At 44.4% G+C, this 138,413-nt stretch overlaps 10 protein-coding genes across 19 annotated transcripts in view; 5 read left to right on the forward strand and 5 right to left on the reverse strand.

Moving 5' to 3' along the window:
- Positions 1-15,991: 15,991 nt before the first annotated feature.
- mettl4 (methyltransferase 4, N6-adenosine) lies at positions 15,992-21,590 on the reverse strand. Its single transcript, XM_062480155.1, has 8 exons — positions 21,067-21,590; positions 20,834-20,899; positions 20,377-20,737; positions 20,187-20,256; positions 19,887-20,061; positions 19,663-19,769; positions 19,466-19,557; positions 15,992-16,696 (listed from the first exon to the last, which is right to left on the reverse strand). The coding sequence occupies exons 1-8, from the start codon at positions 21,319-21,321 to the stop codon at positions 16,413-16,415; spliced, it is 1,410 nt and encodes a 469-aa protein (XP_062336139.1). The 5' UTR covers positions 21,322-21,590; the 3' UTR covers positions 15,992-16,412.
- On the forward strand, positions 21,582-37,432 carry smchd1 (structural maintenance of chromosomes flexible hinge domain containing 1). The gene is made up of 47 exons (XM_062480151.1): positions 21,582-22,025; positions 22,248-22,323; positions 22,540-22,698; positions 22,809-22,891; positions 23,014-23,147; positions 23,270-23,384; positions 23,487-23,606; positions 23,683-23,849; positions 23,973-24,066; positions 24,188-24,401; positions 24,566-24,680; positions 24,775-24,958; positions 25,067-25,264; positions 25,387-25,500; positions 25,591-25,697; positions 25,824-25,906; positions 26,123-26,236; positions 26,329-26,406; positions 26,545-26,664; positions 26,786-26,930; positions 27,119-27,218; positions 27,318-27,390; positions 27,879-28,018; positions 28,941-29,075; positions 29,265-29,495; positions 29,620-29,768; positions 29,978-30,063; positions 30,289-30,407; positions 30,610-30,771; positions 31,028-31,156; positions 31,270-31,349; positions 31,493-31,650; positions 31,950-32,068; positions 32,223-32,284; positions 32,406-32,493; positions 32,697-32,828; positions 33,064-33,213; positions 33,559-33,691; positions 33,811-33,930; positions 34,029-34,114; positions 34,300-34,422; positions 34,614-34,795; positions 34,905-35,014; positions 35,918-35,988; positions 36,169-36,343; positions 36,571-36,729; positions 36,810-37,432. The coding sequence occupies exons 1-47, from the start codon at positions 21,855-21,857 to the stop codon at positions 36,926-36,928; spliced, it is 5,982 nt and encodes a 1,993-aa protein (XP_062336135.1). The 5' UTR covers positions 21,582-21,854; the 3' UTR covers positions 36,929-37,432.
- A 147-nt stretch (positions 37,433-37,579) lies between these two features.
- Positions 37,580-48,305, forward strand: emilin2b (elastin microfibril interfacer 2b). 2 transcript variants are annotated; one of them, XM_062480152.1, is made up of 9 exons: positions 37,580-38,008; positions 38,206-38,331; positions 39,357-39,544; positions 39,706-41,640; positions 45,387-45,620; positions 45,757-45,810; positions 45,908-45,955; positions 46,045-46,161; positions 46,435-48,305. In XM_062480152.1, exons 1-9 carry the CDS (start codon positions 37,869-37,871, stop codon positions 46,770-46,772), a joined length of 3,180 nt encoding a protein of 1,059 aa, XP_062336136.1. In that variant the 5' UTR covers positions 37,580-37,868; the 3' UTR covers positions 46,773-48,305. The 2 variants fall into 2 exon arrangements, with proteins under 2 accessions (XP_062336136.1, XP_062336137.1); XM_062480153.1 differs by having other exon boundaries at positions 39,706-41,631.
- LOC134035221 (phosphatidate phosphatase LPIN2-like) lies at positions 48,206-60,504 on the reverse strand. Its single transcript, XM_062480154.1, has 20 exons — positions 60,290-60,504; positions 56,095-56,295; positions 55,044-55,139; positions 54,609-54,907; positions 54,403-54,504; positions 53,932-54,055; positions 53,265-53,847; positions 52,663-52,762; positions 52,278-52,465; positions 51,930-52,023; positions 51,736-51,805; positions 51,539-51,622; positions 50,993-51,066; positions 50,255-50,405; positions 49,960-50,108; positions 49,658-49,744; positions 49,300-49,452; positions 49,075-49,189; positions 48,659-48,762; positions 48,206-48,544 (listed from the first exon to the last, which is right to left on the reverse strand). The coding sequence occupies exons 2-20, from the start codon at positions 56,284-56,286 to the stop codon at positions 48,403-48,405; spliced, it is 2,907 nt and encodes a 968-aa protein (XP_062336138.1). The 5' UTR covers positions 56,287-56,295; positions 60,290-60,504; the 3' UTR covers positions 48,206-48,402.
- A 329-nt stretch (positions 60,505-60,833) lies between these two features.
- myom1b (myomesin 1b) lies at positions 60,834-86,045 on the reverse strand. Of its 7 annotated transcripts, XM_062480211.1 has the most exons (41): positions 85,860-86,045; positions 85,127-85,339; positions 82,937-83,071; positions 82,630-82,804; positions 81,582-81,739; positions 81,245-81,337; positions 80,369-80,457; positions 80,046-80,087; positions 79,837-79,860; positions 78,728-78,889; positions 77,800-77,961; positions 76,202-76,343; positions 75,816-76,015; positions 75,544-75,597; positions 75,225-75,349; positions 74,852-75,035; positions 74,483-74,657; positions 74,026-74,147; positions 72,446-72,463; positions 70,525-70,721; positions 70,280-70,406; positions 69,942-70,126; positions 69,565-69,679; positions 69,118-69,274; positions 68,922-69,028; positions 68,712-68,756; positions 68,354-68,490; positions 67,867-68,011; positions 67,477-67,536; positions 67,282-67,349; positions 67,027-67,140; positions 65,888-65,975; positions 65,763-65,801; positions 65,504-65,609; positions 65,196-65,359; positions 65,047-65,083; positions 64,877-64,899; positions 64,728-64,783; positions 64,255-64,470; positions 61,598-61,739; positions 60,834-61,390 (listed from the first exon to the last, which is right to left on the reverse strand). In XM_062480211.1, exons 2-41 carry the CDS (start codon positions 85,267-85,269, stop codon positions 61,056-61,058), a joined length of 4,866 nt encoding a protein of 1,621 aa, XP_062336195.1. In that variant the 5' UTR covers positions 85,270-85,339; positions 85,860-86,045; the 3' UTR covers positions 60,834-61,055. The 7 variants fall into 7 exon arrangements, with proteins under 7 accessions (XP_062336195.1, XP_062336197.1, XP_062336196.1 ...); XM_062480213.1 differs by lacking the exon at positions 79,837-79,860 and having other exon boundaries at positions 85,860-86,044; XM_062480212.1 differs by lacking the exon at positions 72,446-72,463 and having other exon boundaries at positions 85,860-86,044.
- A 2,581-nt stretch (positions 86,046-88,626) lies between these two features.
- myl12.1 (myosin, light chain 12, genome duplicate 1) lies at positions 88,627-91,401 on the forward strand. Its single transcript, XM_062479453.1, has 4 exons — positions 88,627-88,773; positions 89,923-90,134; positions 90,567-90,728; positions 90,948-91,401. Exons 2-4 carry the CDS (start codon positions 89,951-89,953, stop codon positions 91,118-91,120), a joined length of 519 nt encoding a protein of 172 aa, XP_062335437.1. The 5' UTR covers positions 88,627-88,773; positions 89,923-89,950; the 3' UTR covers positions 91,121-91,401.
- A 483-nt stretch (positions 91,402-91,884) lies between these two features.
- fastkd3 (FAST kinase domains 3) lies at positions 91,885-95,718 on the forward strand. Of its 2 annotated transcripts, none has more exons than XM_062479523.1 (7): positions 91,885-91,978; positions 92,492-93,985; positions 94,103-94,188; positions 94,290-94,464; positions 94,550-94,619; positions 94,728-94,842; positions 95,156-95,718. In XM_062479523.1, exons 2-7 carry the CDS (start codon positions 92,524-92,526, stop codon positions 95,252-95,254), a joined length of 2,007 nt encoding a protein of 668 aa, XP_062335507.1. In that variant the 5' UTR covers positions 91,885-91,978; positions 92,492-92,523; the 3' UTR covers positions 95,255-95,718. The 2 variants fall into 2 exon arrangements, with proteins under 2 accessions (XP_062335507.1, XP_062335508.1); XM_062479524.1 differs by having other exon boundaries at positions 91,918-91,978; positions 92,483-93,985.
- Positions 95,413-98,412, reverse strand: chmp5b (charged multivesicular body protein 5b). The gene is made up of 8 exons (XM_062479525.1): positions 98,253-98,412; positions 97,553-97,657; positions 97,193-97,239; positions 96,960-97,053; positions 96,767-96,838; positions 96,197-96,305; positions 95,896-96,011; positions 95,413-95,794 (listed from the first exon to the last, which is right to left on the reverse strand). The coding sequence occupies exons 1-8, from the start codon at positions 98,319-98,321 to the stop codon at positions 95,744-95,746; spliced, it is 663 nt and encodes a 220-aa protein (XP_062335509.1). The 5' UTR covers positions 98,322-98,412; the 3' UTR covers positions 95,413-95,743.
- Positions 98,413-99,839: 1,427 nt separating this feature from the next.
- Positions 99,840-105,763, reverse strand: LOC134035249 (delta-type opioid receptor-like). The gene is made up of 4 exons (XM_062480198.1): positions 105,563-105,763; positions 105,047-105,337; positions 103,136-103,488; positions 99,840-102,482 (listed from the first exon to the last, which is right to left on the reverse strand). The coding sequence occupies exons 2-4, from the start codon at positions 105,280-105,282 to the stop codon at positions 101,956-101,958; spliced, it is 1,116 nt and encodes a 371-aa protein (XP_062336182.1). The 5' UTR covers positions 105,283-105,337; positions 105,563-105,763; the 3' UTR covers positions 99,840-101,955.
- A 30,265-nt stretch (positions 105,764-136,028) lies between these two features.
- The window catches only part of LOC134034868 (regulator of G-protein signaling 20), a 4,009-nt gene continuing 1,624 nt past the window's right edge, over positions 136,029-138,413 (forward strand). The window contains exons 1-4 of one of the 2 annotated variants that reach the window (XM_062479539.1): positions 136,156-136,649; positions 136,802-136,903; positions 137,293-137,453; positions 138,183-138,266. In XM_062479539.1, the coding sequence (XP_062335523.1) occupies positions 136,862-136,903; positions 137,293-137,453; positions 138,183-138,266 (287 nt within the window). In that variant the 5' untranslated portion in view covers positions 136,156-136,649; positions 136,802-136,861. The other variant, XM_062479540.1, reaches the window with a different exon arrangement.

The raw sequence follows: 138,413 nt of genomic DNA on the forward strand, positions 1-138,413 counted from the left end.
AACTTGTTCGGTATTGTTGACGAGATCCTTTGGCTGGGAAAATGGTGCTTTAACTTTGTGTTCACATATGGCATACGTATGAGAAAGCTCGGCTTGCGATGCTTATAAAAACAAGCTTCCATGGCATTCTGCAACTTTGTTGAATGGCTGAGATTGTAATTAGATGCTAATCATAGAAGCAGGTGAGTAATCACGCACCATTAAAACCAAGAGACAACAGAAGATAGTACCAGTGCCTGTAGTGTAAAGTACAGATATCACCAATAAGTCTCACTTCCTGTTGTGCTGTGATGTTCTCTGCAGATGAAAAGCTATTCTTATCTAGAGGTTGACAGCTTGTTGATAACAGGCAACATATGTTGCCTCTAAGCATAATCTAATAAATATATATATATATATATATATATATATATATATTATCGATTCGCCATGGTTCAAGAGCTTCCTCTACATATCAGTGTGGGTAGAAAAAAACCTTCCGTACCTTTATGGGATGTTACCTTTATTGTGTGTGGCAGAGCGATAGCTCATGATGAACAACAGCAAACTTGAAGTCTACAAAAATAAAATGGTAAAATCTCAAGTTGTAATTTGACATTTCGAGTAAGCCCTATGGGAAGGGAATTGAACTTTGCAGTCACAGCTTTTTCAAAAGTTTTTCCAAACTAATCTTGTGCCCAGAGTGGTTTCCCAAGTACATGTCAAATTATTCATTCCTTTAAGATGTACCGTAGAAAAGTAGCATTTGTAAAAATATTTAGTTAGTCTCAACCAATAGTCTCTGACAAAGTATTTTCACATCAAACATCCCTGCTTTTATTACTCTTATTAGCTTTCTGTGTCTCAGTCCTTCCTGCTCAATTCAGAATAGGAAGAAGCAATGGCTTTACAAGTTATTCTCTTCCATGTTCATATCCTGTGTGCAAAGTGATTTCTGTTTGTAGTCAATATGTTTATGCCGCTGTTATAGAGGGATTTTAGCTTACCAAAGGGAGACCCCTCCACATGTGTTACGAAACGCCTTCCATAAATAACTGCTTGGCTGTATGCAGGCACTGGCATCACCCACAGCATCCCCCCTGGGTCCAGCTATTCTGGGAGGCTCTCTCCTTCTCATCTCTGATCATTCACAACGCGCTGTGTTTAATATCAGATCTGCCAACCACGCCATCCTTCCACCCATAGGGGGTGAGGTGGGGGGCTGTCGTCCTGGAGAAATTGCCTGTTTTATGGTGGGTGGGGCAGAAGAGGAATTTTTAAGCTAGACAGTGCTCCCTGTTACGCAGAAAGGCTGGTAAATGTCTTTGGGGGAAATATACGTTGGCCCTTTGATCGTTTCAATGTTTCATTCACCTCTACGCACTTTTCTTTCTCACATGGAGTTTTGATTGAGTGGATCTGAAACTCGCCCTGACAGGTTAAGCAGAGACAGGACCCAGTCCCATGCCCTGTGCTAGTTCACATTATTAGAAACATCCATTTTTAGAATCAGCTTTAAAGGCCAATAACTCAGGATGTCAGGGGTAATTTACCTGGGCAGTTCCTAATGTAGGACTTTGTGGTGGGAACACGCCCTTGAAGATACTCAAAACCAAACCATGTGGTGCCACAGTCTGGGATGGTGAGCAAAGCCTTCTCCCATGGCTCGGCAGTTTTAGATGTATTGTGCTTTGTACGGTTTATTAAATCCCTTGCACGGTTTGTGTTGCTTCCTGTAGGGTCTCTCCCTCTTTTGATTTAAGATGAGTCCTGTCTTTTGCAGACAGTTTATTGGATGAATGAAAATGAGTGGCGCTAATATTCTGCAGAGGATGCAATGTGATGAGAAATCTGTGTTTGCGTCCTTGTCTATTTCCGACACAAATCATCAGGGAGCTTCTATCACCTGGAGCTAACGTTTTCATGAGCCTCATTCATTCTTGTCGTATTATGAGGCCGTTGTGTAATGTTGTTTCATTTCAGAGATATCTCACCCATTTTAAGCAAACTATGTGAAGCCTGACAGCATCTCCATAACTGTACAACCCACGAAGAATAGCCAGAAGAAGGCAAATTACCTCTACATGTAAATGCTTTGATATTATTATCAAATGCATTACATTACCAGTGAACCCACAGCTGTAGATGTCCTTTTAAATGACATTGTGCCCGGGTTTGAGTGCAATAATGTTTTATGTTATTACTGTTATTCTTGATTGTTGTTATTGTTATCTTATTATAATCATTAATTCATAAAAAATTGATTCCTTGGATTGGATTCCTGTTCATGGAATAATACTTAGTACGAGCACTGACGAAACATGAATGCTGATTGTACACCTCAGTTTGTGAGGTGTACAATCAGCTGTTGTCTCATATATTAACTTACTTGTCACTGGATTTCCCAGAATGGGTCAAAAGGTCACAAAGTAACAACCATGTGAACGTGTTAATGATCCCGTCGGCTGGGTCACAAGCAACAGGCTGGAAGCCACTAATAAATGTGTCAATAAGGTAGGTCATTAATCCAGGGCTACTCTTGACTCCTAGGTCATTAAAATAGGGCTAGTCCTGCTGGGTCTATAGGGAGCCAAACAACGCCTTGTAGTTAATGGGGGGATCACCGTTGAAACCTGGGGAGGTGTGGATGAGAGTACTTCTAACATGACATCAGTGTGAAAAGGCATCTATAGGCGAGTCTAGCATAATTCAATAAAAGGGCCTTCAAAGTTATGTCACATAACTTTACAGTACAGTCACATCATGTGTACTGTAACCATAGGAGCCAGTCTCTCCTTTAATGTTCTATGACCACAGCCAGGACCAGAGCTAGGTAGAATGGTGGTTGGGATGGGTGTTTTCTATGGAGGGCAGCTGTACAGCATAGCTATCTATAGCTGTTAGTTACTTCAAGGGGAAAGATGGATGCCCACCTTCAGTATCCTTCACTGCAAGGTTGGGCTGGATGACTCATCAGCTTGTGAGTTTGGAATCCAGAAAGTTGAGTTGTTGATATGACTAAATGTTTCTCTTTCTCACACTATGTGCTAACGTCTCAGTGATAGACCGGTTCCAGAATTTACAATATCAACACAAGTTTTTTGTGGTTTTATGCTTCATCAAGGATTCAACTCATTGAGCACAGCCTGACATCTCAGCAAAACTGCTGTGTTCTTTATGTATTTAAATGTTGTTCTTTGTTGCCTGGAGTCATTTTCCAATTTCTGCGTGTGGTCTGGCTTTCCACATAAAGGCATGTCCGGAAGCCTCCTCCAACACAAAACATCCAATCTGGTTTATCTAACCAGTTATTCAACACTGATCAATGTAAATGAGGACACCCTAAAAAACTTAAACATGTACTGTCTGTATGTGTGTTTGTCTGACAGAGAGAGATAGATAGAGAGAAAACGAGAGAAAGAAAGAAAGAAAGAAAAAAAGAAAGAAAAAGTGACTGAGTGGGCTAGTGTGTCCATCTCTGTCCTTGGACAAGTGTGAGACTGAACATGTCCCGTCCCCAGACACATGGAAAGATGTGCCAGACAAGGCTAGAAACATCTTCCCTTGGGTGGCGAGACGACATTCATCTACTGTAGAGGCAAATGCTTTTATTCAGCTGTAGTCATGTCTTCAGTTTTTTAATGACACTTTCTGGAAGTGTTCTTACTGAGGTGATACAGAACAAGATGTTTACCAGACAAAGCTATTTGCTGTAGACTTTTTTTGTTTGTCGAACAATGTGACTGACAACATCACAAGCAAAGTTCTAATGTCAAACACATATAATATGGTTAATTAAGAGATAAATTCCATTGCCATAAACTAAAGGGGCTTACAATTTCTGCCAAGATGACATTAACCCTTGTGCTGCCTTCGGGTCACATGACCCAAAGGTTCATAACGAACCATCGTTGTGTTTACCCAATTTTACCCAATACATTTACATTTAGTCATTTAGCAGACGCTCTTATCCAGAGCGACTTACAGTAAGTACAGGGACATTCTCCCTGAGGCAAGTAGGGTGAAGTGCCTTGCCCAAGGACACAACGTCATTTGGCACAGCCGGGAATCGAACCAGCAACCTTCGGATTACTAGCCCAATTCCCTAACCGCTCAGCCACCTGACTCCCCTCACCAATACAAAAACACTCAATACAAAAACAAATCAAAATAATTTTCTTTTAACCTTTGCAATGTGGGGGGTCTGAGACAGCCCAACTGCTAAAAGAAAACACTTCACTTTGTTTGCTGTAAATCTGTTGCATTACGACGGTGGGTCACAATGACTGATGGGTCAGAATGACCCGAAGATAACACAAGGGTTAAGACATGGCCACCACATATGTACAGAAGCTGTTGGGGTTTAAACAGGTAGAAGTTTCTTATTTAGTTAATTGCCATGTCATTAAAAATACTTTTCTTTCTTAATGAACTATTGATAGCTTTTTTGTTCAATTAAATTAAGACTGTTCTTTATCGGCCTTCTGAAGCATTTCAATCAATGTGTTGCCTATTTTGGTCTCTCTCTCTGGCTCTCTCCATCTCCACTCTCCCAGTCAGTCAGTTTCCTCCTCATTGAGTTTTTTCTGAGACAGGACCAGGGAGTGGAGCCCTGGAGAGTCAATGCTGAGGAGCTGGTGTCATCCCTCTCCTGTATCTGTGACTCATCGAGCCCTGAGTGTCCCTGCCTGTCACAGACCTGTCTCTCTCCCCGGCTAGGTTGCTCTACGGAGGCAGGAAGCTTCGCCTCGCCAGCCCTGGTGTCATTAACACTGAAATAGGCTCTCACAGCAAAGGAATTCCTCGTTTTCTATCCAGGGTCTATCCGCACTGTACATTACCTTGCAGCTGCTTAGACTAGCTATGTACTCCACATTAAGTTGTTTTCGCCCATGGGTTGTACTGTAACAAACTACTTTACACTGTCTCATAGCATAGCATGACAAGATGGCAACAGTATGTGGTGTAAAAAGAACACAGTACGTCCCCAGCAAGTGTAACGTGTTAGAGCAGCGCCGCGTCGGTCCTAAAGCTGACATAATGGACTGATTTAGACCTGAGGTGCACTTGGTTTATGACCCCAGTCTCTGCTAGAGGGTCAAGTAATTACACACATTCCCACAAGAAACATATTTCCCCCGACCATGTGAAGTTTAGGGTTTTATTAAAGGGAGACTAGGCCTTGTTTGGATGGATTTGTGTGCTGAGGCAGTGGGGGCTGGAGAGTGGGGACAAGAGGGTGATCAACTTGGACTGTAAGTGTAACTCATACCAAACAAAGCCCAGCTTTATTGAGCCTGACAGGGCCCACAGGGCATCCTGCTCTAAGTGATGGAGACGGAACAATGTCATTTGTGTGTTAATGTGAGGGGCGAGTGTGGGGGTGTGGATGGATGCAATTTGTGTTGCTGATCTATGATGATGGAACACAGTGAGAAACGGAACTGACCAAGATTCCACCAAGTGCCTTTAGGCTAGCGGGGGTTGGAGTGGGAGAGGGAGAACACATATATTACTATTTAATAACTAATGAAACCGTAATTTACTGTCTTGACAACACTACCAAGATCCCTATTGTAATGTGGTGATGCTTTTGTCTTGTTTCTTATTTGTTACTTAATGGGGTTGTGTATAACAGGTGACAAGTGTTGTAAAAAATTGGGCCTTTAAGACATGGAAACCATTCACTCACTCACACACACAAATCCACACACACAAGAAATGAACAACAAAGGAATTTGACGAGACACAAGAATTTGGTGAGGTTCTGACCTGAAGAGATCAATTAAGCCCATGTAATGAGTTAACATTTGTGAAGAGTGCTGTGAGTGAACCCTTCACCCTCCCAAGCCCAGGATCCCCCTGCTTTGGCCTGAGACACATTAGAGATGGGCCTGTTCCATCAAGACCGCTCGCCATTAAAGGTGAAACTAATTAATCGTAGTTTCACCGACAAACCAGCTCGTCTCTTCCGGAAAGAGACAGACTCCTGAGTGATTGTTCAGGAGGTTGCAGGCCACCACAGGTCTGTCTAGTGTGCCCAGCACAGACTAGTTTACTTTTATTAATACAAAAAGAAAAAATTAATCATTCAAAATAATGTAGCCAGCAGCCCCTCTGATGAAAATGTATCTTCACAGAATAGTCTCATTCACTTTTCATTCAGCAGCCAGGTTTTGATGTTGCACAGTCTTGTGTCGTGTTGAAGCATCCATGAGAGAGCCATAACTCATGGAGGATCAGATTTCTGTGCAGCAGGTGACCTCACACTGCCCCATCCTTTCTCCATGTCCTTCTCTCATCAATTACAACTCTCAGTACAACATCGACAGAGCAACTACAGAATCGAAGTATGGGGATTTGTGGGGTCAAAGCTGACAGTGACTGATGTAACTGTTGATACTTCAAACTAGTCTTAGATGTTAGGTAGACATCAACAGATGTTGAATGTTAACATGTTAAGTGAGAATTTATTTAAAATATATATATATATATTTTAAATAAATTCTCACTTAACATGTTAACATTATATATATATTAATTACAGTTCAAGGACCTGGTGGACCTTAACAAAATATTACGTTTGAACATTGACATGCTGAATAATTTAAGATTCTGATAAAGAACCAGGCCTTCCTTTGAGGTTTAAACTTTTTTTTAAGAGGGGGGGGGGGGGGGGGGGAAATCAGGGAGCTTAGACCAGGTGTTGCTGCCGTGATCAGCACCGTTGGAGCTCTCTGCTCCATCCAACTTCAAAGTAAATCTACCTCCCTGTGAGCAAAACAAACACACCCGACATGACATCATAACACCTCCAGAATACCTTCCCCTTGATTTCATAGGGAATGGATACATGAGAAGAATTAATGGAGGACCAAGGAAAAAATACATGGGCCTGGTGCTATTAAAATAGCTCATAACTGTATGTATGGTGTCTGTAATCCTCAATTCAACTGATTGATATACTTTTACCAGAAAATACTTGGACACACATGCACACCATAAATAATGCCCCTTGTTATCCTTTGCTATTCAGGACAGATTTGAATCGAGTGCAACATTTTCCTACCACAATCCTTTAACCCTCGTGCTGCCTTCGGGTCACATGACCCAAAGGTTCATAATGAACCATCGTTGTGTTTACCCAATTTTACCCAATACAAAAACAAATTAAAATAATTTTCTTTTAACCTTTGCAATGTGGGGGGTCTGAGACAGCCTAGCTGTTAAAAGAAAATGCTTCACTTTGTCTTTGTATGCAGTAAATCTGTCGCAATACGACGGTGGGTCACAATGACTGATGGGTCAGAATGACCCGAAGATAACACAAGGGTTAAACACATTCTCACTCTGCCAATGTGTCCGCCTTAGTGATGGGTCGTTCGCGAACGATCCGGCTCTAAGAGCCGGCTCTTGAAGGTGAACGTCGGGAGCTGGCTCGCATATCTGAAGAGCCGACTCTATTTTTAATAGATTAATACAGCCTATAAAAACTAAATGATTATGAAATAATGAATTTTAATTGTATTGAAAATAATTGACTAATTCAAAGAACAACAAAAAAATACTTGCATGAGGGAGGGCCGAGCCAATTCACACAGTCAGAGAGTAGTCAAAACTCGGAGGAGAGCCATGATAAATCAATGCATTTTTAAAGATATGTGGTTACGGTCGAGTATGATTTCATTTAATAATTTAATTAAAATTGTTTTCACACCCATCATAGTCAAATTCATAGTTAAAACATGTATTTTTTAAAGAGCCGTTTGGGAGCCAAAAGAGCCGGCTCTTTTTGGTGAGCTGAGCCATACGAGCCGGCTCACGAAAAAGAGCCGAAATGCCCATCACTAGTCCGCCTAGGTAGCAAAATCTACTTTTGATTCTTTCTCTTCTTTATTTGATGTCTGAGAAGTCCTTGCACTTGTTCTAACATTCCGTTGTTACTTACGCAACTCATTCATCATAAGGCTGGTATTTTCTAAGAAAACGTTGTAATTGCGCAGCCTTATTAGCTACAGGACTATGCAGTAGGCCGAACAAGAACACAGGTAATGCAATGGATTGGTTCACTCGTTGGATGACAATCTTCGGTGTGTAAGTTCTTCCTTGAAACTTGAATCCCTTCCACGGGATCCAGTCAACAAGGCCAGTCTCCTCACTATAGCCAACCACCGTCTGTAGTCTGACGCCGAGACGTCGGAGCCTCGCGTCCTCTGGAAAACCTCACCAAGACTGCAGCTACAGAGGCTTTTACTCCCTATTTATCAAACATGCCACCTCACACCCCAGCTCCTGCGCACCCACGGATGTGTGCTTTAAAGGTCACGGTATAAAATGGAGATCTCTGTTCCTGTCGGTCTAGCTTGAGGGGGGCAGGGGGGTGACACACCGCTGGGATTGTGATTGATGGAATTTCCCCTGGCTGGGGCTCCGTCTGTATTATTGGCAACAATCTGCTGGAGCCACACCCTCACACACACACACAAGTACATAAACACATGTGCATATACACACACTCACAGTCCAACACATGCGTACAGTAATTGAGTGGCACACAAACCAATTTAGTTTTATTCACACAGATACACACACTCCTGCGGTGACAGTCATGGAGAGTGTATTCATATTTCACTACAGTAATAGCAGACTGTAATTTTCTCCTGGGAAGTTGAAATAAAACTAGGGCTCTCTCCCACTGCTACATCTATTCTAAGGATTCACTAAGTAATGTTTGTTATGCTAAGACCGGGACACTGGTCTTGGTCCTTTCTCAGACAGTGTGTGTGTGTGTGTGTTTCAGGTCAGTAGAGGTGTGGTGGAGGACATGACTACTGGGATCTTTTAACTTGATCCTCCAGATCAAAACTGTTATTCCTTCTTCTTTAACCCTTGTGTTATCTTCGGGTCATTGTGACCCTTCAGTCATTGTGACCCCCCCACGTGTTGCGACAACTTTACCTCATACAAAAATAAAGTGAAGCATTTTCTTCTAACCGTCGGGCTGTGTCACACCCCCCACAGAGCGAAGGTTAAAATAAAATGCTTTTTATTTGTTTTGTATTGGGTAAAGATGTTGCAGCACAACAATGGGTCTTTGTGAACCTTCTGTCATTGTGACCCGAAGGCAACACAAGGGTTAAAACTCACAACGTTATATTCACAACACATGGCGCATTCACGTCTCACACAGAAATGTAGATGGAATTGCAAAAGTTCCAAGTTGCCCAGCCCTGCTCATCTATTACGCAACAGATTTGTTCATGACCACAACCAGGTGTCTACTGAACAGGGCAGATATTCCCCTGAAACATGCTCCAAATTTAGAAGGGCATGTATCTTCACATTATTAGAATAGCTTGTTTTACTCATTGAAAAGGCAACATTGTGTATAGTCCACCTTGCTTCCCAGTACAACAGGACAGTCTAGGAGACGTAGCATGAAATACCTCAGCCCAGAAACTTGTTATGACTGGATTTAAATGGATCCTTGAGGATTGGCTGCCGGAATGGTGCCGACCTTTGCAGGTGAGAGATTGGAGGATTGGTATTCTCCTCCTGAAAACCATTCCTGCTCCTCCGCCACGCAGAGGCCTCAAACGGCTGTGGATATTTTTTTTTACAAAAATTCAGTTACTTTATGCAGAGCAAGGCCATCTTGGCTGACACATTTCAAATACCCAATTTAGCCCTATTGATTGTGTTAAGGGGGGGAGTGTTGTTGGTGGGTGTGTATGTTTCCTGGCTGATACCACAATTGACCTCAGGTGAAAACCAAGCCTAATAAGTCGAGGGTGGACTGAGAGGAAGGAAGAAATGAACAGCAATGGACAGGAAAAAGGGAAAAATACAAAAGTGCTCTGAGTTTTTGACCCTTTTTTGAGTGACCAAGTGCCAGTGTTCATCTCAAAGTATCAATACTGTCAATAACTGTCACCATGATGTTATTGGAGAGAAGTCGATTTTATGATTTGCACTCTTTAGTTGTGTAAAAGCATATACTGTACTGTAAAAAAAAGAGAGTGAGCGAGAGAAAGGGGTGGATGGAGAGATAGTTTTATGAGCATATGCACTGAATTGTGTCATTGTGGTAGAAACCATGTTATATCTCTTTGAAAGGAAGAAAACAGCAAAACAGAAAAGGTATCTGTACCCTCTCTAAACTAAGCTCCCATGACACAATCTAGTCTTGACAATCAAAACTGACTAACATTTTATTATAGTAGCCATGACTTCATAGGTAACATTACACAATATAATTATTGAATGTATTAGTTATTATACAGCGGTGTACCAGTGCTATTACATAGATACATTTTCCTTCCACAGAAAGTAAAGGAAAAAACCCTCATCATTCCATTTATTTTCCCCACCGTAGAAAAACTATGGGTAGTGTATGAAGCTATATTTGATATTACATCAATAATAAACACTTATGTAGATGAAATACTGTCACTGCATGTTAATGCTCGTCAACATGAACATCCGGCTGATGTGTGACTGTGTGCTCCTGCTTATCCTGTGTTTCTGTTGAGGTGCGAACTCTGAATGCCTATGCTGTACACAAAGAAGTCATGTTTCTGCCTTCAGTTGTGGAAAGAGACCTAATACCTTTCATATCACAAAGGGCTTTATCAAAGCCTTTCCGATGAACAACCAACACCCTGTTCTGCCCGAAAAGAAAACAGCAGAGGAGTGCCAGCTGTTATGAAGCTCCTCTGTTTCAACAAAGCCAAACCTCAGTAAATTCAGCTCTAAGTGATTTTACTACCGTCACAGACCAGGAAGCTCTGGCATCATCCTCCTGTCAGTCAGACTGACAAGCAGCCTGCTCATATCCCTCCATTTGTCTCCCTGACTTTCCATTGCTATTTCGGGGGTGTCCGCTCATTTTCAGATATTGAAGCAGCGGCTCTCTCTCCCACCCTGACATCCCCTCATTGACTCACTGACACGCTGCTCTGCTGACAGACAGATCTGTAAACCTAGGAGAGACACGAGTCATCCTGTGAATGAATATGGAAACCTTCTCTCTGTCTGTCCATCTGACATTAGCCTCCCACTTAGTTTGAATACTGAAGGAACTGCCTGAACGACTGATGGAGTGACAGGAAAGAATCTCGGGTTTATTTAAATCGAAATCTGATATTCAACACAATTTCAAAATTACATATTCGTTTTCAGCCAACGTGATGTTTGGTTATTTTATAACTTTACCGGCGCCTGATTGAGGAATTGGAATTCATTCCCATGTGCTTAAAGCCAAGTGGTGAGGTGTGCAGTTTGAATAGGGATTGATTTCCTGTAAGCTCAAAGCTCAATTGGGCTCCTGCACTACTGGTGTCTGTCCTCCTTTATTGCAGGGTAATCTGGAGAGCAAATATCAGCAGCCAGCATTCCACCATCCTGGGAGAGACAATGGGAGGATCAACAATGGAGGGAGGAGGGGGGGTTAAAGGAGGAGTGAAGAGGGATGAGGATAGGGTAGGACGGAGGATGGAGGATGTGGGAGGTGGAAAGGATTGGTGAGGAGAGAGAAGGGGGAAGGGAGGAGAGGATAGGAGGAGGGAGTGGGGGGTGAAGAGGGAGAAAGGTAAGGAAATTATCAGATGAAGTGGAGGAAACGAGGCACAAGAGGGAAGGAAGAGAGTAGGGTAGAGAGGAGGTGAGGAGGGACGAGGGGGAGGGGAAGGAGGGAGAAGGAGGGGGAAAGAGGACAGAGGAAGAGGTCTTGAAAGCCTTCAACTTGCCCATACATAAAAATGACAGGATTTGGAAATGTGCAGTGGTAAATCTACCTACCCAAACGTGTGCTCAGATGATTACTTCCACCATGCTGTCCTGTCGATAGTCTGAGCCTACAGAGATTGAGGTGTTGGTTGTTTTCGAAATAACCTTCACCATATTAAATGTAAACATGACTTGGAATGTCACTGAACATTTCCTATTGCACTGGGATGACTTCTGACCCAACTAGTCACACTGAACTTTGGCTACAATTTATACTTGAGACTCCATTAGAGGTTAGATGATGTATGTGGCCATTTTGAAGCACTACAACGTATTCTCTTGGTAGAGAGGTTATGACCTCTGAATTGATTACAATTTCATTCAACTGGGTTCTCACTTTGGAAACTTTGGTGATTTTTTATTTTATTTTTCTCACAAAGTAGTGGCTTGGTGACTCTTTTACATTATTTAACCACTTTATTTGTTTAATCTCTTTCTTTCATTGCATCATATTTGTATTCAAAATAAATTCAATACCCACTACATGGTATCCACTATATGTAAATGAGAATTGTCCTCTGGGTGACTGGTAGAGAATGCAGATGGGAAACAAAAAAGCATATTTAATCTGATTAAATTATCCAATTCCCAATGTATAGAAGTAAGGTCACTGAGCATCTCTTCTTCATTCAGCAGATCTGACATCCATGCCCACACACACAAATCAATGGTATTCAGCCAACACAATACTACATACTAACTTACATAAGAGATGATCTCCCTGATAATAAACAATCTGGGATCCATGTTCAATCTCCTTTTGTAATAACTTTTCAGTAGCTGTTTTCTCACCAGATGGGCTGTGTGTGGGGTCTGGTTTCAGTAGTGTTGATGTGTCAGAGAAGAGAACAGGGCAGAGTTAGTCAGAAACATCCGACACAAAATGACGGCTCCTGGAAAATAATTATCTCTATCTCTCAAGCTCCTTTGGGAACACCAAAGGCTGCCAGTTTGCAATACTGCTGTCTCTAAAACTGTCTGTGACCAGAGCACTGTATCGCTGTAGCACCAATCCTTTACCCAAGGCAACATCATTTGTCATCCATGTCATGTACAAATTATGGAGGTTGTCAGTGCAGATTCTTTGAAGAAATATCACTCACAATCTGAGTGATGTACCTAAAGGGAAAACTTAGTAATGTTCATCTAACATCATGTACAAAGTACAAAAGGTGAGCTGTGCCTATTTTGTTCTCAAGCAGTGATATTGCATTTCTAATCTATTCCTACGCTGAATATTCTCACTAGACACATTTGTAAAAATCACAAACCAAACAAGCGCGAGTCTAATCAGACGACTGTCGTTTACACTTTAAAAGGGTGACTGTTCTATGACTCTGCTCAGAGTCTGGACTGTTGAGCTATGAATGTGCCAGACTGGAAAAGGGAGTGAAGATGTGGAGGTGAAGGGTGTGTTCAGGCTCCTGCTTCATCCTTAGCTTGACAGAACACCATCGCTCCTCCCAGGGCTGGCATCCGGAGAAAGGGCCTTAATTACCACGGTGACATCAGTGGAAGCAGTGAATTGGGAGTTTTGGAGAGATTGTCTCTTCACAGAGGAGGGGGGGGGAAGGAGTAAAGTGTAAAGTGTGCGTGTGTGGAGGGGGTGTAAAGGGGTGGGGGGAAGGTGCGGCAGGCATGATACTGGCACAGAAGAGAAGGAGAGCAGGTGGAAGTAGAGGAGACATAGCACAGACTTGATCTGTGAGGTGTCAAAGTGGAGATAGTGAAAAGAGAAGTTACGTATTGTATTCCTCTTTGACTATCGTTATAACACTAGTGATATCACAATGACAATATGATGAGTCGACGAACTTGCCTGACGCAGTAGATGATTCTGTGGGTCTGGTTTTGCTTCTACGCTACGTCAGTGTGGTAAATGGTGCGTTCGCTTGAGGCCAAGACATTTGTCAAAAAGGACAGGCTTCGTGGGTGGCATCTGGAAATAGACGATGGAGATAGGTGTTGGACTGCAGTCAAAGTATCTGACATTCCTTTCTCTGCCATCTCTGGAATATATGGGAGAAATGATGGTGATGATGTCACATAAGCTACTTTGTAGCTTCTTTCAATAACAAACAGCCAATTACACAAACGGAGGCATGTGCACGCTCGAGTATGTGGGGGTGAATGAGGTGGAGGCTGTATGAGAAGACAAGGTCCATAAACTGCATCATGGATGGACTCCTGCACACCAGTTTCAGGTATTATCAGCCAGGAAACATCAAGTCCATTTCCATTTTCAAAATGGAGACTTTCTAAAAAGTCAAGGCTGAGGAGTGAGCGTTTCTATGGCTAGGCCAACGTTTCCGTGGGAACGCAGACAATACATTGATCTGTTTCAGTACGGTGAGAATCCTTGGTGACCAGGTTGGCTTTGTTGAGCTGAAAGTACAATTCCCCAGTAAGGAAAAAGAAAAGCATTCTATTTGTATATTAAAATCAATACCCTGTTTCAGGGAAATATTTAAACTTTAGAAAGTGGATTACTAAAGGTTGAATAGCAGCACTGGCCTTGGAAGTGAAATATATAACAGTAACCTATTATAAAAGAGCTCACTTAACAATCAGAATAGTGCAGCAGTTTTGAGTATAGCACATTGCACATATTCATTTAGCTGGCACACTGGTCCTCCACGAGGATTTCTGAGAGTAACAGAGGCGGGTGGAGTCATGGACGCTATTTACAGGCTGCAGACGTGATTACTGGTGATCACGGATCATTACCCAAGATGAATCATGGGAATCGGTTCAGGAAGTGAGACACTAGGAAACAGACCATTACAGATTGGAATACAATTTGTCACCATCAACACTGATTGGTGCAATGATGTGTGCCTGTGACCAAACTGGTTAACTTTGATATGAGAGAGAACTTATGGCACGCAGATCACCAGCGTCAACAGGGTTGATGTGATCCTACCCTATCAGAGGAGGAAGCTACAGGTGGATGAGAAACTCAAATCGAGTTCAACCATTTTTATCTTCTCAAGTTTTGTACTTTAAGGCTTTACATAAGTTTTAAAGTATCTATTACTAATGTTTTTTAACCATTGTGTTATCTTCGGGTAATTCTGACCCATCATTCATTGTGACCCACCGTTGTATTGCGACAAGTTTACCGCATACAAAAGCAAAGTGAGGAATTTTCTTTTAACTGTCGGGCTGTCTCAGACCCCCCACATTGCAACGGTTAAGGGAAAATGCTATTTATTGTTTTTGTATTGGGTAAAATTGGGTAAACACAACAATGGTTCGTTGTGAACCTTTGGGTCATGTGACCCGAAGGCAGCACAAGGGTTAAAAGCTTAATAATGCTAAATTAGCAACACCTGCAACACTTCCAATACTCAGCACTGATTCAATGTGGGATTTAATTTAATATTCATTTTGCCAGCTCCATGGGAGTTTGAAGGATACAGGGTTGTTTTGAATGTGGCTACGCCCAATAACAGAATAAATCAATTACTACACACCTGGGGAGTGAGCTAATGAGAAAACCTTACACTCCTTATTTAGTTGGATGTTGAAAGCCCAATACAGTTGCCTCTCCTCACCCAGAAAGGAATACATTACAATAAATCCAATCTCTATTTTCTGTTTCTCAGTCATGATCTTCTCTTGCCACAAGGAAGACTGAAAGAAGATGGAGCGAGACAGAGAAAATAGGTATAATGTTGAAATAAATCTGCATCAGTCTTCCTCCGGATTCGTTGGATTGCTGGGTTTATTTCTGCAGCAGCACCATCTCTCCCTTATCTAACCCAGGTGACGCTCCCCCCTGGACCCTAGGCCCATCACAAGAGCGCAATCCCGCAGGAGAGAAAGCGGAAGTTGCCTTCAATAGGCTTGCATGGATGGTGAGAGACAGTTTGATGAGGATGAGAGACTTGCTCTCTCTGCTTTAGAATCAACTCTGAGCAATCTGGCAGGAATGAGGGTTTGGTGATCTTGTTTGAGGAGATCAGGGAGATGTCTAGGCATCTGTTGAGGTAGCAAGGGATATGAGGCAGATGCTGAACCACTAAGGGATCTAGGAAGTGACTAGGGCAGATAGTGAGGCACTGAGGTAGATCCTGAGGGCACTGATGTAGATGTTGAGGCACTGAAGTCCTGTGGATTCTGAGGTACAACAAATGGTCTCAGAACCATGAACTTATGGCCACTGTCTGGACATAGTGTGTCAGATTGTTGTTAGAATCTGACTTAAGCAATTATCAGGCTGATGCATAATTGCTGGCATCTTTATTTACTGAAAACTATTATTTTTAAATCACAACTTCAGATAATATAAAGTATGTAAAAAGATTCATCTTTATTATTATCTAAACATTCAGCAGTTTTTCCTTCCATCACATTTTTACTGCAGCTGAGATTCTGAACTCAAGGATTTCGCTCCTGACAAAGTTGATCTGCGCACAGGAGAGATTTCACACTCACTTTTCATCTCAGCTCTATCACATCATCGGTTCTGTGATCCACCACCAAACAAACACACTATGACCCAGAAAACTGAAATCAGGTTACGCAAATGAAAGGAAACAACAGATCAAAGAGGAAACAGAGATAAAGATGTTCGAGCGCTCACAGTAACTTTACAAAAACAAATTGGGACTTGGGTACAAAAAGCCCTGACAGCACAATAGTTAGTTTCTTAGACCAGTGTGGGAGGAGTATGAGGAGGGGGTTTCCGTGTCTGCAGGCTGCTCTATGGATACATCTGTGGAAGTCTCTGGAGGCTTCTCTACGGGGTATTCTGTGGAAGTCTCGGCAGGCTGCTCTATGGGTTCTTCAGTTGCCTCAATGGTGAAGTAACTGACATGCTGAAACTTGAGCACCTCGTTACCCCAGCAGGCCCAGCCTGGCAGCAAGCTGCGGGCAAACAGCTCCAGGCAGCTGGCGTCCGCTCCGACAAACGGCTTCAGCACCTCTGTTGAGGGAGAGAGAGACCAACAAGAGGAGAAGGGTACAGATCCCTCAGTCATTGGCATTGGATTGTTCTCAAACACAATCTGTGATCAGTTCTCAGGTGTGGAAGAAAGTGAGCGATTTCAAGAAAAGACAGCGAGCTGATATGAGTGAAAGGAGAGAGATTTAGATGGAGAATGCCTGCCTGTCTCCGAAGCTCTGCTGCTTACTTTGCAATGGAACAAATGCATTTTGATTTTATCACAATACAATAATTCAATAACGTTCTATTGTGTTCTATTCAAATCTGGGTTTTATCTAGAGTAGGACTGTATGTTAAAGTAGAGGAATTGGTGACTGACCTTGCATCTATAGGAACAATGGCATTCCGGGAAGCACACACACCTGACAGACATGTTTCATTTCACCTCCCCTGTCACCTCTCACAGCTTTGTCTGCGCACATGCATGCTCACACACGCCACCCCGATCCTCAGCACAGCCTACGCTCCGCTGGGAGTTAATGAACACCCCCCCCCCCCCACCACCACCACCACCACCCACTCCCCCAAGACATCTCTCCAAACTACACAATTCACCACACACCCCACCTTCCTTCCCTCCCTTCTTCCTTCCATTCCTTCCCTCCCTCCCCCTACCTCAGCTCCCCTCGTTCTACACGTCACACTGGAACTAACGGCAGGCGAAGTAAAGGCCAAACATGCCCCTCTCAGCCGAACACAGACCTCTCCGGTTGACTCGACTCTCAAAGTTGGAGGAGTAAAAGGTCTAATTACGCTTTTAACTCACCGGGGAGGAAAGGACAAGGTGCGAGACAAGCAGTTGGAGAGACAATGAGAAAGCTCTCAACTTGGGCACAATTAAAAGGAAGTTTTCACAGTCTATTTCTCTGCGTGTGCTCTCACACTCCTGAGTGAGGGAGGTGACGTGCCTCTCTGTGACTGACAATGAAAGAGCATACACCTCCGATTGGTTACCTTCACTTCTGACAACACCCCTCTACCCAATCATCTACCACCACGTTTGTCAGCATGGTTTTGAATGAATTGTGTCAGCATTGGTGAGTCAACGAGAAAACACACGTGTGAGAAAGCATCCCTGTTTGTTTCCTGCCCCTACCCCTTGCCCCCACACGAAAGTTGGATGTCACTGTCAGGATCACCAGTTAAGAAGGGGACCAAAAGCTATAGGGTCACAGGGTCGTGTAACCCCTCCCTGGGTGTTTGAGACAACTGTGCCAGGAGGTCATGACTGAGGCTTAGGCAGTGGAGGGGGTGGAGCGGGCACTGACTCAAGATGAGCTGGCACATTTGGAATTCTAACACTGGGGCTACACAATGCAACAACCCTCTTAGAGAGAATTAATGGTTGAGATTGGAAATAACTTCACCCGCTTTAAAGACAACTTTCAAGATGTTGCATAATCCCTCTCCAAAGGCAGGGAAAGGACAGCCAAATCTCTTTTTTCACGCCTCTGGGTATACAGTTAATATCTTGCATTAAAAACACATAATCCTCATGGTCATTTAGACCTGCCAGCTTAGTGGAACCTTTCAGGATCAATAAAGTTAAATTCAATGCCTCTCAGTTGAAACTTCTGTTAATGTGAGGTGGCGTCTCTGGGGAGTTCTCTCTGCAGGAGATGAGGACCAGCCCAGCTGACATTTTCTTTCAGCCGCCCACCACAACGCCACCCCCACCCCCACCCCCACCATGGTGCCCATGGAACCTGGGGAGGAGAGAGGGGGTGTGGAGGACTGCAGTGCAAGGACAGAGAAAGGGAGCACATCACCAGCAGATTAGTTCACAGCTAACCCCCCCCCGCCCCCAAAAAAAGAAAAAGACGTCAAAAGGTTTGAAGGATCATCTCATTTTGTTCTTTGAGCTAATGCGTTTCACTCAAAGGGCATTTCGAATTAGCCAAGCCGACCACACGTAAAAAGGTGTGTTTGTTTTTCAGGCGCCATATCAAAAACTGACCTACACGCTTGAATCCTGAGCTAAAGTAAACTAGATGAAAATCAAACCCTCAGAGAGGATCTACACAACACAAAACATCACCTCTTTCACAGGGCCGCCATAATGACTTTAATTTGACAATATCCTGCCATTTTCACTGAGTGGCATCTTTTATATTTAGCTGAAAGGGCACGGACAGACCGTCTTCCTGCTCTGGCTTGCTCTCCAAGTAAATCTACGGCATAATAAAACGCTTTCCCTTGAGAAGGAGGGTGCTGACGTCAAACCCTGCTCGTTCAAAGGCTCTCTGCATATTCATTGTTTAAAGTCTTGTCACCTTTCCAACACCACTGCTGTTTACTTCTGGTTTGAGCCAAAAGTTTTCACTTGCTTCTAAATCACTATAAATATCACAATGTAATGACATAGAGGCCACAAAGGTAGTAAATTCCCAATTAGGCATTAGTTACCTGTCGCAGCTTCGTAGAATGGCCATGAGGGTGTGGCAACCTGCATTACTAAATGACATGCTATTGTAACAACGTAGTTGCTTTCTCAAACATGACTGTGAGAGAGCTGCAAAGCAGAGGTCATCTGCAACTCTCCTTCCCCCACCCCTAGTTCAATACTAAGACATTCTTCTGTCTTTATGAAGAAGTGAGAAATATATAGACAATGCTGGTTGGAGCTGGTCAACGAACCACTTCATGTAGTGTTATTAGTGTTGCTGCACTGCCCTCTAGTGGCAGGATTTAGTTAACCCACACATTTTTTTTATACTTATACAGGTTATTTGTTTTAGGGTTGTTTACCAGAGAGTGATGGCTTCTGGGAATGCAGGACTGACGGGACACTGACAATAACACGCTGATCCTCCACAGGGATTTTGGATGTCTCTGAAGGACTAAGACACAGGGGCTCATGTGAATAATCGATGACCAATGAGAATATAAAAACACACTGATGCAATGGAAGTAAAGGTATAGAGCTAAAGAATAAATAGTCTCACCTGGGGGATTCTGGGCTGTTTCCATGATATCGACCCAGAACTAGCACTTCGTAAGGCCTCTTATGCTGAGAGTCCAGGGGGAACACAAACTCACCGGACCTTGTGACCTGAAGAGCACAACACGACAAAAACGATTAAAAACCCTATGACTAAAGCTAATATTCACAGACACACTCGATTACGTAATCTCCATGTTTACCATTGTCTACCTAATGTGCTTTTACCTTGACCCATAGCCATTCTGCTAGGACCTTCACTCCCCAATGTGGGTAGAGCTCTTCCCTGACGAAGCGCAGGTGGCTGGGCCTGTTGGTGACCCAGGTGACCACCAGACAGCCTGGGGAGGCCAGCGAGGGCACGGGGAGGCGTTTGAGCTGGGTGGAAGGCAGAAAGCTGTACCTAGGAGCAGAGGTGGGGAATCGTAACGATAGGGGAAACAAAAGGACATGCATCCTAACAGAGTCGCACTCGTTGGATTTGCTGTTCATCCCTTCTGCGTTTCAGTGTTTGATTCTTCCGCTAACCTGCGACTTCTTTTCACAGACTTGTTTTCCCATGGCGGATCCAGAACAATTAGCTCATATGTCTGTTCACCTGCAGGAGACACACGAGGCACACTGTCATACACGAGCCAGATGCTATTCGCCGACTCCAGACCATTTGTAACTGCGCTAATATCTGCTGAGTAATCTCAACCACGTGTTATGCACTTACGGTCAACCAACGGCTGCATTCTGGTGAAATCGGAGAGTAGGAAGGAACATTGTGGGGGTATGATGTATTTCTCCCCCATCAGTGTCACCTCTACGGCACAGTCCATACGGTTCTCTGTAACCCGTGTGAACAGGTCCAGCTGTGCTGCGCTGTCATCCTCAGAGTCAACAAACTGTAACTGTTGAGTATCCTTGTCAGGGTCAGACACAAGAGGGAGCACTTTAGCCAAGTCACACAGTGCCGCCAGGTTGCACTCCTGAAAAGGATGGGGCCCCTGTGGGCCCCTCTCTCCATTTAGGTATCCACAGGAAAGACCAGCATCCACCAGGGATTTGGTTCCCTCCGCGATGAACGGTCTAACCTGTAACAATCACATACACACAGTATTATGTTGGGAGTTTAAAGATGGCAGGCAACATGAGGAGGGGAAAACATGACTGACATGAGTGTACATCACCTTGACGTGGTAAGACAGTGAGTCCATTTCCCCTTGGTTTAGATCACTGCGTTTCCGTTTTCTTTTCTGTGGGAGTATGCAAACCATGACCATTAACATGTGATGAGGACAAGACACGATATACACGAGTAGTTTGCTCACATTTACACACTCCCATAGGAGAAAGTAGCAGAGTATGGCAACTAATTAGTAAACTCTGCCTTGCTCAAAAGGCACAACGGTGGTGTATTTACCTTTGATGGTACTCTACTCGTAGTCCCATTTTCTGCCTTGGACACATTGTCTGAGAAGGTTTTTTGCAGATCAGTATTACCGGGGTTCATATTAAAATGACACTTTAAAATCTGAAAACATTGCTGTTTGAAACGACATTTAAAATAACGCTGTCGATCTGCTTTAGACTGCGAAATGCATCGTGCGTGTCCCTGGTCTATGAGTGAACATGCGTCCAAAAGCCACCCTTTATCATTTTCAAATACAATCGACATGTCCGCAAAAGAACAGCAAACCCTGTACTTTTGGAGGAGTAGGCTAAACAAACTGCATGCTCGTTTAAGCTAGCTATGGCTAAGTGCGTGGCAAACCATCACAAAGCTTAATACCAGAGCCAAAATGATACATTTTTTTTAAATCGCTCCACTTCCTACAAGTTGAGCACGCTGTTTCTACCTTACGTTTGAAGATTGGCCAAAATAATTCCACTGCGCCTGTGCAGTATTGAGGCCCGAGTGCTTTTCCGCAGCGCGTGCGGGCTAGCGATCCGCCAATCAAATTCGAAGAAAAAGAACAAGAAAGCGCTTGGCAGAAGAATTATTAGGCTACCACAAATTGGACGCACCTGAAATTTGAAATGTTTGGTGTAGACGTTTAGTGAACAGACACAGAGATAAGAGGTCCTTTCTAAATATGCAAGCTAGTTCTACTGGCATTCGTCTGCTAACATTAACTTAAGGCTAGCGCTGGTCATCTAGCACGACATAGCTTAACTAATATCTGGCTAGCGCCTCAAGAAGTTCAGAGAATGTCAGAGTTGGGCGTTGAGCAAAACTCAACTTATGAAAGCTTCAAGGCGGATATACCATCTAAAAGATTAGTTGTGTATGACTGTCGCATAGAGAAAAAGACATCGACGAAGAGAGTTGTAAACGCAAATGGCTTGGACTTTAATGCTTTTCTACTCCATATCTCGAAGGTAAACAAACCGTTTCAAAACGGCAACAATTAACCAGGCCCCAGTAGGGCTTGCGTTTTTGGTGGTAGACATAACACTTGACTTGCTCACGTGCATTCAGGATTTCGTAGACAACGGTACCTATGCCTTTAGCCTGTAATGCACAGCTGACATTAATGAAAAGTAATTAATCATGTGACATCTAGGCAGCAACTAGTGCATCATATCCTGATGTTTTCACAGGAATTCGCCATCCCCACAAACGAAACATTTGTCTTGACTACAACTGATAGAGCAGGAATTAATGTTGAGAGATATGGTAAGTGACACTTCATTAATAACCGTGCACATATTACCAACTGGAATTGTACACTTTGTAGACTTTCTCTCTCGGATTCAGTCACCCAAACATACTAAATGTCATACGATTTACACCACAGAAAGCCTCAATGTAATGTGTACATTTATTTTGGCTTGCAGGCAGATATTTTCTTTTTCTTGTCACTGGTGTGGTTATTTTGACAATCTCTTTCAGAGGAACTTCAAGATGGCAATACACTCCACCTTTTGCAGAGCAATGATCAGGTTCTATATGTGGCAACAAAGGAACGCATCAATTTCCTGCCTCATTATGACACAATTGTCCAGAGTGGCATGTATGAATATTATGCCAGTGAAGGTCAAAAGTCACTACGTGAGTCTCTCAAAGCAAACATGTATTCATGGTCCTGTTTGTGAAAATATGGTGTTGTGTCTCATACACACTAGGATGTCGTTCATGTTTGACTTTGTTTATTTCCTTAGCATATGCTTTTGCAGAGCTAATCGACAATTCACTGGCAGCAACATCTACGATCACCGGAGTTAGGTCTATAGACATCCGTTTGGTTAGTCATGACTTCTGTTTTTCTCAACTTTCAATGGTCGTTCTGTGGTTTGCCTTACTGAAATGTTTCATGTTTTCAGTGGTTATTATCGCTCCATAACAACAGCTTTCATTTTCCTCCAGATGTTTGATGATTCCCTAGGGAGACCAGCAGTGGTTGTTCTAGACAACGGCTGTGGGATGACTTCCAAGCAGCTCAATAACTGGGCAGTGTACAGGCTGTCTAAGTTCACCAGGGAACACAGCAGCCTTTCCAGGTTGGTTCACTGCAAGATATAGTTCATAAACCACATCCCTATGTGTCATGGAACCACAAGGTTGTGTACCAATTGTTTGGATTACAAATTTGCATTGATCAAAATCCCTTCCCACCCCATAGTGATCATTCCCAGTATATTCGTCCAGAGGCCGTCCCTCGCAGTCTCAACAGTGATATATCCTACTTTGGAGTGGGAGGGAAACAAGCTGTGTTCTACATCGGACAGTCAACCAGGGTAGGTGGTAAACATGCCAGTGTACAAATCCTCTCTTCGTTGCTACGGATGTGCGATCCGTGGTGAAGTCTGTGTTGCAACTATATCTGATGTGTCTGGCAGATGATCACTAAACCAGTGGGATGTCCAGATGTTCACGAGTTGGTCCTTTCCAAGGAGGAGTTTGAAAGAAAGGAGAGAAACAAGGAAGATATATACAGTGGTTTCATCCGAAACAGAAAGGTAAGGGAGACATCTTCATCCCACCAAGAGGTCTGTCCTCATCGCTGTGGTCTAATGTTGCCTGTCGGTCATTCAGGTGGGGGATTCCTCCCATGTAAAGGATGAGGAGGAGCGCTTCCTCCACGGCCTCATCGCAGAGGAGGTGGGAAAGGAGAGCTTCACAGCCGTGGTGGTGACTGGGGTCCAGCCTGAGCATATCACCCTTCTCAAGCAGGACTTCCACCTGTGGACCAGAGAGCTGGCGTGAGTTCACCCTCCCTCTGCCAGTCCTCCTTCCCTCACACAACACTCCTATCAACCTGACAGGCTCCAATCCCTGTTACAGCTCCTGCTGTCTGTGTAATAAAGATGTAATCTCTGTTTCAGACATCTATATCACTACTACATTCATGGCATCAATGGAAACGACATGAAATCCACTTATCGGAACTCTGATTGTGTCTCCAACATTGACATTCAGGTCAGATGGTTAACTGTTATTACTATTACTGTTTTTTTATTTTTTTTATTTCAATGATATGCTTTTTCTGTTCCGACAGATGCTCGCATTGATCATTCTATATTTGTGTCCGTCCAATCAGATCTCCTTACTGGAGAAGATCCCCAAGATTCCCAGGGTGGTGAACCTCAGAGAGATCGATAACGACATGCAGACCCTCTACATCAACTCCACAGCAGACACGTTTGAGTTCAAGGCTTACGTCGAAAGCGACGGCACCGTGGAGGGCATTCTGAGATACCATCCTTTCCTTTATGATAAAGAGACCTACCCCGAAGATCCCTACGCCGTACCAGGTGAGGTCAAGGAAACAGAGGCTGGGGGTTCGGAAGGGCAGCTGGGTTCTTTTCAAGAAGACTCACTGCTGACGTGTTGCGGAGATATTACTGTCTATGACACGGTTATCAGTGAACACTAGCATGCTGATGTCTGTTCCACTGTATCCTTCTCCTGTTATCAGCACCCATGGAGGAAGATGATGAGGACTGTGTAATCCTGAACCAGGCCCGGGGGAAAAGGCCCATATTTGAGTGCTTCTGGAATGGAAGACTCATACCATACACTACAGTATCAGAGTACGAACTGTTAGGAGAAATATATTCAGGTTTTTGCACCCATTTGTTTTCATTGATCAACCAATTGATAGGGTTGTCTGTCTGTGTTTTCTAGGTTTGACTGGTGTGCCCATCCCAAGAAGGCAGCGCCGGTGCCAGTGGAGTGCTACAGCCGGTTCTCCGGGGTCCTGTTCACCAACGACAGGTTCCAGGTCAGCACCAACAAGCTCACCTTCATGGACTTGGAGCTACAGCTCAAAGACAAGGAGACCTTCTTCACGCGTGTCGTCAATGGACAGGTAGACGCCTTCCTCCTGCATCCTCCCAAAACGGACGCATAGAATTTTGACTTGAAATACGTTTTATTATTCCATCTTCCATCGTATTGATATTGATGCATGTATCAGGAGCAAAGAGTGAAGATCCAGAGAGAGTTCTCCCAGTGGATGAAGAACTGCCACGAGAAGCTGGACAAGCAGGTGAAGTTCTCCGGCTTCACAGGGATGACTGCACGCACTGACGTGGCCACCAAGAAGATGCAATATCCCTGGGCAACCTTCTCCTCCATCGAGTGGGAAGGCAAAACATACAAAACAGGCCAATATGTGAGTACAACACGTGCATCTTGGGTAGACAAGCTTGCACTCGAATAACAAATGTTAGGTGCACACTAGGTCATGTGGTGAGGTCTCATTGCTGTTCCCTCCTGGCTTCTCTCCCGTTTCAGGTCAAGTCCCTGAGAACAATGCCCATCTTCTGCGGCTCTGTGGCTAAGTTCCTGCTGTTCGGAGATCACGACGGAGATGTCTACGCCACGGGGGGGCAGGTGCAGGTTATCATGGTGAGAAAGGAATATTCACATTGAGAGTCTATAGATTCTAAGAGTTACGTAGTCCTTGTGGTTGTGAAGGACTTGTATCTGTCTCCATAGGAACCTTCCAGCCTGTACGATGAGGTCAAGATTATACCCATCTCCAAGCTGGACAGGAACGTGACAACTGCCGCGATTAAGAAAAGCATTGACGATGAACTGGCCAGGTGAGCTATCTTGGTGTTGATCCACATTAACCTAAGGACTTACTGTCTCTTATTTGGTTCTTAAATTCAATGTTATCATGAAAGCTTTATTGTTTATGCCCTGTTTCCTTGGTTACCCCTCCCCAGACTCCCAGACAAGGTGAAGGTCACGTGGCCTGAGAATAACCCCTGGGCCCAGAACGTTGTGCGCCCTGCAGGGACCTTTTTAGGTACACCGGACTGCGCCTCGCTCCTGCTCCATACAGCTAGTTTCATTGTACAAAGCCACCATTGATAATCATATCACACTCTTTTAACGAGGCTAGACACATGAGGTTGAAAAGCACCTCTACGAAGAGGTTGGCCGCCCAAGTACATTTTTGTAAAAGTGTTCCTTTAATGTCATCAATGTCAAACAGTGCTCACTGCATACTGTGTCATTAAAGGGCCCCTTCATGTGGATGTGCTGAACAAGAAGGGGGAGTCCGTGTCGCGGATGCCGTCGTCCTCTCAGAGCACCTCCAAGAAGCTTCTGATGGAGCTGAAGGTGGTCTGGCATGGTGAGTCGTCACTGATGGACTGGGCCCAGTATGGTACGCTGCTGAAGATCTGGAGCTTTTTGAAATGTCTCATTCTTTCTCTTCACCTGCAGGTCCTAAAGGGGACATAGAAACCAACTCTCATATCGCCCAGCATTCTGGAAAGTGGGCATTCTGGTTCAAAACCATGGGTACTTTGTTTTGATAACTCACAAGCAGAGAAATGAACATGCAGTTAAAAAAAAAAAGCAATCCCAATGTATTTTCAATATTTATTCCCGAGACTTATTTGCAGCCATGTTTGACTCTGTCTTGTCCAAACTTTACAGAGAACCTAAACAAGCTAGGGAAGTACACTTTACACCTCAACACTGTTCTCAATGAGAGCAATGCCACGGTCTTTGCTGGGAAGCAGCTGCCCAGCTACAAACTGCATTTCTCCATCACAGGTAACACTAACTGTGATAAAAAGTGGTGGTCAGGAACTCCTTATAAATACACCTAAGTGTAAGAACGACTAATCAAGTCTCTCCCCCCTCACCTCCCTGAATGTCATCTGCTCCACCCCAGAGGGCAGTGCAGAGAGGTTTGTGGTGGGCGCAGTGACCACTCCTCTCCACATAGGGGAGCCCTTTGACATTCCTGTGGAGGTGGTGGATGGATACGGACACCCAACTCGGCCCCCTGCAGACAGCAAACCCGTCTTGGAATGTCGGTGGGTTGCTCACCAAATGACAAGGATTATCAACAATGTCCCATGAAAGTGCTTAATTTTAGCTGTTGTACTTAACTATAGTGTGCATGATTAAATGATTATAGTCCTGGGCTCTAATGGTGGTAGTGAATATCCTGTGGTGCCAGATGTGTTTAGCACCTTTTCAGCTGCTAGTTGCTGTCTTTCAGTGGTCTAGTAGTGAGTTATGAAGGTACAGCTATGATCGGGACCACATTCACCATCAAAGGTGTCACAGCCTGTGGAAAAGTACAGAACTTTCAACGCAAGGTCAGAGATAGCTCACACTGTGTGTGTGTAGCCATATTAACCCAAAAAAGTGAATACTCTCGAAATAATGCCTGTTTATGTGGTGTTTTTTTCCCTCAGACATTTGATATGAAAGTGGTCTTGCCTGGGCTCCAACAGGACTCCCAGACTTTCAAAATCAGTCTTCTCCCTGGTAAGACCTGCTTTGATCTCTTTACACTGAACGTTCAAGTTCTCTCACACACTCCCCCATTACACTTGTTTATTTGGTAAACATTAAACAGGCCGTTGGCATTATGAGTTATTGTACCCTTCAGACATAATAAACACTTGGGTGCTCCCAGCTGATATATGACAGTCACCTCAGCCTGGGGGGTCTACGAGAGGAGAAACATCCCTGTCTTCCTGTCTCATGGGGAGGGGGGGGGACTTACAAAAGCCTTTAGTGAAGTGTTAGTGACAGACTAGCAGATGCTGTACAGCTGGGGCTTGAACTGGCCGCTAAAAGACAACATGGAATAGGGGAAAAACTGACTGCTAAACGTGACCTAAACTGTGTTTAATCAACCGCATCTCTGAAATGTTCTTCTGCCCGGTGTACACAGGAAGTACTAACGGCTACATAATGGTGGTACTTTTGTCACGTTTCGGCTGAACTGTGGGATTTTTACATTTCTCCAGGTATCCCACATTCTCTCAGGGTTACACCAAAGGATCAGCATATCACAGTTGAGAACGGGACACCTGTTGTCTTTGACATTGAAGTCTATGACAAATCAGGGAACGTCACTGCCCACCCAAAGCTGATCGTTCGCTGCCAGGTAAAGTAGACCAGACATGTCACAGCTAGTCCAGCCCTCCCTGCACATCGCATCCATTCTGACCTACTGATTTTTCAATTTTAAATGAACAAATGAGCTTTTATTATAGAATTCCACTATTAAAATAAACATTCATGCTTTCACTGTTGAAAGCGTCAGGTTTTTGTTAGGCCATTTATCATGTTGTCATACTTGGAACTTGCAGCTTAAGGGGTGTACGTCTGTCTGTGTACTTCTGTGTTACAGTCAAACGGAAAAACATATGACACTCAGAACATACATATTTTTCTGAGGGAAGTCATATACTAGGGAGAGGCTGTGTGACCCTCTGCCAAAGGCAGCAGTGTTTCAGACAGTTGAGGGCTTGGCCCTGTGTCAGCGAGCTTTAGGTTTTGTGGCCCCTCAGGGCCTCTGTCCATTCACCCCCCACATCAGTCAGTTCATTTTCTCATCTCATGGAAGAATTAGGGCGCAGAGTCGATAAAAACAATTGGATCATTTCTCACCAGAGGCAAGATCACACATCTGGGGACGATTGTTTTAACTTTAATCCAGGATTCATAAAACCAAGGCTTAAAACAGATCCGTCCCTAACAGATGCTTACCAAACAAGATCCTGATTTGTCATAAACAATTTTTGGGGTCAAACGTTTGAAAGTGTTTCTGTAAAGGATTTGATGTCATTTATCATGGACAGCATCTTCTCCAGATGCTCCTTTAAGACTTTGTTTACCACCAGATAGCCATAGTGTTAATCCAAGACCTCAATCTTCTGTCACCTTTCTTCTACAATGACAATAATGAAAAATTCTGAAAACAGAAAAATTCTGTTCTCAGCTGTGGAGCCTCCCTATTGCCTAGTGAGATGAATACGTTGCTGCATTGTCATCTGAATGGATGCCTGTGCTGTTTTTTTGCGCAGTTACAAGGGGTTCCAGGCTCCACATTGGTGGCCGTAGATTGCAGTAATACTGGAGCCGGCCAGATAGTGACCAAGCCCATCACCCTGAAGGACATCAAGAAAGAGCAGACGGTCAAAGCGAAATTTGATGTGCCTGTAAGTCCCAAATGACCTTTCCTTGGTTAATCAGCCTTGTATGACACTAGAAAGTTGAGGTTTTTGGAGCACTTTCTCAAGCGCACTCGGTTCATTTGGGGGGAAAAGTCGGTGTGTATCTCCATCCGTGTGTCTGTCCTGTCAGAGTCAGAAGGGCGTGGTGGCCCATCCGTGTGTCTGTCCTGTCAGAGTCAGAAGGGCGTGGTGGCCTTGCTGCGGGAGCTGAAGGTGGTCCCCAGCAGGCGTGTGTCCAGGCTAGAGGTGTACCGCCAGGAGGACGCTCAGGACACCACGGTGCTGAAGGACAAAGAGAAGGTGGACTGGGCCGTCGGGGATACCCTGGACAACCTGTGCTACAGGCTGTCTGACGAGGGGGGCAGGACGGTCACTCTGTCAGAGGAACTGGCCCTCAAGGTCAAGGTAGGGATGCCGTCCCCCTCACTAACTTTAACTGGTGCAGAGCGGGTTTGGAGGAAACTGCGGTGGTTTAGGGTAGTGCCCTTTGGGCTTGTTGTTTACTGTGTTTTCTCTGCCTGTGTGACAGGTGAACTGGACGGCAGAATTGAATGTTGAGGAGCTGGTTCAGGGGAAGCTGCCCAACATCCAGGTTCCCACCCTGGTACAGGACGAGCACTACTACCAGGTCTCCTACCAGGACCTCAACACCACTGTCGACACCTCCTTCATCATAGTGTAAGCTGATTGGTTGATTGCATGCCCGCTTGACTGACTCAATTCACTGTAAATGTGTATATGCTGCCTGAAATCATGACTGTACATAGTTTGAAAAGGAAGCTTTGGGGAGAACACAAAGTCCCAGGTTCCATCATTCTTGTCACTTGAACATGCATGCACATGCCTCGGGATCAGCTGTTTGTGGGTGTGTCTGCGTTGTGTTGTAGGCCCCACCCTGATGAGCCCAGGACCATGAAGGTTACCATGAGAGAGAGCTCTGTGAGGATGGGCGAGGCTCTACCTGGAAATATCTGTGAGCCTGAATCCACATGCTCAGCAGCCAATTACAGAGCAGTTTACTGTCCCCTCCTCAACTTTAATATCACTAGAACTAATGTTACTTGTTGTCAATATTATTATCATAAAACTGCTGTATAACGGTGCAATTTCAGCTCAAGGATCAATAATATGTCTATATTAGTATTATGTGATGACTTGGTTAGCTGCCAGCTTTGAAAGCAGATGATTCGTCTCCCAGACTTGGAGCTGACGGACCAGTACGGGAACAAGACTCTGTCTCTGCCCCCGAGTGGCCTGGACGAGGTCAGCGCAAAGGGAGAAGGTCTGGATGAGGCGTCGCTGGTGTTCACCTGGCAGGTGAGAACCTTGAATCTAACACTCTAGACTCAGTATATACAGGATCGAGGTTACAGAAACCTCAGCAAAATAGACAATCCAGACTCGACCTCAGCTGTATATGATGTTTCACAAGGCTTCCGGCAATGTAGCCTGGAGTTTATACTTAGACCAGTCAAGTTTCCCCTCATAACACTTGCGTGTTCTGCTGTGCTGCGTCCAGGAGAGCCGACACGCCATGGTGGTGAGGGGCGTGCGCTTCTCCCCAGGGGTACCTGGCTCCCGGGAGATCAGCTTCACCTGGGGGGGCTTCACAGAGAACGTGAGGGTCAACCTGGCTGCCGGCCAGCCTGCCCAGTTCAGACTGGTGGACGGGCCTAAGGAGGTGAGTATGGAGACTCCATGATGCTTCTCTGAGGGTGCAAGGCCTTTGGCATAACAAGGTTTAAACCCATAACCTCTAACCCACTGGTTTATACTCCTATCTGGAGCCATTTCTGAAGATTGAGATTGTAACAAACAAATGATGTCCTACAGAAATACAGTTTAAATGTACATATTCGAAAGAAAAAAAACAGGTGTAGGTGTGAGTTTCCAGTACTGCACACCAGTCATAACTGTCAGCCCTCTGTTGTGCTCAGCCCCTGCAGGTTTTTAATGAGCAGAGAATCGCACAGTCCTTCATCCTGCAAATGTGTGATGAGTGGGGGAATCCCTCCCCAGGACAGAAGGTGGTTGTGATGCTGAAGACCCCCAACAGCTCCCTGAAGGTCAGCTCCACCAACCAGACTACATGTAGAGATACTGGAAACGCTGCTGTTGTTCGGAGATATGAACCCACAACGATGACCATGTTGACCAAGGTTGATTTTAAAATTTTCAGCTAAGATTGTCTGCTGCCTCCCAGCCAGTTGACTTGGAGGGCAGAGCCACTTTCATAGTGGACAACCTGAGCGGTCCTAAGTGAGTGAACCCTCATCTTGATCCAGAGCCTCAGCTATATTACACCAGATGGTTTACAGTTGGCAACGGGACAACTTTTCTGGACACTAACTTGCCGTTGCCCTGCTGTAGAGAAGTGTTCCATCCCCTGTGTGTTCTTCCAGGGGGGAGTACCAGCTGGAGTTCCGGGGTTCCTTCAACAGGAAGCCCATCCCTGGCCCGTCAGTCACGATCATCATCGTCCCCAGCCCCAACAAGCCTGTCAGACTGGCCGTGGAGTACGACACCAACGCTGTGTTTGCTGCTGGAGGCACACTCCCAGGTCTGCACCTCTCCCTGGGTCGCTCTCACTGTTGGGGCCTGTCCATGTCTGTGCTGCTAGCTGTTTTCGTCTGTCTGTGGATCCACTCAGGTCCCCTTCCATCTGCTGTCTCTCTTACAGGCTTTTGTTCCTGCCTTTTTCTCTGTTGGTCTGCTTGTCTTTGCTTGTCTGCTGTCTGTCGTTTTCTGCTCGTGTGTGTGTGGCTCCACCTCTCCCGTGTCTCTGCGTCTCGACGCCTGCCTGTGTGTTTGTGTGACCCGTGTGTGTCAGCTGACTGACCGCCGGCTGCCCCTCTCCAGTGTTCACCGTGTCGGTGATGGCGGAGGACGAGAGCCCCATGAGGAAGCTGAACCCTGCGTCTCTGTCCATGCTCATGTGGAGGGGCGGGGGCTCCGTCTCCAAGGTCCCGCCTAAAGTGGTGAGTCCCACATTCAGCTCTGCATCACCTGCAGACTAGACCATACTAAACTCAAAGCTTGTTTGAAGGGTCAGTATCTATGATGAGTGATGGCTGTGCAGGGTCTGTGTGGTGTGATGTGTGTTAAAGGGATGCTTTTCTCCTCCTTCTGAAGGCCTCTCAGCTCAAGTGCAGCAAACCCATGGGGGATGAGAAGGATGACCGTTTTTACTTCAGGTACAACGAGCAATCAAGTTTTTGCATTCCTATTAAAAGTATCAGCATGTCTTTCCAAACTGATTTGTCTCTTGATTTGATTGTTGTTTGGAAATGTGTTTTGTTACTTTCCACCCATTAGAGACAAAGTCATCCCAGACCATGTGGGAGATTACACGGTGCAGTTTGCCCTGTGTGTGGACATGTCCAAAGGCCTGTGGAGCCAGCAGGTGGGTCTAACCAAATCAGGCCTGGCCTGGCTGGGACCTCCACACCCCTTAACAAGACCTGTAATGACACACAAATGCTTGGATGTGGCTTTCAAACGGGTCTCTCCGGCATCTTACTCGGAGGCTGTTGGCTTTGAATGGTCATGTTTTTGGTTTCAGTCCTAGAACCACACATCATTCATTGTTGTTGTTTTTTCAATTAGTATGTCATAAACGTGGTGGCTAACGAACCTGTCAAGCTGGCCCCAGACTCACAGCCACCAACCCCAGTCATCTCCAACAATGACATCATCGCCAGCCGGACCCTGGTGGAGGATATGACTCTGAGGATAATGGTGAGATTACTTCCTCTGAGAGGGGTGGCCATGAATCACTCATTACTACCATCTAGCCTACGCCAGACAGTACATTAGACAGGATGTAGTTTAAATCCAGCACGTTCAATTGTAAACATTCATCATAGAGATTGAGTACCATTGCATCGTACCTCTATACAGGGTGTTTATAATAACAATTCAGTAAGCCAATATTTAGTTATTGTGTGTGTGTGTGCGCCCCTCGTCCCTGCAGGACATGTATAACAACCCGGCAGGCACGGGGCTGCAGGGGAAGGTGATGGTCACCATGAGGAGCTCCAGCAGCTCAGCCACTCTGCCCGTGTTCGACAGCAACAAGAAGAGCCTGCAAGTCCCCCTGTCTGAGGGCCAGGCCCGCATCACTGTGAGTCTAACACTGTCTGAGGGCCAGGCCCGCATCACTGTGAGTCTAACACTGTCTGAGGGCCAGGCCCGCATCACTGTGAGTCTAACACTGTCTGAGGGCCAGGCCCGCATCACTGTGAGTCTAACACTGTCTGAGGGCCAGGCCCGCATCACTGTGAGTCTAACACTGTCTGAGGGCCAGGCCCGCATCACTGTGAGTCTAACACTGTCTGAGGGCCAGGCCCGCATCACTGTGAGTCTAACACTGTCTGAGGGCCAGGCCCGCATTACTGTGAGAGTGAAATGTGTGTTTATCCATTGTCTGTCTGAAAGTGTGCATGAAAGGATTTTCTCGTCTCTGTAGAACCTGGCGATCATGATGAACAGCCCTGGTGATGACGGACAGGAGTACACCCTGCTATTCAAACCCTCCGTCTCGGGGTTCAGCTCCAAGAAACACCTGGCTGCCTTCGAACTGCCCTTCCGCTTCTACAACGGTGAGCAGGGGTGGCTCACAGGGGTGGCTCACAGGGGGGGCTCACAGGGCTGCATCTTCACACTGCCCTTTTGACAGTTGAAGATGGCTCTGATGACCGTTTTGGCCTTCTTCCTGCAGACGTCCAGAACCAGAAGCAGATGTCGGAGCTGACCAAGAAGAAAGACCAGCTCTCCCAGTCCATCGACATCTACAAGAGCTTGTTTGACACCAACAGACAGCTCATCAATGAGCTCAACAGTAAGGCTGTTGTTCTGGTTACCTCCTGAGAGTTCCAATGAAGACATCGTCCATCCACATTAGAGTTTCGAATGTGGTTGTCTCATTTCGATTTTCAGACCAGGTCAAAGACGTCACCAACAAAGAGACCTTTCTGAAATCCCAGTTACGGAGACAAAGTCTAAACGTTGCCAAGTTATCATCTGTGAGTACATTTCATACATTGCTATTAATTTACACTTGTATCTAAAGCAACTTGCATGAAGTGCATATAATAAGTGCAGCAGATCGTTGAAGACTAGAAGTACACTGTAATACAGTGTTGGCAAGCGTGAACAAGGCGTAAAAAGAAGATTGGATGATGGGTCTGATTTGGTTCCATGCACGTAGATTTCAGAGATCGACGCAGCCGTCCGTGAGAGCTCGGCGGAGGCAGAGAGGGTCAGACGCCAGCCCAGGAGAGTGTGCTCCATGCCTGATCCCTACAAGGGCAGTCAGGACGTCCTGGGAAAAGTAGGCTCACCAAAACAACCCCTGCTGACTACCTGCTGCTCCTCTGAATAAGGAGACTAATGGACTGCATGTTTTAGACTACACCATCTTGCATTAGTTCTCAAACCAAGTTACAGAAACAGTTTTCTCATTTACGAGTGAGGGGTTTGTCTGCTGGTTTCTGTGAGTGTTCATGGCAGTGATTCCTGCAGATCGCCCACCTGGCGTTGGTGGTGGATGACGATGCCGCCACGGTCATATCCTGGCATCTCCTAGGAGACATGGACTGCGTGGTCACCAAGACGACAGTTGCGGCACGGAAGATCTACGATGACACCCAGGGGAGGCAGCAGGTCTTGCCTTTGGACACAGTGTTCTGGAGAAGCAGCCAGAAGTAAATACGCATATGTACATAAGCAGGTGTCTCAGCAGTCCTGTGCAATGTAGTGTGGTAAATGCCGGTGAATGGGTTTGATGGGTGTGTGTGATTTATTTCACTACAGACCTCTACCCCACCTGCGAAACGGTAAAACCAGCTTTCAACCCACTGGAAACCCTGTGTTTGCCAAAGATCTTCTCATCTTCCCAGAGAATTCTGAAAGCTGCCAGATGGGTGAGTCTCTAAGGGATGAAGCATATACAAGCCCCCCCGCTCCGCTCATTAACCGGGACTACTCAGACCAGGGGGGTCTGCACTGCATAATGGTGTGGTAGGCCATGGTTCCTGAGCAGTTCCAGAGGCTTCGCTGTGTCTTGGAAGAGGGGGGGGAGGTAGGGGGTGGTGGACGAGACTCTCCACGTCAGTGTTGTAAGGTCTGTGTGTGTTTGTTGTTGTTGGAGTAGTCCCCCGCCCCTCCCCCTCTCTGTTCAGCTCTTTCCTGGTCCCAGTGGTGGTGAGAGAATGGGGGCTTGAGGGTAAACATTTCCAGAAGGAACCCCAGCCTCTGGGGGGGGAGGAGGAGGAGGGGGGGGGGGGGTTGCTCATGGATCGGAAACCGTACTTTCACTATGAAAACCAATTAGATATAATGCTTGTGTAGTTCAGGGGGTAGATTTTCATGTGCTCCGTTTCCACTTTGCAGTTTTATTTTAGTTCTGACAAATGGAAGAAGATAAGGTTTTTAACTATTTCTAGATTCACGCTGATGTCACAAAGGTATTCCTGTAAATAGAGCCACATCCTCTCATCAGCAGTTGTTCTTTACCGCTTGAGGGTAGCATCTACTAACTACGAAGACAAGACAAAGAATATATGGCTTGGTGCTTCCAAACAAAACACCAAGAGTTCAAATGAGTTTATTTATTGTCTGTAGAAGTAACTGTGATGTCATTTTTCCTCTGGGCTGCCTTATCAGGATTGGAGTTTGATATAAAGATGAGTCACGAATAGTAAACACTGGAAAGTGAACAAGGGCTTTTTACGTCTGGCATTGATTTAGTGAGGAAGTATACAAAACCCCTTTGTACCACCATCCCCCCTGCTCTTTCCCTGACGCCCCCCACCCCTCTCTCTCAGTGTTTGGCAGCCTCCTGGGAGATACCATTTTGGTGGATGACCTTGACTCTGCTAACCACTACAGGAAAGGGGTGAGTCAGGCTGGGAGTTACATGGCCTCTATCAAACATTCTGCAGCACCACAGACTTAAGTTGTGTTTCTAGTTTAAAACAGCCGTATGCCACTGTTGTTGGTGATCAGAGGATTAAATGAATCAAAACGTTCTGCGGGAGAACAGTCTTCTAAGTGTGTGTGTGAGTGTTCTATGTAGGTGGTCCAGAGCCAGGTCCCTTGCCCCACTCTCCTGACCAGAAAGGGAGAGAGGATCCGTGCAAACGGCAAGTTTGGGGGTTTGCAGAACAAAGCCCCCCCCCTCGAACGAATGCGCTCCCAGGTGTTTGGTGCACCCCTGCCCCAGCAGTACCACACCCTCATGGGGCAGATAGGTGAGCGAGGCTGGTGAACTTGATGGTAGATTCCAGAGAGGTGACATCACACATAGCATATCTCTAAAATAGAGATGATGATGAAGAAACCCAAATAACACCAACCTCCAGTTTTTATTAATGTGACATCACATCCCAAAATCTACCTGGGTTGTGATTTGACAGGACTGTTTCAATGTTGCTTTACATTTATTCTCTGTTCATGGGATTGGTTTTGTTGTCAATAGATTTGCTCCAACAGAGCAAGATGGCCATGCAGAAGAGCATGCAGGTGAAGATGGAGTTTGAGAACCACATGCAGTACCTGAAGTCTCCTGAGATGGCGAAGAAGGAGGAGGAGATGGCAGAACAGGAGAAGCAGCTCAGAGACATTGAAAAGACGCTCGGTACGTTCAGTGTCAATCAATTCATATAAATATAAACCCATCATGGAAACTTTTTGATGTGTTTTCCTTTCTCTTCACAGCCAGCACCCCAGTGCGACCACCGCCAACTTCTGCTGTGAAGAGGAGGCATGAGGAGGTTGATGAACTGGCTGATATCATTATCAAAAGAACAAGGTCATCAAGAAGGGATTTAAATTAGAAATGTGTTTTTGGTTTTTTTGGCAGCATTGTGTGAGATACACTTTTATTAAACAATTATTTTTTATTAAAACTAATGTAAATAGTTTGTATAGATAAAAACACTAAGTGTGCACAAGTCAACATTGTGCATTTTATTTCTCTTTTGTTATTTCAAAATGCTTCCTTTACCTGTGTGTCACAAAATAGAGCAGAGGTCAACATTTCTATCTTTGTGTTTGTATAAAAGTAAGAAATAACGATATTGCTCTTTTTTCAAATTGACATGAATACCATTTTCTATATTTTATAGCCCACATTAAGTATCAATACAACCAAACAGTTTTTTTATAAACTATAACAAATCTGCTTTGTTAATACCTGTACATAACATGAGATGAGGCGGTTATGTTCACTTTTGCAACGCCAAGCATTTCATATGCTAAAAATGTTAAGTTGATAGTAGGTCGAAAGAAAATCTCAATAAAGCATAGCGACATCTTTGTCCAGTAGACGGGCAAGGATATTGGAATCCTGGCTGTTTTTCGGAGAGCTATATCACCGGTCATATGCGTTCATGTCTCTACCTGTTGATTAGCAGTTGAAGATACTGCCAGCATGAGGAGTGCTTTTTGGTCACCCCAGATGTTTTATGTCAGTCATCAAATGCATTTGCCTGCTTCGTACTGAAGTTGGTAACGTCCTCTGGATAAAGCTGAAGCAAATGAGTACATCTGTATACAGTGTTTCTTCTTGATACGCTGCTTGTAAGGGAGCGCATTTCTCTTTTCGGAGGTAGTTCAAAAACTTCAACGTCACATTGCGTGGGGCGCAGGCAACCCCCTGGATAACATTTACAGTCATCTGCCGTGCGCGCTCCAAGACAGCGACTAAAACTCTGAACTTCATTTCCACAATTTGGGGACAGTTTCTTCATTTTGAAGTTATTTATTTTATACACAATGGAGAGCGAAACCTTGACACTGAAAAGTGTGATATTTTATATCACACTCACTTTGCCATTGATAAACGGGACACCATCTAAATACAACATGTTTCACGGCAACGTGCATTCTGGCTCCGAACACAGGCAGAGACATAAGTAAGTAAACAATTCATTAATCTGTTTTCTGGCTAAATCATAGCCAAATATAGACTCATCCTGTAAAGTATATGTTTTGTTCTATCATTTGGATTACATGATAAATTATACCCAAATAGTCCAGCCTATTTAATGAAAACTGTTTAAATATACAATATTATTTCCTTTGTATGATCATGAAATTTCCCTTTCTATAGAAATTGGTGTGCGTATGTTGTGCATAAGAACGTGAGCTGTTCAGTAGTCGGAGGCACTGCAAGTTACGTGCAACCAGAGTTCTCCCCGTGCCCAATGCATCAGCAGAACTGTGCGCAACAAGTGATGTAAGTTTCCCGAGAGACAGCTGTGGGTGGAGGGTGACAATTTAATAGGTCTTTAGAGCAGTGGTCGGGTTTTAGGTCTATATCGTTTCGACATTTGGCTGAAAACTTACATTTTGTTCTATCATGATTCACTGGGACAAAACTTAAAGGAAAATGAGTTCTTGTAGACCTCACAGATCGACGGTGAGCAGGAATTGTGCTTTGATAGGTGCCAAGGGCTCACCGCTATCTCCTTTGTGATTTATGTTCACATTTTCAGATCATCTCATTATTGTGTAGGCCTATTTACAACCTATTATCTCTTGGTGATTAGATGTCTATGATGGACAAGTGAATGTGATTGAGTTATTTGATGTAGACAGCAGAATGAAGGCTGTTGAAGTCATGAGAAATAGGCCCATTCTACAAATACACTCTTATCAGTCAAAACTTCTTGACTCAGTTAGTAATGGCACACTGCTCTGTACCCTGTGTCAAACAGCTCATTATTTTACAGTGTTCATCTTGGTCCCACATTTGGAGGCAACCGTGAGATATGTCCTGAAGTTATTTAGAAACTGTGTAACTGGTTGTGAATGGTGGAAAATCTAAAACTGCTTGTCTTTGATTAGAAGTTTGACTAGCATGCCCATCTGGGGTTTGTTGTCATAAACGTATCTTTATTGTTGGGATACAAATGTTTACACAGCTCTGCTTAGAGAACTCACTGCCCAAGCATAGTTGCGGCACAGCAAAACAATGATCCCATTGAGCCAAGAACGACCATTAAAAGCAGAAGCTTGCTGGACAATAATATTGTTTATTATGGTGTTGTGATCATTTTTGCATAAAGGCTTGATTGTCTAGTTGTTGCCTACTGTCTAATCTTTATAAACATTTAATTCAATGACAGTAATAATCTGTCTTCCTGAAGCCAGTGACATTTGCATCTATGATAAAAAATTATGACAACAGGGACATATAAAAGAGACTGGACAAACAGAGTGCCTTCTCGTCAAACACTATATTGCTTGTTCACTCTCTAGGTATAGGACGCTCTTCCGGCCCATGTACAAGATTGCCTATAAACTGGTGACAGAGCTGGAGTGGAGGTGCTGTCCAGGTTTCCAAGGACACGACTGCAGAGAGCTAAAGGGCGTGCCACCCCGTCAGACAGAGCAGAGCCAATGGCCCCACCCCCCTCCTTCTCCTGGAAGCATCCCTGCAACACATGGTAGGATGGACATTTGGAGATATTTTGTCTGTTTGTTTTTGACTTCTAATCATTTTTGACTGCTTATCGTGTAATGAAATGTTATCATGCAAACATAAAGTGATTGACATACAGAGTCCATACAGCCAACCAAACCATACCATGTGATTCCCCCCATGTAGGTCAAGAGCAATCATCAGGGGGGCAGAGTGGCCATCCATGGAGTGAGGCGGGGCAGACGGGCCAGGTGGGTGTGGGGCAGCCTGGGGGTCAGACCACTCAGGGCGGAGTTGGGGGCCAGTGGACAAGTGGACCGACCAATCAGCAGTTAGAAGAGGAGGTTCAGCGTCTTGCCCAGACGGTCCTGGATATGCAGGCTGCCATGACAACAATGTCCTCCAACCTGCGCGTGGACGTCCAAGAGGACGCCAGTAAGATGCTGGTCACTCTGCTGAACAACCTGCGGCAGCCTGACAGCGCGAGGGCCGGGGAGACCCAGAGCATTAGCCTACAGGGCCTCTCACTGGAGCATGACTACACGGGCATGGACGAGGTCATGAGCAAGATCAATCAGGTCACCGACACCCTCACTGTGAAGAGCAACGCTCTGGAAGACCTCCTGGGCAGAGTCAACCAGCATGATGGACAGCTCCAGTTGCTTCTGGAGGCCACCCAGGGTCATCAGGCCACACCCGCTCCTGCTCCACAAGCCAAGGACGCATCCCTGCTGGCATACGTGGACGAGAAGTTTCGTGCCCTGAGGGATGAGTTGATGGAGGGCATGGAGATCAAGATGGCAGACCTAAAGAGCTCGTGTGACTACAAGATCATGTCTGTGCAGGAGCAGTGTGAGGGCCAAGAGACCAACTACCTCAGCCTGACTGAGCTCCTAGACTCCAAGGAGGGCGACCTTCGCAAGGAGATCCAGGACCTCAAGCTCCAGTTGCCCAGCTCAGAAATGGGAGTCGGAGGAGGATCTCCTGGGATGGAGGAGTTGAAAAGGGAGGTGGAGAAGCTGTCTGAGAACCAGATGACTCTCCGGGCCGGTGTAGAGAGAATGGAAGGGCTCAGCTCTTCCCCCCGGACACCCCACCCCCTATTGACCCGTGTAGAGGTCCTGGAGAACCGTCTGAACACGTCTGAGAGGAGCCCGGGGGGGTGCTGTCTCTCCCTCCAGCAGAAGTTGAAAAGAGAGGGGGAGGAGAGGTCTGCCGGCCTGAGGAAGAGCCTGGAGGACAGGCTAAGCTCCATGGAGGGCAGGGTCACCAACCTCTTGACAAACCAAGATAACAGCCCCTTGAATGGGGCCCGGGGGCTAGAGAATCTGGAACGGGAGGTCAGCTCTTATAAGACAAGTGTTCAAGGCCTGGAGGACAGATTCCAAGCCCTGGACCAGTTGTGTTCTAAGGAAAATCCTGCTGTCATGCTGAACATTCAGCAGGACCTCCAGACCTGCAGGACAAGCCTGGATGCCATGCAGAGCAGTTTGAATGGTCAATCAGATAGCTTCAGAGCCATGGAGGAGATTGTGCAGGGCCGTCTCCTGAACCACAGTGCAGGCATCTCAGACATACAGGGTGAGCTTCGTGTTCTGAGGCGACTCGTGGGGACTCTGGAGGGCTCTCTTTCGGACCTGGGATCCTCTCTCGGCCAGCAAGCCAGGGAGATCCATCAGATCAACTCCACCTGCAGCCAGGCCAGCACAAGATCACGCCAGGAGTCAAGAGACCTGCTGGGGCTTCACACTGCCCAGCGTGAGGAGCTGAGGGGTAGGCTGGAGGAGCTGGCCAGGGAGGTGAGGGCCGAGGCCGACCGCTGCAGGCAGAGTGCCGAAGGAGTGGAGAAAGAGGTGGCTGGTGTGGACAGCAGAGTGGCCAATGTTGAGAACATGTGCAGTAAGCTGGATCCCATCTCAGGAAGCCTGCAGAGGATCAAGGATGGGTTGAACAAGCACGTGACCGGACTGTGGACCTGCATCGGCCAGCTGAACCGTACTGTGAGAGCTCAGGCCCTGGATGTAAGAGGACTGAAAGGAACCTGCCAGCACCTGCAGAACCACATCTCTGACATGGCAAGGGACCTTCACGACCTGACCAGCAGTCCTCCAGGTAACTCAGGTAAGGGTTAAACTTAAAGCTTCAATGTAAAACAACAGGTGACCAGCTTCCCTGTACTCTCCTTCAAAGTAAATGATTATTCCATAGCCAAAAGCTGTAACCTATCTTCCATATGTTCCTAAAGGGTCCCCTACCATCCCCCTCCCTCTCTCCGCCACATCATATCACACATAAACATGATTTATCATCCACAGGAGCTCCAGTAGCAAAGTCTTGGGATCACATAGTGTTAATAATATTACCATCCTGGAAGCATCTGGAGACCATTTGTAGCTACAGGTTGCTTTTGTGTGTAAATTGCCCCTACTGGAATGTGTTAAATGGAGGACATGTTACTGTGTAAGACTGAGGGAGAGAGAAAAAGGGTTGTAGGGGGTGGGATATTTAAACTCCCTCTACTTTCTGACTCAGAGGAGGCAGGGATGATTGAACACACATGCCTGTTTTAATGGGCCCGGCGTGTGTTGAGCAATGCTTTTGCTTTCAGGGATTACTATGTTTGTGTGTGTGTGTGTGTGTGTGCATAACATTTATTTGAGTATTCACAAGGGTAATACGCATTTCCACGCTCTGCAATTATTTGGGTCTCTGTGAAAATGGGCCTTGTTGGTCTGTGCATTTGTGCATCTGTCAGTGCAGAACCACACATCCTCGTTCACGGTACATTACGATTGTGGACAGCTCAGTTCTGGTGCCCAGTCGACCCAATCTGACTCAGTAAGAGTTCCACAACAGAGGATAGAAGGAAGGTTTACAGGGCCTTTCTTTATCTTCTAGGACTGGCTTGTTATGAGTCAAATCAAAAATCTGCATGGTTTGGACTGATGTGCTCTGGTTCAGGTTCCAGCAGAGAAGGAAACCTCAGATTCAGGTGGCTAAACTGCTCACTTCTGGGCTTAGTGCCCAGATCTGTTCTGAATGTGTGTAAAAAAAACATGTGATCAGGCTCCACATCTGGCTTTGAAGACAGATGTCACAGTCCAGAGCACGCCTAAGGAGACACTGACACATGTCAGCACCCCACCCTTCACTTAGCTAGCATAGTAATAATCTGAGTCTAAATCATTACTGTCAATTTAAATGTTTGGGTAGCAGGCTTGGAGGGAGGGGCATTATTCATATGTTCCAGAATAGGATCCTACGTCACCGTGGCTGCGTGTTGCGAGACCACTTTGGCTCCCTGCTCCTCCTGCCCTGATGTCTGCCTGCCCACAGTTCTCTATCTCCACATCTGCAGTGTCTGGGAAGTGTTGCATGTTGGGAGTCCATTACTGGCCGACGTGTCATCGGCTTATCAATGAGCCACTTGCCAGAATCAATTGGGCTGTTTCAGTGGGTTCAGATTAGGAGCTAGTGAGAGACTTGATCTCCTCATCACTTCCTTGTACTCTCGTTAGCTCCTCCAATCCCTCCCCACCTCTGTTGCTGCTATGTAGAATCGGTCCAACACAGTCCAGCTCAGTCTTCTCTCTCTAAATAAACAGACAGCAGTCAGACATGTCCAGATGCTCAGCACGTCGTCACGGCACATACCCTCTGATCGATGAGGCCAAACTAAATAAATAGCACGATTCCTTAACCGATCAGCCATCTGACCCCTAAAGGAAATGCACATTTAACAATTCCATCCTAGTCACCCTACTTAAAAGAAAGGCCCTTTGTTCGGTTATCAAATGTGTGGTTTAAGTAGGGCAATTTCCCAAACCATTAGTCATTACTAAGCTTCCAATGAGCTCACACTGTGTCCAAGAATCCCTCTGGAGGACAGCTCCCTGTGTGTGCACATGTGTGTGTGTTTTAAATGTTTGTGTGTAAACAGCACTAATAGTTGTGAGAATCTTCTACTTAGTTGTGTGTGTGTGGGTACACTGTGTGTACTGTACTGTGTGTGGGTACACATGTCTTCAAAACGGAGCTCCCTAGTCATTTCCCTCCTCCAGCTGACACGTTTCCTGTAGATGCTATCTGTGCCAAAGCAGAGCTCTGCAGCTTTAAGAGGCACTTCCTCTGTTTGTGAGAGAGACATGTCTGTGTGTGTGTCTAGGTGCCTCCGCTTGGTCACAGCCCATCCTCTTCATTCTGTTTGACAAGGTGGTCTCGGGTCACTAAAAGACTATTTTAGACAGCACTTCAGAACCCCATTATAGGGACCAGCGAGATAAGTCAGCATGCTTTCCTGGCTCCTTGTCTGCTTCAGTGGCAACACTGCTCAGGTCGGTGACCTGGGAGAGATAAGGTTGGCTGGAGGGTGGCAGGACAGACCTACTGGCCTCATAACCACAACAGAACAAGGCTGCTATTCAGAGAAGGTCTCCGAGTAGGAAAGCAGACTTTTAAGTTAGTTTAGCCCTGAAGGTCCTAATGAACTACATCGTTGAATGGACAGATTGGATCTGATTCAGGATCAGTGCTGCAGGTCATGACATCACAGGGCCTGGCCCACAGCTAGGACCAGACGTACTTCAACTTCCAATTGCTTTAAAACATGTCTCCCTCTTTTTATGTTGGACCCTCCATGTGCCTTCTCACTGTTCTTCCATCCTGTCCTGCTGAGCAAGGCAGTATGGTCCCTCGACAGATTTAAGGTATTTAAGATGATCGGTTTGGCTCTCTCCGAGCTCAACTTTGGTTCCAAAGTCTGGGGATAAATGCATTCATTCTCAAGACACAGCAGTGTCCTTTTTGTCTGGGAGTGATTCATAAATTCTGCATGTGGTACTAAATGACTGCACTGCGCCTATAATATGATATGTAACTGGGAGAAGAGCTAGGTGTTTTTTTCTGACCCACTGGGACTTGCATGTTGTCTGAAGGGGGAGGGGGGGGGGGGTGATAGGGGTGTGTGTATGTAGACTTTAGGCTTTTTTGGGATGGCTACATTTTCTATCAAATGCTTCTAGACACAGAGGCCCCCAGCTGCAATTGTTTACTATTGACTTATTTAGTCATGTACTGTGTACACACACACACAGACACACATGTGCAGATCATTTTCCCTGGTATTAAGGTTGGCATCACTTTTCTAAATGAGCCAGCACACGTGGGCAGAGGCAGACTCCCCCCCTGGAGGTTTAACAGTGCCCCACCGGCCTGCCTTCTCAGCTATATAACACTACCCAGAGATCTCTGGCGTTTATAGAGCCTGACCTCCGGTGCCTGGGGTGGGGGTGAGGCCGCCTGGTAGCTGGACATGTGGCTAAGCCTCGTTATGCTGGTATGTCTTTCATGTAGCTCTGACATCAGACCTCCTGTGAAAGACCAGGTTATAGTTAGCACTAGCATAACACAGTGGTTGATCCACCTTGCAATGTTTTTTTAATCCATTTATTTTTGTTGAATGGCATTTCTATAGCTTTAGTGCAGCAGTAACGTGTTTGTGAGTACAAAATTGGCAACAAACGACGGAAAAAGACACATGGATTGAAAACCGAAAAGTAATTAAAATTGGAAGAGTTCCTACAGCACTGAAACTTAAAAACCCCCAAACACCTTCACCTTCATGTCAAAAGGGAATTCCCCCTTCGACTTGGGAGTTACCATGGAGATGAGAGGTGTTGGGACATTTGGTCAATTGTGCACATTCAGTCATGTGCAAGTCAAAAACTGTCCCAGAACCAGCTGTTTTGTTAACACGTCTAACTTCCAGACACCTGCTTTTTCATTTCTACCTTCACTCTTTCTCCTGACCTCTTTCTTCTCTTTACCTGACTCGACCCTTTAATCTCTCATTCTTCCTCTTTTTACAGGTGTTCGGGTAGGTGTGAAAAATTCTGTCCTCTCTACATTGTCCAAGCCCCGGGTGCCACCCAAGGAGCCCCACCTAGAACTGGGCCCGGTGGGCCCCCTAGATTCCCCCCTCCCTGGGCCACATGTAATGGAGACTGGGCAGGCAGGCCCCCCTGGAACCAAGGCCTCCTCCAGGCTGCCCAAGGGGACTGATGGTAGCATGACCCCCCTCAAGGGCTTCGCAGGAGCCCCGGGTAGGAGCTCCGAGCCGGGAGAGGAGGAGTGGGATATAGAGCTCATAGAAGCACTATACATATTCATTTATGTAATTGTGTTCAGTGTTTCTGTTTGCATGTCGGCAAAGCCTCATGAGATTCCCCCTTTCTGCAGCTCCTCCACCCATCTCAACGGTGTCTGTAAAGCCCAGTGTGCCGATGCTGTCAGGTGTGTTCCTCTCATCAGTCTGGTACTGTGCCATCACAGACCAGTCGATCTCCTCATGCTGACACTGCAAAATAATTGTGCCTCTTTCTCTCAACAGCTCACATTCCACTGAGACCACAAACCCATAAACCATTCATGGCCTCAGGTAGGTGAAGACAATGCTATCTGTAGGACAGGGTCATCCACAGCATGGGTCAACTATTGTAACCCATTGTGTGTGTATGTGTGTGCCAGGTGAGGGGGTATCGTTCTCCTCTGGTCTGAACATCCGGTCTTTCCCTGGCGAGGTTGGAATCATACGCTTCAACAAGGTGCTTGTCAATGATGGGAGACACTACGACCCTCACACAGGTAACTGGTACTGCACTGGGATCACTCTCTAACCCACACAGGTAGACACACACATGGGTGAACTACAAACAATTCACACTGTTCTTTCTCATTGAATTCAGCTACCATCATAGCCTGATAGTGGTAGAACAATAATAGTACAAAGGTGTCATGTTCTGGTTTGACTACTTGCAAGAATAATGTATCTTATACTGCCCCCCTCTGGCATACATTGGTCAGCTTGAAAATATCTAATCCTTCCCCGCCCACCCCATCTTACCGCCTTCTTTTCAGGGATCTTCACTGCTCCTGTGGAGGGCCGCTACCTGATCAGTGCCGTGCTGACAGCCCAAAGAGGAGAACACGTGGATGCCGTCCTCTCGGTGTCCAATCGCAGCATCCAGAGGCTGGACACGGCAGGTTATCGGGCAGATCTGGCCGGACCTGGACCAATCAAAGAGGGGAGATGTGACTGTGGAGGCTCGGCCTCTCTGAGCCTCGTGCTCAACCTGAAGAGAGGGGACAAGCTGGGGCTTGTCCTGACCGCTGGGAAACTAGCCATCACTGAGTCCACAGAGGTTCTGTCCACTTTCAGTGGCGTCCTCCTCTACCCTCCTCCCTCCCACAGATAACAGGAGCTCCAGGACCTCCCTGCCATGACGACAAGACTCTTAACTATTGTTCAGATTGGCATTATCCTTTTGAGTTCTGGGAATATATACAGTAGTGAATCATACATTTACATATTGTTTTGTATGTTGTGCTTAAAGCTACCTGTTAAAAATTGTGTTTATTATCTTTTTTAATAACATTAATATCTTTTATAGAAGGAGAACCAACACATCCTGCCTTTATATTGAAGTATTAATATATTCAGTAACTTTGAATTGTTTTTTTTAAAATGTACTGTACTTAATGTGAGTAGTTTTGTCATTGTTTTACCATTGTGTTTTTACATAACTTGATTTGTTAATTATCTTATTAGATCTGCTGTTGAAATTAAGTTGTTCTTTGAATACCTTCGCCAAAGATATCCATATGCAACATTTGATAAAGGATGTGAAAACTCAATAGTTTAAAACAAATTGCAATAACCGTGAATTATCTTAGAATAATGTTTTTTGTTTCATTATTTTATTTATTTTATACAAACATTCATCCCAAACATACACTTCATTAATTATTGACAAGCCAAACATACATGTTTATCTAAAACCAGAATTATCCAACTTTAATACTTGAAGCAGCAGTAAAGGCATTTCAGATAAAAGACAAAAATTGATTAATTCTGGGTAATCAGACTAAAATACATCACTCCTTAAGCAGTTGCTTCTTTACCTAAAGCACAGATCTGATGTGTTCTCAACACACAAAATATCACTTTCATAGAAAGAACGGCAAAATATTTTACAGTACAGAGAGGCAACAACATTGAACACCATCAAATACAAAAGCAAAAGGATGCTCAATCAGGGATCTAACAATATTTCTTAATATAATATTATCTTTACAACTTCAGTTATTGTGAACTTACAAAAAAAGAAAATCAGACCAAGAACGTCAAAATCAAACCTGAAATTGTCAAAAACCAACAATTGTGCTTTAAGTGCATATGAACTCATATCTGTCAGAAAGGTCAGTTCTGTGTGTGTGCCATCTACAGTTTCAGCCGAGACACTCACAACTTCAAAGTGCCATATTCTATGATACCGAGTCATCCCACATGTTATCTATCCATGCATATTATCTACAGTGTCTGTATTTAAAACACGTGGCAGTTCTACTAGCATCTCAGTGCTAAAGCTTACCGTAGTTAAAGCTATAATATACTCATACAGCAAGGCCTTTAAAAGCAACAGTATGCTACATACTGTAAGCAGCACATCATCAATCAAGTGCATCAAGTGCATTTAGGCTGTCCTGGGAATGTAAACCTACTGTAAATAGAGGTACTGTTAAACAGCTTCTACTGGTGTCTAATCAGTAAATATTCTCAAACCTATTGGGCCTTTGGAATGCTATGCATTGCACAAAGCATATGCAACATTTTGTCATTACATATACTGTTCATACAGGTAGTAAGGCAGTACAATCAATTATGGAAAACACCATTAAAAACATCACAAAAATATATTGGTACATATCAATGTTGATTTCAAGTGCTGTTTTCAACAATATACACACTACAATGGCTTTCCCACAGCATAGCTAGCTATCACTTCATTTTAAGTAATACTAGAGGTATAAATGTGCCATGCTGGATCACAGCTCCTCAAGACCGACCTCTGCGATTGGCTGTCTCCAGAAGCAGAAGGAACTGAATTCTGGGAAGAGGAAGTTGGCGTTCTGTTCCTTGCTTCGGAGAGGGAAAACGTGTTCCACAAGCTCACTCAGTCGGCTGTACCTGGAGACACAATGTGGGGGTAGGTCAGTGGTTGTGGTAGCCATGGAATGGTAGCCCATTAACTGCATGTAGAGTACCGAGATATAAAAGTAATGATGGTTGTGGCTGTCTTACGAGGTTTTGTTGCCCTTGGTCTGCTCCAAGATGAGCTCTCCTTTAGGGTTGACGGTGAAGATCCTACATACAGGGACACCCACTTGCTTGTATGCAAACACGTCCTGAGACAACCAGCAAAGTAGGAGGGAGGAGGGAGGTGGGAGTCAGGTGGCTGAGCGGTGAGGGAGTCGGACTAGTAATCCGAAGGTTGCCAGTTCGATTCCCGGTCATGCCAACTGACGTTGTGTCCTTGGGCAAGGCATTTCACCCTACTTGCCTCGGGGGAATGTCCCTGTACTTACTGTAAGTCGCTCTGGATAAGAGCGTCTGCTAAATGACTAAATGTAAGTAGTACCATTGGGTTATTTTTTTGTAGAAATTCAAAATCAAATTCATACTTTTAGGTTACAATAAGAGTTTGGAATCAAACTTACATTAGTTCTGTTCCCAAAAGCAGCGTAGAAGGGATGTGTGTTGGGGTGGAAGAGGTTCTTAATATCCGTGAGGCACTCGATCTTAAATTTCTCCGGCTTCTTCTCTATAACCTCTCTGAGAGAGACAGAAGCAGAGATGGAGGATTAGAAATGTCCGCTGAGCGATTAGCTGGGTGCTCGTCGAATAAAGTGTGTCTGGAGTCTGGGTGTGCGTGTTGGAGGGACCTGTGGAAGGCTGAGAAGAGACTGCTGGGACACAGCATGAGAGGGCCCCTGGGGAGGATGGTGCCCCTGTCATTCACCCAGTGCAGGTACCCTCTGGTCATGTCTGCCATGCCAATGGCCCGGGCCGAACAGTATAGGAACTTGTAGCCATTCCTGAGAAGGAGAGAAGGGAGAGAGAGAGGGAGGGGCATAGACAGAATGAGTTAGGGGAGGGGAGGAGACAGAGAGAGGAAAAGAGAGAAACAGGCAGAGTGAATGAGATAGAGATTGATGGAAAGAAAGAGACATGAGTTGGACTGAATCTCTATTGAGATGACTGATTTTGTGTGACCACTGACTATAGAGTATAGAGACATACTCGTGCACTAGGTGGTAGAGTCTGGCGATGCCAGGGTGGGTCCAGTCTTTACCCAGCTGAGGTAAAATCTGACCAAACACATCAGACCTGGAGAGAAACGGGATTCATTTAATGAGTTTTCAATTAAATAAGATTTGACTGACATGCATGCAATGTTATAAAGGTTTTTTTATAAAGCACAAAGACATTCATTCCTAACATAAATCCTCCTAATAATCCCTTGGTTTAAAAAAAGGGTTTGAATCGAAACGCTTTGCCAGCAGCGTGTTTAAAAAGAGGGACAGGATGAGAGTGCTCATTACTTGGTGATGGTGCCGTCGATGTCGGAGATGATGACCTTGTCGTCCCAGCTCCACAGGTAGATGGTGCCCTCACAGCGGCAGGTGCCCTGGTACTGGGTGGTGATGCTGAAGGTCACGTCGTTCGGACCCTCCCTCAGCTTCAGACTGGTCTATCAGAGAGAGAGAGAGAGAGAGAGAGAGAGATATATGTCTATCAAGCAGTAATACATTCTGGAGATCTGGTCTTGTAGAGCTCAATGGAATGGAACTGACTGACTGCACTGTGATTTGTTAGACGTGTGAGCGTGTGACTTACTATCTGGTTGGAGGAGAGGCGGAGGGACTTCCTGTAGGAATGTGAACCGGCTGCAGCCGCTGGAGGCTGGGCCGAGGGCGGGGCAGAAGCAGGAGCCACAGCGTTGAGCTCTTTGGACTCGTCATCGCTGGAGGAGTCGGCTGCTTTCTGCCTGCATCACAGACGCCACACCAGTACGAACATCAACTTCTCTCAGAGATGTCAAGTCATGGAACTGTACTGTTTCCCACTAGACATTGTGCTGAAAAGCTACATTTATGACACAATCTGTGCTTGAATAACAGCTATAAACCTGCATGTGGGTGTATGACCACTAGAGGGCAGTGTCCCAATACACCTACTTTCTTCTCTAGTGCGTGTGAGAAAGGGAAACTGAATGCAGAATTATGGTAAAGAAACCAACTTCTCCAAATCACTCAGTGATTAAGATGAATTGGTTAGCCAGGATTGAAGTCAGTAGTGGATTGACTGTTTTGTTTCTTGAGAAAAAAAAGACTATAAACTATATAACTATAACTATAAAGTCTACAAAAAACAGATTAGTATATGTTTTTATCATGAGGCAGTGAGGTTGAAAGAGCTGGGAGCCTGTGGGTATTGGGCTCTGAGGCTAGCATTCTGCCACAGCTGTTTGTAGTGCACGCTCCAAGGGAATCTGAAACTTCTGCTCACAAGGTTGTTGATTAAGAAACCAACTTCTTATAAACCCTGGTTGTGTTGAATTGGTTGTTGACTTACTGTGTAGCAGGGGCCTGGTGAGGAACAGGGCTCTCTCTGCTAAGGGACTCCTGTCTCTCCATCTTAGTCTCTGACTGAGGAGAGGAACCAAACAAATCAACTATTATGTAAAAACACCATACATTGCAACATTGACCACATATGAAAGTATATTGTGAACTAAACTAATACAGATAGTAGCAGATAGGAATAATTTCCATTCAAACAAGGATAGTCTGATTTCCCTATGGTAAAGGAAATGGAAATGTAAACAAATGTAGTTCCATGCGAACATAGATGAAAAATATACAGTATACTGTACTGTACAGTATACTGCAATGTACACCTCGAGATGCTAGAAACCAATAGATTACCTACAATATATACTATATTATATAGTTTCAGAAAAATAAAATGTTTATTTTGCCCACCCATTGCATGTGACTTGCACAATAGTCCATCTGCTTGTGAAATTGCTTAAAAGTAGTTTTCAAAAAGTCAGATGTCTGACTCCCCATCCCAAGATACAACCCTGTAAGGCAGCCCTGAACCCCCCCCTGTAGTCACCTGCTTTACACTGCTCTTTCTCCAGAACCACCAGCGACCAGACTTCTTTGGCATCTTCTCCTTCACCCACGCCTCCTCAGTCGCCTGGGAAACCACACATTCACTATGGATGAGTATTCACACACAGAGAGACAGCATTAACAATACATAAGCAGGAGAGCACACAGAAAGGGAAACATTTTCTAGGTCTACAGTACCTTGGGAAGGTTCTTCTGGAAGGCCTGCATGCTTAGTATCAAGGGAGCTGCCAAGGTCCAGTTGTAATATCTGTTCAAACGTGTAAAATAATACAAAGCAGGCTTACCAGAAGTAATAGTTGTACTGTGTGTATACATGTGTGATGTAGTGATGTGAGTCAATATCATTCAATATTTTATTAAATTTGACTCACCGGTTGGCGATTCTAACTACCAAATTAGGATTGTCGATAATCGCTGGATTTTCAGCAAATTCCTGATATGTGATGATGTGCTCCATGAATCTCTCTGCAACAGAGAAGCATCTTTATCTCCAACAGTATGTATCACCACACCCTCACTTGATATACATCATTATTAAACATACTATGCATATTAAGTCTAGGGAAGCTCACTGGCTGGAAGACAAGCAGGGTCAACTTGTCACCATGCAGTCCTTCATCTATTTCCCCAATTTGTAATGCTGATATTCTGTAACAGTTTAACCAGTTCTAACTGGTTCAGCAGCCTGATATATGTCAGACTGGATGTGTCCAGGTCACCTTTGGAGATCTCAGTGTTCTCTCCCACACCCCCACAGAGAGATACGGTGACGTCGGGCAGGTCACCGGCGGAGTCCGACAGACACTCTGTCCCACTGTCGGCTGCCGCGCTCCCCACAGAATGAGGCGACTGGGAGCCCGAACGCCTGTCCACCTCCACCCAGTCCTGAGGAACCTGCTCGGACTCGCTGGAAGACACACACAACCACGGATTTGATGAAATCAAACTAACCGTAATGAAATAGAATTGGTCCTCTCTTCTCCCACAGACAATAAAATGGTGTGGCGTATGTTTGTGTGTGAATGATGAATATAAGAAGGTTCACGGTTTGGTTCCATTCAACCAGTGAAGGGTCAGGGCTCAGCTTTAGTCATGGGTCATTACCTCTTTGGGAAGTAGCGTGCCACAACATCAGGCTCAAGCGCGCTCAGGTCGTCCAGGTAGATGTCCTCAGGTCCCTGGTGCTGGCTTCTCTTCCTCACTCCTTGGTCACACAGAGGAAGAGATCACACCTGCCCTGACCACAACCAGGTCAGCACTATCACAAAAAGCTTTTTTCACTTCCTCCTCTTCATGAGAACCTCTGCATGGCCACATGCACGGCACATTCACTGGTTCGGGTGAAACTTCCCTGAGCTGACTAAGAAAACCACTTCCTTCCTGTCAGCTCTCCCAGACACACAGCACTAAAACCACCCTGTCTGGGTGTAGCGCTTCACAGCGCTACTAAGTACATACTCAGTACATACTCATTAGAAAGATGTTTCCTCTAAACAAATACTAGCCTTGTTATTTAGGGAGCCGTCCCAAATCACGCAGTGCTATACTGTACTTCTAGAAAAGCACATCCCAAAAGTATTCAAGTCATTTATGCTCGCTACAAGTGAGATGGACAATAAGCTACATAAACGCCATACATTATGAATACATGAAAAACGATCCTCCCATCATTGCTAGACAGAGAGCCGGTGTGGAGACTTTAGTACCTCTTCTCTTGGAAGGCGAGTCTGCCCCGGAGCAGGGTCTGGTGTCGGGGTTTCTGGTACCCTTGTGACTGGCCGCGGCAGTCCCATTCTCACCGGCACTGTCTCTCCGGCTGGACGCAGACACACTGGGGGGGGAGGACGTCCAACGGGTCCTGCGCTCCAGTTTGGGGGGACAGACATCAGACTTGGGGACACTGAGGTCAGGTTTGGGGGAAGAGGGCTCTGCTTTTTGGGGGTACACATCCGGCTTGGGGGGATAGGGGTCTGTTTTGGAGTAGCACGGCTCCGTCGTGAGAGATGTCGTGTTGGGTTCAGGTTTTGTGAGGTCCGGCTCAAAGGGGTTGATTAGGGCCCGGCTGGGTTCAGATACAGGGCTGGGAAAGTTGTTGTTGGCGTTGTGCCGGTCCGCTTTAGGTGTGCGGGGTTCTGGTTTGACGATAGTGCAGACCGGATCCATGGAGGTCTGCATGTCCTTCACCCCAGCTTCCATGGCCTCCGAGCTAAGAATGACACGGAAGTGGGTGCTCTCAGATGGGGTGATGGTCACTGTCTTAGGTAGATCGGATCTCTCTTTCTTGCTGACCTGGACACATGGGTAGAAAGAATGATGTCAATAAACTAATGAAATCATTCAATGGGGGGGGGGGGGGGGGGGGGTAGGCCTTACCCTGGTGGATTCTGGGAACTCTCCCCAGGACCATTGCATGTGGGACTCAGATCTGAGCATGCTCTCTGTCGACTTCACCATGAGTTCTGAGTCACTTTTAGGAGACTGGGGTTCTGAGAGGTCTCTGCAGCAGTCAAAACAAACAAACACAGCCAGTCTAGAGTCAAGTTCCAACCATCCTTTTAGTGCAGACCACAAGAAGACTAGTGGTTGCTAACACATGACCTAACTAACAGGAATCGAAACAACCAATAAACAAGAAAAACATAGCGAAAGAACAGCTACCATGAGGTCAAGCTGAGAATATTTAAAAAACACTTTTCTTCCTCCACTTCACCTGGTATAATCACTGGATTTGTTTAGTGGAAGACAAATTTGCATTTGTCATGACGGTTAGCTCATGATCCAATCTGTTTTGTGTATGTTAATGTTAGTTTGCACAATGCGTGTTGACACTGAGTCGATGGCTACCTGTCAGGGTGAGCCCAGTCTCCGTCAGAGAAGGGGTAGCTGTCCAGGGAGTGGAGGGAGGTGTGCTGCCGGGGCTCTGCAGGGTCCTTCACTGTGGAACTCCTGAGGGCAGAGAGGTTTATGTATTAGACAGGTTGTTTAGATTATGTTCATGAACTTAGGTCCCACTTAAGTCCCATGGAGTGTTGAGTGAGGCCCACACACACCTGCCGTTGTGTGTGACGTGCTCCTCGTCGGAGCTGAGCTCAAAGGCCTCCTCCCCTGCGGCGGCCCCGGGGGCATGCTCCTCTTTGCGGGCGTCGGCTTTGTGCTTCCTCCGGCGCCTCTTCTTCTTCTTCCCGGCACCGGCGGAGTTGCTGGGCTGGGTCAGGGCTGAGACGGGGTCCTCGGGAACGTGAGGCGTCCCGTTCTCCAGACCCGACCCCCCGGCTTTGGACTCCCGGCTCCAGGACAGAACCTCTTCTGTGGGGATAGGTGAGGTGGCGAGGTGGGCCGGGATGATCTCCTGGGTAAGACAACAACAGAATAACTGTCAACAAACAGTAACTACAGCTCTAAATAGCTCATTTATCTATTATTTTTCGTTGATTGTTTTTACACATTGATCGAACTAGTTGTTGTATGAAGTTCAAAACACTCACGTTGTGCTGCTCTGTCTCCTGGACAAAGAAGGCCTCTCCATTGTCTCCTAGCTTCATGTGTAGCTCCACCGGTTCCCCATTGATCTCAATGTCAATCTGCAGGTACCAGAGAACAGGTGCTCATGTGGCCTCACTTTGACCTCAGTCTGCACAATCACAGTGCACAATGATGCTTCATTACAAGTGGGCCACAGGTAAACCACATGTGAACAAGGTAGTGAAAGGAGATGGGCCAAACACCAGCTGTAGGTCCCATCCTTGATGAGTAACAGTTGAGCCACAGGATTAGCTAGAGCTTTAGCCTTACAGGACAGCATACGGCGTGAAGTGTTGTTTTGCTTTTGTGATGGCTATACAGGACAGGTCACGTATCCCTTTAACCCTCCGAGAGTTACACACCGGCGTGGGAACCTTAGTACATTTGGTTTACCAGTCCCCAAAAAAACATTTTACATTTACATTTTACATTTACATACAAATGTAAAAAAACACCTACAGCAAGAAACAAGAAAACCGCCACATTTACAGTAGATGAATATACAGTAAACGAGCAGAGAGCATCAACAGTCATGTGAAACTCTTTATTTAGAGTTCAGAATGTATCTGAGTTCATAATAGCAGTGTAGAACGTGTGTGTTTTTGACTCTGCCATCAGTTGAGGTCATTTAAACAGAGCCTGTGTCAGAGTTAGTCTACCCAGCTATAAATAGAGAGAGGACTGTAAGCCTTGAAAACGAGCAGTGAGACAACAGGGAAGTTGCTGTCTTGTCATCCAGTATGGAATATGTGGAGTAGAGCAGGTCTGGGTTGAGGATTCGGATGAGTGGAAAATGCATTGTGTCCTTCATTGTAAACTCTGCAGCAGATTTAGAAGAATCTTATGGTGTCCAGTGTTGCACCCTTCACTATCTCAAGGGCACAATCGTTTTTTGCCGGGGTAGGGCAAATGTGTTGCCACGGTGACCAGTTCCATTCCCCTCTCCCCTTCCCTCCCCTCTCTCACTCCTTCTCCCCTCCCTCTCCTCCCGTCATCTCCACCTGCCCCACTCACCACTTTCTCCTTGGAGCGGAGCACGCCCAGTTTCCCGAAGCGCACGTGGAAGGGGGAGCACTGGAAGCTTCCGTCCTGCTGCCGGACCACCACCACGTCGATGCAGCCGGACAGCGTGGCCTGGTTGATCCCCTTGTACAGCTCCTTCACTGTCACCAGCACCTGGCCAGCCAGCTGGCCCATGTAGTTCATGGTGTCTACCTGCCGACCACACCCAAAGCAAAACACAATGCAATTAAGTGTCTACTTTAGAGTCTAGTTTGAGAATCAAAAAGTGAAAACGTATGTTGAATCCATCCTGTAAACAATCGTTTGTACACGACACAGATATCTTCACCATACCTTTAAGATTTTTGCACAGGCAAACATAAATCATCAGGACAACAGCATAAAGGTGGGGGTGGGGGGATCAAAGCTAGTGGAATCTGATGTGGAGTCTGAGGTTAGAATAGAAAGCAGCTATAGCTTTGAAATTACTGGGACAGGGAGCGACCCTGTTCCTGGAGGAATGCGGTACTAGTGCAGAGCTGCACTGCTCCCTAAACCCAGTGGTTCTGTCCTATATTTTCCTCTACAGGATCTGGAACCAGCAGCAGGCTAATCAGGCCCGGCCTCTCAGCTCTGTAGACCCCAGCAGACTGTCCTGCTGGTGGGCTGGAGACCAGGAGCCCTGGGCCTCCTGGAACTTGTTGGCTTCCCAGTACTCCCTCGCTCTACACAACATCTCCCACAGGGCCCCACTCGGGCTGTGTCTGAGGGCCTGGTCCATCTATGGTATGCTGTCACATACATGGGAATCATGGGGGAGGCAGAGGACACCCATAGGAGGGGTACTCTGTGGTACTACTGTACAGGGGTCAGACATACAGTGTGATTTTATGACCTAGATTCTTCTGTTTATTACAGACCGCAGAAACAGCTTAATCATCTCGTAACCTAAACAAAGCGGACTGTGAATGTGGGTTTTAGAGGGAAGTGAAACAGTGTCTTTCTCCAGGAAGGTCTGTGTGTTCATCTGATTTATGTCCCTCTAAGGAAGTTAGTGAATAGGGATAGTCCGGCATTTCCATAAGTACAAGTCCATTAAGGGCTTCCACGAAAACAAAAGTATTGTTGAAAGTTTTTGCAAGTGACTAATTTGACTCAGGACTGGGTTGACTTGAAGGGAAAAAACTGAGCCAAACAGAAACCTCACAAAACAGCAACATTTCCAACTGCCAAGCCATCAAGTCAAGTCAATTGTATTGATTCCACTAGGAGAAATGTGTTTGTTTGACGACATGTTTTTTCCCCAGAGCTCAATTAAGATATTTTGTACGTAATAAAACGTTTATATGATATTTAGTATGCCCCTTATCATTGTCATAGTACTTGCCTATTAACAACATATTTGTGATAACTGTTATAGCCTGCACACTGTAATAACCTGATGCCACTGTGTACAGTTGATAACAACACCTTCAGCAAATATGTAGTTGGACTGTATCAGCTGTCCTGCACAGTGCAGAGACAAAGGACTTAACAGCAGACCAGTGGTCATGGGCCCGGGCCACAGATTACAGCTCTGCTCCAGCCGGGGGGGCCTGGTTCTAAACAGGGACACAGGTCCACTGGGTTCACTTATAACAACAGCTAACGGTAACAGGGCCACTTAAAAAGATCTATTGTTTACCGGGGTTTTGCTGCTGATGATGCTTTTGGGGCCATTCACTGTATCACACTGTAGCTGGGTGACCTGCTGAAACAATAGTCGAGGAGAACAATAATGTGGGACCATGTCAGGTCTAATACAGGGCCTGGTATGGCTCCCATATACACACACGTGCATGTTTTCACACACACATCCAATCGCACACAAGCGCTCACAAACACCCCAAGTACACACAGATGCACACAAATACCATTGATTTCTACCATTGGAGCTGTCCTCTCCTGTATAATACAATAGGCCTGTATTACAGTAAAAGTAGGACAAGAAGTACAAGAAGCGTAACTCCACAACAAGATCAAGAATGCTTAAGAACCTTAGACAATCGTTCTGTTTGTGCTGCATACCAGTACGCTTCAAATCTTAATCTCAAAAGCCAGAGTTGACAATCTCTGCTAAATAATAATTAGGAGAAAGCAGTCATTTATATGACATTATCAGTACACATTAAGTCCAACTGCAAAGACCACGGGTAAATAACAACTGCCTCATAAATTAAGCAGGTCACAGCAACCATAATACTGTAACTAAATTCCAAAATGTGAACATCAGAAGAAAGACTCGAACCAGACTCATCCCAACGAGGGGTGTCAGAAAGGTCAACTCACCAGAGTCCAGGAGGACTTGAGGTCTTCCCGCTGTTCATCCATAGAGCTGTGGAGGCCACGAGGCTCCCCTGAGAGCTCCATGTCTCCTCTGGCCCTGACCTGCTCACCAGAGGGGCTACGACTGTCCTCTGGGCCTCTCTCAGCTCTCTTCCTCCTTTCACCCTCCCTCTCCTTCCCTCCCCTCTGTCCCTCCCTTCCACTCCGTCTCTCTCACACTCTCCTCATCTGCCACCCCTTCAACAAATAGGTGCCATGCACCGCTGACTCTGATCCCAGAACCCCTAACCCCCGTCCACCCAACTGAACACAAACACTGGGAGGTCAAATCACCCCTGATCCTTAACAACTATTACATAACCACCAACAGGCCCTGCACCCAAACTCCTCTGCCATCAGCCTCCTGTTATGGCATGGAAAATTCTGTGAAGTCTGAGGAGTTATGCATTAGCCTGATGAAGAGTCACCTTGACACAGACCTATCTCCTCTGGCATTTCTCCATTACAATTATTTTTGAGAAAACAATTTCCAGATAAAGAGAGATTTGAATGGTGCTTACAACATTGTTTCCCTTGTGTTAAGACATTATTTGGTAACAAAAGAGCATTGTTCAAGTGGATTAGTGCTCACTACAAACGAAATGTACTGTACATGCTTATGTAACTACGAGTAGCAAAGTGTTTCTGCTGCTTGACAGTAACTGCAGTATTTTAAAGGAGAAAGCAGAAGGTTGTTAAGTCATGTCAGATGACCATCACCCATGGAAAGCTCAGTGGCTCCCAGAGTTAGAATTCAGCTGACTGTATGTTTATCTGTGCTGGGTCAGAGACTTTTCTAAACACATGCAGAACCTAATTTAGGCAGGAAAATGCCTGATCCAGACCTGCACTGCACAATATCTCAATATAGAGAGATATAACAATGTCACCCTTTTTATTGGTTGGACAATAATGACATTCTATCTGGTAAAAATGTAATTCGAAGTAGTGATTAAGACCAAAACATGCAGCTGCAACTTTAATAACTGAGCTATGTAAGCACCGTTAATAAACTACAGTGGCCCTACGACTCGAACATGAACTGTCTTATCTGTCGGCCTACTATTCGATTTGAATTCATAATTCGAGCCACAAGCTTAAAGTTGTTTATTGTAAAGTGAAACGACTGACAACAAAAACAGAATTCTATCACCCTCCCTCTGAGAAGGTTAAGAGCACCTTGAGAGGCGTTAATCTTGTTTTCAAGCTTAGAGTAAATCTAGCTTTCTCTGTCTCGTCACGTTTCTCCGGGTCTCCAAATGCAGTTAGCCAACGTGAAGAATGGTCACGCGTCTACTCAAGGAACAAAATCTCCATCATGTCACTCGTTCATCGTTAACTTTGAAAGTTACCCATAGAGACGAACACTTGTGTAATTTTAGGCTACAAAAATGGTTTTATGTAGGCTACAACATGTTTACACAACGTGATAGTAACATTATATAAAATGGTTGTGTGTTACATTAATCTATATAGAGCGTTCTCATCCACTTGCCGGTCATTTGTAGGCTATCTATAATTCAAGTGAATTAAATAGCCTGTGGTAGAATGTTCTGTTAACTTTAATGTAAAATATAGGCAGTATACCGTTCAGGAACTACATTTTATTATTATACTTGGTGACACTTAATAGGAAAAAAAATACATCCACATAGGCTACGTACGTGTACGCGTTCACAACGAAACCAAACCCCTTTCCTCAATAACGTTTCATTGGTATGGGTTTGATCGTGATTCACATTTTCAAACATGTATTCAGTTTACATCGCAACTGCCCCCTTATATGTTTCAAGTTTAATGTATATAATGTCCCCAGCACCTAAGGTGAATGCAGCCAACATACCTTTCAAAGACACATTCGCCGGTGCGGGAAAGTATGAGCTCTCACTTCACTTCTCTTCAATAGGAGACTCACAGTTGCAGCGTTATAATCTGAAATCATGTGACCTCGGGGAGCGTTTACGTCATTACATTAAAACACTGTGGTTCGCTACAATGTGAGCGCACTCTCCAGCCACATTCTCTCTCAAAGGATGTGTTGACTATCAAAAGTAATTTGATATTCTTTTGACGATTTTATTTGAGTTATTTATGCAGCCCCTGTTCCAGTCGAACAGCTACTAATGCAGTGCCCCATAGACTATAAAATCTGAGAATTACACAAGTTTATATTGTGCATAAATCTACTGAACCTCTCTTCAATTCATAGTTGACTAAAGGGATTTTGACAGCCGCCACTGGTGGTTTATGTTAGCCGTAGGCTATGCCTTTATTGAAGTTTATGAATCAAATATTAAAGAATATAAAATACAAATTTCTAGAAAAAAAGCAATTCCTACTGTGCAATATTGTAACTTAAAGCAAAAGAAATGGATATGACCAAAATGATCAAAGTCATCATCTCAAGGTTATTATGTATTTTCCAACAAGAAAGAGGAAAGAAAATTACAAGTGGCCATTAAACAACAACTCATATTTCCAAGTTCTGCTACACACCAATCATGCCCAGATCAAACTACAGCAGAACCATTTCACACTGTGATGAATCTATTCTCTTCTTTTCTAACACTCATGTTTGTCCTGTTCAGTCTGTTTTCTGTGCTTGCATTTCAGATGTGAGCTCTGTGTTCATCTGTGCCTGTGGCCTCAGTCAGGTTCTCCTGTTCTCCAGCAGCGGGGGTCAGGTTCTCCTGTTCTCCAGCAGCGGGGGTCAGATTCTCCTGTTCTCCAGCAGCGGGGGTCAGGTTCTCCTGTTCTCCAGCAGCGGGGGTCAGGTTCTCCTGTTCTCCAGCATCAGGTACAGCAGCCCTTTTCTCTTCTGCGACATCAACCTTTCCACCCACTTTCTCCACTTTCATTTCTTTTTTCTTTTCAGACTTTCCCTCTGCCTTGCTCTCCTTTTTTTCTTCTGCAATATGCATTGGTTGTTTCAGAATTACAGAGTCTGAAAGGATACAAAAAGTGGATTAATTCACTAATTTACATCCACTCAATCATTTATTCATAAAACCACTTCAAGTTTTGTGACAGTGTATAGTGTTTACCATAGGCCTACAAAGAAAGGAATGTAGTCCATTCCTGTCCATACAGTAACATGAGCATACACAGATGCGGGTACACAGATCTACTTGGGGGTTCGTCTTCGTCTTACCTTTCCTTTTCTGCATTTTCTTTCCAGTAACTGTCGTCTTCTTCTTCTCCTGAGGGGTGTTCGGCCCAAACACTACGTTCCCATCAGCATCAGTCAGATATGCAGTTCCTCCAAGGTCTCCTGTGCCCTCTGTCACATTTATCTGGCAGGAGAGGTTATCCACTTAGACACATACAAACCCACAATAGATTATAATAACAGATTGATACTTATCTTAGTAAAATTAAGTAAGGATGCACTACTTACCAAGGACACATTAGGATTACTTGAATATTTAGGTACTTTCCAGACTAATAAAGGTGGCATGTGATTTGAAATTCTACAATTAAGTCATAATGTTAAATTAACATATCTGAGAGAAAACGTTTGTCCATATTTTAGACATTGTGGTTTACAAAACCAGAAAGGTAAACAATCAGTGTTTGTTTCCTATCATCAATAACGTGGGCACTAGAGACTGCAGGATGGTAAATGAAGATTGTAGGTAAATCTTGTAGGCAGGTATTGACCATGCCCTGGGCAATCGGGTCTGATGAGTTTCTGTGGAGCCCACACCCTGGCCTCAGTGTGAGAAAGGTGGCTGCTTTCATTATACTGCTGTGACTTAACCCTTTGTTCAGTTAGATGTCATTAAAGCCACATTCCCTGGTTCAACCATTCACCTTTTCCGGTCAATGACCTCAAATGGAGACTCAAACACACACACACACACACACACACACACACACACTCTCACACAGCGACAGGTATGACTAAGAGTTTTTTCCACACGCCCCTAGCATTTCCTTGTTGTGTTCTTCATAACAAACACTTTCTTTTTCTCTGTCACATTGTTACATATCGTTCCCAGTCAAAGATCATAGGTCCATGTAGTAAATAATTTATGAGTAGATATAAAAACACAAGGTAATGCTTGAGCCTAAGGTTTATGCTTGAGTTGAAATGTGTTTTACGTGCACAAAAAGGGAACTCTATGCACTAAGGAAAGAGAAGGAATGTGATGAGTAGGGAAGCTTTACTAGATGTGTGTGGAGGACATGAAGGGCAGTTGGTTTGGGTGTGTTGAGAGCCTAACAGGATGTGACGTGAAAGACGAGTGCTTACGTGTGTTCTGATCAGACCTGGACTAAAATGTTCTTTTAATTATTTAGGTGCACTTTATTCAGTTTGCTGGGCCGGGGGGTGGGTGGACTGACAGCAAGAACTCGCTTCAGTTACTGTTACAATGGTTCACTCCATTGTTCCCAGTAAATGAAATCAAATGCACCTCAAATAATGGAAAGATTTCATTTGGGCCGTAGTCTGGCTGAGAAAAGGGGAGTGTCTTCATGCGTTGATTGTTGACTCCATGCTCTTGGCAATCTACTGTAGCAAACAGCATCAGACAAGTGACTGGAGTGAAGGGTGAATAGAATACTGAGCTGGAAGGGAATGTGAGGAGTTTGTGATAGGGGAGACCACACAGTGAAACCAAACAGGAGGAGGTGGGGGAATACGTGCTACCTTTATTAGTGCTTCTGAAGAGACAGGGAGTGGAGGAAGTGATGCAATAATTATCATTCATAGACAGATAGACAGAGAAAGTGACATCATGATCACTACAGGATGCCCGTGAATGTGACATCATAATCACTACAGGATGACAGGGGAGGTGACATCATAACCACTACAGCATGACAGGGGAGGTGACATCATAATCACTACAGGATGAAAGGGGAGGTGACATCATAACCAGTACAGCATGACAGGGGAGGTGACATCATAACCAGTACAGCATGACAGGGGAGGTGACATCATAACCACTACAGCATGACAGGGGAGGTGATATCATAATCACTACAGCATGACAGGGGAGGTGATATCATAACCACTACAGCATGACAGGGGAGGTGATATCATAACCACTACAGCATGACAGGGGAGGTGACATCATAACCACTACAGCATGACAGGGGAGGTGATATCATAATCACTACAGGATGACAGGGGAGGTGATATCATAATCACTACAGGATGACAGAGGAGGTCAAATCACTGCATAGTGATTGTGAAAGTAATGGAACTTACATTTAACACAGAAGCTGTTCTTACACAGATTCTCAACCCGTCATTGTTTGTTTTTCTTCCTCATCGTCACATATTTACTTAGGACGGTCAGCCTTTCATTTCTTAAGTCAGTTGCAGCAAATCAATTCAAACTTACACTCACATTTGACTCTACATGCCTTTTTGGTACTGAACACAAAGAACAAAGGAAATAACAGAACATAATATTTGGGCAGTGAAGGGGTGCGTAATGTTATAATCATGTAATTACTATAGGTTTACCGTGATTTCAAGATAAAGAATGTTTGGACCTACTAGTGTGGTTTACAGGTTTTGCTTCAATAAATGATTTTTTCCTTGATCCACTTTGGATTTCTCAAAGAAACTTCAGACATGTTGCGCTCAGACTATAACAGTGAACCACCTCCTTGTATGAGACTATATTGTTTACACTTCTCAAACCACAATCCAACGCAAAGGCTAAAGACGGTATGACAATTCTCTTTTTTTGCTGTTCATTTTTGTACTTTTTTTATACATATTTACGTCAAGACCGGGAAACCTTCTTATTTTTTCTTGCCGCCGACATCATCGGGCATGAAGACACTTACGGTGAAGTCTCCGCTCTCTGTGCCGTACTTGTTCTTCACCAGGATGCTGTACTTGCCAGAGTCCGCCGTGTTCACCGTGCTGATGGTGAAGCTGGCAAACTTGCCCGACTCAAACTTCAGGATGTAGTGGTCGTCTGACACCATCTCCCTGTCGTTCTTCAGCCAGGTGACCTCAGGCAGAGGGTCGCCTGAGATGTTGCAGGTCAGGTTCAGGGCCTGAGGAGGTAGATTAACACAAACAAACAACAACAACAAAGGTAAAACACACACATAGCGTTTACAGATCAACAAGCAGTGTTACTAATTGCAAGTACCAGAAGTACCAGAGTTCCAGGCCAAAATGGAACCATGAACATCCCCTTATACACCCAATACAGTGTACAGACCCGTCCCACCATACTCCTATGTGAGGACTGTAACTGTGGTGTAAAATTCTACTGCTCAACACGGTGGACTCAGCAGCAGCAGTTTACCTTGCCCTCCTGTATGGTGACCACATCAGGCAGGCCTCCTGCCACACGAGCACGGTCTACAACAAACAGCATCAGAATTAGGAGCTGACCTAAAAAAGACACCTGTATCTACGGCCAAACTGGATTTGACTGGAAAACGTTTAACTTACTTCTTTCTGCAATAGCAGCCGCTCTGAAGATTGACGGGAAGGGAAAGAACAGTCAGGGATGTTGAATAAAGAGGTTGCAGACAATGAGACCAGGAAACAGGGGAAACCCTAATCCTAACTTTGAACTTCTGCATAGAGCACAAACCGCAACCCAACTCTGAGTAACTTACTTGAGTCTCTGGAACTCTGCATAGGCGTCATCAAATGCTGCAAGGCCAAACAAATAAACAAACAAACAATTAAGTGCCAACACATCGGTCCAGCAGAGTCAGAGCAAAAAGACTAGTTAATTCCTTCCAACACCTGTGAATGGACTCACCCTGTCCGGACAGCTCCACAGTTCTCCGTAGACCACCCTTCCCATCGAAGAACTCAATGGCGTACTTTCCCTTGTCCTTGTCGGTGGGATCAGAAATCTGCAGCCACAGCTGTTCCCCCACCACGCCACACTTGATCCGGTCCGTGAAGGCTATTGCTGCATCCCTACCAGACAGGGAGAAAGAGTGGTTTGACACATTGAACACACACACACACAATCGCACACACATAGACACTTATACACACACAGATACAAGAACAAAGTCATACAGACAGTCACTAAGACATGGCAACGGTAGCAGTACACACTTGTGGTGCCAGGTGACATGTAGCTCGTCGTTGTAGTAGCTGACGAAGCTGTACAGTCTAATGCCCTCCTCAGTGCTCTGGATCTTCAGAGCGGTGGATGAGTTGGCTGGGTAACACAAGCAGAAGAAAAAGGTTTAATGTACAGGAAAATACATACAAATGTCAAAAGGTGTTTTGGTTTAGACCCTGTAAGATTAGGAAATAAACGGTGCAAAAAAAAGGGAACAGCTGGACTGGAAATACCTAAAGACATTCTTACCAATAACACTGAACACTTCGTTCATCATGTTCTTGAAACCTGAAAGATGGAAATTCAAGAGTTTAGTTAGTTCCAGTCAAGTACCGATCGGAGGTCTGGTTCAGCAGACAGTTCTGAGGGTGTACCTTGGTCCGTCAGGTTCAATGTGGAGGAGTCCTTCCCTCTGTCATCCTTCAGAATCACCTCGTAGATACCGGCATCCTTCTTTGAGATCTGGAGGGAGAAGTTGAGGTGAGAAGCAAATACCCACAACCCGTTGCAACTCCATTTTGTAAAAGAAAACGTAAATAGAAGCTCTACGGAAAAGCCAAGCTTTTCTCCCCTGCTAAGGATGTTGCAGGACACACATATATTTGACGCAAAAGCAAGAAAGCACTCTCAAAGGCAATACAACAAAGAGGCGTCTTATGGTGACAACACAACACGGATCCCAACTTTGAGTCTTCTCCAGTAAACGTCGTCGGGCGGAATGTCTGCCACGGCAGCGCCTGAGGCTGCAGGAGTGTCACGCTGCAACAGGGACACATGTTTACGTTCACAGCCGACCAGGGCTCAAGGCTCAATCATGTCACTTGCTACAGTACGCCCAGTGAGACGCATACGGGACAACAGGCTGGGATGGAGGTGGCTCTGCCCATACATATAAACTGAAGGATGGAAAAAGGACTTGACAGGACAGGCTGGATACAAACAGATATAGGAGTTAAGACAGAAAACAAATTGAGATTTTCTGACAGAGATATTAAACGGGGGGTTTGAAGTCCAGTAGGTGTGATGTATTAGGTTAATTAGTTAGGATTGAAGAGAAGGTGGTAATATCATGTCAAGTGTTCAAGATCAGGTCACAGTGTTGACACATAAAATAAAGGTATAATAAGGTATATAATATAAAATATAAATAATACATATATAACTATAATGTACAATATAATGCAGGTAGTAATACATAGAAGTTGTGCTAAGATTGTCATGTTCACTATTATCGGGCTGGACTGTGCACATAGAAAACCACTTTAGAATATGTTGCTCCACAATGCATCTTGTATATTGAAGATACACAGGGAGGTGATTCCTGTGATATGTGAAGAGACTGTATATTTACAATATATGAACAAAGAGAGATTTGATGAACATTCATATATGAGATGATGAGCACGTTGACAGGAATAATACTCCACAAAAGACAAAAGTGTTAAACATGTATACATAATAGGCAATTTGTATAATATATATACATATATATATATATCTTTCTTTCTCCCACCTGAGCAATCTCCAGGGTCAGCACTCCCTCTGAGAAAGTGAGATGCTCATCTGCCTTAATCTCACGCCCGTCTTTGTACCACAATGCAACTGTTTCCTTCTTGATGTTCCCAACCTGCAAGGGAGCAATAGAGGGATGGAGAGAAAGAGAGACATAGTTAGAGATACTCTTTAAAACTGTAAGTTTTAAAGAAGAATTTAACATCGTCCTCATTATTTTTTCCCTTGTCTATTTGACCACTTCCTTCAGCCTCACCTTGCACTTCAGGACAACACAACATTCTGGGGTCACCTCGTACCTCAGGTACTCCACAAAGTGAGGACCTACACAAAGCAAACATGCCAGCCATTATAAACATTAAACTTGAAACAAACCCATTTCACACCACTAACATAAGCTTCCCAAGCAGGTATGCGTGCTTGCTTGTGTGCTCCAGTCTGGTTCCAGTACCTTGCTTTCTGAACCACTCTTTCCTCTGGAACTCAGACTCCTTCTGCAGCTGCTTGAACACTGGAGAAATAAGCAAAAGATCACAGATGAGGCAACAAATCTTCAGTGGAACGAATACATGTAAATTATCAATGTATTCACTGTCTCATAGTGTGGATACAGTGACAGTGTAATGAGTAGACTTCTGGTTTAGTTAAACAGAAAAGGGGACCAAAAGGACCAAAGATTCCTTCCGTTCCTTCTCAAAATGATCTCCTATCGAACATGATTTGATCATGGATGGCATGAACTCCTCTGTATCACAGTGACCTATCCAGCCTCGGAAGGAAGGAGGAAAGGAAGGAAGACAGGAAAGAAGAAAGGTTGGACAGGGCCTAATCTGAGGGTTACCATCTCCAATGAGCACCAGGCTAGACTGGTTGGTGGCCTTGCCGTCCTGCAGCTGGAAGGTAAAGGTCCCCTCGTCTGCAGGTGTCAGGGACTCCATGGTCATCTCAATCACACCTGTGTTCTTGTCAAAGTTCATCTTGTACTTCTGCAAGGCAACAACCCCGAAGACAAAACATTTTCAGTCTTATCCCATATGCGCCATCGACAACAACACACGTTGTGACTGTGTTTAGGCTGTTAGCGATTACACTGCCCTATATTCACTCTTATTAAACCAGATACATATTTATATGTATTAAAAACATGTATTAGTCTGTACGTACACATATAGTTTGAATACATAGTAGATTAGAAGTGTGACTGTATGTGTGATTAATTTGATTTATTTGATTTCTTTCTTTTTCAGACTACTTGGTATGAAAGTGAGTGCCTGGCCTTTTAGCCCAGTGTGTTTGCCATCATTAGTTCCCTCTCTGCGCTCTCTCACCTCGCCCTGAGAGACAACGTTATCGTTGAACACGTATTCCACTTTGCCGTTGGCTGAGATCTTCTCAGCCTGCAGCCAGAAGCGAACCTTGCCCTTCTCCAGCAGCTCCACTGCAAGCTCTGTCTTCAGGGGAATAACTGAAGGGAGAGAGTGAAAGGAAGAGAGAGAGTGTGTTTGAGAGAGAGAGAAAGAGAGCGAGGGAGAGAGAGACAGACAAAGGAAGAGAGACGTAAAAGGATGTAAGTTATAGATGGAAAGATGAGGAGATAGTGAGTGAGAATGAGAGAGAGAGATCAGACAGTCATTCTAATACGCCACTAAATTCTATAAAGAGGGTGGATGAAAGTAAGACACTCACTTGGGAACTTGTGGTCGTGACTGATCTCAAGCAGCTTCTTCAGCTCTGTCAGAAAAGTAGACATGTCGGCATGAAAACATGACCCCAGAATAACAATATATTAAAACAGCAAAAAAAACTGCTGTCCCAGGATTTGGAGTGACTGTTACAGAGAGGACTGTGCCCGCTAAGAAGGGTCCTCAGGTCAGGAGCAAAGAGAGTGTGACTCACCCTCTGCGGAGAGAGTGTAGCTGGATGAAGCCCCATCCGTGTGGGTGACCAAACAAGAGTAAATGCCCAGATCGTCTTCAGCAGGTGTTTTAAAGGTGGCTTTTGACCTAAGTGGACACATAGCAGCGTTAAAAGAAAGAAGAACACTGAAGAACGACTCAGACTAGAAACACACACACTATTTTTCTTGAATTACTTGTTGCCTTTGGTTTCCATGGTAATGCGGGTCTCATCTGTGATTTCTTCGTAGTTTTTGGACCACACAAATTTAGAGTCTGGGGTCAGGTTTGCGCACTCGAAGTTCATGGAGATCACTCCATCATCATCAACGTCCACGACTATATCCTTGGTACCTGAGTGAGACAGGAGGAAGATTCAGGTTGACATTTACATTTAGTCATTTAGCAGACGCTCTTATCCAGAGCGACTTACAGTAAGTACAGGGACATTTCCCCTGAGGCAAGTAGGGTGAAGTGCCTTGCCCAAGGACACAACATCATTTTGCACAGCCTAGAATCGAACCGGCAACTTTCTGATTACTAGGCCAATTCCCTAACCGCTCAGCCACCTGACTCCCTTATCCTAACCAGGACACGATTACAAAGCAATGTGCTCCCAAGCCTTGGGTTCTGGGTTTGTGTACCTGGTTTGGTCTGGGCCAGGACTGGTTCTGTAGGTTCGGAGGCCTTTCCAACACCGGCCTTGTTCTGTGCACGTACACGGAACACATAGGTCTCTCCCTCCTTCAGGATTTTGATCTGTCAAAAAGAGAGAAAAGACTAATAGTAGACACCGTAAAGAGATGTGTCTCTTGAAAATGTCTCAAAGGGAAAATCTTGAGAGTTTTTTTTACATTTATTCAAAACTGAAAGAGATGGTTCTCCAATAAAATTCTTCTGCTTTCTATCATAAAACAAATGTTGTTTTCTATGTAGTTTAATCTTTTGAGTGCTTTCAATGTGCTTTTGAGTGCTTTCAATGTGCTTTGAGTTCCTAATAAGAAGACAGGAAGGTGCCGACCTTCATGTACTTCTTGTCTGTGGCTTTCTCGTTGACTCCTCTCCACGCCTCCAACGGTGCCTCAGCCTCCTTTATGTCAATGTAGAATCCGTTGACCTCATCACGACCCTGGTACACGGGTGGTTTCCACAGCAACACCAGGGAGGTGCTGCGTACCTCCATGGCCTGCAGGTCATGGGGGGGTCCTGTAACCCGGCAACCAGAGAAAACAGATGGTCAAGATGTTTTGTGTATGCAGCAGATTGGGGAGTTTTCTGAAAACTCCCCAAACTCCCCAATCGGCTTTTAGACAAAAGTTATTTTGTTCTTCTGATAACGTTGAGATGTGTGAAACTCACCTGGCACAGCGATGGTCCACTCCGCACATGTAAATGTTTCACTGGACAAAGAGGGGATGCCCACACCTGCCATGTTGGCAGCCCGTACCTGGAACTGGTACTTCATGTTCTCCTTCAGATCTGACACCTGGGCAGACAAGGCACAGACAGTCCCCAACAGTCACATTTTCGGGACATTAATAGACATGAATGATTAGAGGCCAGAGAGAGGACATCATCCCAAATCAACCACATGCCCCCCTCACCCTGTAGGCTCTGTCAGTGACAGACTTGATGTTGGCCTCGTGCCACTTCCCCACCACTCCCTCGACGACCTGCCGGTAGTCCACGAAGTACCCGGTGATGTCCGCCCCACCGATGAACGCCGGCTGCTTCCAGGCCAGCACCATGGCGTCACGCACGCACTCCAGAACACTGATGCCATAGGGCGGGGCAGGGGTCGCTGTGGCAACGCAGGAGGCCAGTTAATATCAGGCTGAGTCAACTGTGAGGCTAGGGAGTACTGGGACACTGAAGACCTGTTATCTGAATTCTGCTATTGTTCTTAATACTTTTTACTATTTCCTACAGAAAGAGTTGGACACCCTTGAGGACATTTCATATTGATGTTCATTATTAATAAATTAAAAAAAATATATATTAATTCATATGAAAAGTAAAAGTATCTTTGATTTGAAGATAGTATGAAATAGAGGATGGTGGACTGAAGCCAATATAGTCCTTGCTGTAGACTTGCTGTAGAAGTCCCTTGTTAGCGACACACAGTTGAACATTCAACCTTTTGACTCATGCTGTGTTCACAACACAGTGAGTGACAAAGTGGAAAAACAGACTCTCAGGATTTGAAAACGATAGAATTGCATGTGGGCAGAATGTCTCTAGATTCACCAGGTTTCAAGGACTGGACTGCAGTGACGTCTTGAGAATAAAAGCTCCCAAAGCAAGTTGGATCCTATTACAGAGCAATGATAAATTGAGCTGCCATGTCAAACACAAATAGTCACGTGTCTTCCCTAATTTATAGCAGAGGGGGTTTGAGCTCTTGAAAATCAAAGAGGGGTGGGTTTTTAAGAGGCAGAGAGTACACTACTGTAAAGGTCTCAGGTCACAGGTGGTCATGTCTTCATTGCGATTTGCTGACCTACTTTGGAGGTGAGCTGTGATTGGTTGGCAGGGGCTATGTCACAGTGTGACTGCGTGTGTTAATGTGCACTGAGCTCACAAGGTGACAGTGGGGTCCTAAAGAGCCAGCCTACATTTAGAGGTAGCCAACACATTGCCTGAACGTGTAATGTGGGTTTAGGACCCCGATGAGCACCCCAGGGTGTGTAAGTCAGCCTTGTGGTAAAGGTGGCCAGCAGAATGCCTTAACGGCGTGACTTGAGTTAACTGTAAGGAGTGGTATTAAACTTACCTGAAAAACTTAATCTACAATATACCTGTTTTGTGAATTTCCTGTGGATGGGACAATAGAACCTCACCATTCAGATTTTTACAATGTCATTATTATTACTGAGAAACAATGGATCCAAAAATAACACATTTCCAAGAATAAAACATCATTAAATAGAACCATTCCTGTTGGTGAAAGATGAGTGTTTTTTTAGGGAGGGGGGTGGATGAGGAAGAGATGGTTGTCCCTGACTGAGTGCTCACCTGCTGGGTCTGTCCTGGGGTTCTCTCTCCCATGTGTAGATGCTTTGGCAGAAGCATCTACAGAAGACTTACGTGCCTGCCCAACCACTGGCACCTGTTCTTGGGCTACAGCCTGACTCTGAACCTCATCTGTAGCCAAGACAGAGTCTACGGCTGGGTCTACGACTGAGTCTGGGCCTGAGTTTATGTTTGAGTTTGGGACTGGGACTGGGTCGGAGTCACAGAGAGAATCTTGGACCAGGTCAGGTGCCCAGGTCACACTGCCTCTCTTGCCTCCCTTGCCTTTACTCCCAGTGAGTATGGGCTCTGAGGACTCTGAGGGGTCTGAGCTGGTGGTCCCAGCTCTGGCCCCCGGCCCGGCCCCGGCCCCAGACACACTGTCAGTCTGAGCATTGAGCTTTAGCATTGTGTCAGCGGGAGGCTGGACGGCTGCATGCGTGCCCGTCCAGCGTGGCCTGTGCTCGGTTAGTCCGCCCGCGTTACCCCCCGGCCCAATCTCCGGCAACACACCATATGGAATACCGCCCCCTATAGGAGTTAGCAGAGAAAAGCAGAAGAGGCCATTTTACACACACAAAAGAGGAACGATTATCACGAACAACTCAAATCTCAGTTACAACACTCAAACACAGAAAGAGAGACTATTAAAGCAGGAACAATAAATTGGCATATCAGATACAGTTACACAGTCTTCATCTGACAGAAAAATGAAGACAAGATGACAAACGGGTGACATCTGGGTGAGGAGACAAAAAGCCATTCGTGTTTATGAGGAAGCGCAGGCCTGTGAGGAGGAAGGAGAGCCAGTGTGTGAAGGCTTTGCACCAATCCTTTATGAAAAAGCCACACTGTACTTTAGAAATGATGCCAATGGATTTCATCCGCTGACCTTGGTTCATATTTTGATTGGATACAGTATGATAATGTGTGTACAGTCAATACAAATCAGTGTAATCGTTATCTTGCATTGACTTGAGGGACACTTTTTCCAGCTACTAGTAATGGAAATCAGGAGAGGAGAAATCCATTAGCATTGTTTCTAAGTGTGTTTCATAATGGCAAACCGAGCATGCTGCTTGGCGCAAAGCTAGCCAGTGGATGAGTGATGTTGCCCAGCAGAAAGCACTGGAACTCAGGGTGCAGACAGACATTATGGAGCAGCTGGAGGTGAGCAGGCAGGACCTACTAACAGCAGCGGTGGTGGTAGCATGGCAGGGTTTTCACCTGCTTAGTGTATGTGTATCATGCCTACTCACTGTAGAATGCTAGAGTATGTGCTACTTTTACGTGTTTGAAATGTTGGTAATGTAATGCATTTATTGTGTTACTGGTATATGTGTGTTGTACGGTGTGCTGTGAAAACTATGCTGTCCAGACCCATGCCACTGTCAGGTTAGTCATCCCAGATGAGTCAGAGACAAGATGCAGATCTGGGGGGGTTCTGGTGGGAGTGGGGTGGGGAGGATACCTTAAACACCAGGAGGGGGGGCCGACACTCGTGCTCAGGACAGGTGAGGGGAATCGGGGTGGTGGCGGAGGACCGCGAGGTGGGCTGGTTTTGTAACCACCGCTGAGTTGGATCGCGTCCGACCCAATTTAGAGGAAGTCTACAAGTCCTGACCCTGACCCCAACTCAGGGGGAGTGCAGGGGTGGGGTTGGTGGAGGTGGTGGGAGGGGGAAGGAGGGGTAGCAGGGTCTCGACGGGATGGTGGGTGTGGCTTACACGGTTACTACGGTGCGGTACAACGTGACGGCGGAGGAAGTGGTGGAGTGACAGAGTAAAACCAGAGAACCAATGGAGAGAAAAACGTATAGATGCGGATGGGGACACAGAGCTGAAGGAACACGTCTTAATGGACAGAGATAATCCACAATGGTGCATCAGATACATGACATCCCTTCATGGTGTCGAGAAAAAACCTTCATTTCATCAACTTCTAGATTAATCCTGTTACTTAAAAATATGAAGGCCTACTTTTAATCCACACGAACGTCAATTTAACAAAAATAAGTTACTTAAGAAACCTTGAGGACTAATTCGGCCCTCTTTCGTAAGACTCAGGTGACCCCCTTTGTGGGTCTCACTCACCAATAGCAGCCTTCACCTCAATAGGCTCAGACTCCTGAGAGCTCTCGCTGAGCCCTGCAGCGTTCACAGCCTTCACCTTGAACACGTAGGTCTCTCCTGTGACCAGACCGTGGCAGATGAACCTGAACACAGCATGAATGCAATGTCACCATTTGCTTGTAATGCACCTGTTGACCATACAGAGGGCAGGGTACATCGGAGGGAAAGGAGTGCTGTTTACATAAACGGAAAAAGGTTACGGAACACACAATTGACCTTGTGAAACAACCCTCAAGGAGATGTTGTGGTTACTTGTGGAACTTTTCATTGTTGAGATGGTTCTAGCCGGAGCCTCTATCTAAGAAGAAGGTTCCACGTGGAAAGTGAAAAGTCAAAGTGTTTTCCTGAGTTGTGTTCCCTCCAGAGAGCACTGTAGAACCATGTATGGTTCTGCATGGCAAATGTGACCCTGCAGTACCTGGTTGCTTTGACAGGCTTGTTGTTGCAGGGCTCCCAGACATTGCTGCCCACAATGCTGGCCTCAATGTAGTATCCCACCAGCTCCTTGGCCTCACGGGAAGCCTCCCAGGACACCACCACGGATGTGTCTGTGTTCCTGATGGGCACCACACGACCAGGGGGAGCTGGGATATCTGGGGACAGAAATGATACATTTGATTAGATATCGCTGAATGTAATAGAGTGAACTTTTCATTTAGATTTGAGTATAAGGACTGACACCAAACTCCAAGGGCAAGCCAAGGGCAGATTGGATGCTTTATGATTTGGAGCTTGTGATTGTGTATGCGCCAGCCCTAGTGTTGATGTGCAACCTTTGACCCCTCACCCAGCTTGTCTCCCACAGTGGTGGGTTCGGTGGGGTTGGAGGGCTCGCCCACGCCAGCAGAGTTGCAGCAGCGCACACGGAAGCTGTATGACTTCCCCTCGGCCAGGTCGAACAGGGCGAAGCGAGGAGACTTAACCGGGATCTCTGTGTTCACCCTCTGCCAGCTGTCGGTGCCAGACACACACTGGAAAACAACATTTACAATTGGGTTATTGCTGCTTCTATATTTCACAAGTAGAAATATAGAAATACAGAAAAAAAGGTAATAATGTAAAACATTACAGTTATTATAAATAGGTCCTTGGGTGAACGTGGTGTTTGTAGTACTGGACAGCCTCAGGCTGTGTTCTGAAGACCAGGCGTCAGATCTTACCTTCTCCACGTAGTACATGACGCCCTCATGGCCTCTCTCACCAGGAGGCTTCCAGCTCAGCACCACATAGTTCTTGGTGGCCTCAGTCACCTCCAGCTCAGCTGGAACACCGGGAACCACGCCCTCTGGAGGATACGCTCAAACGTTCAAGGTACACCCACTCGCCCATTACGGTAAGCTACTGACCACGTTACCGCTAAACGGTTTGCCCGCTAAACGGTTGCTAACACTTACAGGCTCACATCAGCATCAAGATGATCGTTTTCCTGTAAATATTCATTCTAAACATGGAGGCCGTCATGCGGTAAGTCTTTCTTACCGGCGGGCTCCTCCTCTGTCACGATGATCTGACCGGTCCAGGGGGCAGAGGTGCCTTAGAGAATACAGGTGAAAAAGGGACTATAGACACATGCGTCTAATACTGTTTTCCATCTACACAGGAGAGGATCTCAGGGCCATAGTTTCATTCATTTTCATTTTAACCTTCATTTAACCAGACTCGGCAAAACCTGCTGTGTCCTGGTATGACTGGTGTAAGATTACCGGTTCCAATCAGTTTGCCTGACATGGGGTTTACGGTGCTGGCCATACCTCTCATGCGGGCGCGGTCACCCGGGTCCATGGCGGCCACGGGCTCGGAGGCGCGGGATGGGCGGCTCATGCCGGACTTGTTTACAGCGCGGACGCGGAAGGTGTAGGAACGCCCCTCGACCAGACCGGTCACGGGGAAGCGGGCAAACTTGATGGGGGTGTCATTGCACTGGCTCCAGTGGGTAGTGCCAACCTCACATCTGAAAAGGAGGAACAGAAGCAGAGAGGGTGGATGTTTCAACCGAGTGCCAACCTCTGGTTGATCTCTACAAGCCAATTTATAGCCTCTAATTCATGTAAAAGAGCAAATTGGCAGTAAAAAAGGCTAGCAAATCAATGTTAGAGCACACCCAAAACTCTGACCTATGACATGTCCTAAGACTGACCTGTCCACGAAATATCCCATGATTGAGCTTCCTCTGTCCACCGCTGGCTGCTTCCAGGTCACGATGACATAGTCCTTGTTGGCATCCTGACAGCGGACGTCCAGAGGAGCACCAGGAGCCCCTTCCACCTCCGCATCAGCGTCTGACAGCAGGAAGACACACATCTTCAACACTCTCAACACTCACTTGTGAGGAAGTTTATGGTTGTGAGTTACACTGTACTGTTTATTAGTCCTATACAATGTGTGTGTTAGTGTTAGTGTGTGTTAGTCTGTAGTAACAACGGTCTTTGCCCCCCCCCCCCCACACACCCACACACACACACAAACAGAAACACAAATACAACCACAGACAGACACACACACCAAAAGACACACACATACGGATACACTTACACAAACATCCAGTCTAAAACACAAAAATAAATCCCTAATATGTTTCTGTGTGGTACACAGTAGTAGGAGTCTGTGTCTGGTGTCTGGTTTCCAGTGTACAGTGCAATGGACTGAGGTGCGCCAAGGCTGAGGTCCAGAAATGCTACTGGTCTTGAGCCCCCCCCCTGAGGCATCCTACAGAAGGGGTGGGGGGGACAGATTTAGCAGCAGCCATCTCCATAGACGTAAGAGGATCGGAGTGGAGACTTTTAAAGAGACATAACATGGCAGGTCCTTCATTAAGTCAGTGGTCACTTAGGTGGTGATTCAGGGAGTATTTAAAATCACTGGCTATCATGTGCATTGAGTGTTTATGTATGTGTTGAGCGTGTATATATCGACGGCAAGTGGGGTGGTGTATGTGTGCTTGTTGCATGTTTTAGTCCGGGGAAGGACTGGGAAAAAATCTGGAAATTGGTCTCTTTAAAATTCTTTTCATTTAGGGACCATTTTTATCTTGAATTTGGAAGCATACTTTTGCTGCGTAAACTCTGTTAAGTCCTATCCAAGCTCCTTGAGTAGACTAAGAATTGCTTAGCTAGCTTGGTTTTGTATAGCTAGCTACCAGAAACACTGTACCTGGCCTCTGAAAGGTTAGAGAGTGAATAGGACCTATTTTCATCACGCTCACTGTCTCCCCTAAGAGCAGGCGTATGGACACCATGAAACAGAGAAGGTCAATCCCGTTGTACAGGCTGACATTCACAGATAAATATTTTGGCCACACATACAGTATAACCTTTTCCGTAGTTAGAAAGACAGATGCCTGTTGAGAGGGTGACAGTTCAGAGTTATTGACCTCTAGGGTCGTACGTTGACAGATTTCACTTTGTTTGGGAAAGTGGGATTTAAAAGATGACACCAGTATGGCTGAGCTACAAACTCCATGTGGGACCACTCACACACACACATATTCTCACACACACACACACAGGCCGTGACTCCACCGTTATCTGCTGTGACTTTGACCGTGGTCGTGTTAATCACACATGACACATGGCAACAGAGAGAGGGGCAAACAAGAAACAGAAGCACTTTCTGTGCTGTATGTCCATGAACAGTACATCCAAGAACAGTACATCCATGAACAGTACATCCATGAACAGTACATCCATGAACTTCACAGAACATGAAGGGCTTGTTCTTTTTGACTCAAGTCCACACCTCTGACGAAGACGTAGGCAGAGTGGGTTTCATAGCCGCTCTTGGTGGTGATGCGCAGCGTGTACAGGCCCTCATCCTCCTTGTTCAGGTGTGTCAGGGTCATGGTGGCCCGGTCACCACTCCAGTGCATGTGGGTCCACTTGGAGGGAGACAGGAGAACGTCTGGCACACACAGAAGAACATTGGAGAAAACAGGATTTGACAGCAGATGCAGGACTGTGTAAAAAAAACTGCTAAAAATCGAATCTAAATATTGTAGATATGTTCTACTGGCACACTAATGCAGAAGACAAAAACAGATTCATCTAAGACTACATTTATGTATTTATTTGGATATTTTCGCAAGAAAGGGGAGCCATTTAAGCACTCCTTCACTGTCTTCCTTTGAATAAGAATTGCGCAAGCCCAATGTATCAGTAGACAAGGCAAGTGTGTACATTAGCACTTCAAATAGGCATGAATCAGCGCACACAAACTTCATCAAGTACAGTGCATGTTGGAGTGGGGTTGTATTTCTATGAGTCTGTGCCTGTCAGCACTGAGCGGGTCTCAGACATGGAGAGGAGTGTATCAGTGGCCTGATGCATCACACAGATGACAACTCTGGGACACGTCCCAGCCAAGACGTGTGCACCAGCGTACACCACCAGTCACATTCTCAAGACGCTAGCTGCATTAGAAGATTAAGGATCAAATGCCATAATCACTAGAACCATTCAAATAATCCTAAACACAGAATACTCTGTGCTAAATTGTAACTCTTGATAAAAACGGTTTATGATAACAATAAAACTAGCTGGACTTGCTATTGATGTTAGTTTCATGGATCAACTTTGGCCAATTATTCAAGGGGTGTTCAAGGGGGTTTTAAGACTGTTCAGCACTTTGCACCACAAAAGAAACCCTTGGCTGGGAACCTTCTACCTACCGTCTCTGTACCACTGCACCTCAGGCTGGTAGCGCTGGAGGTTGGGGTAGATGATGACAGTGCAGCCCAGGCTCAGGGTCTCCCCCTCCCGGCCGAACGCCACGTCAAACTTCTCCACAATATGGGTCTGGAAGGTGATGCCATACTCAGACACGATGCCGTCTGAAGGACGAAGAGATGTGAGGTTACTAAGGGTTCAGGTAGGGACACGCATCCGCCATGCAGCTCTGGGAACACTGTGTGACACAGACACACACACACACACACACATCTCAGATGGATAAACTGAAATATAAACATTCATATCGCATCAAGGGACGAACGAACATTGGTCAGGTGACCCGTCATGGTCTTCATTATGTTCAGCCAAAACACTCTTCAATAACCTTCCATTCCATCAGAAGAGAAAAAGACTCAAAGAATGCCACACAGGCACAACTTCTCAACAGACAGGGGTGTGTAAGGGGCTTCTTCAGTCACCCCCAGGCCTACACAGAGACAACTCGACAACAGTGTTCAGGGACAGAGACTTGACAAGGTGTCCACAAACAAAAGGGAGGTGACTAGGAAGCACACAGTCATGCAGCACAGAGAGCAATGCACGTGGTACACATGGACCAAATCCTAGTTGGAGTTAAAGACTTTCCACATCCGACCATCCACTGCATCTAGTTAGGGTTGTTGTTATTCAAAGGTGTGATAGGTAGGTGTCTTTTATATATATAAAAGTAGGCTATAGTTCATGTACAGTTTAACTATATCATTATGCTACTTGCCTACAGCCAAGACAGTAAATACACATTCCAAAGATATCACACTTTGTGTCTATTCATATTGCATATAAACAACATACAGTATATTTAGCGTATCCATATATATATTCAAACCTCATATATATATTTAAAGTATCATATTTTACAAACAAAAAAGAGGAGGGCTGTGGACTGATCCCAGGCAAATTATGATTTGATTGTATTATCAAAGTCCCAAAAAAAGAATACTTTCAAACAAATGCACAACAAAGTGACCATGCAGATACGCATTGAGACAGTCTGTGAATACACCAAAAGTTGAACAAAACATAATCAAACCAGAGGTGGCCCTGTTACCTTTAGAACCGCTTGCTGCACTTGCTGCGCCCACCAGTGTCAGAAGAACAAAGAAGCGGTTAGCTTAGTAGCACCCAAGGCATCCCACCCTGTCCCTACCCCCACCCTCCCCTGACCTCCACAACCATACACCAGCATACAGCCTACTGTACATGAATGATGTTATGTTGATGAGTCATGTTTGGCAGTTGCAGAACATCCTGACTTACATCTGGGTGAAGGGAGAGCTTCATCCACTTCTCCCTTGAATCCTGAGGAGAGAATACGCAGAAGAAGAGTGTTTATGCTTCATTTTGAGGAACTGTGGTAACTAACAATCTAGTTTCAACAATGGGAGAGTGGGCGAATCTACAGTAGGAATAGGGCCAACGAGTTCACATAATCGAAGGCATGGGTCTAAAGGAGAGGAATGATGTAAACATTTTTATGGTAAGAGATTTGATTTAGTCTATCTACTGTATCTATTTAGTATCTACTGTATCTAAGTGATATCATGAAAATAGTAAGAGTTGGGAATTTTGTTCAAACATACTCTTAACAACAACAGAAGCGAAGGCGGAGAGCTCTCCTTTGGAGTTCATGGCAGACGCACGATACTGTGCCGTGTCATCAAAGTCACATCTGAAAGATCAGCGGGAAACAGGTGATGTTCAGGATACACACGTTTTGTCTCCTTATGCACTGGCTCACGTGTAGCCTACAAATAACCCCTTGGCCCCCCTCCCATCCGACTCCCTTAAATCACACACAACTATGTGAGCCAGGACTGTAATGTGTACCAGGACTCCAGGACGCAAATACTCTGGAAATAAATAACCTCTGCTAATGATGTCATACGCATCAGTCGCTAGGTGTTATTTGTACGAGGTGGTTACAGTGTGTCCTCTAATGCACCATGGTTTCAGCTATAATGTTACTTTCCATTAACTAATGACTTGCCACCTAATATCTGTGTGGACCTTAAACATGCATCTGTACCCAAGGGCACTTTCTCAAGTGTTTGTTCCTGTGTGAAGTGATCTAAAACAGGCCACATATCTCCAGAGACCTCCGCAGTCTATGTTTAGACGACCTCTTTGTTATCGAAAGGTGAGACGAGAAAAGGCTCCAAAGATCCCGTCTCATCAAACCATACGAACGGACGGACAGACAACAGACAGACATCTCTCTGTACCTATGGTGTGACATATGACACTATGACACATATGACACTCCCTTTAGCCCTCAGTCCGACCTGCCCGCTCTCACAGTAAGCTACCAAAACCTATTCCTTCACGGAGGTCTGGTTGCACCATTAATGGGTGCTAGGACGATGTGGTGACATCACAGGGATGATATACCCCACTCAGAGATGGCTGTGGCTTGTTTCAGAGTACGTGTTAATGCACCACAACAGCCGTTGGCCTACCTGTTGATCTCCAGTGAGTGCACATTATAGCTGCTGACGAGCTTGTACTTGCCCGGTTGGGCAAGGGGGTCAATTGTCACATTGTTTTTGTACCTTGTTGTCGAAAGTAGATAGAGAGAAAGAAGAAGAAGGAACGAAACCAGACATGTAAAAAAGGAGGGAAACAAATGTAAATAGTCAAGGCTGAAAAGGTAGAGTGTGAGGACAGAGAGAGGGAGAAAGAGAGAGTGTGTGTGGCTGTGCATGTGTGTGTACTGTATGTGTGTGTGTGTACTGTGTGTGTGTGTGTGTACTGTATGTGTGTGTGTGTGTGTGTGTGGGGGGGGGGTACACTCACCAGACGACTCTTGGGTCGGGCCACCCGGAGACAGTGCAGTGCAGACGTACGCACTGCTTCTCCCACACCGTGTGGGAGCGAGGCTTAATCACAAACTCTGGGGTATGCATCAGGCTGTCCTCGTTCATGCGCTTGTGGTACTCCTCGTTTTCATGAATCTGAAGACACCGTGGTGATTAGGTCAGTTTAGTTACTACATAAAACACTCACATTTCCTTGACCACAACCAAACACCAAAACCCTAGAACACGTTAAAACCATTTCTTGAACACTGACAAGGAATTCGCAATGCATACTCAAAGCAAAGACAAAGCATTTTCAAGGCTCCTTCTTGGAAATTGGCCTCAATAAATATTTTAGCAACATGCCAACTACGTGCATCTTTCTCTGTGTGGCACTGTTCCCAGGCAATCCCAGGCAATAGCTATGGGACACCTTCTCTCGCCTCCAATAACCCTTAACACATCATCTGACAACACTCCCTGGACACTGCTTCCTGTGTCTTAAGAAACCAGATCAGTGGAGGAATGTCTCACCCAGTAACAGGGCTCGTTGGCAGGGGAAGGACAGGCTAAATGCAGGGTGTCCCACTCTGGGGGTCACAGTGGCTCTTTTGATTAGTATGACTGGGGCAGGATCTTTGACACAATCATTTTAATGAGAAACACAAATAACCCCTGAGGGAAAAAACCTGAGCAGAGTAAAATGATGACAGACACAGTCACGCTAGACTGTCGACCATGTACATGGAGCGTTGCTTTGCTCATTCTTGTCTTCAAGGGTTATTAACATAATTATAACGTATTCATAACAGTCCTTTGCCACTATTATACTATTTTATGACCTCACTTGGAAGTCAGAACAAAATGTTTCTTTGAAGAAACTCTTCCCACTTCCCTCTATGATGTCACAAAGGAGAATTCCGTCTACCATGATGTCACAAAACCATTGTCTTGTTAGATGTCACAAAGACCTCTCTCTCTCTCTATGACGTCACAAGAAGAATCCTTCTCTTTATGATGAAACAAAGCAGTACTCCTGCACTAACCCTTTTGCTCAGAGAGATGCGCTCGGCCGACTCGCGCATGGCCGTCTTCCTGGAGCTCTGTTCAGTCCTCTCCATCTCCAACCCACTGGTGAACAGGTTCCTCCGGGCCATGTGCCCAGCGCTCTCCTTCATCCTGGCCTCCTCTGTGTCAGAAAGCCCACTGGCAAACTCCTGACTACGGGGGAAGATCCGGATAGGATGGAGGAGGTGGATTTGTCAAGTCATGTTTACAACACTCTCGCAGATCAAGCCATTACTGTAACTGTGTAGCCCACTACACCCCCACCTAGGTTTAGAGGTCATTTACCTGCCCCTGAAGATGGGCACTACATAACCAATAATTTGATTCTCTCTGTCCACAGCCAGGTAGGTGGGCTTGGATCTCTTGGGTATTGGGCTCAGTCTGCTTTCCTCCAGCCCAGAGTAGGAAGACACTCTAAGACTAAGACACGTTACACTGTTAACCACTACAACATAAGAGAACTGGGGGTTAAATGATAGGTCTTTGAAATATTATGGGATGTATTAATAGGAAGAAGGGAAGCGGGTTTAGCCAATAAGATGAGAACATGATCAAACATGGCCACCAAGGAAGATAAAACAATATAATTCAGTACTAATAGTAGTGATATGCATTTGTAAAATAACTGCATACCTATCCACTATAATTCACAATGCTACAATCAAAGTCTCCGAAAGTCATACAGTACTTCCATTCATGTACAGTATACAAAGCACACTTATAAAGCCCTTCATGGCCATGACATACCAGCCACAACAATGTCCCTCTATGTGCACTCTCTTTTAAATAGATCCTTGAGAATGGAGGAAGGGATAAAGACAGGAATAACAAGCTATCTCCTCTGTGTTGGATTGTGGAGATGATGACAGAACTTCTCATAAACATGACATGAGGATCAGAGGTCAAGCTTGATTTTTTCACCCCTCCATAGGTCTGTCTGTTAAGACAGACTCCACATAGGGAAACGTCCACATTACTATCTCTCATTGCTATCTCTCCCCTCCTCATCTGGCTCTGTGTGTATGTCCAGCCTGATCCTGACCCTGACTCCAGAGAACACCACATGTCAGTCTGATCTTTGGCCTGTACAAGCAGTCATCTAGACAGATTATGTTGAGCAGAGCTCGACATAACCGACATGTTGAGCAGAGCTCGACATAACCACATATGGCAATGGAGTACAGCTTATTCCTGCGCCAAGCCTGTGAAAGGAAGCAACCCAAAACAATCTCAATTCTGAACTCAACTGAAATATACATTTTCAACAGCAAGTTTGGTATGACATTGCTGGCCCCATGGGGTTTCTGTTTGTTACACAGATGCCCCATGACCTCCTAAGAAAATTGACAAGGCCAGTGTATTTAAAGAGTGGCCAGGTGCTCCCATGAGAAAGGCCCAACACTCTCAACACTCTAAACCATTCATCTTTATCTCAGCCATCGTAGATGTAGCAAAGCAAGCTTCTCATTGTCTTTGCATGAAGGTGTCTGAATATAAATTAGCTTTTTTTACTCAGCAGGTCTAGACAAATCACATTCAGAGAGCAGCACTGACACAAAATCAAGAGCTGAAGCACTGACACAAAACCAAGAGCTGAAGCACTGACACAAAACCAAGTCTTCAAGATCAGTTTCAAGAATTCCATGTGACCCTATCACCTTGCATCTGCATGTCAGTCTTAAACTCTGATCCTGTATGGTGATCTGGCATTACTGTGTACAGTACTCCCAGTAAACTCATCGATGACCGGCTTCAAGCACCATATCTCAGTTAGATGATCTCTCAGTTAGTTCTGTGAATACTAAGAGAAGGAACTTAAAAACTAGTTTAGCATTCCAGATTACCAACTAAACTGCAACACAGCCTGCATTCCCTCTGGAAAGGTATTCACTGGGCAAGACTCTATTTCAGTCTATGCCATATACCATAACACGCCATTATATAACCTTGCGTTGCTGTAAAGCTCATCCAATACGTCAGCCTGCTAGAGATCAGCAAAAACAGGCTAACAACAAAATACATAGGGCAAAATGTCTCATAAACTAGCCAGCCATGGAAGATGCATTCTCACACTCACATGCAATCATACATCTTGGAACTTCACAGAGCATGCAGGATTCACAGAAACTAGGTATTTTGGCATGGGTGTTTAGATGTGGCTGGATAAAGTGTTAAAGAGGGCAGAAAGGTTTTAGCTTCAGGCAAAGGAGACTTAGGGAAGGAGGGGATATCAGCAATGGCAGGAAGGAAGTGACATATTGGGTGGAGCCGTCCAAAAGGAGGAGAGAGAGGTAAGTTGATTCCAAGTAGTGAAATGAGTATTTTCACAGGGGGACATGGATGGATGAGATAGCTGACTGAAGTAAGAGGTGGGTAATGAGGGTTAGGGGCTATCCTCTGTTCTGACACAGGGGTGGGTAGGTGGGTCGGAGGAATGGACCCTTCAGCCTCCAGGGCATTTCCCCTCCTCCTTACCCCCTGCTGGTGCTGCTGCTACGGGCGGCGTAGCTGCTGCTGCTGGCCTGGTATTGGCTCACAGCCGACTCCATCTCCTTGCTGCGGTAGCCACGATCATAGTGGCGATGGTTCTTCTGGTAGAAAGGTATGGATCCCGACATCCTCCACAACGCTGTGCCTGTCTCAAGCCCTGAATCTCCCAAGTCTCCGATTACCTGTCTGTCTGCTTAGCTATTGTAGGGAAGTGGTGGTATTGAGTGCAGTTGGAATACTGCAAGACTATTGTTAATTTGGAAAAACATTGTAACAATCTGTCTGTAGGATTATGGTTAAATGAATCCCTGATATGATTAGAAAGCAATCCGATTGGCTTGATATAATATGTGTAATCAGTATAAATCACTAAACACAGATCATTTATTGCTGAATTATAAATTGTATAATTGTATAATGTATCATGCCATGTCATTGATAGTAGATCAGTGGTGCAGGCACATGAATTTCTTTCATCACTAGGTGTGATTTCGGAAAGTCTGTGAATGTGGAATTCCAAACCAGTGTTTATACTGGAGCTAGCCAAGCACAACATAACTTAGACAGCAAACAGACAAAACATCCCATCAACATGCACATAATCCACACAGTGAATAAATGCATTAACAAGGTTATATACTCAAATTTGTATCTTTACAAACAGCTTTACTGTCTGATGTTTTGTTGAGAAGGTCTGGTATTAATAAATATCACTTACCTAGGCCAAAAAAGCCTCCAACTAAATTTGATAGAACAGGTGATTAAACTCCAAAAGTTCCCAATAAAGCTTGCAATCCAGGCAAAGCAACAGGTAGGTGCGGTAGCAGAAGACAGGGCAGCCTTCTAAACAACAAAAATAATATTGGCACTCGACGGAATGTCGAAGCCACAGTCGCGTCCTTTTATGGTGAGGGGTACCGATAAATATAGCCGAGCATAGGGAACGAAGGGAACTCAACTTTCAAATGCAAGCAACACACCCGACCCAATGGGATGCACTAGACTAGAGCGACTCAAGTTAGCATGACAGAAGTTTCAGCGAGTGCCCCGATGTAGGCATGCGCTTTACGGATGATCAAGCTATTGGCAACTAAAAAAAATCTCAACTTTTCATAGGGTTAGGAGTTGGTTAGTTTGAGTTTTTGTTTCATGAATAGGAGTTTCAAGGTCATTATATAATATGGCTATAGATTTATGTAGATTTCTATCCATGGGCTAAATGTTAATATTTCTGTTTATGGTCGATTATGTTGCCCATCATACCATCAAAAGACTCGAACGATTGTAAAACTGCACACGTCTCCTGATAGTACTGGCTCCATATCTAAAGTGGCTTCAGCTGTGTCTGTGGCTAAATTTAGCCATGCCATTGTTACTTGTGTCACAAAACGAATGTCAGTTAGAATAATGCGTGTATGAGAGAGAGAGAGAGAGAGAGAGAGAGAGAGAGAGAGAGAGAGAGAGAGAGAGAGAGAGAGAGAGAGAGAGACAGAGAGAGACAGAGACAGAGACAGACACAGAAAGAGATAATGTGCCATGTAAAGCATATGCCATCTTCAAAATGTTTTTTCTCTCTCCAAATAATGGAAATCTGGCTTGGAGTCTGGCCTCCCCACCGTGGAACACTTAGTGATCAGAGTCTCTGCTCTCAACTTATATGATCAGACACATCGTTCTTAATTACCTCATAGGGTTGAGAATAATTTAATACAATTAATGTATTTCCAATCTATACATACAACTTGTTTTCAGTTACCTTTGCCACAAATGTCCTGATCTTAATTATTGTCCATTGTCCATGGATAAATCAGCTAACAATCAGTCAATCAACACTCAAATAGGGGAGTTTTCCTTGAAAACTCTCCACATCCATAGAAAGCTCAAGCCCCCAGCTAACAAAGAATGTGATAACATGGTTGGCTAATGACTTCATCCCATCACACTTAATATGTTTGCTGCTTGCTAACTTGTCAGTGATTATTACCCTAAAAACAGCATACTTTGAATCATACTCACACTTTACCACAGCAATGTTTTCAGTTTATATGATTAATCAAATTGTAATCTGAATGCCGCTTTCTTGTTGAAAATGTGCTACGTGGTTAGCGGACTCTAGTGGTTAAAGACAGTGGTGCAATATAAGGACATTACATCTAGTTTAGGAGCCCCTCATCAAGTCCCCTGTAAACACAGAGGGCGTATCAACCTAACATCTTGATATCCTGTAAGACCCACTGGATCTCAAGAGCTCACAGTCAAACAATGTGAGAAACCAGCAGTCAATCTGGTTAACCAAGTTCTCTCTCTCGGTTGTACTCGGGTGTTTTCAAATGACAACCCCACCCTTCTTTGGAGAAAAAAGGGTCTTCTCTACATAGTCTCACCAGCACTTAATAAGGACATAGGTACAGTGATCTGTGTTGAGATCACAGGGGGAATTCATTACTACCCTTTGGTATCCTGTTGGGTTCTATGTTTCCATCTCCGTCTGTGAAATGCCTTGTTTTGCAGCTAAGACCTGGGTCCTGTCATCTGAACTTGCTATGATAAATGTTGGTTAACATCTTCCAGGAAATGTATTATATACTGGCATCATTTCTAGAAGAACTGTAAACAATTGCTGTAACACCAAGGATTTATTATACATTTTAATGGCCTCTGTGAATGTTAAAATGCCAGTGCCTCACATTTGCAGAATACGCTGTAAGCTTTTTACCCTTTAATGAATGTTCATGTGGCTTGGATGCATTGTTTCATGAGGGGTCTGTGATCAAGAACAAACCAGGTTACTAAAGTTGCCCATTTTAACCAGTGACTCATATATTCCACTGGGCTCTCTTGCTTGGGATCATCGCCATTAAGCTTTCTCCCCAGTGGCACTGGGGTACCAACTGTTCTCTGACCCAAATGGGGTTGCCATGTCATGTACCCCACATGCATCTATTATTATCCACACAGTCAACTTTTGTCCTTCATGTATTGTACTAGATGCATATGTAGGCTACACTGTGTTAGAATGTGAAGTTGTCACCTTTTAAAGAGTTTCAATTTCATATCTAATTTTGAAAAGTTAATCTTTCAATGTCACTTTGTTCATTCCTTGTTTTAGTTGCTTTCGGGAGAACTATGTCGAATGGGGTACTTAAATACTGCCGCAATATCACAATTACATCGTAGTTACACCTGAGTTAAAACCAATCTTACTAATGATTACACATCCCAAACACAGGAAGACACATTCCTTCTCTCCTTAAAAGGACATACTCAAGAATGTAGACGCAGGCAAGCTTGTGAGGGAATGGTTGTTTTGGGAAAGCTACATTGACTCTTTGGGGGTGTATAAACAGACAGTTTTAATGTATAAGGTCGTAATTGCACACTGTTATGCACATATGTCTGTCAATCTTTTATAAAAGCGACTATAATACTATAAAATACACGGTGACATATATTTAATTATGATGCAGTATTTACTACGCTTTATGTTGGAAGTGGTCCCTATTTGAAACAGTTGGTATGATCTAGATTTCCTGTCCGGAACCAACTTAATCGTCAGGAAGTTAGGGCGGTGGTTGAGACTGAGCACAGCACAGCACAGCACAGGCTAGTAGGCTATTCTTTCTTTTCGTCAGGTAAGGCTACATATTTACACTATTATAAATGTATGTTTGGAAAGAAAATCTTACAAATCCCCTGTTTAATCAGTATGGTATTGCACATTGGTTGAGCAAATTCATAGAAATTCATGTTGGTACTTTTTATCACTAACGGACTAATTTGACTGTGTAGTCTAAATAGCAGCCAGCTAAATAGCAAATTGGCTAGCTACTGTAGCTCCTCGCGGTCTTGGTATATAATTGTTTTAAATGGTAGATAGCTGTTAGTTTAGACAACAATAACGTGGTTTATTTAGTTAACTTTCTAGATAAATATATACAGCTAACGGCTATTTAGTAAGCTAGCCCTGGCACACTGACAGATGTTAGCTAGGTAGTACCAGCACAGCAGTATACCATTTTATTTCCAGTAAGCTAGCTTGCTAGCGCTAAAATAGGCCTCAAAACGGGGAAACGTCACCATTATTTGGTGCCTTTCTGAACACGAATACAGACAAATATTATTAAAACAACATATTAAAGAGTCAAACATTTAAGACGTGGCAACTAACGTTAATGTTTGACCGTATGACTAATACTATATATTGGGACCAAACAGAACAAGTCTGTTGTTGCCAAAATAGTGGATCAACGGTGCAAAGTATTGAAGATGGTTATTCAAGTTAGTCTGAGTCTACATCTTGTTCTGTCAGTCAGTAAATGCCAGAGGGTAGAAGGCAGAGCGACCAGTCTGTGTACAGGAGGTCTTGGGTGGTCTTGCCTGAAAAGGCAATATGTCCTCACATCACTAGTTTTTCCTCCGCAGTACTAAAGGAACAACTAGAACAATCTTAGAAGCTGCAGAACATTTCCATTTATAGCACAGTGAGGGACACCCCACTTGGGGAATCATTGCTTCAGAATTAGATTAACTTGCCAAAGCCAGAGAGCTGGGCATTACTGGTTGGATCTTATTTGGGGTAATTGCATGATCTATTTTGTGTGCTCATGTTGTGTTTCAGAAGCCTATGAGTTACAATATGCCTTATGAATTGGTTTTCGATTTTATGATTAACAATTTAATATACTTTTTTAGTGTGGATGTGTTTTATATGAAGAAATTAATTTGCAAATGTTAAGTATGTTACATTGTACATGTAGGCTTAATCTGTTTTACCCTGACAGGTAAAAACCCCCCACAAAAGCCGCCATCATGTCGAGCAAAAGGGCAAAGGGAAAGACCACCAAGAAGCGCCCCCAGCGTGCTACCTCCAATGTGTTCGCCATGTTTGACCAGTCTCAGATCCAGGAGTTCAAGGAGGCGTTCAACATGATCGACCAGAACCGTGATGGGTTTGTTGACAAAGAGGATCTGCACGACATGCTGGCCTCACTGGGTAAGCATCATCTGAAGCTCCTTAACTGGTCAGATACTGGCCACCTTTGGTTTATATTCACAGAAAAACACTACTGGCCTGCTTTCTGTTTGAGATTTTGTACTACTGTTGTAATCCTGTTTAAAATGACCAGTGCTTGACATCTTGTTTATTTGATCTGGAGAAGGCAGAGACTCCCATCTGTGTTGTAGACAGGGATTGGGCTTTTAAGTAAGATATTTCCTCAGGCTGGAAGGTGTGGCTCCCAGCTGGTATTTAGGAGGAGTCAGAAGGCTGGAACATTCACACAATAGATATTGCATTTAACGCAGCCTGTTCTGTTGTCTATAAATTCAAATGTCTTTCTAATGTTAATTGTGAACCCATGTTTTGCGTACCTTTTTAAATCCAGGCTGACCTGTTGTTACAATAACCGTGATTTGTTTCTTTCAGGGAAAAACCCAACTGAAGATTACCTGGAGGCCATGATGACTGAAGCCCCCGGGCCTATCAACTTCACCATGTTCCTCACCATGTTTGGAGAGAAACTCAATGGCACAGACCCAGAGGATGTTATCAGAAATGCTTTTGCCTGCTTTGATGAGGAAGGCACTGGTAAGGAAGGATATCTCTCTCTCTTTCTCTGCACTTTTGGAATACAATTGATGTGCAGGATCTTAGATCTTGACATATTAAGGCTAAAAGTAATTATCAAGAAAGAACTGTCAAAATGTTTTTACTAATTATTTTAAATTGGAAGTATACTTCATTGTTAGGGGGATGATTGATTGGAGAAGCTGTAGTCATCTGAGGTGGCCTTGTCTCTCCCCTCAGGTTTCATCCAGGAAGATTACCTCAGAGAGCTGTTGACCACAATGGGAGACCGCTTCACAGACGAGGAGGTGGACGAGCTCTTCAGGGAGGCACCCATTGACAAGAAGAGCAACTTCAACTATGTGGAGTTCACACGCATCCTGAAACATGGTGCCAAGGATAAGGACGATTAAGATGGCCACATATTCTAGTTTCCACGCTCTCTCCTTCACCTTGGCTAAATCATCGTGCTGCATGTCTCGGTCTCTAAGCCCCCCCCCCCCCCATGTTAAACAAGGCAAATGTGACTGTTAAGTTACAAGACAGATGTAATAATGTGCTGGTCTATGCTTCAAAGATTTTGAAAGTGGACATGCAACTCTGGAACACCAACTATTCAAATGGGCTGGTTTAGCTGAATTTTTACATTTTATAATAAATATAAACTTTTTAAATAAAGTACTATATCAACTTGTATTTGCCCCTTATTCATTGCCCTGTATAAAACAGTTACAATAAACCCTCTTCTGTCTGATGGCTTCTTTTATATATGGTTAGAAAGCGCCTTGTTTTTTCCTGCAACTGACTGGTTTTGAGTTATGTTCCAACATGTAGGGGCTTGATTTGAAGAGGGAACGACTGTAAAAGTGAACTATAAGGCCTACCACGTTTAAGATGAGTAATTCCTATCACAGCCGTCATTTCTTTTAGATCGTTTGGAATGGGGAGATGTGTCCCTTGTGCTGCATTGTAGGTGCTCTACGGGAAATGGTGTGGAATAAAATATGTGTTTTAGGACTGGAGTATTTACTCAAGCAACTATGATGTCCGACAGAACAAGGCAACATTGAACCTGAACATGAATTTACGATAGATTCAACCTTGGTACGATGTTGTCACCTAGTGGACATACGAAGCTTTATGAAACAATTTACGTCACCACGTACGTGTCTTCAGTACAGCCAATCATGATAGAGCACCTGACTTACGGAACCACGTTGAGTTGGTTTCGGGCTTTCGGCATAGTTTCAAAGGGATTTATGTCTTGAACGGTAAGCTATTTCCACATCTGAACTAGAGTATTTTTAATTAAATCGCAGTTCAACAATTGATGGCAAACGTAACACGTATTGCGTGAAAGCAAACTGACCAACGATTTAACTGCTGCTATTTTATTATTTGAAAGATAGCTAGCTACCCTCAAACTGCTAGCAAACCCGCTAGCTACACAAGGGCAAATTACATGTATGTTGCATGTTCTGCACTTGTTCTTTATTAACAAGTCGGTTCCACCGAATTTCTTCAGGAAACAGTTTCTCGGACGGTTTCAATTACTTATCCATATGGTGTTTAGCTCATTTTAGTTATGTAACTCTGGCGCTGTCATTTGATAACCACTCTGAAGGTTAAATAACTTTATGTTGGGAACTTGTTTAGTTCTTACGTCATTTTTGATGATTGCGGATTTCTTCTGACCTGTTAGGTAGGATAATTATTTATGGGCGATAGTATGAGATTGTTTAAAATCTACATGTTTGGAACATGTATGTACGCAGTTGCTACAGGTCCGTTGGGTTGGAAGTCCTGGGCCCATGCCATGGCTTTAAAGGTGATCCAGAGGCTTCAGCTGCTGGGATCGACGGGGAAACACCTCTGCTCTGATCTGGGACAGATCTCCAGACTCCTGAGTTCCCAGTGCCGTGCCCGGGAGCGCCTCTGTGTGGCCTGCCTTTGGACCTCAGCTGGTCGCTGCATCCAGAGACATGGCTGTAAGAAGCTACAGCCAAACTTGGGGAGGATGAGCCTGTCCACAATCATCAGGGACCCGTCCTTCTTCACCACTGGGTCTGTGGGCCTCCACAAAGACTCAGCCCTCCGGTTCTGTCTGAGCCAGCTCCACGGGCTCACTCCTGCAGACGAGCAGGCCTTCCAGGTGCGGCTGGACAGCTGCTCTTCATCCCGGCAGGTCTTCCGTCTGCTTGGTGCCATGGAGGTCATGTCTGACAACATGGCAGCTGCAGTGCTGCACAGGGTAGCTGACCTGGAGCAGGACACCCACTGCCTGAAGGACCCCTCGGTTCTGGAGCAGGACACTCTCAGGGCCCTGTGCTACCAGTTGGAGCAGGACTCATGCCGTCTGACGGACGCTGGGCTGGTGTCAGCCCTGCTTGGCTGCACCCGCCTCTACCTGGACCCCTGGAGCACACTAGTGGTGCGGCTGGTGTCTGAGAGCCAGGAGAGGCTGGACAAAGGACAGATGAGTGTTGGCCAGCTGTGCACCGTAGGGCAGGCCATGCTTGCCCTGGAGGGCCCTAGCTGTGGGATGCTGGAGCAAGTGATGGATAAGGTCAAGAAGCAGGAGCCTGGCCAGTGGAGCCTAGCAGAGCTCACTGCAATCTATGGACTTCTGCAGGGCGGGGTTGGTAAGGAGGGACAGTACCAGGGCCTCCTCCATGCAATGCATCTGCATGCCATGTCAATCGCCTACCATATGGACCCTCCTGCTGTCAGCAGGGTGATGGGTGCTCTGGTGGTACTGAACCAGACCCAGGCCATGCCCCTGGTGATCAGCCTGTGCAAGCAGGCCGTAAGGCACGTACCCAACTTCAGGGATGAGGAGTTGACCGTAGTCCTTGGGGCTCTTATGCACTTTGGTCACAGCGATCACCACTTTGTGGAAGCCATGGAGAGGCACGTGCCCAGCATGGCCTTCACCTCACACCCAGAGACGGTCTCCAAGGTGATGCAGTACTTTGGGCGGCGGAACATCTTGTCCCTGCCTGTGTTTGATGCCGTGGCTGAGAGCTTTGTGTACCGAGCAGATGACTACACCACCAGCCAGGTGGCCCATCAGATCATGCCATTCGGTAAGCTGGGCTACCTCCCACCAAACGCTGGCCAGTTGTTCAGGAAAGTGGAGGCCATCCTGCACAGGCGCTTTTCCCACTTTCAGCCCAGGACCCTCCTCAACCTGCTCCACACCTGCATCCTGGTGGAGAGATACCCTGTCAACTTTGTCTCCAAGGTCTTCAACAAGTACTTCCTCCAGGAATTGCAAGGTAAATGAGCTTACAGTACATCTAGAACTACAAAGGAATGCTATGGAGATTTCCTCTTTTCATCTTGTACAGATGTCGCAATGTGTGAAATACCTGTGCTTCCTCCATGTTTTCCAGTCAAAGATGAAGGTATGGACCGCATTGTTTTGGCACAACTTACTCAGCTCTACATGTCCCTGAAGCTCGAGTGTCCCTTCTATGAGGTAGGTAACATGAGGTAGGTAACATGAGTTAAACACCTGTCAACAATATTGTTTTGGAACTGTTGAGTTTGACTCCCTCAATACCTTTTAAATCTCCTCAGGGTCCTAGGCTCCCTCCCAAGTACCGGGTCAAGTCGTTTCTCACCCCTGGGCGGTCCCTGGAGACTCAGGTGGACAGTCAACTCTATAACTATGTCAAGAATGGCCTTGTGGATCTACTCGGGTCTCGTGCATACTTTGCATCTAAAGTCCTCACTCCTTACCGTTACACCATAGGTAGTACAGACAATATGCCTGTCATTCAATATGGTTTCATATTGCTTGCTAGACATGTTGCCTGATGTTTGCCATCTTGTTATAGATGTGGAATTAAAGCTTGATGAGGAAGGATATGTTTTACCTGCTAGTCACACAGATGACGTATACAAGAGGTACGGACATGTTCATTCTTCTAGAATATAAGCCCATTCATTTTGAGTGTTGGTGTGCGGCAGTGTTAATGCTTGAATGTTTCTTTTATGTTTTATCCATGCTCCCAGGATTGCGATTTGTATTGATGGGCACAAACGGTTCGCTTCAAATGCAAAGCAGCTTCTTGGAAAAGAGGCCATTAAACAGAGGCATCTAAGACTCCTGGGATATAAAGTTGTTCAGGTTAGCAACCTATGATGCAGTCCCGGTATCCATAACTGAAGCATGTATAGTCTTGTGAAAATGAGTGCTTTGACTACAGATGTGCCTGAGTGTTGCATTTGGCACCTTGTGATTGCCAACGTTCCGTTTCAGTGTCCTTGCTGGTCATTGTCACCAGTTTTCTGTTTGCCAGTTGCTGTCAGTATTCCTTTTGATTTCTTCTGTCTGGTGTGACAGCTTTGTCTGTTCTTTGTTGACGAATGTGCTAGTGCTGTGGAGAGTCAGGGTTTTTCTGCCATGACATCCTAATGATTCTCATCTCCTTCTTTTCCAGATTCCTTACTATGAATTTGAGAATCTGCAAAACCATACTGAGATTGTTCAGTATCTCCACAAAAAGATATTCCCTCACAGTTACAGGCTAAGTTGGTGACACTGTTATATATTCCTTGTGAGTGTATCAGCAATACATTTACGGAAGCAAAATAAACTCATCATGTTAAAAGTGTGCTAGTGGAAAGATGTGTCCAAATACACTAACAATATTGGATAGTTAGTATATTGTAATATTAATAATGGTTTGAACTGGCAGTTAATTAAAATGAGGTCACTGACAACAATTTATATTATTACTGACAATGTGAAATATATATACATTTATTTGTTCTTGGACACACAATGTTGCAGTACAAAGTTGAGAGAAACCAAATTTCCCAAGAATCACCATGGAGAGAGAGAAATGTCCATAACAAGATCAAGATAGGCTGTCAACATTAACCAAATGTTTTGGGTTTGTTTTTCCACTGATAACCAATGGTTGATAATATCCTGGTCACCACCATGACCTGGGAGTGTCAGTTGGATAAATATAAAAATGTTATACATAAAAAGACAAAACAAATGATGGGTCTTGTGTGGGCTCCTATGTGGCTGGAATCTGGGGCAGGCCAAACTCGTCCACCAAAACTCCATCCTGAAACACAGTTACAATCACAGTCAGGTTCTCAGGAAACACTGCGATCTTCAACACACACACACATATATATCCATCTGGAGGAAGAAGATGAGAAGTACCCGGTTGATGCTCTTCTCGCCCGGCACTCCTTCAGGGATGGAAGGATGACTGGTGGCCTCATCCAGATAAGAGCTGTCCTCATCCAAAAGGAGCTCATCTCCCAAGGCGTCCAGCTCTGTGTTCACAAACACTGATTTATCACAGCCTATATATTTTGTATATAGTAAGCTTTCTAATGGTCATCACACAAATGTTCCAAAGTGAGCAACCCTCCTAACTGTGGAAAGATACAAAAGTAGAGAGAGCTGTTTATTGTCAGTGTCAGCTAATCTAACACCACTGCCGTGGTGCTGCATTCACCTGCTTCGAGGTCATCGTCATCGATCTCTGGCGTCCCGTAGCTTCTGCTCATGGCTTCCTGGACCTCGTTGGCATCCTCCATCATGTCCTCCAGCTGATCCTGGAGATCCTGCAACACAAGCAATATTCTATTTACTTCCCAGCACCAGCCAAGCTAAAGTAGGCAACAACGTTGAAGGTATTTGAGGGAGTCAGATGGCTGAGCGGTGAGGGAGTCGGGCTAGTAATCTGAAGGTTGCCAGTTCGATTCCCGGCCGTGTCAATTGACGTTGTGTCCTTGGGCAAGGCACTTCACCCTAGTTGCTTCGGGGGGAATGTCCCTGTACTTACTGTAAGTCGCTCTGGATAAAAGCGTCTGCTAAATGTAAATGTATTTAAGTATCTTAACGTTACCAAAAGGATTTTGTGACATTAAGAAGTCAGATCTACAGTATCAATAGCACATACCTCAATCTGATTGATCTTTGTGACATTACGAAGTCAGATCTACAGTATCAATAGCACATACCTCAATCTGATCGACTCTTTGTGACATTAAGAAGTCAGATATACAGTATCAATAGCACATACCTCAATCTGATCGATCTTTACATTCTTGTATGCCTTCTTCATCTCTTTGGCTCCAACCTTCATGGCATCCACCTATGGCGTACATTAATAACAAGCCAGTGTTTTTTGAGGTCGGATCAATAGACAGGAAGCCCAGTGTAATAATGGCATGGTGAGAGCTGTGCAGGAGTGGATAGTATCACATGTTTCATACGGTAGTTTTGGTGTCTTTGAGGGTCTGGATTGTGTAGTTGGCCTGTTCCATGTTGAAAGACTGCTGCATAAGATTGTCTCTCTGGCCCTCATACCTGAACATGACAAAAATGTCATGCTATAGAGTACAGTTGGTGCATTTCTGAATATTGTACTACTGCTCGTAAGTTATGAAAGCAAGTCATACTAATTAACATGCCATGGATAAGGAAGTGAATGTGTCCCATAACTTACATTCTCTTTTGCTTCAGCACTCTCATGGCCTTTTGCTTGACCATGTTCTGATAGAAACAAAGTACAGATGTGAGATAAACAATGGTCCCACAGAACAGTACTTCATGTGATATGGATGTATCATATAACCTAACCGGTTTCCGATTCCCTCACCGCTCAGGTGGCTGAGCGGTGAGGGAATCGGGCTAGTAATCCGAAGGTTGCCAGTTCGATTCCCGGTCATGCCAACTGACGTTGTGTCCTTGGGCAAGGCACTTCACCCTACTTGCCTCGGGGGGAATGTCCCTGTACTTACTGTAAGTCGCTGGACCATTACATTCCAAGTATAGAGATGATATCACATTGTAAAACCAATGTTACCTTTGACGGCCCATCTCTCATCTTCTTCATCTGATCTTTGTACTTGACAAGCTCAACGTCTAACCTTGAAATCTTCTTATCAATAGACTCAGCCCTAGAGTCCACCTATGGTAATAAGTTAAAACAAAAATAGAAGTAGCAAGAGGTTTACTTTTAATAAAATATAGCAGTTGAATACACATTTCTGATGCTGTGAAGCAAAATATATCTTTAGGCCAAAACCAGTTAAACGGGTTGATTTAAGTCAATGCCTTGCCCCATTTCATAACAGGAATAAGAACCTGGTCTTAATTTGCCCAGTCGCTATTGCGACTAATAAAAGAAAACAAAACTCAATTGTATGCCAGAAATGCTTAAATCAGTTATTTCAGTTGTAAACATATCGTTCTGATAGACTATTGTTCTTTGTATTGTTTTGTGTTTAAATTAGCTGGCTAATGTTAGCCAACTAGTACGTCTTTTGCCAGACAACTCACTACAGATAGTTATTTAAAGCTGCTATTAACTTTGATTTCTTCGGTTTTCAGTCTAAAACATTTATCTAATTCACCCCAAAAGTATGGCTATAGATACTATTTCTACGTTAGTTAGCAAGGTAGACGTCAGCCTATACTTGACACTGAAGTGCTTGTTCCCACGAAGTTCTTTGTTTATTTATTAAGAAGGAGCAGCTCTGCAAGTTGTGACAATCGATACTTACACCTCCAATACAGTCTGTTAGATTGGGTGGGGGTCCCTTGGGCTTTCCTCGACCAAAAATACGATTCATTTTGTCCCAAATAGATATTTGTTAGCATAAAATAATCAGCTAGCTAAATGTCACTTCAGCTGGGACACCCGGAAATAACCCTCGTGACGTCACACCAGTCACATGGTTGTCCAACTTTGCTATCAACGCCCTACCGTCATTAGCTGGAGGATACATTCAAAGGACTGCTAGTCTGAAAGAACAGAATGATAATTTGTATCCTTTTAACGTCGGTGTATTTATTTGAACTGAGAAAGATGATTGAAAAGCATAATATGTCCATTAGGGGGCACCCCAGTGTCATGTTTTCAAATACAAACACATGTTATATTAAATTACATCAGCCCCTTCCATATAGGCAGTCATTTGGAATACTATTGCTCTTAGTCCATGTGTTGGATGAACAGATGAACAATCAATCAAGCCAAAGGTGATGCTGATGCATTGTTGAAGTTTATCCGGAATGATAGGTCACTAATGCATTTACAAAACAGTAAATGGAATCCATGAACAGTACAATTTCAGTTTTCCGTGAAATGAGTGGGACATTTCCGTGGATTCCATCATACACAGACCTTCTCCACACACATTAATCTAATTGAAAACGACGGACCAGTCTATTAACTATAGCTGTTGAAGACTATAATTAAAATGAAAAATATTTTTATTTAGAGGTCTGTTAACTCCGTTAACTTCAGAACCGTCTACAGGGATAAAGTCATTGTGCTTGATTACACTGTACTCGATGATCCATAAGAACCCTGGATTAAACATTCAGCAAGAGCTTCACACACACACACACACACACACACACACACACACACACACACACACACACACACACACACACACACACACACACACACACACACACACACACACACACACACACACACACAACTACATTAATTCATATATACATTTTATATCAATAGGTCAATATACAATATTGATGTACATATCCTTAAACGAATATTGATCAATGATGCATGACATCTTCATATGTTGTAAACTATTGCCTACAGGCCTATTCTGAAATGACATAAAGACTTAGAAACAAGGGCAATGAAGACAGCACTGTAATTTTCACATTGCAGATGTCACTTGGGTTTGGCCTAGATCATTTGAGTCTTCTTTCCCAATCCAGGAGATTGAAGACAGTTCCATGGCTAGTCATGCCGGTTTATTCCCGTCTGGGTTCTCCATTGGGAGGGGAGCTTCTCTCACAGTGCTCCTGGACTTACTGCTCCTCGGGCCCCTATCTCCCTTCAGCTTTGCTGGGAGACAGAAATCCCTGAAGCATCGCTGAAAGATCTCATCAAGGAAGGCGTATAAGATGGGGTTGAGGCTGCTGTTACTGTAGCCCAGCACCACGCAGAAGAAGTAGGCAGCCATGACGGCCATGGTCTCGGGCACGCTCACCAGGGCCATGATCATATTCATTTTAAATCAATAAATTAACATAGTATATTGATGCAAGACAGTATGTTGTTTTCATTCACTTTAATACTGAGCACTGCACAGCATGTTTTGGTCTGAGTAGGCTATCATCTCTGCATGTAACAGAAAACTAAAACAGCAATAATTGATAAAACACAGATACTTACAAATAATGATAATAAATTTGTGTTTGATGTTGGGGGGGTCAGATGGCTGAGCGGTTAGGGAATCGGGCTACCAATCAGAAGGTTGCTGGTTCAATTCCCAGCCGTGCAAATGACGTTGTGTCCCTAGGCACGGCACTTCACCCTACTTGCCTCGGGGGGATGTCCCTGTACTTACTGTAAGTCGCTCTGGATAAGAGCATCTGCTAAATGACTAAATGTAAATGTTGATCACGTGAGGTGATACTAACTTGAAGACTGCAGAATCACCTCTAAAAGCTTAAATGATTACCTTAAACTAATCTTTCTACAAACACTCACATTTAGGTTACATCAAAAATGACATGTTAACACTGTAATATTGGTCAAGAGTAGAGACAAATAAAACCTAAATAATGTTTGTTGGGTTAGAACCTGTATATTTGTTTTACAAGTCCACATCCCTGTAAGGCTATCAACTGTAACCTTACAAAACTGAAATGACCTGCAGAATAGGTGCGACGATCTGTAGTATGCTTGGACTGTGCCTCTGAAAATAAATCACGTTACCACAGTACTATCAGGCTCTAAAAGTCAATGGAGTTTTAGTTACACGTTTACAAGTCTTTAAATATACATTCAAAATCCAGTGGGAGTCACTGTACAACATTAACAAAAAGCACAGACCACCAAGCATTTACTTTGTGTATGATCAAAGAACACTTAAAATATTTGATATTTATATCTGTACATGTGTTCCAATAATTGGCCATGCTACAAATACTGATACATTTCATATAATGTCTGTGCAAAGCAACTTTAAGACTATACAATTTCTGAATAAGTATATTACTTATCGATGTATTTGACATAAATCTGAATACTCAACCACGTGCACAATATGTCCATGAAGGAAATATCCAAATGTTTTGAATTGCATTGATCTACTCATGTTTTTCTAAGGTAAGAACATTCATAATCTAATATGAATATATGTAACTAGGCGCAAGTCAAATTAACAGCACAAAATATCTTAAGATTAACAACTTGACACAAGATCAAAGTTGCTAAAAAAGCCCTCTGTCAAATTACAAAATAACAATTAAATCCAGGATTTCTCACAATAACAGTGATTGTGTCAACAACAGCATTTTTATTCGGTCTATCTCAAAGGTCCCACTTATCATCTAACCCTGACACACTGGAGCTAATCAACACAATGTTTAGAAATATTTCAGATTGTTGCATTATGACTGATAGTGTTTCATTGACTCCTTTTGGTCATGATGAAAAGAAAATGTAACTGAATGTACTTCATAACGTTCCCTAATTGTAATGTTTCTTTACACCAGGCACACAATGTAACAAGCATTATATTGTAGCGCCTTGATGTCAGCCTGAAAAATACCATATCTGGACTGCATAAGGCACTTCTGGCCTAAGGAACTATATACACAGTCCATGAAACATTTAAATATATTAAAAACGTATATTAATAAAAGAAAAAGAAAATGTAATTTTAATTACAAACATAATAATGTCTTTTTAGCACTATATTCTCTATTATTTATGATGAAAAGGCAAAATATCGCTAACCGCCATCCCTGAGAATTTCAATTTAAAACACCTTAGAGTTCTGTCATCTGACTGCTGTATTCTAACACACAATATGGCAATAGCTAATATTGACACAGTGCATGTAAAAATAAAAATCTATTGTATTATTTTTGTAATTCCCTTAAGGTGAGAATGTTATCTGCAAATCAATTGTATGTCCAAATTACTCAATGTATACAAATGTGCAAATAAATGTAATTGGTGTCCTTGAATTCATTCAATACCCCTCTTATCCGTTTAAAAATAATGATCAGTGATGCATGATATCCTCATATGTCTTGGACATAGCCCACAGGCCTATTCTGAAATGACATAATGACTTGAATTTGATTGTAGCAACAAGGGCAATTTATATAGCACTGTAGTTTTCACATTGCAGATGTCACTTGGGTCAGGCCTAGATCATTTGAGTCTTCTTTTCCAATCCGAGAGATTGAAGACAGTTCCATGGCTAGTCATGCCGGTTTAGTCCCGTCTGGGTTCTCCATTGGGAGGGGAGCTTCTCTCACAGTGCTCCTGGCCTTACTGCTCCCCGGGCCTCTCTCTCCCTTCAGCTTTGCTGGGAGACAGAAATCCCTGAAGCATCGCTTAAAGTTCTCGTCCAGGAAGGCGTAGAGGATGGGGTTGAGGCTGCTGTTGGTGTAGCCCAGCGCCACGCAGAAGAAGTAGGCAGCCATGACGGCCGTGGTCTCGGGCACGCTCACCAGGGCCTTGATCAGGATGAAGATGTGGATGGGTGTCCAGCACACCACGAACGCGGCCACCACCACCATGACCAGGCGGGTGATGCGTCGTAGAGTGCGGTCCTTTTCACGCGAACCGGACAACAGCCTGACGCTCTTCAGCCTCAGAACCATCAGAGAATAACAGACGGTGATGATGAGCACAGGCACCACGAAGGCAAACACAAACACACAGATCTTCATCAGAGTGTCCCAGTAGATGTAGGGCTCAGGGAATTGTAAGGCACACTCTGTAGTGCCTAGAGGAGGAAGGATGAGAGAAGAGAAGAGAGAAAAACAAAAGGGGGGAGGAAAAAGAGAGACAGGAGAGGTACGAGAGAGTAAAGCAGAGAGGACAGAGAGAACAGGGAGAGAGGAGTTATGACAGGGAGACTGTTAAATGTACCCACGCTTTGGTGTAACATAAATACCATTTCACAGTGACTCTTTCCACTCATGCTGTCTGGCTGTTATGGAACAGCTAATGTGCTCTTAAATGGGAACATCTTGCGCAACATTGGCTCTTTCACTTTTCACAACATCCTCTGTATATGGCTGTGATACAGTGAGATAAGATAATGGAAAGCTCATTACCATCAGATAGATAAGCTTATGTTCCTTTCCGACTATGAAAATTAGACAAAAGAATCAGCATTGCTAAAAAAACACAGATTGCCAGAGAAAATGTGACTGGCATTTCTCATTGTAATGAGTTCCTCCATAGACCTCTAAGGGCAAATAAAGCATGATAATGGACCATTCCACTCTGTTATGAGACAATTCCTCGACATCTCTTGGGAAATTTGCCTTTGAAGACATTTGCGAGTGGCTGTGTTGAGTGTGTGTGCGTGTGTGTGCTTGTGTGTGTCTGTGCAATCGTGTGTGTGTGTGTGTGTGTTTGTGTATTTCTCACCATTGTTTGTTTGTGTACCCCCAAGCAGAAGAGCAGGTATCCCTGCAGCCGATGACAGGATCCAGATACACACGTTGATCATCTTGGCTTTTATGGGCGTCCGGAAGTCCAGCGCCTTGACCGGGTGGCACACAGCCACGTAGCGGTCCACACTCATCATGGTCAATGTGAAGATGCTGGTGAACATGTTGTAGTAGTCTATGGAGATGAAGACCTTACACACCACCTCACCAAACGGCCACGAGTTTAACAGGTAGTCTGTGCTCTGGAAAGGCATTGTTGTGGTTACCAGGGCATCAGCAAGGGCCAAGTTGAATATGTAAATGTTGGTGGCGGTCTTCATTTTTGTGTACCTGAACATAAAATACATTTGAAATGATTATGAAAAACATCCATTATTTAAATGACCGGAAGACTAAAATGAAGACACAATTGATGAGAGAATATTTTTGCATTATTCACAATCAATTTAGGAAACATTTAAAATTTGAATGATTTAAGACGAAATTGAGGATGAATTTTACTTAAATTAATTTTGAACTTAAATTATTCTTGAAATGCTAATTAGTCTGTCTTTGTTCTGTCACAACTGGATCACATAATGCTGCTTCAACCATTTAGAGGCTGCTGAAGCTTCCATGTTTCCATCTTTGCATTGTCAATGGTGGTTTATAGACACACACTAGTACAATGCATCAATTACAATGGCCACAAACCTCTGTCCTATAACAGTACCATCAATCACCACACTGTGGGTCATGCAAGTGAAAGACCCACAGGTGGCTCTTCACAGAACTTATCTATTGGTTTTATTGCACTGGGTGAGATACAATTTATTTATTTTAATCATCATCCTATTCCTATATACTTATATTTAGCATGTTTTGACGTCAACAAACAGAAAATATAGAGAAATATAGAGAATATATCAGTCCCATAATTGAGACATTTGGCTGCAGAATGAAATCAACATGACATCAACAGTAATAAGCAAACACTAATAATAACTGACAAGTTTAAAATGCATGAGTGTGTCAGACAGAACGACTGAGGAAATGCTTTCAAAATACACTACAAGGTAGACCTTGTTGACACAGAATATGGACAATGTGCCAATAATTATCTCCGATGGGAAACTGTGCAGGTCCTCTGCTTGGTAAAGGTAATGTGCCATCAATCTGATTCAAGCTAGTCTTCTGTTGGCAGTGATCTTCCCATGTGATATGGTCCTTGATTTATCTGATTCACACTCCATCAATAAAAACAAATGAGGTGCTGCAAGACTTCTGCATGAGAGATCACAACAGATTTAAATTGTGGTCCATAAGGATTTTCCATTCCAATATCACAATGACTAAAATACCTGATTTACATATTTATTGTCCCTATCTGTTTACTGCTTAGTTTTTTTTGTGTGTTTTTTGTGCATACATTTAACAACAAATATATGTTGTGTATATGACATACAAGCAACATAAGCACAACTGGTCGACTGGGAGATGCTGAACAATACTTTAATGATGATGCCTCAATGCATAATCTGAAATATCTACCATCCCTCACATCCATGTCAAGATGTTCATGAATTACTCCCAAAGCTTTGATTTCCATTTCACCAAATATACCATTTTCCCTAGTTTAAAGGAATTTAGGGCCTATTCAATTACTCTTCATGCGTGCATGCAAAAAAACAATTGCCTCTGGGTGTCTCGCAAGTTTTTGGAATGAAAAAGAACTTGGTCAGGAATTTTTATCTGTACTATGGATCTACATACATAATTAAGAAGGACGTAAATACATATTGATACATTAATGTGGGTTTCCTTGTGCATTAATAGTCACTTTTCATTTACCAAACGGTGGACAAACAACCCGAGCACTGACGGTACATGCAAAAAAGTTGCGCCTTACCTGATTATAACATACATGACGAGGCAGTTTCCCACTAAGCCCACCACAAACACCACGGAATAGACAGCGGTGATGATGGGGATGATTGGGGACATGGGTTCCTCGTCCCACTCGTCGCTATGGGTGCTATTGGGAGTTTGTGATTCAGACAGCCAAGTATAATTAATGAAACAGTCTTCGGCGAGCGCAGAAAGACACTTGTCTCCTTTGAAGATTTCCACCGGAGTGCTTTCCATTTTGGAAACGCTTGACCACCCCACAATACGAATGAAATGGGCTAAGAGAACACTTCTTGCGGTCCGTTCGGATTGGAGAGAAAAAGGAAAGTTAACGTGATTATTATACCTGAATAGACTTTTATGGCATTCTTTAAGTGAATGGTTTTCTATGGTCTTTCTAGGGTCTATAAAATATTTTAAACATGTTATTAGTCAACTGTGAATACACAAAGCATTTCTGTAAAACAATTTTCAGACCGCATAACCTTATCCAACCCACCCGCATCCATGAACTCACCCATTTGTTATTAGGCTTTATTCGATCCTTTTAGCTCCATGGAGATCAAATCTGAGGCATGGAGGACGTAGCCTAGTGTGTTTTCTTTTCCCTTGCTGGAGGATACGGGTAGCCAAAGTTTGTAGAGAGAGGTAAGATGAGGCAAGTGAATTGGCTATGCAACGGCAGACACTCGTGGGCACGCACAGTGTGGGCTGCTGCGAGCATCCGAGCGGTAGCGCGCTCTCGTGCTCATTTCTCCATACCCCCTCCCCCTACCACAAATATGACATCAGGGAAGTGACAATAACCTTAAGGCAAACACTGCAAACTCGGTGTCCATGTAACAAAATAGGTCGATGCAATTCTAAAACCAAGCGATGAGACTTTCTTTCGGATTAAGTTACGATGCTGTCTGTCGAACGAATGTTGATCATGATATCATATTTTAGCTGTAGCCTAATTCTTATCACTTCATACTTTGGGTATCTAAACATATTGTTCAACTCCTCAAAATATAAATCATTATTTGGATGAATAGTTTAATCTTTTGTGCTAAACTCAACTGTGAGGAAGTAGCCTATATTACTATATGCATGCTCTATATAGCTAAAATGCAGCAAGTACCACAGATACCGCACAATATCAGATACCACACAATAACAAGCAAAATATAGGCTAAATGGAACATTCTCTCTTTATTAGGCTACATAAATATTCTAATGTTATAGATGCATTAAGATCATAAATAATGTGTCTAATCCATAATGCATCATTCACAACAATAAACACAAAGTGTTTGTGTGTTTGTGTGGAGATAACATCCACTGTGAACAACCCTGCATGTGCAGAGGCATTGGCCAGTCCATGCGTTCCTGCCTGTCCAACAGCTAACAGGACAAGAGAGCCAAATCAGAAGCCAAACGTCATTATGACGAGAGAAAAAACAACCTTCCCGATTTTATTTGTACTTTCTGCAGTGTATGATGCATGTATACCTCTGTTCAAGTGAGCGGGCTGGAGATAACGGGTTGGAGCTCTAATAAATCATGTAACCTTACGTCACTTGAGCCATTCTTGGATGGAAGGATGTCTGTCGCTAGGAGCAAGCAGGCGTTTTATTTGAACGTTTTTGCTGTTAGGCTGCTTAAAGAGGCTCTTCCTACCCTCAAAAGAATCATATCATGAGTGGTGATGTAGTCTGTTGGGATTGCCTTTGATATAAGGTTTGATAAAAAAGACTCAGCCCCACCTCTTTATCTGCATAGGCAAAGCACATTTCTTTGGTAGAACTGAAACTTGGGCAGTCATACACACTGAAATTGCGCGTGGAATGACAGGAATAGAGATGGAAAAAGTTAATTAGCTGCTAAAATTGATTGAGTGCATCTGATTACGAGGTTTCAGCTGAGAGGCCGATGAGATATGCTCTAATTTCAATTTGAGGGGAGACCAGTATCAACCATCTTCAAAAATGCATTCTCTCTTCTATCTATGACAAATGAACATAATAATTTATACACAGTATATAAAGCTTTCTTGGAAAAGTTATTTAGCAATCAAAATTCGAAAAAAAAGATGCCTTTGGAAATAGCTTTATCTGCACACGCTAATGATTATGTCGCGGCCACAGCCACAGCCGTGCCCCCCCCCCCCGGTTTCAGTTTTTTGCCCTGCCCTAGTGTTTCCCTGTCATTGTCTTCATCTGTTCTCGTTAGCGTTATTGTGTCCACCTGTGTGTCGTTTGGTTCTGTGTATTTAGGTTTCTGTTTTGTGTCCAGTCTTTGTCTTGTCCTTACCATACCTGTCCGTGTGAGTACCCTATCTGTTCCCGGTTTTTTGAGAACTAAAACCCTTGTTTCTGCCATGCCTGCCGACTCCCCTGCGTTTGGGTCCAACCCCACCTCACGTTGTGACAGAAGGACAAGACCACAAATGGACCCAGCAGAGAGTTCCCCGAACCCTTTCCTAGGGACCCAACTTTTTTTGGTGGACCCCGAAGCCTGCAGCGGAGGGCCCACCCCAAGTCCTGGTTCCGGCTCCAGCCCCAGCCTGAACCCCGACTCCAGCCTCGGTCCTGCCCTGGGCCCCTGCCTCGATCCTGCCCTGTGCCCCTGCCTCATCCTGAGGTTGTGCCGCCCTGCGCCCGGACGAACAAGGTTGCGCCGCCCAGCACCCAGAGCACCGAGGCTGTTCCTGCCGGGGAGTCTCGGCCACCTGCCGGCGGTACCCAGCCCCGTTCCTGCTCTGTACCCCAGCCTCGGTCCTGCCCTGTACCCCAGCCTCGTTCTTGCCCTGTGCCCCGGCCTCGGTCCTGCCCTGTACCCCAGCCTCGTTCTCGCCCTGTGCCCCTGCCTCGGTCCTGCCCTGTATCCAAGCCTCGTTCTTGCCCTGTGTCCCAGCCTCGGTCCTGCCCTGTGCCCCAGCCTCGTTCTTGCCCTGTGCCCCAGCCTCGTTCTTGCCCTGTGCCCCAGCCTCGTTCTTGCCCTGTGCCCCAGCCTCGTTCTTGCCCTGTGCCCCAGCCTCGTTCTTGCCCTGTGCCCCAGCCTCGGTCCTGCCCTGTACCCCAGCCTCGGTCCTGCCCTGTACCCCAGCCTCGTTCCTGCCCTGTGCCCCGGTCCTGCCCTGTGCCCCGGCCACCGCCTCTTCCGCGCCCAGCCTCGTTCCTGCCCTGTGCCCCGGCCACCGCCTCCTCCGCCCGAGGACTCCTGGCCACCTCCTCCTCCGCCCGAGGACTCCTGGCCGCTTCCTCCTCCGCCCGAGGACTCCTGGCCGCCTCCTCCTCCGCCCGAGGACTCCTGGCCACCGCCTCCTCCGCCCGAGGACTCCTGGCCGCCGCCTCCTCCGCCCGAGGACTCCTGGCCGCCTCCTCCTCCGCCCGAGGACTCCTGGCCGCCTCCTCCTCCGCCCGAGGACTCCTGGCCGCCTCCTCCTCCGCCCGAGGACTCCTGGCCGCCTCCTCCTCCGCCCGAGGACTCCTGGCCGCCTCCTCCTCCGCCCGAGGACTCCTGGCCGCCGCCTCCTCCGCCCGAGGACTTCTGGCCGCCTCCTCCGCCCGAGGACTCCTGGCCGCCGCCTCCTCCGCCCGAGGACTCCTGGCCGCAGTCTGCCGCCGTGCCCGCGCTCCCAGGCGCCCCCTCGTCCGCGCTCCCAGGCGCCCCCTCGTCCGCGCTCCCAGGCGCCCCCTCGTCCGCGCTCCCAGGCGCCCCCTCGTCCGCGCTCCCAGGCGCCCCCTCGTCCGCGCTCCCAGGCGCCCCCTCGTCCGCGCTCCCAGGCGCCCCCTCGTCCGCGCTCCCAGGCGCCCCCTCGTCCGCGCTCCCAGGCGCCCCCTCGTCCGCGCTCCCAGGCGCCCCCTCGTCCGCGCTCCCAGGCGCCCCCTCGTCCGCGCTCCCAGGCGCCCCCTCGTCCGCGCTCCCAGGCGCCCCCTCGTCCGCGCTCCCAGGCGCCTCCTGTCCCCTGCCCCCGTCCCCTGTGCCTGTCCTGCCCCCGTCCCCGGTGACTGTCCTGCCCCCGGGTGGTTCCCTGGACCTGCTCCGGCCTCCGGGCCACAGGCCTTCTGCCCAGCCTCCAGGCCGGCCCCCGGACCTGCGCCGGCCCTCTGCCCTGCCTCCGGGTCGACCCCCCCCCCCCCCCCCCCCCCCCCGGCCCTCTGCCCTGCCTCCGGGTCGACCCCCGGACCTGCCCCGGCCCTCTGCCCTGCCTCCGGGCCGACCTCCGGACCTGCTCCGGCCTTGTGGGACGTCCGGTGACGTCCCTTGAGAGGGGGGTACTGTCACGGCCACAGCCACAGCCGTGCCCCCCCCGGTTTCAGTTTTTTGCCCTGCCCTAGTGTTTCCCTGTCATTGTCTTCATCTGTTCTCGTTAGCGTTATTGTGTCCACCTGTGTGTCGTTTGGTTCTGTGTATTTAGGTTTCTGTTTTGTGTCCAGTCTTTGTCTTGTCCTTACCATACCTGTCCGTGTGAGTACCCTATCTGTTCCCGTTTTTTTGAGAAATAAAACCCTTGTTTCTGCCATGCCTGCCGACTCCCCTGCGTTTGGGTCCAACCCCACCTCACGTCGTAACAGATTAATGTGTTTACCGGTACAGTTACTTTAATACAAATGTAAAAAAAAGGCCCTTGCTTCTAGTCATAACACAGAATTGAAATTCAATGTATATAATAAACATTTTACCATTTAAATTCATTTAATTATAGAAATGTTGGCAGTGTAGCCTGGTGTTCTTCCTGGGGGTCACAGTCAACGCTTGTGTACAGGTGACCAAGTGATGCACACGCTTCCCACAGGTGGTAAACATTTTGCTAGCCACTGTGTTACTCATAAGGTAGTCATTTACTTTCATTTAAACGTGAGCAAGAAACAGACAACGATTGTATTGCATGTGCATGTGCATCATGTACTGAAATCCTTGCCTGCTCTGGAGGAACCTAAGGCCCCCCCCCCCCCACATACACACACACACACACACACTCTAGCGACGGCTCTGGAAAACAAGTAACGTGCTTGGGGAGGATTAGGGAGGATCTACAAAGTTATGTGAAACAATCATGTTTTCTCAGAGCGCTGTATGGATTAAATAAATAAAAAACTGACAAGAGAGAAGTAAAAAGAAAAACGAGATTACAACATACGTCACAGTACTGCTGTAAAGGGTTTCAAGAGGATTTATAAAGGCAGCATGATTTTCATAAAGTATTTGATCACAGACTGTTGTTAGTGTTGATGGACAGGAAGACTGTTCAGCTGTATTTAGCATTACAATTTTACGTCAAAGTGTGCCAGAGGCCTAAATATTACCTGAGTTACCACTAAACTACATACTGTATTACAGTGAGAAGGTGCTTGACAGAAGCACTATGAAGTGTGAAATTCAAGCAGTCTGATGATTTCCATCAGCTCCTACCTGAAAATATGATATAGATGTTTACACGCTTAAGTGTCTCAGTTTAAATCTACAAAATGTACTTAAATTTCAATTTCAGTACATTATCTTGGTTTATTTCATTTTGATTTGAAACCTAGGGATTTTTATAAACGTTTATTTATGCATTTATGTCTTTTTACTTTGTAACTTACATTCCAGACTATCATTTACTGTACAGTATTCTAAAACACACATGGTGAGATAAACATAGATAATGTTGATTAAGATAATAAACCTATTTGTAGATTGCTAATGTATATGAGACTGCTGGCTTGATCTTGTTTTGCAAACCTAACCATAACCCTTTCATTTGAGTTCATTGCTGAAAGAAGCCAAAAACATTGCAAAAGCTGTTTATCAGCAGTGGGATCAAATTGAACTTGATAAAAAAAAGTAGAAAATCCAAGAAGGAGAAATCCGCTTGTTCACTGCGACTTTCAAAGTTCATTGAAAGTCAATAAGGTACTCAATTTCATGCATAAGGAAAATGCTAATTCTACTGTATTACACTTTTAATACATTCGTAATGTGCTCAACCCAGTCTCTTCCACCAAGAAACCTTTCTAATTTGGGGTAATTAATCGGAAAAAACGAGATTCAAATGAAAGAAAATAATGGATGCCTTATACCAAACTCAGCTTCCTCTCTCTCCAGTGTTTATTACTTTGATGCTCCAAGATCATTAAGAGACATAATCTACCTTTCCAACTCTCCAAGGTCATACCTACACTCCAAGAGGACCACAGTTGAATTAAATATGGAAAACAGGGAACAGATCAGATTGTGGCTTGGGCACAAATGAAAAAAGGTGGATTTTTTTACAACATGTAAATGACAGTTGAAAATGTGATAAACTGCAAATGGCTCTTCGCTTCAAGGAGACGGGTGAGGTGGAGCGATCACATAGCAACACAGGGACACAGAAAACCTCACCTGGCATACATGGTTTGTTTCTGTTTTGACCCACTGGAGGCGGTTTGAGGAGGAGAAAAGGTGTGTTTGGTAACTGTGTCAAGTTATTTATGTGTGTGACTACACTGCTGTTGCTCAGATTGACTTGCCAATGATGATAGTTTGCGTTGATCTCCAGCATTACGGCAAAAGTCTGACATCTCATATAACCTGAATCAAGATTACTCTTAAGATGAGTGGATAGTCCTTTCCCATAAGCTCCCTGTTTATCTGAAACACATTTGTTGAGACACATTTCCATAATAGAAGTAGAGGAGGCAATTCCCCCAAGCACAACGGGAGAATTGCAAAACATCTTGAGGGAATAATACACTGAAACGTTTAAGAGATATGCCTACAACAGGCCCACTTACTGACTCTCCAGAGCCATTTCAAAGATCATGTCATATTCGCAAAGCCAAGTATAGTAGCTAACAAATGTTGCAATAATATGTCCAGTAAACAACCAGTGTAGGATTGGGAAGGCAGAGACCAATGAAGCAGAAATTCAGGTTGCCTTGCCCTTGGGCTGTGGGGGCTATGGCCAGGCCAGGGGCTGTGGGGGCTATGGCCAGGCCAGGGGCAGTGGGGGCTATGGCCAGGCCAGGGGCAGTGGGGGCTATGGCCAGGCCAGGGGCAGTGGGATGCCATCAGCAGGGGGGCACTGTTTGATGTATAGCCCTGAGGTACAGGCGATCATCTGATAGCGCTGACGGTGCACTAGGGGAGGCCGGGTCGTTTACGATCACCGCCAGAGGAGCAAGGCCGCTCGCTCATGAAACAGTACATCAAAGAGAAGAGGGAATAGGTGGAAAGGGAGGGAGAGAGATGGAAGACAGACAGATAGACAGACAGACAGACAGACAGACAGACAGACAGGAAGACAGGAAGACAGAAAGGCATGCAGACAGGAAGGCAGGCAGGCAACCAGACAGAAACAAAGAAAAAAAGAAAGACAGAAAGACAGACAGGGAGGCTGGATCACCCTCCCCCCCTCCCACCCCCTAAAAAATCTGTATTTCTCCAGGGGAGCATTATCTGTTTTCATCTCATCCATTTCCAAAATTGGTTTACTGTCTCTGGACAGGGATGTATTACAGGTGGCTTTTACCGCCGACAGACAAAAATAAGTTATCCATGATCATGAGAAGCCCTCTCTGGGGCTCTGCTACCAGCCCCCAGATGTGACCCTGTTGGGCTCAATGGCCCTGGGCCCACTGTAGCACCACTCGCCTGTCAAAGCCACACATGACCACATCCTCGCTCGGGCCAAAATGAATTAATAGACATTTGTTTGGAAAGCACCACATACACAGATATACTGTAGCATACAGATGAAGAGAAAGAGATACCGGACTTACATATCACACATCACACACCAACACACACACACACATGCACACACGTAGATGCACACACTGGCACATTTCTCTGGCATTTGTAGTTCTTGCGATTTGTGCAGGGCTGAGCTGAATGAAACGGTCTGCTGCTCCCCCTGCCTCTCAGTAATGGTGTGGTGAAGACTCTCCCTCAGTAATGGTGTGGTGAAGACTCTGCCAGCTATGCATTGATGTGTGGGACTTAATGAGAGTTGAGAGTTGTCAATACACAGACATCGATAAACGTGTCGTTCCATCTCAGCAATTTCATCCGATGCACAGCACATACTGTAAAAAGCCACACAGCTTTTACACTCAGCCATAGGTGATCAAAGGTGAGTGACAGCAAAGGCTGTGGGTGTGGCCATCTCTTAAAATAGAAGTGATTTGGAGATTTGTGTGGTGAACCAAACGATGACAGGCTGGGCTACAGCGTGTAACAGATGGCTGGGAGGCGTGTGAACACTAGTGCGATCAGATCTATCCCACAACATTCATATGCCCACGTTCCAGACAGTGAAAGGTTACCTTTGTCTGCAATTGTGTTATTTAGTCAAAGTTTATTCATGTGGTTCCATCCTAAAGACAGGAGACTTGTCGAAAATACCAGGAATTTGCAAAATGAATTCAACTATCATGAATGACGGAAATGTAATCGATGGTTCTTTCATAAAAACAATTAGAAAAAGTCAACACAGTTTAGTCTGCATATTATCTTCACCATCATCCTTTTATTTTGTATTTATATATGTTCCCCATTATTGTGCTCAAGTATACAGTCGTGGCCATAAGTTTTGGCAATGCCAAATGTTGTGTTTTGCAAAGTTTGCTGGTTCAGTGTTTGAGGAAAATGTTTTCACATGTTTCTATAAACTACAGGAATACAATAAGGCACATTTCATATTTTTTAAATCTTTTTTGGGGCGAACATTTTCAATAATAGTCCCCTCTTTTACAGAAGTCAATCTGCTCTTAAAATCCAATCAGAATGATAGAGTGATTTCATCTGGCTAGATCTAGTTCACACTTTCCCCTGTGCTGATGATATTACTTACTGAAACTATGTTAGCAGTCATTTTATGCCAAGGCCCAGCAAGCTTTGCAAACAGAAAATGTATGTCGCTCCCAATACTTTTGGCCATGGCTGTACATACCTTTTTAAGAAAGTTGTACTTTGTTGCAATGTACATACTGTACATTATTTCTGAACTTAATTACCAGCCGGCGCACAAAGCCGACCGAGCGAGTAAAGATACACCCATGCAGCAACCTCCTCCAACTCCAGTCACAGCGTCCAGACATGGACATCTTCCATCTCCAGTCATGGCGTCCAGTCATGGCAGTCGCAGATGGTGCTGTGGTGGGTTGCCTTGTGGAGTCCTGCGGAGTGTGAGTTATGCCCCTCAGCTGTCTTAAACTGCCTCCATGTCTCCTTCGCTAGGTCGACACATCCCAACCCACTGTTCTTAACAGGAAATGGTGGGCCTACTTTTTATTAGTAAACGTAAACACTTGATGTGGTTAACTAGCAAACAACTTATGAATCAGTTAGTGACACTGATTTGATTTCTCATAGTACAAAGGGTACCTTGGCTACTTGGATGTGTGTAGCCTGCGTGTGCAAGCATGTTTTCTTGCACAAATGTGTTGTTGTTTTTATTCTTGCTTCAGAGACAAGCTTGCTACATGATTGAGTTTAGTGTTTAGCTGCTGAGCTAATCTTCTCTGTTAAAGTATTTAATCAGGAAGCACAGTGAGAGAGACAGAGAAAGAAACAGAGAGAGAGAGAGAGAGAGAGAGAGAGAGAGAGAGAGAGAGAGAGAGAGGAGAGAGAGAGAGAGAGAGAGAGAGAGAGAGAGAGAGAGAGAGAGAGAGAGAGAGAGAGAGAGAGAGAGAGAGAGAGAGTCCTTGAGTCCAGCCGGCAGTGCTGCACACAGTACAGACTGATGAGTATGACTTTGACTTGATCACTGCCCACCCAGTGGGGGGTAGACAAAGGCTGTACATTATCACCACATGGACCATCAGAATGCACCAGCGATCCATAGATAAATGCCTTCTGTGCGAGTTGGATGCAAATTGTCAGTCACAGCCTCAAAACACCCAATGTAAATGTTACCCATTTATGAATAAAACTTACAACACAATAAAATGTGCTTGAAGAGAGGGGTTGTGAGTACTTCCTGATGCCCCTGTATGTCTCAATATAGTTCACACAGCAAATGATCTAAACAAATGAAAAACACTAATTATAAAGCAATTGTAGCTTATGGGGTCTGTAATAATACACACAGCAGGAAGGGTAATCTCCAGTGAAATTCAGTCACCCAATGATCAATTGGTTTGCATTGGTGTTGAATGCAAACAATCTACATTTTAGTAGTAATGAGTAACTCACCAGTGTTGCCCCTGAATACACCAATATAACTACACTACTATGACAAGGTGCTTGTTTTGTGTAGTGTAGAATTGTGTTTCTTGACAGACCAACACATAAAAACATACTGTAAGCAAATTAAGATGTTTATATGTTGAGGACAGGATAATTTCTCTCAATACAGATTTTGTTTTGGCTAAGACCAATTCTGTTTTTGTCAAATCCATCTTTGCGGGTAATGAATTGTGACGTTTTAGCAAAGTCTGCAAAGACTCAATGGACCCTAAATCAAGATATTAATTCCCTTTCATTCTCCAGCTGCCTTTGGGTGACTTACTGGGCCAAACAGTCATTCTGAAAAGAGTGGAGAGAGAATGGTGGTCTATTAGAGCTCTGTCTGCAGTCCTAAATAACCATGATAAATGCTGTTCCCAGAGAGCTGGGAGAGGCAAGCCATCCTCTAATAACTGTAAATTTATACTGAGCTCCAGAACTACTAGCAGAATATGAGGAGATGGGATTCATTGATTATGGAAAGGGAACTGAGGAGGTGAGCGGGTGTCCTTAAGCTTGTGTTTGTTTGTATTTGGAAGGATGAGGGGGATGGGCGGGGGGGGGGTGCAATCGGTTGAAAATGTATTCACATGTATTTACTTGTAAGAACTTTCCACAACAGATTCTGGTGGAGTTTTGCTGATATGTAATATGCTAAAGAGCATGTCTCCTGTCTCTAAGGAAAGAGAAGGCATATATGGAAAGTATAGTTCATGTGACAAAAAAAAATAGCCCTTCTCTTTCTCTCTCTCTCTCAAACATACACACACGCTCACTCACTCACTCACTCACTCACTCACAAACACACCCACACACTTTTGCCTATAATTAAAAATGAATCTCAAGTCACAGCATAATGAGGGTAATGAGGGTAGCCTCTAAAGCCTTTGCAAAGTTCTGTTATGAAATTTAAATAATTGTCCTTTGGCTACTTTTCCTTGTCTTTCTCACAAGCTTTGATCTCAATAGGTGTTCAATTTCATCTGAAAACACCGGCTCATTAAGAATCACATCCTAGAAAGTTTGAGAATTAGATGCAAGAAAAACATTCACATGACATTGGAAATTCAGGCTCCTTGTTTTAAATGTATTTTTCACATTTATGAGTTATTTGGCTCTTTGGTTAAATTGTTTGTTGAATCCCATTTGAAACCTACATCTCACGTTCTCTTCCATGGCCATACTGTATGTATCAGTGTAAACTATGATTACATTTGCCACAGTACATCAACTTTTTAATGACATCATCGCAAGGCAAGCCAATGATAAACCCAATTTCATAACCCATCTCTTGGGAGTCTCACCTTTCTCCCTTCTCTTAATCCTCTATTTCAGTCCAGCAGATGAAATTAATAAATCTGTGAGACAAGCTAAAGCGCAGGGCCGGGGTCCAAAGCTACACAAGGCCTGTTGGAGATAAAGGTGATTATGAACGTTACTATGGCTGTGACTTGTTCCTGACCCAAGTGCATTCTGTACGGCTGCAACCGCCCGATCAGCACGCTAAGACCTAGATGTGTGTGAGGGTAGAGTACCTACACCAACTACCACAGGTCAGTATTCTGCTAGAGCAGGAGTGGAAATCATTCATAATTAAACACAAAATTAAATGCAGAACGCTCATTGATATTTAATGCCAGTGGCCTACATTTACATTGTTACTCTTATCCGCTCTGCATAATGGGCCAGTCAGGCATAAACGCTCAGTTAAACACCCTGCCTTGTTTTAAGTGTGATCCTGGGGTGTCATGCGGCACCATGCTCACTACAGAGATTCAGGAAAGCCAGATCCTGGTATTGTTGTACCCAGCCTTATAAAACCTTTCTGCAAAAGCTTTTAACCAGCAGACACAGTAACAACATCAGGATGATGATTGGAGAGATTCAGAGGAAACCACTTTTAAAATGAATTATGAATGTGTCAACGATGAGTGTGTGAGAAATATCAATTTTAGGAATGGTATTGTTAACAATGTGGAAACAATAAATGGATTGAAATCATTGAACTTGTTCTTTGACTGGCATGGACATGGGTGTAGTGCACAGCAGCTAAAATAGGACAAGATCATGAAAATGCGGGTTAGAGTTGTGTAGAGTACAGTCAGTCTATGAAAAATTATTAATTAATTATTCATACATGAATGAACAGTGAATATTGATTTACTCATAATGGAAAATGTGTTCTTAGGTTTTTCTGATTAATTAAATACTGCAGAAATAAATAATAGAATGAGTCCTTGACTGACGAAAAGCATTGGAAATACTAATAGCAAGAATCAAGGACAAATTACTTTACCCCACCCATGACTCAAGTTCTCGTGTCCTCTGTGACTGGATACATCGGACAATATTAAGACCAGACCATAATAAATTGTGAAATTGCCCTCACTGCAGGCCCCTTGGCACTGTTTAGCCCTTTGGAACAGGTTTATTGCGTAATGACATTAGGGTGATTAAGAAAATAAATTCAACATAATTAGAACATGACATCTACATTTTCAGAAAGTGTGCAGGGATTGTGCACAGAAGAACGTGAGAATCAGAGCCAGCTTTGTTCTGAAGAAATTAGTGCTTCTGTCCTTGTTTTGTTTTTTTCCGACAGGAAGTCTACCTCTTTGGCTATCTCGCTTTTTCAGTTCACTAGTTTCCAGTTCACAGTGCACTCTGAACGCACTCATAGCCATGTGTCTTTTACAGTGTTCTGGGTTGAAAGTATATTTAATCATTTGACATGGTCAGACACACACACAGGCTCTAAAGAGGATGATGGGTGTGCCACTGATGAGAATCAAAGAGAATTGGAAAGGTTCATGTCTGTGATTTGTGCTGCCAATGTATCTTTTTCGGCTCTCTCCTGCCTGAGTGATGACTTTGAATCAATTTCCCAGAAACCTGTGGCTTTTCCCAGGAAAAAAAGAGCAAAAGGAAGCCCACGCTCACTTGACAGGTGCGATTTTATGAAGGACGGGGGAACTTGGTCTGCTGACTTTGAAGGCTTGAGGGAGGGCGGAGGGGAGGGTTAATGCCTTGCAAGGTTAATGGGGGGACTGCATCATGAGAAAGACTGGTGGCTTCGTCCCTCAAGAAACACGTCGGTATGTGACTCAGAGGGTTGTGCTTGTTTCTCAGTACTCTTTTTTTCTCTCTCTTTCTTTTTTTTCTCACTTTCTATATCTCCCTCATCTGACTGTCTTTCCTTCTGCCACTTTTGCCTTCTCCAACAATCAGTCCCAGCTGAGCAGAACTGATCTCAAGGGCATGCTTGCCACAGCGATTGTGGGCTCTGATGAATTCAAAAAGCCGGAGTGTTAATTTAGTCTCCTTAACAGTAATTTGAAGTCATTTGCATCGTCGTTTAGAAAAGTGCAGCTGCTCAGATAATTAATCTAAAGATGGATAGATCTCAGGGGCCGGAAGGAGTCATTATTCACCGGCACCCAGCAACAGCGGGAACTCTGAGAGCTATCATTGGCCCTAAAAGAGAAAGAGAGATAGAGAGAAAGAGACAGAGATGGATATAGAGATGGAGGGAGAGAGAAAGCAACATTGAAAGAATACTGCTTTTTGCTTAAACATAAAAGCTGGAGGTAAAAGAGGAACATTTTGCTGTTCTATTGAAAATGTAGTTCTATCTCTGGAGGGGGAGATATGGTTTCCTTTCAGAATAACAGGACACCCTCCAAAGCATTGACCTGACACAGCAGTCCCTTCTAGACCCTATTTTCAAGCAAAATCTCTGAAATCTGAAAAAAGCAAAGGAGATGCCATGAATGTGGGCCAGATGACCGGATCAGCACAGGAGAGTGTGATCTGGGTCTAGTTGATAAAGTATGATCTCTCGCCCTGTCTGTCTCTCTGTCTGATTCTCTCTCTCTCTCTCTCTCTCTCTCTCTCTCTCTCTCTCTCTCTCTCTCTCTCTATGTTTTAAATCTCTATATTGTACACTTACACAAACAAACACACACACACAGGCACACAGGCACACAGGCACACACAAAAACACATGCATGCAAGCACACACACACACACACACACACACACACACACACACACACACACACACACACACACACACACACACACAATTACTTTCATGTTCCCTTAATTTCGCCCTCTCTTTTGAGAAACTATTTTCTCCTCTATGTAGGGGGCCTCCAATCCTGTATCTGGATCCTAATCAGGATATTGCCAGCACAATTGGAGATTCTGAAGTGATAGCATAGAAAATGTAACTCCCCCACCTCCTATGGTACAGTATATGTTACATAGTTACATAGATGAACCCAGTTGGATGGCCCATAGACTACAACACCATGGACGATTTAGAGCACCTCAAAGGTAATTGCATTCCTTTTGTCTGTATTTCAGAAAGCCATTAGAAAGGAATAGTTCTTAGGGGTCATGAAAGCATTTTAAAGTATGTTACTAGTCCAACAGGTCTAGATCAGATCGTTTGGCTGGGTGATGTTGTTTACCACCATGTTTTATATAATTGTGAAGTTGGCAGCTGTCAGGCTGTCTGTTAGCTGAGTTTGAGGTAGAGCGCAGTGAAGAGAGCTGTCAGCCAACACATTGCTTTATGACCATCACCATCTACACCAGTAGCCGTATTGGATTTACATCCTGTCTTGCTGTGAGTATATAGTCAACAAACCAGTCACCAAGAATAAAAGTATACTTCCATAGTATGTAAAGTTACAGGAACACTTCAGTAGATATTTTAAGATTGTTTAAGATTTTAAGATGTCAAATCTGTTCATTGGGTAATTTAAATTGTCACAGAAGGTTAATGATGTCACCAAAGACTTTTTGCTAATTCTACTAGTACAGTAAAATAAAAGTTCACCCAGTGCCATCTGAATCAAAGCAAGCCCACCTTGAAGCAATAAGAACTGTAGCGTAAATGAATATTAACCAAATTTGATAAACCATCATACACTGACTTAATTTTTATAATTGGAATGACATTTATTTTAAAGATATTCTCTTTTTTCCACTACTCACCCTGTCAGTGAGGTTACAGTAATGTTGCCCTGAGTGTGTGAGCTGACCTTTTATTTCTCATAGAATTCCTGATGGGAAATGTGATGTTTCTTTATAGCTGCCTTGACACCAACAGTTATGGCAAAAAAACTCCACAGAGCTGCAATACAACTCAAAGTACCTCAGCATACACAGTTTCCATGACAGCAGGTCCATGACAGCAGAAAACTGTGAGCAGTTGTCAGGCAAAAATAAGAGTGGGGGGCCCCAGTGGCAGACTGGTCAGGTAACTTGTCTTTCAGATGAGGGATTGGGGAGCAGGTTGCAATCTGTTCTGTCATCAGTCATCTTTGAAACATATGAAGCCTTCTTGTGCAATAATGCATGAAGCCATAGACACACAAATGTTTTCCACTCAATGCCTTTGCCAAATGGTCACACTCCCACCGTGCTTTCATGTTGTCCTATCACCTCTCAGCAAATACAATCCGGGGGCGGCTGTGGCTTAGGGGGTAGAGAGGGGCGTCTGTTAATCGCAAGGTTGGCGGTTCTATCCCCGACTCCTCCAAGGCCATGTGCCGAAGTATCCTTGAGCAAGACTCTGAACCCCAAGTTGCTCCCGATGGGCAGATTGGCGCCTTGCATGGCAGCTCACCGCTGTCGGTATGTGTGAGTATGAATGGGTGAATGAGAGGCAAACATTGTAAAGCGCTTTGAGTGCCGCTAAGGTAGAAAACGCGCTATTTAAATGCAGTCCATTTACAATCTGTCTGCCCTTTGACCCATCCATCTAAGTCATGATCATACACACACACACTAAAGATATTTCACCAGAAGGACTCTCCCCTGATAGGGGGTGTGAAAGAAAGGATTGGGTGAGGATCAAATTATTTCCTTCTCACAGTGTTTATAGTCTAATCCTTAAGGCTCAGAGCTTCAATTGCTTCTCTCCAGATACTCTGTGGCCCTGAGCAATGTTTTCTTGACAGGACTGAGCTATATTGAAGCTATGTGAAAGCAGAGCCAGCCAGCAAGAAATGTCCATTTCAGGATCTTTATCAGGATAACAAAAACGCTAGACAAATTGTAGAACAAACTCAGACAATTTACAATGACAGTTTCGGACGACATGTCTGATCATCAATAGTATTGAATTGAAATCCATGTTGATTGTCTTCTGCTGAAACAACCTCTCACCTTGGTTTTTCTTTCACATTTCTCTGTGTTTGGGCTTGCTGCAGATGAATCTGTGTGCCTGTTTCCAGCAGACATGGCTTGTTGGCTTTCCTCTCAAACCTTGAGAAGCAAATCCAAAATGGCTCATCCAGCCAGGCAGCCAGATGCAATCAGTCTAGGGTCCAGAGGTGGCGTTCAGACAGGATGCATTACTCTCACTAATAAGCCCTGTCAAAACAGGATACTCCAAAGATCCATTCTCCTGAGAGACAACGTTCTACCTTGAATCCTTAAAACAAGGGTAAAAAAACAGCTAATCGCCACACTGACAAAAGCTAAAATCATTGCTGATGTTTTTTCTCTTTATTTCTCTCTCTCTCTCTCTCTCTCTCTCTCACTCTCTCTCTCTCTCTCTCCCTCTCTCTCTCTCTCTCTCGCTCTCTTTCTCTCTGTTTTCTTGTTCCCTTTTTTCACTTTTTCTGTCTGTTTTCCATATACAGTAGTTTGAAACTTCAAGAGGACATGATTAAACTCTTCCCAGACTGATGAGAAGAGATTAGACGAATATAGAGAGGTGTTCCCCAGATACCTTTAGGACTTCATTTGAATTGCATGATTTGTTCCCACTGTGCTACATCCTTTGTGCAAGGATGTTACACTTCTCTTAATGCTATGGTAATGAAAGTGGCATGTACAGTACTAATACATTTTGAGGTAACATTCCCTCCTTGTTCTCAAAGCTCACACAACACCAGAGAGTCCTTTTTCATCTTGCTTGTCAGCTTGTGGTCAACCCCCCCCCTAAACAAAAATATGCCAGTATGAGAGTCATAGGTCAGATGCAGAGTGGCTGGCTGTTGCTGTGTACTCCTTCCATTCCCATCCCAGCTATAAGAGGATAAAAGGGACGGTCTCTGTGGCTGGTCCATTAACACTTAGATGATTCAAAGGCGTTTCAAAGCTTGGGAATATTCACCACTAGAAATGTGGCAACAGTAGAGATAATCCCCTTGTCTTTCACGACGCTGAGGCAAATTATGCAGGTAACATTAGATAAGCACATTGATCACGTTGAGCCCACGTAGAACCCCTGCTTTTAGCAAACAACAAACCCAGTGAATGAAACCCCTTTTAAAAACAGGTTAACTAAATTAGCACATAGTGTAATTCCCTATGAAGGACAACTGATGGATCTACTTATTTCATGATCGCTCCTCCAGGTTTGAATAATGTGATCTATACATTTGTTCATCTGCGCTCCTCATGGGACATTCAAACCCTTCTCTGAAATCAACAGCATGTCACAGTCAAACGATACTTATTTTTCTCTGGCAAAAAAAATCTATGATCTTTTCTCCCAGACTGTGTATGTGTGCAGAGTAATGCACCCATTATCATAATGACTACCCCCACCCCTCCCAGAGAAGTCCATACACTATACAGAAGTCAGCATTTGAATCTTATGGCTGCTGTCTCTTATCTGGGGCCAGAGCCAGACATACATATTCTGGGACTAATGGTCACATTCTAGCAGTACTAGTTATATGCTAATGGACGCTGGGCTGACAGGTAGGCCAGTAATGGGGACTGCACCCCTCCCTAGACTCTCACTGCAACACTCCAGGTGACCTGATAAGGCCTTCCCTGAATGCCTTAAATAATTAGCAGATCCTTATAACTGAATCAAAATCTCTTTAAATACATGTAACAGCTACGTATACCAAAAGAAGGTGAGATTGCTGGAAGGCTTTCTAGGGCAACTATGGCATCGCCTGTGAATTTAACAAGCTCATTTGGGAACTCAAGCAGAGCTGGGGCAGGAGCTTGGAAACGGAAAACTGCTGTCTTGAAGCTGATCAAATCCCAGATAATCAGCGACCATGTGGAAACGAGGGTTCAGATCTTTGGGTTGCTTTCTGCTTCTCTGTTAATCCCATCTGTGAGAAATCTAGGATCTGGATAGAAGCTATTATGGTGTCATTACTAACTTCCTTCACATCCTTCATCAGTAAATAGCCTCTCCAAACTGACAATGATCTTCTTTGTGAAGCCTCTAATGGAAGTGAAAGATTAATTAATTTACAACGATAAATGATCAGTACAGTTATCAACAGCATCTTGAGCATTGATTGCAGAGTCCTGGGTGTATTGTTGTTTGCATTGATGCATATCTCCAGTGTCTCCTCCTCTTTGATAGTTAAACTCTATGGATAATCTTTGCAGCAGTCTTTATTTCTGCTCTATGGCACAACATCACAGTTACTACATAGTAATACTGATGGGACGATTCACAGACAGCAGCTGATCCAGCTCAAATTCAGCTAATGAGTCTTCAGTCCCCAGTGGCCCTGGGAGATAATGGTCGGATGGTTTAATAATTCATAATCTCTACGTTACTTTGGAATTGTATATTGTATATCGTAGATGAACTTATGACTAGCATTCCCCCTTGCAGGTACATCATCCTTATCAGCCTCGTGCAGCATCTCTGTGGTGGAAAATGCGCAAGCGGTTCTGGGAACATTCAAATGAGTGCAATTAGTGTGATAGTGAATTAGGGCTAGTCCGGTAATGGCTTCCAATGCTCCTTGACATTATGGAGGAAATGTGTCAGAAACAGCCCCAGTTGTCTGAATCCCTCTGTCCAAATCACAGCTCTGCATACAACATCCTGCATGTTGCTTCCTGTCTGGGAATGGAAGCTGGACTCATGAAGATGGACTCTGGACACTGGAGTACGCTGACAGCCTTACAATATATTTATGCTTACATGGATGATTAGAGAGATAATAAAGTCTGTGAAGGTTGGCTTTAAAGAGAGAGGTGTGCGAGAGCTAGAACATTTCCATTCCCGTGAATATGATGTGACAGACCCTTTCAAAGTATCTTAGAGGAGTTAAGGAGCAGTGTTCAAATGCACCACAGCCTACTGAAAATATGATTTTTTTTTGACAGACATTCAAATCTCAGAACGTGTTACTATATGTCAGAGCATGTGGGTCACACTGACAGATGCGTCCTACTCTAAGCGCACACAGCTGGAACTTTGTCAAGAAGTAATATGCTGAGTAAAAGAAAATCAGCTTGTGTCACAGGTCATGATTTCCTGTCATGTTGACACAGTGGATTGTTCACTACAAGAATAGCACTTTACAGTATCTGACATGCACAGTCGTGTCTCAAGTGGCCCCTCCATGTATCAGTTGCCCTCGCTGACAAGGTTTTGTAAACACAGAGCTGTTATTAGTCAGACTGACTTAACAGACTGACTGAAGCAGAGCTCATCAAAGCTGAATTCTCTCATTTGATGGAACCAGCAGTGAGGACTCTCGTCACCAGAAACTCACCCACTCAAATATATCAGAGCTGGGTCCGTCGAGTCAAGTGCTACCCTGGACAAACAATTTTTGCTTGTTTGTTCCATAGGATACTGAGTCTCAATACACATACCCAGAACACCCACCCGTCAGTCCTGTATTGGATTCCTTTTATGTCAGACATTCCCAGTCAGCACAGAATCATCCAATATAAATTGTTTTCCTTCCAAGCAACATTTCATGAGCCCTGATCTCATTGTCAATCCCATGTCGGATCAGCACCTTGGCATCTTTTTAATGTGCCGTGGACCAGGAAACACGATTTACAGATGGTAAAGTATGGATTGGGGGTCTGGGGGTATATTTGGGCTTTTTAGTTGCAAGTAAAGTTCCAAAAGACCACTGCTGCAACTTTACAATACTGTTGATCGGCAAGCAGCTTTTATTCTACCAGGATACAGAAACCTATTGTTTGGGATCAATAAACGTTTAATGGCTTGTTTCACAGTGATCCTTCTCTTCTCTACACAAGGGTAATCTACAGTGAATACCAGCTTTCATTTCCGCTCAGTCCCCTTCTGCCTCCAGTTTTACAGTGTAACAGAAAGCCCAGCCATTCATTCTGAATGTATGACCCGTCGCATTCTCTCATTTGAAAGTTATTGGGTTCTCTCATCTGAAAGGGATCCCTTGGATCAGATCCCCACAGGGCCGAAACTTAAGGGCCCTTTGACTCTGCAAGCGTGGAGAACAGAGAGGGCTCGGCCTGCAAGTGAGAAAGGAAACCCATGCTTGCTGCTATTTGCTGATTACAAAGCCTCCTCTTCAAAAGACTTCTTCTATGTCGGAAGCTGCTCTCATTAAAAACCTTCCCGCATGCTTCAGTAAAGGTTAATAAGGAGGATTTCTTTGTAATTGACTTTCATAGGGGGTCATTTCAAGATTATCGCTCCATTACAGAATCACCTTTGAGTATCCTAATGACATCTCAGTGCAATCTGGCAATGTGTTGAGTCCTCTCTCTGGACCCCTGTCTGTATCTCCCAGGGTAGTGGAGAGGTGGCAACAACACATCCACTGCAAAGTCATGATAAAAACATGGCCACCCTCTGACAATACGACAGAGATAAATCGCTTTCATAAATAATGAATAGGTTTGCGTATGTCATCTGCCATAAGAAATATCTCTGTGAGGTAACAGTCCCACCTGTGTTGGTGAACCTACTTGCGATGCTGTCGTGTTTTTCATCACAGAACAGCAGGATGTGCTTTTGCAAGGCCACTTCCACTTTCACATAGTTAAGTAGCAGCTTTGTAAACACCCTGAATTAAACATGTGATCAGAATAAAGCGGATGGCCCTATAAAGTGCAGTGCTATTGTGTGAGTAAGCCCCCCTCCTTCCATGCACACACACACATACATACACATAAGCACACCCCTACCCCCTCATATCTTGTAATATAGCAGGTTCACATTTGGGAGGCTAGAGGGGAGGAACAATGACTGATTTGCTATACAAACTCTCCAGTCGGCTTGTAGCGGAGTACAAGAAATGACACAGCCCTGATGGTGCTCAGGCATATCAGCACCATCCACTGAAATACAATGCTTGGTGATGATTGTGTCTGAACCCCCTACTATAAATGCAATCAGTGTGTGCCTGCTCCTGAGATTGAAATTGTTGCTATGCATTTGACTAGAAGATAAAAGTAGTTCAAGAATCTGAGAATCTTTTGAGGGCATTCATATTCTCACATAAATTACAGAAAACTGAAAATGTCCCAAGAGTCATTGCCATGTAAGATGGGTTGTCTGTTTATACTGCACAGCCTGGCAGGATAACTCCATGACTATCACAAGATTGAAAATAAAAGTGACGCATCAATATCTAGACCATTTGGATCGCATCCCTCATAATTTTTCAAGAATAAGAACGTTTCCTCTTCTAAGCATCCAAATAACCTCAACATCATGAGAAAAATCAGGGTGATGTGAAATTAAAACAAAAAGCAGGCCATCTAAGACTGTGACAGTGGTGCAGTGGTCACACTGTACAAAGGTATAGGAAGCACTAAAGACTGAAGGGGTTGAGTGCCTGAGGTGAAAAGAGGATATAAAAAGATGACTGTTAGGAGTTGACCCCATGAAAGAAAATCACAGGACAAAACTCAATCAGTGATAGAGATGCCACAATGGTGGAGGTTCAAAGAACAAAATCAAAGGACTAAGAGGGTGCAATGCCGCTCCAAATCAAAAAAGGCGCAAATCTAAGCCAGTCATTTTTTGGGGGACATCAAAGACTACATTTCCCAAGGTTGAGAGAGCAGACAGCAGAGGTACAATTTAATCTATCCAGCCATCACATAAATGAAAAGATAAAATTTCTTCTTGTATTAAATCAATCATGATGATGCATAGACAGGATGTTGTAACTATGAAAGAAAGTGAAACTCATGTGCAGTGATGCATGCCCGGTGTGTAGTATTAGATTTTATTGTGGAGGTTGTGGTTGCAGAAGATATTTTTATATCTGGCTGTTGATCCCAGAAGCAGCAGAACAAGCACATGGAGCTGGATTCATAATTTAAAAGACAAGCACACGTCTGGAGACACTGCTGCACCAGATGGCACTGAAAATGACGTTGTCTTAGCTAACTCACTAGAGGCTCCTCAACCCATAGGTACCATCAATCTTGCAAGTTTAAAAGAAATGCACACTCACACAAACCCAGACTCACACACACATAAACACTGGTTTGTTACGAACAAACGAGTAGTTAAATCTATTTGCATATAAGAAAAAGTATTCAAAATGGTTCAAATTGTGCCGGAACTTCAATTTTGCATCCCGAAAAAACATATTACATGTTCTCCATCACACACCTGAGCATATCCTACCCAGAAGACAATTTGCAGTCTCTTTTTGCCAATTCCTCTCATATTGCTGGTTGGAGTCCCTCCCTCCCCATCTGAGTTAGTTTTACGTCACATATGCAATTTGTGTACTTTGTCTTTTTACAAACACCATGGGACGCATCTAAGAGACCTGCTATTTCATGTTCTGCCTGACAGGGCAGATGGAGTGGGGAAGCTGTTCAGATTCTCAAGAGTGGGCTGTCATTACAGAGAGATTTCAGAGGCGGATCTGTCAGTGCGTATAGAAGGGTATTCTCATGGATAGTCTCATATGCTGCAATGCATTGAAGGGATGGAAGGAAAATCCAATATACAGTTTCAATCTTATCAGAGAAAAAGTAATTTGGTAGGCACTGTCTAGGCATTAACAGAAAATGAGAAAACTGGAAAACCGTCTTAGGTGGTCAGTATGTTAATGACTAATAATCAAGATAAATCATATTCCAAAGGCCAGCTGTACATATAAATAAATGTTTATGGATGCCTGTTTATAGACTCTTTAGTTTGATGAACAACATGCTAAGTTGCATAAAGCAGGATATCCATCAGACAAAGCAGGTGACAAATGGAACTATTACTCAGCCCAGACAGGCTAGCCTGTTAGTTAAAGCAACTTTACTGGCAGTTGTGGGATCGGACTGTAAGGCAAAGCGACTGTTACATGTTTCTTTCACTGATAGGCCTCGCTGGGGTCCCTTGAGATTTGTTTGGAAAGGTGAATTTGCTAACAGGGGTTTTGTATCCGGTGTGCCATGCCGCTGGTTAGTCTGCTTCCTCCCATTGCACACAGGTGGTCAGACAGTGGTCTGAGGTTAGGTCCTCCCTCTGAGAGGACTAGCACTTTTTCCAAGGCAACAAAAAAGTGTTCAGCCCAAACTTCTCAGAGAGGTTTGTCTCCAGGATGATAACTTGGCTCCCTTCCAGACCCACCTCTGTGCTGTGGTCTCTGAGGACCCCTGCTTATTGACTGCCTCTAAATGACTTTAGTCTAAAGCAGGCTACTCAAGCTCTCACACATAGCTCGCCTGGATGGGTTTAATGGTGTTTGTGTTTCTATGGCTGAGGACACATGGCGAGGAGCCACACCTCACTGCCTATCATAGTTAATGTTGTAATGGGAATATCAAGTTCAGTCACTCAGGGGATATTAGGATCATTTAATGGCTTCCAGGATGAAAATTGACACCCTCCCAAACACACCTAAAGCTACACAACAGATACACAGACACACACAACCCCTGATCCTTGCTAAATATTTGTAAGAAATAAAACTATAACAGTAGAAACAACAACCAAAAATACATGGTAAACTAAACACTATACTGTTGTGACGTCCTATTCGTGGAATCGACATTTCCTGAGGCTTTGACCGACAATGTGAATGTTGGGATACTGAAGGGGTTGCCTTGAATACTCTTATCCCCGGCTTAACACAATGGTCGTTTTCCTGCAGACTCTTGTTCAATACGACCATGGTGTTGACCCCGGCATTGACCCCTATTTCCAATCCTACCCTGTCATGTTTTCATCTAAACCACGTCAACACCATGCCCACGGGATTACACCCAAATCATCTCTTTATCCTACGGAATAACATTAAGCAATCTCACTGGCCTCTTTGTAGTGCATGACAAAGCAGAAGTTCAGAAGTGGTCGTCCATCACCAATAGATGAGACTGTATCCTCGAGGTGTGGCGTGTAGTGTTTGTTCCCCTGTTTGCAGTACATTGTCCTTATCTATGTTGGATGGGACTCATTCCCCCATGAGTGATAAAAAAACCTTTTCTACTGCAACAAGTAAGCACCTGAGGGTAACATGACCCAGACAGCAGTCTGACATGGTCAGTGTGACACAGCCTAAACAGCAACAACTCAGGCTGTTGGGATTTGTTGTTCCTTTATTAAAAATCCTTCATTACAAGAGGCATATGAAAAACTGAGTGGATTACCGTCAAGGTACTGCCCAGGGGTGCGTTTCCCGAAAGCGTCGTAAGCCTAAATTGATCGTAGAATCCATCGTAGGACGAATCTTAGTTTTACTGGCCGTTCCTAAAGACATCGTAGCTAAAGTGTCTCTTGAAAATTCGTAACTCTTGAAAGTGCATAGATTATCCTACTCCTTACGAGCATGTTTGGGAAACGCACGTAAGAAATATCGATGGTTTCGTTTTTTGCTCGATCGTTGCTACGATCCATCGTTATCGGGAAACGCAGCCCAGTGCATTATAAACAATTCTCCAACAGTTGGAGTAATTTAGACACATCTACCCTGCATGCAGGCACAAGCATAATCGAGCACGAGTGATACGTCATGCTAACATTCCCACAGTATCCTCATTATCAGCAGATTACCATCTAATGTGAACGGAATTAAGAAAGCTTGGCAAGGGAGATTTCCTATTAGCAGAAGCAGCTGTTGTCTGTGCAGTGACATTATTTAAGGCAGTCATTCAAGTTAACAAACAGATAACTTTTCCAACTTTTGCCTATTGTTTTGCCCTGAGGTAAAAGATAAAGTTAAAAGATGTAATGGTGCCTCAAGGAAGTATATATATGCTTATTTTCACAATTACAGACGAGAAATGGTAGATGAGGGCTGTGCATGAATCACAATGACTCAGAGGAGGATGACAAACAATGGCCCAGTCAGAAAATTATGACATTTTGCCGAAAGGTACTCTACCCACCCCCTCTCCTCCCCCCACCCCCTCCGCCCCCAAACATACAATGTAACAATTCTATTCAATGAACCAATATGAACACTTTGGGCCTATTAAAAAATGACTTGCACACTAAGAAATGTGGACAGAAAAGTATTCCAGGAATAATACTCTCTTCTACTCCTTCCTCAAGAGGCTGTATACTGGACATGGATAATAAAAAAAGGGATAAAGGGAAAAGAGAAGAAGGGGAAGAACAGGGGAGCTTGTAGAGAGGTGAAGATTTTGATCGATTCTCCAAGCAGAGAACTGCCTCTGGGCAATGTTGGCCTAGCCCACACAATGACTAACCTCAACCATGGCCTGCCTCCAAGTCCTAATAGTCAGAGTATAGGATATGTTCCTGCATTATTCATATGAGCATGACTTCTCTTCTGGGGAATTCAGGTTTTCATGAACTCTGGACAGGCAGCAGTTGAGCATAAAGAAACCTGACTAGCAGGAAGTAATGAAACATTGGTTTGCTTTCACTGGTGTAAATGTCAGCAACTTGCAACTCAAAAACAAAGGTCAAAAGCCAGAAATGAGGATCAGCATGTTTTGAAGAACACATTTTGTGTGTTTTGGGTTGTCATGGTTATCTAAGAAGGTACAACTCAAGGTGGAAACAGGTGACATGGAGATAAGTTGGAGAAAGAGAGAGAGAATGAGGAGAGAGGGAGGAGGAGGGGGAAGACAGACAGAGAAAGGGAGAGGGAGGAGGACGGGTAGGAGAGAGGGAGGGGGACCGTGAGGGAATAGTGAGGAGGATGGGAGGGAGTTCTTTATCTTGGTTCATAAAACTTAGGTTTCAAATCTATGGCGATGCACTAGCCACTAAAAGAAAATGATAAGTTAAAAGATCTCAAACATGAGGACCTCAATAACAACAAATCAGCGTATTAGTGGTCATTGTCACGGCCCATATTATTTTGACAGTACACTTTGACTTTCTCTCTCTCACTCTGGCTCTTTCTCTCCTTTACAGTTCCTGGAGAAAGCTAATTAGCTGAGTTACACCCAGACTGTCTGCGACAGCTGAGAAGGAGCCAGGGAGAGGATCTCTTAACGAGGAGGACATGAAAGAGAGTCGTGTAGGAGGACCGGAAAGATGTAAGGTAAAGGTGGTGAGGGGGGGGGGGGGGGGGCAGGGGGCTGCCTCTGACAGCTCTGAGACAGACAAGGCCCAGGGCTAGGCTGTGGTGAAAGCCCGGTGATGAATGGAGTCATTCTAGATCATTCTACAGCATAGCAGGGGTCTGAAGGGGAAGCAACAGGCAATGAGGGTGAGCAGCCGTCAGCATGAAAAATGAAAACGTAGCCCATTTTACTTGACAAATCAAATGTCTTCATCCAAGAGATTTTCACTGACCAAATAGCAAAGACATGCAAACCTTTCATTAATTGGAATTTTGGCTAATAGTGTTGTTGATCAAATGTTTACCACAACTACCTAAAATCAATGACCATACCATGGCAGATACATTTAGTCATTTAGCAGACGCTCTTATCCAGAGCGACTTACAGTAAGTACAGGGATATTCCCCCGAGGCAAGTAGGGTGAAGTGCCTTGCCCAAGGACACGTAATTTGGCACGGCCGGGAATCGAACTGGCAACCTTCAGATTACTAGCCCGATTCCCTAACTGCTCAGCCACCTGACTCCCTGATACTGAGTGACACATGGGTGTTGTCTCCGGCCTCTGCTGTCTGCTCTCACAACCTTGGGAAATGTAGTCTCTAATGTCCCCAAAAAATTGTATTCAGACTGGCTTAGATTTGGCATTTTTTGATTTGGAGCGATATTGCACCCTCTTAGTCCTTTGATTTTGTTCTTTGAACCTCCCCCATTGTGGCCCACACCCACATTTTTCAGCCCCTGATGTGATCGTATGACAGTGAATGTTTCTCTGTCCTGACTGGACCATTACTCTCTCTGAGCTGGTCCTTCAGTCAGAGGAACTTTGCAAACAGTTCCTCAGACATCCACTTTATCTGTGTTGAGGCTCCAGTCAGAATCTCCAGAAGTGCATACAGTAGAATCTTTCAATAAGCAGTCCATGACTCTTTCTTGAACAGTCCTAATTGTTGTAGACTTTATGGTTCAGCTTTACCACACTAATATATGAAAGGAAAAGGACTTTAGGCCTATACTGTAGCTTGCAGCACCATCAATGCAGACCCAGGCAGAATGTTTTATACTGAAGTGACACTTCTCCACACACACACTGCACACACTGTCTGTGACATACACCCACGCACACACATCCAGATCCGGGCCGAGCCAACAAGTAGTCTATGGAGCGAAAGAGAAAGGAATAAATCTTTGATTCATCTCCTGAATAAAAATACAAGTTTTGTGTTTATTGCAAATCCATGAAATGGAATCCCAAGCACATTGGTTCATCTCAGCCTGAAAAGAATCGTATGACAGATGTTCATTCAGACGGAGGCAGTAAATCTATCATCGCTATAGCGCTACCGAGACCCTCGTTTGGAAAGGCAAAACTTTGAGGGTGTGTGAGTGTGTGTGTGTGGGGGGGTGCAGACAGGGGGCAACCATGTAGCTAATGAGCTTCCACAGAGGTGCCATGCTTTGCTCTGAGGACTAAGTAAACAGGGAAGTGATGTGGTACTTCTGTGCATCCTGCATAATGCTTGCCAAAGAACCTCTGGTTCTCAATAAATCAATAAACAGCCAAATGCCGAAAAAAGAGGTTATGTATCTCTTGACATCTGGCAAATAAGATTCCTCAAGTGTCACCCTTCAGGATAGAGGTCAAGGGGTTCATTCTAATGCCATCCATCAGGTTGACTGCTAGATTATCTTTGTCAATCTCACCATTTTCAGTTTTCTTTTCTATTTGTAGTCGCTTCAGTGACATATCTATGACATTATTATTTTCTTCTACATCTTGTGTGACAGACTGTGATTTGTTGTTGCTGTGGTTGGATGATCAGCAACTAAAACACTGGCTACATGGCAGCAGTGCAGGAGAACAATTTATGGCATGAAGCAAGTAAAAGCTCTCATTGCTAGTCTATACACTGCATCATGTTAAAATGCGATTAGTCATGCATAGCTTCTGAAAAGTGTGATCAAACAAACTTGACTCAAATGAATCAATATGATGCTTGATATGAATAAACTTGAAGAATAATATCTGTACCCAATGACAAAGAAGTAAATGCAATTTTTGATCTTGAAATTGTCTTTCAACTACAATTCATTATTCATGTTGAAACCATACTTTTATGAAAATGAAACCTTCATAACTTTGTGTGTGTGTGCTTGTGTGTGTGATTCATTATTTTCCCATGGCAACAAACAAAACAAACCCAAGTCCTCATCTAAATGCTAATAACTGTGTCTGTTTTCAAATACAAACTTCACACAAACACTTCAGTTCAGTGAGTCAGTGGGTGGCTCCTTGAGACATACACATCCTATGCAACATGAGGCACTATATGGGTGGTGGAGTCTATAAATGTGTATAGGTGCGTCCTATACAGCCACCTATACAGTGTCAACCGCACAAGTCTGTGGTTGCCGTTGTCAACCGCCTTGGGTCATTGAGATACACCCGCTTCTCAGACCCCGCTCCCCCGTAAATGCTACATTACCGCCCAGGCCAGCCACTGAGCCTTAACTGATGTGCCGCGCCCCAAACATTGCAATTACTCTTGTGGATGGAAATAGAGAGCGGGAAGCCATTAGCTATTAGAGAAATAACTTCTGTGAGTCAGAGATAATAGAAAGTCGAGGGTCGACAGAGCATAACTTCTCTTCATAGGCCAATGAGGCGACAGATCAAACGGATATCCAAATCCACTCTGCAGACAGTTTGAGCACCTGCTCATGTGAATAGGCTACATTTTGCTCACTTGATAAGTGATGAAGCCTTGAGTGTATTGACCCATACAATCCACACAAACCCACAAGACCCCACGTGAATTTTACCGTTGCCGCCTACCCTATGTGCTTCAGACAATTTCAATGCCTGTTATAATTCTCTGCAATTGAAGATTTGTTTAATAAGCCAAAGAAAATGTGAAAATTGTAATATGAATTCAGTATACAACAGCTTTATGCATGCATAATGTACCTCGTCTCAGAGGCAGGGTCAAATCAATAATGAGACGGTGTGTGGTCTTATTTTACCATTCAGCTATTGAAAATACATCCTCTGCTCGTAATAGCGAAGACACCCAGTATCTAGTAATATGCATACTGTATGTCTGTAACTTGGTTTGTTAAATAGCCAATCTTTCTCAAAGATTTGTATAGGGTCAAGATTTATCACAGAGAACCGGAGAGGCCTGGGAATTGAAGACATGGTGAGGGAGAGAAAGAGAGACAGAGAGGTAGAGAGAGAGGGAGAGAGAGGCCTGGAGAAATAAATTGTATCATACATTGGATTTATTTTATAGCACTGTCGTTCACACAAAGTGGAGGAGGATGAATTTCCTTGGCTGCTCACCCAATCACCATATACCATATTTCCACTGTCATATTTGCAACTTCAGCTCCAGGGGAGACTTGCTCAATAGGGAGTGCTGTACCATGAAATGAGAGAACAAGAATAAAAGATTCACTTTGATGGATTTGGAATGCCCTCTGTAGTCGTGTCCGTTGTTGGAAAATATAGGCCTATATATGAAAGTTAGATGTATTTGCAGAATATATGTATTCTGCAAATACAGTCCTATTGAAATTGAAACACACACATCCATATAGTTCATAACAAAACTTTGCAGTTTTAAATGAATGATGGAAAATCAGCGTTTGGAAAAAAAAGGTCAGCACAAAACAATAAACAATCGGTAGCATACCAGTCCACTAATTAGGCCTACATCTGAACTTTTTAATTAGACTACTCTAAAGAAGAAAGTGGAGAGATTTACCCAGACAGGGAATTTAATATCCTGAGCAGAGCCATCACACAAAAGCTTTAATGCATCCAGGACATCTTTAACTATGTCTCCATAGCAAGAGATAAACCAACCATCAAGGCTGCAGGATAAAATGTTGCCATCATCTCCTAGAGATATAAGTAGGCCCTATAGGCCTACAATAAACGTTCCCCTATCTATTTAACATGTGGTTTAGGTCTGCATATAATTCTCATTATGGTAAAGGTATGGATCATACACCCTAAATAATTATTTTGGTACAGGATTTCCCGCATTCTACTTTCCTCATCCTTGATTCAATCACGGTTGGAGTGCGATTTTGCATGGATCGACCCTACCCTCTGGCGGCCACAGATGCTGACAGCAACCCCACAATGAGGGAGTCTTGATCTGTTCGTACAGTGCGAGTATTTTTTCAAGACTGAGGTTTTGTTTTTGTTTTTAAGGTAACGTTGCTGAATTTGTATGGAATAAGAATCGGTTTTTTTTATGGAGGATACTAAATGAAACTTAAAATAAAAACATGATTTCCGCTCTATATTTTTTGAATCAGCCCATCCACAATATTTAGCTCACCTCATTCTAAAAAATTCAAAACCAAAATGACATGGCGGGAAATGTGGGTAGTTGTTATTTCTCATCAAAAACGTTTTTTTTTACCGTCCATCATTGTCTTGGATAAATTCGTCAGTTTACTGTAATCAATGCAAATGAAAATGCTTGATCCTAACCAATGGCTGTTTATTTTTCTCTCCACAAAACTGTTCCGCCCATCCGCGCGACTTGAGGCAGCAGAAAACCTTTTCTCAGATGAAAAAACGCATGCGCACATAGAATACCAAATGGTGCGTTAACTCGCGGCAGACGGATGTGAACGAGCCAAAATCACCTGTATTCTGGCATTCATGGTGACACAGTGAGTACATATAAATATATTGATATTTTCTGTATGACAGATAAATGTAAGACTTGTTTACCACATTACGGCTTCATTCTCTTTTTAATCAAGGAACATATGGGCTACAATTAAAATTGCCATTATTTTTCTTTAATCTTATAATCCTGGACCAGAGTTATTCCCATAATTTAATGAAGTTGGAATCCAAACAAAATACAAATGTCCGTTTTATATAATTTGCATCGAAAGCGGTCAATATTGAAAGAAAACATCTGTAGCCTCACCATATTCTAAAGGTTGGGAATCGGTTTATTTTAATATCTAACCATGTCGCAATCATACAACATTATATTTTTGTCACGCCTCATATGTGTGTATCTACAAGGAACATTTTTTCTCGATCTCCTGGATGCGACTGATGGAGGCTGCGGTCCATGAGCAACGCCTTCTCGCTATCATAACCGCTCAACCATCTCTCTCAAACATCCTGCTTCCAGTTGCGTTTCATTGGTTTGCAAGTGCGTTGTGCTTAACAGTACGCGTTTTGAACAAATACATATCTACATATATATAAATATATATATATCACATTTGGAGTTTAGTATTATTGACGGCATTGATGGAGACGGTTACGATTGATGTCATATAGATTTGATTATTACCCTTGCAGCGCAAAGAAGTTTGGGCAGGGATCATTTCATAGAAGTGGTCAGAGCATTCCGCAAGAGACATGCGCGCTCCAGCTGGTATTACAGCCACTGACGACACCATGGTGATTCCGTTTTACATTTCGCCTCAGATATGAGTGTGGGAGGGTTTCCATGTACTGGCAGTGTGTTTGTTATCTTGTTCATTATTTATCTCAGAGATTTGTCTTCCTAAGACAAATAAAATACCCAAAAATACATAATGTAATCAGTTAATTAGAAAACGAGAAGATGTAGGCTAGATTTGCTGTGAGATGATTGATTTGGAGACATGAGTGTTAACATGGTTATAACTCCATTGTTCTCCTCCAGTAATATTTGAATATTTTTGTTTATTTTTCTAATGAAATGTAGAATATAGTTAGACCTCACTAATTTCTGTATTTAATTGTATATTCTCCAATGAGGGTGTGTCTTTCCTACACTGAGCATGTGATTTTTACTTTAACTGCAGCCCATGGGGTCGGAGAGGGTGGAGATGCGAAAGAGACAGATGCAGATCCACCAGGAAGCAGCCGCCAGTGTCCTCCAAGCTCGCCACGGGATGGGCGCCGCGCCCTCCAGTGCCTCAAACGCCTGCTGCTTCTGCTGGTGCTGCTGCTGTAGCTGCTCCTGGTAAGCTCTGCTGGCCACACCAACCAAGACAAGGAGGACAGTTTTGGATGGGCAGAAAGCAATTCAGTGTTGCTTGGTGGCTGGATTTATTTCTACAATTAAATGTTTGAATGGGCAACAGTCTCCAAGTCACACAAACACAGAGATCATACAGATCCCACAGTTATTCTCTTTGGGCCAAGGCCACTGAGACATCAGTGTTTTGGAATTATGGAGGTTCTGCTCCCCCAGGAGCCTCCCTACCTGTTATGTGCAGACTATGAGCATGTTAATTCACTCCTCAGGGACACCGAACAACAATTGTCTCCACATGTGTCTCAATTAATTCCTGCTAATTGTAGTAAAGCTTCAGTGCTTGGCTGCAACTCCTCCTGGGTCAGGTGTGCCCTGTGGTTTATGCCTGATTTCAGCCTGAATCTAATTAGAAAACAGGTGACTGCAGACATCAGGTGTTCAGAAAATTTCAATTACGGCACAACACAAATTTGTGTTTACGCAAGGCTTCCCTGAAGAGTAGGAACATTCATGAGGGCTGGGCTGGTACCTGTAACTTATGTGCAACACTTAAATAACATACAGTAATGTATCTTAATCAAATATTCCAGTTAACATAATCAGACATTACATACATTTTACTATATAAAATAAACATACGCATACTGTATCTACATAATTTCGACGTTGTCGTTTAATTACATGGCATGAATATCTTAAGTGTGTCTTTCCCAGTCTGACTGTTAGGGGTGAAGATGAAAGGGTCCAGAGAACCACATATGAGAGGAGGCCAGAGGACACTCCAAACTGTGAAGACAGGTAAAGTATTGAGCACTGTGGTCTGTGAACAAAACATACATTATTACTCTAGAAAACAGCAGTATCCAGAGAAAGGAAACCTACCCCATGACTCACTTTGATTGCTTTTCACCCTCTTCTTCTTGGTGAAAATCTTCTCTCAGATGA

The sequence above is a fragment of the Osmerus eperlanus genome, chromosome 15, assembly GCF_963692335.1.
Source record: "Osmerus eperlanus chromosome 15, fOsmEpe2.1, whole genome shotgun sequence".
Classification (NCBI taxonomy): Eukaryota; Metazoa; Chordata; class Actinopteri; order Osmeriformes; family Osmeridae; genus Osmerus; species Osmerus eperlanus.

What these genes read in the sequence shown, in the direction of transcription:
- mettl4 (XM_062480155.1), bottom strand. Translation starts at nt 21,321, where the DNA reads ATGTCGATTGTATTTGAAAATGATAAAGGGTGGCTTTTGGACGCATGT. An exon ending in CGAGTAGAGTACCATCAAAG is followed by an intron (nt 20,900 to 21,066) that starts GTAAATACACCA and finishes ATACTCCCACAG; the next exon opens with AAAAGAAAACGGAAACGCAG. An exon ending in CCAGAAGCCATCACTCTCTG is followed by an intron (nt 16,697 to 19,465) that starts GTAAACAACCCT and finishes CTCCCTCAACAG; the next exon opens with AGGTGCTGAAGCCGTTTGTC.
- smchd1 (XM_062480151.1), top strand. Translation starts at nt 21,855, where the DNA reads ATGTCAGAGTTGGGCGTTGAGCAAAACTCAACTTATGAAAGCTTCAAG. An exon ending in ACGTTGCCAAGTTATCATCT is followed by an intron (nt 34,115 to 34,299) that starts GTGAGTACATTT and finishes CCATGCACGTAG; the next exon opens with ATTTCAGAGATCGACGCAGC. An exon ending in GTCAGGACGTCCTGGGAAAA is followed by an intron (nt 34,423 to 34,613) that starts GTAGGCTCACCA and finishes TGATTCCTGCAG; the next exon opens with ATCGCCCACCTGGCGTTGGT.
- emilin2b (XM_062480152.1), top strand. Translation starts at nt 37,869, where the DNA reads ATGGAGAGCGAAACCTTGACACTGAAAAGTGTGATATTTTATATCACA. An exon ending in AACTGTGCGCAACAAGTGAT is followed by an intron (nt 38,332 to 39,356) that starts GTAAGTTTCCCG and finishes TTCACTCTCTAG; the next exon opens with GTATAGGACGCTCTTCCGGC. An exon ending in CAGTGTGCCGATGCTGTCAG is followed by an intron (nt 45,811 to 45,907) that starts GTGTGTTCCTCT and finishes TTCTCTCAACAG; the next exon opens with CTCACATTCCACTGAGACCA.
- LOC134035221 (XM_062480154.1), bottom strand. Translation starts at nt 56,286, where the DNA reads ATGAACTACATGGGCCAGCTGGCTGGCCAGGTGCTGGTGACAGTGAAG. An exon ending in AGTTCCCAGAATCCACCAGG is followed by an intron (nt 53,848 to 53,931) that starts GTAAGGCCTACC and finishes CCATGTGTCCAG; the next exon opens with GTCAGCAAGAAAGAGAGATC. An exon ending in CTCTTCTCAGCCTTCCACAG is followed by an intron (nt 49,190 to 49,299) that starts GTCCCTCCAACA and finishes TGTCTCTCTCAG; the next exon opens with AGAGGTTATAGAGAAGAAGC.
- myom1b (XM_062480211.1), bottom strand. Translation starts at nt 85,269, where the DNA reads ATGTCGGGATCCATACCTTTCTACCAGAAGAACCATCGCCACTATGAT. An exon ending in TCACTGACAGAGCCTACAGG is followed by an intron (nt 70,407 to 70,524) that starts GTGAGGGGGGCA and finishes TTGTCTGCCCAG; the next exon opens with GTGTCAGATCTGAAGGAGAA. An exon ending in TGTGGAGCTGTCCGGACAGG is followed by an intron (nt 65,084 to 65,195) that starts GTGAGTCCATTC and finishes TTGGCCTTGCAG; the next exon opens with CATTTGATGACGCCTATGCA.
- myl12.1 (XM_062479453.1), top strand. Translation starts at nt 89,951, where the DNA reads ATGTCGAGCAAAAGGGCAAAGGGAAAGACCACCAAGAAGCGCCCCCAG. An exon ending in CGACATGCTGGCCTCACTGG is followed by an intron (nt 90,135 to 90,566) that starts GTAAGCATCATC and finishes TGTTTCTTTCAG; the next exon opens with GGAAAAACCCAACTGAAGAT. An exon ending in CTTTGATGAGGAAGGCACTG is followed by an intron (nt 90,729 to 90,947) that starts GTAAGGAAGGAT and finishes CTCTCCCCTCAG; the next exon opens with GTTTCATCCAGGAAGATTAC.
- fastkd3 (XM_062479523.1), top strand. Translation starts at nt 92,524, where the DNA reads ATGGCTTTAAAGGTGATCCAGAGGCTTCAGCTGCTGGGATCGACGGGG. An exon ending in CTTCCTCCAGGAATTGCAAG is followed by an intron (nt 93,986 to 94,102) that starts GTAAATGAGCTT and finishes CATGTTTTCCAG; the next exon opens with TCAAAGATGAAGGTATGGAC. An exon ending in TCCTTACCGTTACACCATAG is followed by an intron (nt 94,465 to 94,549) that starts GTAGTACAGACA and finishes ATCTTGTTATAG; the next exon opens with ATGTGGAATTAAAGCTTGAT.
- chmp5b (XM_062479525.1), bottom strand. Translation starts at nt 98,321, where the DNA reads ATGAATCGTATTTTTGGTCGAGGAAAGCCCAAGGGACCCCCACCCAAT. An exon ending in TCAAAGACACCAAAACTACC is followed by an intron (nt 96,839 to 96,959) that starts GTATGAAACATG and finishes TGTACGCCATAG; the next exon opens with GTGGATGCCATGAAGGTTGG. An exon ending in GCGAGAAGAGCATCAACCGG is followed by an intron (nt 95,795 to 95,895) that starts GTACTTCTCATC and finishes ACTGTGTTTCAG; the next exon opens with GATGGAGTTTTGGTGGACGA.
- LOC134035249 (XM_062480198.1), bottom strand. Translation starts at nt 105,282, where the DNA reads ATGGAAAGCACTCCGGTGGAAATCTTCAAAGGAGACAAGTGTCTTTCT. An exon ending in GTCATGTATGTTATAATCAG is followed by an intron (nt 103,489 to 105,046) that starts GTAAGGCGCAAC and finishes TTTTATGTTCAG; the next exon opens with GTACACAAAAATGAAGACCG. An exon ending in GGGTACACAAACAAACAATG is followed by an intron (nt 102,483 to 103,135) that starts GTGAGAAATACA and finishes TTCCTCCTCTAG; the next exon opens with GCACTACAGAGTGTGCCTTA.